The 134,159-nt window shown below is 56.4% G+C and overlaps 10 protein-coding genes and 1 non-coding gene across 22 annotated transcripts; 3 read left to right on the top strand and 8 right to left on the bottom strand.

Annotated features, from left to right (window-relative positions):
* Window positions 1-20,976: 20,976 nt before the first annotated feature.
* On the top strand, window positions 20,977-21,048 carry TRNAD-GUC (transfer RNA aspartic acid (anticodon GUC)). The gene has a single exon. It is a non-coding gene; the product is annotated as a tRNA-Asp (tRNA).
* Window positions 21,049-25,164: 4,116 nt separating this feature from the next.
* RPS6KA4 (ribosomal protein S6 kinase A4) lies at window positions 25,165-39,065 on the bottom strand. Of its 2 annotated transcripts, XM_061406771.1 has the most exons (17): window positions 38,905-39,064; window positions 38,729-38,800; window positions 37,835-38,053; window positions 37,643-37,758; window positions 36,735-36,842; window positions 36,448-36,528; window positions 36,271-36,374; window positions 36,027-36,177; window positions 33,126-33,290; window positions 30,018-30,146; window positions 29,722-29,855; window positions 29,547-29,640; window positions 27,406-27,579; window positions 27,131-27,325; window positions 26,699-26,858; window positions 26,351-26,514; window positions 25,165-26,098 (listed from the first exon to the last, which is right to left on the bottom strand). In XM_061406771.1, exons 1-17 carry the CDS (start codon window positions 38,957-38,959, stop codon window positions 25,904-25,906), a joined length of 2,316 nt encoding a protein of 771 aa, XP_061262755.1. In that variant the 5' UTR covers window positions 38,960-39,064; the 3' UTR covers window positions 25,165-25,903. The 2 variants fall into 2 exon arrangements, with proteins under 2 accessions (XP_061262755.1, XP_061262756.1); XM_061406772.1 differs by lacking the exon at window positions 38,729-38,800 and having other exon boundaries at window positions 38,905-39,065.
* Window positions 39,066-41,261: 2,196 nt separating this feature from the next.
* CCDC88B (coiled-coil domain containing 88B) lies at window positions 41,262-56,654 on the bottom strand. The gene is made up of 27 exons (XM_061406768.1): window positions 55,875-56,654; window positions 55,395-55,540; window positions 55,128-55,239; window positions 54,974-55,043; window positions 54,830-54,888; window positions 54,647-54,730; window positions 54,425-54,568; window positions 54,082-54,227; window positions 53,878-53,959; window positions 53,565-53,723; window positions 52,895-53,041; window positions 52,497-52,605; window positions 51,952-52,088; window positions 50,518-51,639; window positions 47,063-47,190; window positions 46,868-46,985; window positions 46,236-46,331; window positions 45,993-46,133; window positions 45,424-45,680; window positions 44,953-45,096; window positions 44,553-44,739; window positions 44,237-44,382; window positions 43,911-44,009; window positions 43,552-43,718; window positions 42,787-42,993; window positions 42,583-42,651; window positions 41,262-41,412 (listed from the first exon to the last, which is right to left on the bottom strand). Exons 1-27 carry the CDS (start codon window positions 55,932-55,934, stop codon window positions 41,357-41,359), a joined length of 4,392 nt encoding a protein of 1,463 aa, XP_061262752.1. The 5' UTR covers window positions 55,935-56,654; the 3' UTR covers window positions 41,262-41,356.
* A 13,649-nt stretch (window positions 56,655-70,303) lies between these two features.
* PRDX5 (peroxiredoxin 5) lies at window positions 70,304-73,313 on the bottom strand. The gene is made up of 6 exons (XM_061406801.1): window positions 73,128-73,313; window positions 71,774-71,908; window positions 70,952-71,083; window positions 70,841-70,879; window positions 70,655-70,716; window positions 70,304-70,544 (listed from the first exon to the last, which is right to left on the bottom strand). Exons 1-6 carry the CDS (start codon window positions 73,311-73,313, stop codon window positions 70,439-70,441), a joined length of 660 nt encoding a protein of 219 aa, XP_061262785.1. The 3' UTR covers window positions 70,304-70,438.
* A 510-nt stretch (window positions 73,314-73,823) lies between these two features.
* TRMT112 (tRNA methyltransferase activator subunit 11-2) lies at window positions 73,824-74,896 on the top strand. Its single transcript, XM_061406821.1, has 4 exons — window positions 73,824-74,087; window positions 74,177-74,278; window positions 74,440-74,529; window positions 74,617-74,896. Exons 1-4 carry the CDS (start codon window positions 73,824-73,826, stop codon window positions 74,722-74,724), a joined length of 564 nt encoding a protein of 187 aa, XP_061262805.1. The 3' UTR covers window positions 74,725-74,896.
* On the bottom strand, window positions 74,842-82,971 carry ESRRA (estrogen related receptor alpha). Of its 2 annotated transcripts, none has more exons than XM_061406786.1 (7): window positions 82,841-82,971; window positions 80,991-81,327; window positions 77,556-77,672; window positions 77,266-77,394; window positions 76,698-76,865; window positions 76,330-76,599; window positions 74,842-75,904 (listed from the first exon to the last, which is right to left on the bottom strand). In XM_061406786.1, exons 2-7 carry the CDS (start codon window positions 81,313-81,315, stop codon window positions 75,645-75,647), a joined length of 1,269 nt encoding a protein of 422 aa, XP_061262770.1. In that variant the 5' UTR covers window positions 81,316-81,327; window positions 82,841-82,971; the 3' UTR covers window positions 74,842-75,644. The 2 variants fall into 2 exon arrangements, with proteins under 2 accessions (XP_061262770.1, XP_061262771.1); XM_061406787.1 differs by lacking the exon at window positions 82,841-82,971 and adding an exon at window positions 81,629-82,059.
* Window positions 82,972-83,752: 781 nt separating this feature from the next.
* Window positions 83,753-87,033, bottom strand: CATSPERZ (catsper channel auxiliary subunit zeta). Of its 4 annotated transcripts, none has more exons than XM_061406805.1 (5): window positions 86,667-87,033; window positions 86,081-86,417; window positions 85,002-85,081; window positions 84,733-84,799; window positions 83,753-83,989 (listed from the first exon to the last, which is right to left on the bottom strand). In XM_061406805.1, the coding sequence occupies exons 1-5, from the start codon at window positions 86,685-86,687 to the stop codon at window positions 83,880-83,882; spliced, it is 615 nt and encodes a 204-aa protein (XP_061262789.1). In that variant the 5' UTR covers window positions 86,688-87,033; the 3' UTR covers window positions 83,753-83,879. The 4 variants fall into 4 exon arrangements, 2 of the variants coding, with proteins under 2 accessions (XP_061262789.1, XP_061262790.1); XR_009734586.1 differs by having other exon boundaries at window positions 83,898-83,989; window positions 84,958-85,081; XM_061406806.1 differs by lacking the exon at window positions 83,753-83,989 and adding an exon at window positions 84,001-84,092.
* A 95-nt stretch (window positions 87,034-87,128) lies between these two features.
* Window positions 87,129-96,019, bottom strand: KCNK4 (potassium two pore domain channel subfamily K member 4). Of its 3 annotated transcripts, none has more exons than XM_061406780.1 (7): window positions 94,612-96,019; window positions 93,139-93,404; window positions 89,831-89,954; window positions 89,543-89,703; window positions 89,163-89,349; window positions 88,525-88,664; window positions 87,129-87,829 (listed from the first exon to the last, which is right to left on the bottom strand). In XM_061406780.1, coding segments are annotated over exons 1-7 (1,293 nt in total). In that variant the 5' UTR covers window positions 94,613-96,019; the 3' UTR covers window positions 87,129-87,415. The 3 variants fall into 3 exon arrangements, with proteins under 3 accessions (XP_061262764.1, XP_061262766.1, XP_061262765.1); XM_061406782.1 differs by lacking the exon at window positions 94,612-96,019 and adding an exon at window positions 93,614-93,701; XM_061406781.1 differs by lacking the exon at window positions 94,612-96,019 and having other exon boundaries at window positions 93,139-93,598.
* Window positions 96,020-96,471: 452 nt separating this feature from the next.
* On the bottom strand, window positions 96,472-100,594 carry GPR137 (G protein-coupled receptor 137). Its single transcript, XM_061406788.1, has 8 exons — window positions 100,506-100,594; window positions 99,047-99,425; window positions 98,914-98,963; window positions 97,980-98,205; window positions 97,717-97,866; window positions 97,463-97,591; window positions 97,237-97,352; window positions 96,472-96,940 (listed from the first exon to the last, which is right to left on the bottom strand). Exons 2-8 carry the CDS (start codon window positions 99,401-99,403, stop codon window positions 96,781-96,783), a joined length of 1,188 nt encoding a protein of 395 aa, XP_061262772.1. The 5' UTR covers window positions 99,404-99,425; window positions 100,506-100,594; the 3' UTR covers window positions 96,472-96,780.
* A 176-nt stretch (window positions 100,595-100,770) lies between these two features.
* Window positions 100,771-112,939, top strand: BAD (BCL2 associated agonist of cell death). Of its 4 annotated transcripts, none has more exons than XM_061406812.1 (4): window positions 100,771-100,861; window positions 101,498-101,692; window positions 111,701-111,894; window positions 112,450-112,939. In XM_061406812.1, the coding sequence occupies exons 2-4, from the start codon at window positions 101,506-101,508 to the stop codon at window positions 112,573-112,575; spliced, it is 507 nt and encodes a 168-aa protein (XP_061262796.1). In that variant the 5' UTR covers window positions 100,771-100,861; window positions 101,498-101,505; the 3' UTR covers window positions 112,576-112,939. The 4 variants fall into 4 exon arrangements, with proteins under 4 accessions (XP_061262796.1, XP_061262792.1, XP_061262793.1 ...); XM_061406808.1 differs by lacking the exon at window positions 100,771-100,861 and adding an exon at window positions 101,119-101,216; XM_061406809.1 differs by lacking the exon at window positions 100,771-100,861 and adding an exon at window positions 101,148-101,400.
* A 2,059-nt stretch (window positions 112,940-114,998) lies between these two features.
* PLCB3 (phospholipase C beta 3) lies at window positions 114,999-131,314 on the bottom strand. 2 transcript variants are annotated; one of them, XM_061406769.1, is made up of 31 exons: window positions 131,079-131,314; window positions 127,706-127,783; window positions 127,369-127,437; window positions 127,140-127,280; window positions 126,839-126,918; window positions 126,681-126,734; window positions 126,513-126,588; window positions 126,310-126,410; window positions 125,607-125,773; window positions 125,386-125,532; window positions 124,240-124,480; window positions 123,955-124,039; window positions 123,693-123,879; window positions 122,761-122,966; window positions 121,849-121,945; window positions 121,685-121,769; window positions 121,278-121,402; window positions 120,781-120,935; window positions 120,539-120,700; window positions 119,769-119,868; window positions 119,578-119,682; window positions 119,274-119,365; window positions 117,842-118,007; window positions 117,717-117,752; window positions 117,413-117,605; window positions 116,706-116,847; window positions 116,530-116,606; window positions 116,215-116,304; window positions 116,066-116,123; window positions 115,693-115,779; window positions 114,999-115,612 (listed from the first exon to the last, which is right to left on the bottom strand). In XM_061406769.1, the coding sequence occupies exons 1-31, from the start codon at window positions 131,175-131,177 to the stop codon at window positions 115,409-115,411; spliced, it is 3,705 nt and encodes a 1,234-aa protein (XP_061262753.1). In that variant the 5' UTR covers window positions 131,178-131,314; the 3' UTR covers window positions 114,999-115,408. The 2 variants fall into 2 exon arrangements, with proteins under 2 accessions (XP_061262753.1, XP_061262754.1); XM_061406770.1 differs by having other exon boundaries at window positions 116,706-116,844.
* Between the last annotated feature and the right edge of the window lie 2,845 nt (window positions 131,315-134,159).

Here is a 134,159-nt window from a genome sequence, read left to right as displayed (position 1 = left end):
ACTCAGTTCACTAACTAATCACATCCCCTGAAAGAAGCAGTCTGTCCTTGGGAACTAAAGACACCAAACCAGCAGAATTCAGAATTGTTGGGAGGAGAAGCAAAAAAAAAAAACCCTGAGATATTAGGGATGATGAGGAAAACTATTCTCACTCCATCCTTCGATTCCTGGACCCTTGTATTCCAGCCATGGAAAAACAACCCCCGAAGTGGGTCCCGGGGTCAGTCAGATACAGCATCCTGTAAGGAAAAGCTCCATCCTCTCAGGGTGACATCTAAGTGAGCCTTCAGAGACCATCCCATGGTCCCCCCAGGCTGCGGCTTCTGGGTGGTAATGTATTTGGCAAGGCCAGAGAGCCCCCACGAACATAAAGCCGTTGCCACCCTTCTTTTGCCATGAAACAAATTCCTTGTTTCATGTTTCACGAGTAATCCTGTACCATGGCAGTAAATGAAGTACCTGTGGAGTCCACAGTGCTGGCACTGGCAGAAGCAGGATGGCCAAGGAAGGCAAATCTGTCTCCAGAACGTGTATCTCTCCCAGAGGAAACACCATAGCTACGTGAATGTGCTCTGTGTGAGCAGGCACTGACCAGGGGGGAAAGAGCCCTGGACATCCGCAGAGAAACACTTTCCTTCCGTCCCATGTCATTCCATCCACCTGACTCCTAAGAGCCTCGTCTGCAGTGGGGGGCACCCCTTGGGAGCTGTCAGGGTAGTTTGCCCGTCCTGAGAAGTCCCACCACTGATTTCTTACCCAGACCTCCTTGTTTTTTTGGCTGCATTGGGTCTTCTTGGGGCACCTGGGCTCTCTAGTTGTGGCACACAGTTGCCCATGGCATGTGGGATCTTCGTTCCCTGACTCGGGATAGAACCGGTGTCTCCTGCATTGGAAGGTGATTCTTAACCACTGGACCACCAGGGAAGTCCCTCTCTGTCACCTCTTCATCACCCATCTTCCAGTTCTTTCCAAAGCTCTGGTCATTCCGCTGGACCAGGGGTTAGCAGACTTTTTCTAAGAAGTTATAAATATTTCAGGCTTTGTGGGCCAGAGGTTCTCCATCACCACTACTCAGCTGTATTGTAATGACATGAAAAAAGCAGCAGAGACAGAAAGCAAGCAAACGGATGTGGCTGTGCTCCGATAAAATATGATTTACAAAATCAGACGCTGGCTGGATTTGGCCTCCTGGAACTAAACCATTAGCAGCTGCATATGAAGTACTCTAGGTCCAGAGTTCTGGCTTCCCATCAGTCCAAAAAAAAAGTGGAAAACTCAGTGTTTTGCTTGAATGTCTGCCACCCAGAAGGATTTCCTTTCACCATGTTCTTCAAGGCAACCCTGGACGGGGCCACAACGATGCAGGCATTCGCTTCCAGTCAATGTTAGAACATGAGGCAGAATCATCCAGCTTCCCCGGTGGCTCAGTGGTAAAGAATCTGCCTGCAGTGCAGGAGACATGGGAGACGTGGGTTTGATCCCTGAGTCCAGAAGATCCCCTGGAGGAGGAAATGGCAACCCACTCCAGTATTCTTGCCAGAAAAATTCCATGGACAGAAAAGCCCGGTGGGCTACAGTCCACGGGGTCGCAAAGAGTCGGACATGACTGACGACGCAGCACACAGATGTGTAAACCAGGTTCACAAATATTTTCTCTTCGATCAAGTGTTCATAAGGCCACAGGTGCAGATCGGGGGAGACTGAGTCTGGCGTCAACATGGAAGCAGACAGATCACGTGCGCGTGCAGTATCCTTGTGCTAAGCACATCCCCACTTGGGAGCTGGTCCTGCCGCAAGTGCTACCTCTTGGTTTAGTGGGTCTGAGGACACCCAATTTCCACTTGGATGCTCTAGAAGATGCTGAGCTATTCAGCAGGGCCCCTACCTCCAGGACTGATTCCTCTGTTCCCCAGCCACAGGGACAGTGCTTACTAATTAATAGCTCACAGCTAAGTCAGTCCAGGACTGGCCTCCACCCAAGGACATGACTCCACCCTGGAGGAAGCTTGAAGCTGATTGCCAGGCCAGTGGAGAAGATGATGGCCCAGCTCCCCTGCCTCAATGTGGGACCTCGCTGAAAGGCCAGCCCAGTTCCAGAGCTTCCCTGGGACTGGCTGAGCCTTCTGTTGCTGCTTCATTGTAGTTCAACCTCTTGTTGCTGATTAATCAGTCAGTCATGTCTGACTCTTTGCAACCCCATGGACTGCAGCACACCAGGCTTCTCTGTCCTTCACCATCTCCTGGAGTTTTCTCAAACTCATGTCCATTGAGTCAGTGGTGTCATCCAACCATCTTATCCTTTGCCACTGTCTTCTCCTCCTGCCCTCAATCTTTCCCAGCATCAGGGTCTTCTCCAGTGAGTCGGCTCTTCACATCAAGTGTCCAAAGTACTGGAGCTTCAGCTTTAGCATCAGTCCTTCCAGTGAATATTCAGGGTTGATTTCCTTTAGGACTGACTAGAGAAGGGAACGGCCCCATGAACCCCAAGAACAGTAGGAAAAGTTCAGCATTTCCCTCTGCCCAATTTCCCTTCCTCACTGCCATACAGGGCTTATTTCTTTTTTATTTTGATATTTATGTATCTATTTAACTTGGCTGCACCGGGTCTTAGTTGTAGCACAAACGATCTTTTTTAGTTGTGGCGTGCTAACTCTTATCTATAGTATGTGGGAGCTTAGTTCCCCAACCAGGGATTGAACCCGGGCCCTCTGCATTGACAGCACAGTCTTAGCCCCTGAACCACCAGGGAAGTTCCCAGGGATTATTCCTAAGAGTACTCCCCAAGAAACCTCCTGTCCACAAATCTCTGCCCCAAAATCTGTTTCGGGGGCACCTGGCCTGAGACAGAAGCCCAGCCGCGTGGCCACGTGATGCCCAGTGTTCAGCCTCTGCCCCGCCCTCGGACAGCAGGGGATGCTTAAAGGAGAACAGGGAGTGCTCCTTGGCTTTGGGTTTGGGTTTGCTCCGAAGTCCTGGGGGCCTGTGCATGGCTCTCCTGCCGAGGTTTGCCAGCAGCTCCAGCAGCGTTCCACTCCTCGCACGCACTCGGAGTGCCGTGGGACACCTTTGGGCTCACTCAGTAAACAATCAGCATAACTCAAATGTGGTAATGTTGCCTCCGGGTTCGACAAAGAAAATCTCCATCCCAGAGGGGTAGGACGGGCTGGGACCTGGGACGGAGGTTCAAGAGGGAGAGGACATAGGTATACCTATGAGTAGTTCATGCAGATGTATGGCGGAAACCAACAGAATATTGTAAAGCAATTATCCTTCAATTAAAAATAAATAAATAGCATACGAAAAAGGAAAGAAAGCAAATCTCCATCCTTTTTGTGGTGGGTGGTGCAAGGTGCGGCAACTTTTATTTCACCTTGGAAGGATATCCTGACCCCTGGATCCCCAGAAACCTCACTGAGGCAGCTGGCCCCTGAATTTTTATGAGGCTGGTCTCTTCCATCTCACCTGCGTATGTCTTACTCATGCATCTAAGAAGCACTCGCTCCCCGGGCCCAAGCAGCACACCAGCCAGCATCCAGGTAGAGGACCAGCGTCATGTTCTTCTGGTCGTTAGGGATGGGGGTCTCTGCCGACCACACTGCGGCAGACAGCAGGAGAGTTGGGGGCTTCCTTGGCTCAGTGGAAAAGAATCCACCTGCCAACGCAGAAGACGCAGGTTCGATTCCTGGTCCGGGAAGATCCCACATGCCGTGGAGCAACTTAATTCGTGCGTCCCAACTATTGAGCCTGTGCCCTAGAGCCCGGGAGCCGCAACTCCCGAGCCCACGTGCTGCAACTCCTGAAGCCCACGTGGCTAAAAGCCTGTGCTCTGCAACAAGAGAAGCCACCACAATGAGAAGCTGGCTCGCCACAACTAGAGAAAAGCCTGTGCAACAGCGAAGATCTAGCACAGCCAACAAATAAATAAAATTATCTTTAAAAAAAGAAGAAGAAAGAAAGCAGGAGAGCTGATCTGACCCTGAGGCAAGCCTGGGAAGGGGACAGGTAGGAGCAAACTGCCACGGGCGGGCCTTGGAAATCCGTAGAGAGAAGCAAAGCATCTGGCAGGTCGAGTGCTGCTTCCAGGGACCAGGGGCAAGCTCCTTTGCTCTGTGAAAACTCTACCTGGAAAAGCACCTGTATTTGGAGTCACCACCTGATGAAGTTCACCCAGAGAGTCCCCAAGATCCATCCACCTTCTGTGCAGAGCGACAGACAAGGTAAATGGGGTGCGCAAGGAATCACTTCCTCTGTATCCCTCAAGCCTTTGATCTTGAAAACTGCCCAGGGATCCACACTGATCTGGTTTACTGTTCATTCCAGGGGGTGGAGAGGAAGCTCCAGAGACTTCTACTTTGCCCTCCATCCTCAACGTCTCTTTCTTCAGAAGCCGGAGGGGCTAGGTGAGGAGTCCACCTGTCCCCAAGAATGTCTCCTCCAACTGTACATTCGGGAGCTGGGGAAGTAACCTCAGGAGGAGTCCATGGGTCCACCATGACTGGAACTCAGACCCAAACTCTATCTATTACTTCACCTACTTTAACTGGGGGTGCGTAATAAAGAAAATAATTTTTTAAAAAGGAAGGCTCTATAACACAACAACTTCTCTAGTAGCTCAGAGGGTAAAGCGTCTGCCTGCAGTGCAGGTAGACCTGGGTTCAATCCCTGGGTCAGGAAGACCCTCTGGAGAAGGAAATGGCAACCCACTCCAGTACCTTTGCCCGGAAAATCCTATGGATGGAGAAGCCCAGTAGGCTACATACAGTCCCTGGGGTTGCAAAGAGTCGGACACGACTGAGCAATTTCACTTTCACTTTATAACACGACAAAGAGTGTAAGACTATGCAAACAAGGAAAAGAAAGGACCAAGGTGGTTTTGATGTTTAAAATCCTCCCTGAGCCCACAGAAAAGCCCCAGTTCTCAATTCCAGCTGCCCCATGCATCTGAGAACTTCACTAAGACACTGATATGCTCCCTGCATCCCATCCCAGATGGATTCATCTGAGTTACCCAAAGAGGGGCCTGAGCATTGGTGTAATTGTGATTCCAATTGCTTCCAGAGTTGGGAACGTCAGTGGGAAGGAACCTTGGGTGGAAATAGACTCTGGAAGCCTGACCCTCTGCTGCAGACACAGGAGGGGCAGAAAGGAAGGTTTCTGCAGTCTCTGTAGAAATAACTCACATTGCTCAAATCCTAGAAAATTCAGTGCAGGCGTACTAAGTCACTTCAGTCTTGTCCGACTCTTTGAGACCCAATCTACTGTAGCCTGCCAGGCTCCTCTGTCCATGGGATTCTCCAGGCAAGATTACTGGAGTAGGTTGCCACTTCCCGACCCAGGGATCAAACCCTCATCTCTCTTGTCTCCTGCATTGGCAGGTGGATTCTTTACCACTAGTGCCACCTGGGAAGCCCCAGAGAATTCAGACGCTCATGGGAAAAGATACATTCCCGCCCTGGGGCCTCTGGGAACACCAGGATTCGAAAGCTGCTTTGGATCAGGAATATTCCATGGTGATCCTTCAGCTGAGACACCTGTGGGACACGTTCCCCCAGACCTGGGATGCTTGGGTCTGGGGGATTTCTGGGTGAGCGCAGCTGCTTTGGGGCCTTGCGGTGGGATCTCCAAATGAGACAAGAGGCCCTGTTCTCCGGGAATGATTTAATGAAGCTTCAATCCCCATTTGGTGCCTCCTGTGTGATCTCCACTGGTCAGAGGCAGAAGGGAACAAGAGAAGAGTAGGGAATGAAAGGCTTGGGACTTCCCTGGTGATCCAGTCAGTGACTAAGGCTCCGCTCCCAGTGCAGAGGGCCTGGGTTCCATCCCTGTTCAGGGAACTAGATCCCACATGCTGCACTTAGGGATGAATAGGTGGGGGTGGGGGTGGGAGGGTGGGTTGACTGGATAATAAGAGATCAGTCTGTCAAGGAAAGAAGGCCGATAGTGTCAGCTCCCTCAAACCTCCTTTTCCCTGACTTCCTCTGTTAGAGACCCTGCAAACCAAAGGCGAGCCTTCCCAGACTCCTTGCAGCTTGAATGGCCATAGGGGCCAAACTGACCCACCAGACAAGGAGGTCTATAGGAAATTTCTGAGAAAATAACCTTTCCTTTCTTCATCCAAGAGTCACCAGGGGTAATATACAGGATTCAGTCACCGGCTGATCAGAATGCCACTTGGGAGCAGAGTCTTTGAGCCCCAGCCGTGCCTGGAATTAACCCTATCGTTACCAAGTAGTGAGGAAATGGTTGGGTGTCCTCAAGGGCAGAAGAGGAGCACTGGGGTCAGCAGCTCTTTACCAGCTGATCAGAGATGTTTCAACATCATAACAACCATGGGATGGGTCCTACCAGAAGGTTCTTGCTGAATCTTAGCCCTGGCACTGCTCCTGCCACCCCTGGCCCTTCTCCCTTCCTCTTGCCTTAACCACACACGTGGTGTGACCCTTTTAAAGGTAGGAGGAGGGACTTCCCTGGGGGTCCAGTGGTTAAGAATCCACCTTGTAATGCAGGGGACACAGCTTCCATCCCTCCCTGGTCTGGAAAGATTCCATATGCCTCAGAGCAACTAAGCCCACGGGCCACAACTACTGAAGCCTGTGCCCTAGAGCACAAAAAGAGAAGCCACCGCAGTGAGAAGCCCGAGCACCACAGCTAGAGAACAGACCCCACTCCCTGCAGCTAGAAGGAGCCTGAACACAGCAATGAAGACCGAGGGCAGTCAAAACTAACTTAATTAATTTTTTTTTAAAAAAAGGTAAGAGATAGGGAGGGATGAGTCTCACCAAACTGCCTGAACCACTCAGGCAGGGAGGGGGACAGGGCCATTCCTGAAGGCAGGGATGAGGGGCTGGTGGCCATGTTGATTGTATTCCAGGCAGGATGAGGTGGAGATGGCTGTAACGCATCCCAAGGTGGGAAGTTTGTCCACAGTAGGACGGTGGACTCCCAGGTTGGAGTCCATTCATGGAGATGGGGCTGGAGGTGCAGACTGAGGTGGCATCAGTGTCAAGGGGACATTGAAATCATAAGAATGGGTGAGGCTCCATGCTAAAGCTGCAAGAGAATGCAGTTTGACAGATTTCTCCTTGATATGCTGGGGGAGTCCAGAGCCCACATGGGGGTGCAGTTAAGCTGAGTCACTCTGGGTGCCATAGAACAACACTGGTCTCTTTGGCCACCCCCTACCCATCTCTGGGGCATCCCTCACCATAAAGGTTGGATAAGAGTCAGAGACCACCATCCTCTCTAGAAGCAGAGAAGCAGCCCCTCACTCTCCCAGCCTCCCTCCCTCCCTGGCCCAGCCTCAACCAGCGCACACACCCGCCCTAAACTGAATCAAGACAGTGACGATCAAGGACAGTAGGGGCTGCAGGATCAGGGTGGTATCTGGGCACAAGCAGGGCCAGATGTGGTGCCCTGTGTTCAGCGGTGGCCTTGGCAGATAGGTCCTGTGCATGATTTTTCCTGGGTCCTGGAGCCCCCATTTCTGGTACCTGGTTCTCCTGCCTCCTTACTTACACCCGAAAGAATCCCTTCCTGCCCGTGGGTCAGGTCAGGCGCCCCCTTCCTGGTGCTCCCTAGGACCACTCCCCTCTCTGTCCTCTCTTTGTTCCCCCACCAGACTTAACAGCCCCCAAAGCAGGAAGCATGCCTTTGTTCACTTCTCTGCCCAGCCCCTAGCCCCCAACCCAAGAAAGGCTTCTATTTTTGAATGAACGTCTGACTCTTTAGGAACAGAAACAGCCTGGGAGGGTGTTGACCCGAAGGCCCCATCCTGCAGGAAGGCTCAAGAGATGAAGGGTGCAGGCTTTGAGAGTCCCCCAGACCCAGCTCTGCAGAGGTGGGGCTCCGGCAACGGCGCCCAGGAGGAAATCAGGAACCAGATCAGTGAAGGCCTTTCTAAGACCTGCCTGAGATTCGAGGGCCTCTGTCCCCTCTGCATCACCCAATGAGCTGCGAGAACCACACAGAAGCAAGAGTTTGGGGATAACAGTCTCTCTCCCATAAAGAAATCCTAAGAAGCAGAGTAGTGAATAGTGAAAGTTGCTCAGCTGTGTCCGACTCTTTGTGACCCCATGGACTGTAGCCCGCCAGACTCCTTTGTCCATGGGATTCTCCAGGCAAGAATACTGGAGTGGGTTGCTATTCCGTTCTCCAGGTAATCTTCCCAACCCAGAGATCGAATCCAGGTTTCCTGCATTGCAGGCAGATCCTTTACTGTCTGAGCCATCAGCAAAGCCCCCATGAAACAGTAATGACAACTGTTTCCAAAGGGAAGGCCGGTCTCCCAAGCTCGTGGGGAAGGGGAGGACTGGCCAGGACCTAAGCAGCATGGGATGGTGATGCACTTGGGCCCTGGGGTCCAACAGGGTTTTACAGAGCCTCAGCCCTGACCCAGGCCACAAGAGATGAAACCTCCCTGTCCCCATCTGTAAATGGGGCTCCCATGAGGCCCACCGCGGGCTGAAAGCAGGTAACACCTGTGAGGTGTGTGGCATACAGCAGGTGCTCATACCGCTTCTTGCCTGCCGGTCACCACGAGGTTCCCAGATGGTGCCACCTGAGGACGGCTATGTAGGGAAATCCCACCGTGAGGAGTCTGTTTAGCTACTGCCTGCCTAGGGAGAAACAGACTTGACTGGAGAACACCAACCCCCTATCTCCTCCTCAAGCTCCCCCAGCCAACTTCTGAGCCCTCCCTGGCCTCTGCATTCAATTCATCGCCAGGAGGGACTGCCTCAGGCAAATTGCTGCCATCGATTGATTAGGTGGACAGAGATAGCTGCCCTGCAGATTAATGAATTGGCTCACAAGCCCATAAATCACCTCCAGTGACAAGCCTGGCCTGTTCCCAAGAAAATGTAGAGCCTCAGAGTGAGCTACCTCCAGTGCAGTTTCCCAAACCGCATTCCAGGGAACCCTGGTACCTTACAGGCGTTCCTGGGTGTGGGGTGGGGGGGAAACTCCAAGTCAAACAGGCATTATGGTGCAGGACTTGTCAGATCCTTGGATGTACTAATAAACTTCATGACTTTCAAAAGAGGGGGCAAAGTAGACAGGACGACAAAAGCTCTGTACAGAGTATCTATTATTTCTTACAAACACCTTGAGCTTCACGAAACACAGTTTGCAAAGTGTTCACTGAGGGAAGTTTCCCACCTCATTCTTGTTGAGGACACTGAAGGCCCGCCTCCTGCTGGGAGCCGTGGGTTTGGGAGGGTCAGCCAGCTGTCCCCAAGCTGGGGCTTTCCCAGTAACATGAAATCTCAGAGCCCACTGAGCCAAAATGCAGGCTTGGGGTGTGAACGGGCCTCTGCCTCCTCCTCTGGGCCCTCCCCTGCACCCCTTTAGCTTCAGCCAGGCGACCGAGGCACAGAAGCCTCTGGGCTCCACAGCCACCCCCTGACATTCCACCTCCTTCCAGCCAAGGCTCTCTCCATCCTTGCCTTGCCCCCTGCAGGCCACAGGAAGGCCCTTCAGCAGCACTCACTGAAGGTAAATGGAGAAGTTCAGCCCCCTCCAGGAAGTCCCAACACCTTTCCTGCTCATCACACCTGAGGCTGGGAGTGGGGCGCAGGGGAAGGCGCCCAGCCCCACCCCCAGCCGTCAGCTGTCTTCTGCAACTCCAGGTCTCTGGGCTGGCCAGTGCTCACATCCCGTCCCACAACTGGGCCAAGCTGCCTTAGGACCTTTGCCGTCGCCGAGCCTACGCCCTCTGCCAGCCACACACACGCCTGCCCAGATGGGACTTTTTGTTTACGGTCGTAATGTGTCTAGGGGCCATAGACCACGCCGGGGTTGTGTGCTTCCTTGGCTATGACTGGTGGAAACCCGGAAGTGTGTATTCCATGCATTGTGACTTTGGCCAAGGAGTGACCAAGAATGGGCTTAGGCCACGGAGGGATGGAGTGGACGCCTGCAAGAAAATCAGGCTTTTTAAGGAGATGTAAGTGGGAGACACGGAGAAGGCAACGGCACCCCACTCCAGTACTCTTGCCTGGAAAATCCCATGGACGGAGGAGCCTGGTGGGCTGCAGTCCACGGGGTCGCTAAGAGTCGGACACGACTGAGCGACTTCACTTTCACTTTTTGCTTTCATGCATTGGAGAAGGAAATGGCAACCCACTCCAGTGTTCTTGCCTGGAGAATCCCAGGGACAGGGGAGCCTAGTGGGCTTCCGTCTATGGGGTCGCACAGAGTCGGACACGACTGAAGCGACTTAGCAGCAAGTGGGAGACAAGGACACTGAGTAAGCTGTCCGTGCTAAATGAAATCACATCTCAAAGGCACTTGGTGTGCCAGGCTGACAGTTGATGCTCACAGATAAGGAACACTTTTATTCTATTTAAACACATATTTTGGCTAATAGTGAGTGTATCTTCCTTTGATGCTAATAGTTTGGAGGGTAGTAGAACATGATAAAAATCCCTGATTTCTTTTCCTTTAATCAGTGATCAATCACTGTCCGCCTCATCACAAATAAGACCCAGCCATGAGGATTTCCCTGGTGGTCCAGTGGCTAAGACTCCAAGCTCCCAAAGCTGGAGGCCTGAGCTCAATGCCTCGTTAAGGTACTAGATCCCACATGCTTCAGCTAAGAGCTTGCATGCCAAAACTAAGGCCCAGTGCAAAAAAATAAATCAACATTTCTTTTAAAAAGACCTCACCTTTGATTCTCCATCTGTGAAAATGAGCATTAAAGTAACTCAGAGAAGAGACCAGACTTTATAAACTGCGAGAGGTTAGCTGTTATGCTTCTGACCCTCGCTACGTATTTCAGATCCTTATTATGAGCATCAGGTGGCAAAGGGATGTTTCTGAGGACTGAGTCCTTTGGCAAATGCTATGCTAGACAGAGCTACTTGGACTGAGGTAGAGGTTTTTGCTTTAAAAATTAAAGTGGTATATACCTTTAAATCCATTCAGTTGAATTGCCGATTCAATAAGCAAATATAGAACAGACGGAGAAAATTTACGAGCTCCAAGACAGCAAAGAAGGCTGTGAACTTCAAGGATGTTAATGGAGCAGTTGCTGAAACCAACTTTGCCAAGGGGGTAAGTCTCTACTAGGTCATAAGAAGGCTACCACATTGGGAGCCTGGCAGGATTTATGATGTTAATTAAGTTCATCCAATTCCAACTCCCAGTATAACCCACTCAGCTGTCTGAGGCTATAAATGAAGTCTCATCCATACCCATATCTAAACTGCCAAGCATCTTCGCGCCCAGCTGTACACTCGCAGGGACATGGCCCATCTTAGCGCCTTCTCGTGTGTTTTGCAAGTGCTCAGGTATAAGCCCCAGACTGTCCACCTCCTTGGCCTCATCCTGCATCTCCTGCTCCAGCTGACCCATCCTCCAAGAAAGCAGCCTCTCACTGCCAGCCATCGGGGCCCCTCTCCCCGACTTCTGTGATGCAAGGCTGCTGGCAGGCCAGGCAGGGCTGGGGCGGACGTGCAAAGCTCTGTGCCCTTCCCAGAGCTGTGCAGTCCTTTGTCACCCAGGCCTGGAGGGGACACTGCCCAGGCCCGGAGGCTCACACCTCTCCCAGAAACAGTTCCACAGATCTCTAGCCCCAAGCCCTCCCCTGCCCACCCATCATGCTCCATCGTTCTTGCCTCCTCCTCCTCTCTCTGGGCACTTCTACACCAAACGTCTTCATTCTCCCCTTCCAGTTCTAAGAGATGAAACCACGTGGGTATCTGTTCCTACAAAGAGAACCAGGCTGACACAAGCCCGTGGGCCTGCAAACTACAGGCTCTGCTTCCCGGTATACACAGCTCATGTGGGATGTACCTCCTACATCCATATCAGACTCCTCTTTATTCATGAAGAGAGGTGGGAAATTGGTATCAGTTAAGAATTGCACTTGGTGATAAGTTACAGTAGCCGGAATAAGAAAGAGATTAAACTTTTCTTACATGTAAAAAGAAATCTAGAGGCAGCCAGTCCAGGGTTAATATAACAGCTCCATAGCCCATCCATGACAGTCCCCTCTATCCTGCTCTCTGCCATCGTTAACACGAGGACCCTGTCCTTGAGGTCACCTCATGATCCCAATGTATTTATTGTAGCTCCAGACATCACATCCAAATTCCAGGCAGCAGGGAGTAGAAATGGGGCACAGACAAAAAAGGGCATGCCTCCCAACTAAGTCAGCCTGCTTCAAAGAGCATTCCCAGAAACCTCACCCAATAACTTTCGCTTGCATCTTCTTGGCTTCTTTCTGAGCGGCAAGGAAATGTGGTATTGTAAAAAGTCCATGGACCCACCTGACACTTTTAAGTTTTCTATTGCTAAGGAAGACACGGGTGTGAATTTTGGATAAGCAAATAGCAGCCCTGGACACGCTTTCTTGAGAGTTAAGTGAAAATCAAACTAAGTTCTTACCTAGTTTCTTGTGGAGGGCCACAGATGAGTATAAGTCCATAAACAGTGATTATGGCATCAAAAAAAGAGGCTGTGCAGGGTGTTCTCAGCCCATTCTACACTTGAGATGGGACGCCATTTTGTGGTGCTCACCTTAACAATTCCACTACCATATTCCCTTGCTAAATAGATGTTTAAAACAGGAGCTAACCTGCTAACGGTCAGCTGGTGGTCTATTAGGACCTCGGGGTCTTTGTTTCCTAAACTTTTTCAGCGTTCGCTCCTCCTCGTCCATCTTTTGTTCTCGTGGTTTGCTCTTCTCCTTGAAACAACCTACTCGAGAATCCTGTTTCTAGCCTTTCCGAACCACAGTCTTCACATCGTGGTACCAAGTTGTTGATCAGGATGGAAAACTGAGCTCAGATAAGGGATGCGGCAAAATCGTGTGATGACCAGCATGATTTATTTTTAAAAGGGCCGCTGCCATGTCTGTCTTTTTGAGCTGTCACATCTGCCTCCAATAAAGAAAGTCCAGGCTCTTCAGGCTCTAACGAGCTGAGGCAAGAACCAGACTCTGGGTGCAAAGAAAGCTAAAACTTTTAGACAAGGGAGCGAATAACCACATATCTTTTAGGGGGAAATGTCTTAAAGGCCAGAGATAACTTTGGAAGACAGGTTGACATTATGATTAAGACCTCAGTACAGAAAGCTGGGTTCCAGGGCCAGCACCCCTGGGTGTGACTGTGTGACTTTAGACAGTCTGCCTCTCTGAGCCTCATGTTCCTCATCCATAAAATAGAACAATAACAGATAATTACAATAATGTAAAATCTATTCGTGAGATGAAATCATCCATGCACAGTACTTGGGCCGGTGCCTGGCTTCTAGTACAGGGCAAGTGCCCAAAACATCAGCAATTACTATCACTTGTCTAACAACATTATTAGTGATAATAAGGGTGTTGACTTGTCCTATATGGCATGAACGATTTTAGCATAGGCTCTTGCTTGTAAATCTCGATAAATGGATTCAACATCAGTATTATCCTTGTTGGTGATGGAGGAAATATCCAGAAAGTGTTTCCTCTTTCCACAGGCAACAAACGACAACGCCTCCCAGACTTCTGTGGTGGTCCAGTGGTTAGGACTCCACACTTCCACTGCAAGGGATGCAGGTTCAGTTCCTGGTCAGGGAACTAAGGTCCCACACATTGTGTGACACATCCCAAAAAACAAAAGACACCACCTCTGGATCTGGTTCCCTCCAAGAAAAAGAACCTTCCGGTGTGAGACTCCAAACCTCAGGCAGGGGAGAAGCAGGACATGGCAGCCCCTGTGGGGAAGCTTAAGGAGCACTGAGCTACAAAGTCCCCTTGGCATCTGCAACTCCCACCCTCCGTCCCTCTGCAGACCCAGCAGTGCCCATCTGGGTTCATGGGCTCAAAGGCAGCTTCTCCCCACTCGCTTCTGTGTCCAGCATCCTCCCAAAGCCTGCTTTGTGACAGGCTTTCAGGGACACAGTCAGCGAGCAGGCCCTATTGGCATCTGATAGGCAGAAAAGTAACAGACACAGAGGATCTGGGGGTGGGGGCAGGGGCACGGCAGACACCCCATACCCCAAGGACACCCTCCTTCCCGTAGAGCTGTGATGGCCTGAATCTCTGGCAGAGGATACTGGTTTCTGAGAGCTCCTGCCATAAAATTGATCTGTGTCCCTACGGAAAATTTCACGTTACAGAAAGCATGCCCGATGAGGCAGGAAACTTGAGCTGGGAGCATCAGGAGACTCGGCTTTGCCCCTCTGCAGCCCCGTAACTGTAGCTGAGTCTCTTCCCCTCTAGATACCTCGGTCTCCCCATCAGGAAAGTTCAGGAGGTGATCGGATCCACACTCTAGATTTAGATTCAGCTCTAAAAGCTGAACATGCATCAGGGAAGCTACAAAGTTACAAAGGCGGATTCGAAGACCCAATCCTATAAATTCAGATTCAGCTGGACACCCCGGGCCCAGGAAAGCACCAGAGCCCCCTCCCAAGGGACAGCGCACCTCCGGCTGCCACTCAGCGGGTGGTTTCAGGCATCCCAGAGGCTCACTCTGAGCATGACTGTCTCTCAGGCCCCCAGGAGACTCAGAGGGAGTGGAGGGTCTAAGAGGGGAGCAGCGAGGGGGCAGAGGTCCCCAGAGGCCCTGGCCTGGTGACTGTTGTCTGCACGTCACCCACAGCAAAGCCTGGCCAGGTACTCCCAGCCCACCTTCCCTGGCACCATCAGGGCAGCTTCAGGCACCCCTGGGAGATGCACCTTATGGAAATTGGTCTCCTTGCCTTTCCTGCAGAAAAGTCCTTACCTTTGAGGTTTTCAGAAATCTGAAAAGAACAGCTATCTGGACTCCATCTGCCCTTCAAGCAAGAAGGAAGGGTTTTCTTTCAAGGGAGATATGGTGCAAGCCCACACTCACAAGCAGGTGTCCACTGTCCTGTGGGAGCCAGCCTGGGTCGCTGGCTTGGACAGTGGCAGCCTCCCGGCCTGGCCCCCAGGGAGCATTCTGCCCTCCACCTATCCAACCCCCACTCTGCTCCATCACCTGCATTGAGTGCTACCTGGGAGGTGTTCTATGGGCTTTGCATGTTTCACCCCATCTAATCCCCACAACAAGCCCATGAGGTAGCTGGTATCATTGTCTCCATTTCACAGATAAGGTAACCGAGGCGCAGAGAGGTTCAGTAATTTGCCCTCGGTGACCCAGCTAAGAATTGGTGGAGCTGGGCTTTGCAGTCCACCAGTGAGGCTCCCGGAGGCTAAGCTCTGATACCGCGTGTCCTCAAGCTCTCACGTCGGCAGCCCCACCCAGGACCATGAAACCATTCATCCTGGTCCAGGCTGAAATCCCACACACCCCTGTTATTAATAAAGCACATCCAGGAACCTGGTGTGGGTGGGGGGAGGTGGTGACAAACAGGAATAATAAGGTATTTGCTGCAAAGCTTCTTCCCGGAGGCTCTGTGCCTCCCTCAGAGAGCCCAGTGTGTACACACTCACACACACATATGTGGATGCTCTCACTCACATATACTCAAACTCACCCAACACACATTTTGCTCACACATGCATACACATTTGCACCCTCACACTCAAACACACTGACACAGCACATTCATGGTGCGCAAGACACACACACACATGTGCAGACACGCTTGCGCACATTCATATGCTCTCAGGACACACACCTCCTCTCACAGTCACATATACTTACATTCAGACACTCACACGTCCTCATGCTCACACACGTACCTCCTCACACACACACACACACATTCATGTACTCACACGCATGCGGGTGTGTTCCCAACCGTCACCCACGCCCAGCTGGTTGGTTTGTTCTCAAGCTGCTGACAGCACGTCAGCGAGGAGAGCTGAGAGCCGGACTTGCGCTGGAGGGTGAGTGGCAGAGGAGGGGCGCCCATCTGGTCCCCACACCTCGGGGAGGCGGGGATGCCATCAGCGCTGGTGGAAGCTAGAAGGAGGGTGGGAAGAGCGTGCCCACTGTCTCGCCAGGACATGGGTCCCTGTCCCTGGGCATGCCTGAGCCGGTCCTCATCTTCCCAGAGTTCTCTTCATATATTTTCAGCCAAGCTGTTGTTGTGGAGAGCTCACGGTGTGCCAGGCATCTCCCCAGGGGCCCTGCCAGCTGCCTTGGGCTCTCCACAGTGGGCACAGCTCTGGTCCCGCTTCACCCAGTCAGCAGTGGAGACCCAGCCTGGTGAATGGCTCCCTGGTGTCCCAGCCGCGTCCTGCCAGCCCTCACCACTCGCCAGCTCCCCCGGACTCCCCAGGGTTCACTGCCAACCTCTCCACCCAGACACCCCAGCCCATCCCTGCCTGGAGAGGAGAAGGAGGGGCTTCCCACCATCCCGCTCCACGGCCTTGTGCCCTCCACCACCACAGCCCAACCAGCCTGCAAGCAGAGGAGAGAGGGGCCCCCTGGTGACCTCCAGGAGCTCTGCCAAGAAAAACGCGGGCGGGCAGCGGGCAAGGACGCGCTCAGTTGCTGAGACGCATCGTTTCATTTTCAAGGAGACAGCGGGTACTGGATCTTGCCCATGCTGCTACAAGTCATATAAAATGATAGGATCTCTCTGAAGGGTAGTTGGCTCGTGTATATAGAAGGCCTTTAAAGTGTGCAAGCAAGGGCGCATCCTTTAGCCTATTAATTCCACTTCGAGGAAACGTATCCTAAGGAAATATCTGGATAGTTGAGCAGAGATGTAGTACAAGGATGTTCATTGCAGCATGGCTTAAAACAGCGAGGAATTGAAAACAGCCCAAGTAGCCAAAAATAGAGAACAGTTTAAGTAAATCATAATATAATCAAACAACAGAATATTATATGACTACAAAAATTTTGTTCATGTAATTATTGATGTAGATATTCACAATCTATTTCTGAGTTTAAGACAGGCTATAACAACTTATTTAGATTTGATACCATTTCCTTTAAAGATTTCTTTTTTTTTTTTTCCTTTAAAGATTTCTATCCAGAGACTTCCCTGGTGGTCCAGTGGTTAAGAATCTGCCTTTCAATGCAGGGGACTCAGTGAACTAAGATCCCATAGGCTACAGGCTACCAAGCCCATAGATCCCATAGGCTACAGACTACCAAGCCCATAGATCCCATAGGCTACAGGCTACCAAGCCCATAGATCCCATAGGCTACAGGCTACCAAGCCCATAGATCCCATAGGCTACAGACTACCAAGCCCATAGATCCCATAGGCTACAGACTACCAAGCCCATAGATCCCATAGGCTACAGGCTACCAAGCCCATAGATCCCATAGGCTACAGACTACCAAGCCCATAGATCCCATAGGCTACAGGCTACTAGATCCCATAGCTACAGGCTATAGATCCCATAGGCTACAGGCTACCCATAGATCCCATAGGCTACAGGCTACCAAGCCCATAGGCTACAGGCTATAGATCCCATAGGCTACAGGCTACCATAGATCCCATAAGCTACAGGCTACCCCATAGATCCCATAGGCTACAGGCTACAAGCCCATAGATCCCATAGGCTACAGACTACAGCCCATAGATCCCATAGGCTACAGGCTGCAGCCCATAGATCCCATAGGCTACAGGCTACAAGCCCATAGATCCATAGGCTACAGGCTACCCCATAGATCCCATAGGCTACAGGCTACCAAGCCCATAGATCCCATAGGCTACAGGCTACCCCATAGATCCCATAAGCCCATAGATCCCATAGGCTACAGACTACCAAGCCCATAGATCCCATAGGCTACAGACTACCAAGCCCATAGATCCCATAGGCTACAGGCTACCAAGCCCATAGATCCCATAGGCTACAGGCTACCAAGCCCATAGATCCCATGGCTACACTATAGATCCCATAGGCTACAGGCTACCAAGCCCATAGATCCCATAGGCTACAGGCTACCAAGCCCATAGATCCCATAGGCTACAGGCTACCAAGCCCATAGATCCCATAGGCTACAGGCTACCAAGCCCATAGATCCCATAGGCTACAGGCTACCAAGCCCATAGATCCCATAGGCTACAGGCTACCAAGCCATGATCCTAGGCTACAGGCTACCATAGATCCCATAGGCTACAGGCTACCAAGCCCATAGATCCCATAGGCTACAGGCTACCAAGCCCATAGATCCCATAGGCTACAGGCTACCCCATAGATCCCATAGGCTACAGGCTACCAAGCCCATAGATCCCATAGGCTACAGGCTACCAAGCCCATAGATCCCATAGGCTACAGGCTACCAAGCCCATAGATCCCATAGGCTACAGGCTACCAAGCCACAACAAGGATTCCACATGCTGCAGGTAAGATCTGACGCAGCCTAATAAACACACATTTTTAAAAATCATTACCAATAAAGAAAAATCAGGAAGTGAATACAGCAAAATGTTAGCTAACACAGGTTCTCTATGGAGAGTCATGCCACCAGTAATGAGTTTCGCTTTTTCCTTTTTGCATTTTCTGATTTTTTTTCTAAAATTGATATTCAATGAAGGTGAATTTTTTCAGTCATATGTACATATTACTACATTGGTTTGACTATATATGAACTATTACTCGGAGAAGGCAATGGCACCCCACTCCAGTACTCTTCCCTGGAAAATCCCATGGATGGAGGAGCCTGGTGGGCTGCAGTCCATGGGGTCGCTGAGAGTTGGACACAATTGAGCGACTTCACTTTCACTTTTCACTTTCATGCATTGGAGAAGGAAATGGCAACCCACTCCAGTGTTCTTGCCTGGAGAATCCCAGGGGCAGGAGAGCTTGGTGGGCTGATGTCTATGGGGTCACACAGAGTCGGACACGACTGAAGTGACTTAGCAGCAGCAGCAGAACTATTACTGAAGGACTGCATAAGAACTGGCAACACTGGGGCCTCTGCTAACAAAAGGTTGATGGCAAAGCGTCAGGACACAGGGAAGGAAAATTTTTCACTATGTACCTTTATAACCTTTGAATTTTCAATCATACGAGTTGATATCTTTTTACAAATATAAACTATATTTAAATTTTGAAGCCAACGGATGAAAGATTTAAGGGTCATCTTTGACATTTCACAAAGCCCCTTTTTGCTGCACAAAAAAAAAAAAAAATGTGGAAGGAGACTATTCATATCGGAATTGCGAACTCAGATACCTAGAGGGCTCAGAAAGATAAATGAGGGATGCAGCTGGTGTGAGCAACAGAGAGTGGTGGGGACTGGGGCAAACCAGAAAGTGGGGGCCCTCTCTATGAGGCAAAACAATTCTGCTCCAGCTGATCAGGCCATCAGCAAAAGTCAAATATCCAGGCTTTCACATGCATTTTCTCATTTTAAACCATGTGCTGTCCCCTCCCCCCAAAAAATAAGTCTCTATAAGCCAGGTACTGGCGTCAGTTCGCAATCCCTACTACATTTCGGGGGTGGGGGGGTGCTATGCTGGGTCTTCATTGCTGCGTGTGGGCTTTCTCCAGCAAGTCGAGCAGGGGGCTACTCCCTGGCTGTGGTTTGTGGGCTTCTCACCGTGGCAGTTTCTTCTGTTGCAGAGCACAGGCTCTGGAGCACATGCTTCAGTAGTTGTAGTGCATGGGCTTAGTAGCCTTGCGGGATGTGGGATCCTCCCGAACCGGAGACTGAACCCGTGTCCCTTGCATTGGCAGGCAGCTTCTTTAACACTGAGCCATCAGGGAAGCCCTGGCAGGCAGATTCTTAACCACTGGACCACCAGGGAAGTCCCTTACTACATTATTGTGGAATATTCTTATTGAGAGATGCAAGGAACATTAAGGAGGGGTCAAATGGTGTGTGTGGGGCACAGACTAAAGGCCAGCACCCCAACTTCAGTTTTACCAGCTGTTGATTAACAGTTACTTGGAGGGAGGTGAATGTTTATGGGCTCCCAGGCCTTCTCAGAGACATCAGGATTTTAGAACTGGGAGCTCAAGCTTGCTCTCTGAGGCCATATAAGAGTGAAACGTGAAACTAGGGGACTTCCCAGGTGGTCCAGTGGTTAAGAATCCCCCTTCCAGTGCAGAGGATGAGGGTTCAATCCCTGGTCAGGTAACTCAGATACCACATGTCATGAGACAACAAAGCCTGGGGCATCTAAGCCCATGTGCCACAACCAGAGAGAGGCCCACACCCACAACAAAAGACCCTGAGTGCCCCAATTAAGACCGGAAGCAGCCAAATAAATTGTTCAGTCGCTAAAGTCGCGTCCGACTCTGCGACCCCATGAACTGCAGCACACCGGGCTTCCCTGTAAATATAGAAAAAGAATGGAATTATAGGTCCGGTGTAGAAAGGTGAGCCCTTCTAGCTCTCTAGGAAGAGACAGCCTCCACATAAGGCTTCTGACCTGGTCAGAAGCCAAAGTCAAGGCCAAAGTCAAGGTGCAGAAGCAGACTGCCAGACCGCAGGCCTTGATCACTTGCCGCTGGGCTCCCCACTTCTCTGCTGTGGCCGCCCTCTCCCCGCCCACTCTGCTGGCTCACACCCTGTCCTGACTACAGCCCAAGTCTCCTGCCTGCCCTGCTGACTCCCTGACCACGTGGGGTGGAGGCAGGACTCAAACCTGTCACGCCTGTGGCCCCAGCACTTTTCATCCAACAGGCTCCCTCCTTGGGCTTACTCCCATCCCGAGTCCCGTGAAACGAGGCTAGGGAGACCTCTTTCTTAAGTTGACTGTGAGTTGTGTGAGACGAAGCATAAGGAAGCTGAAGATAACCGACTATATTTTTACGCCTCAAAGTAGCAAAGGTTTTGTCACTGAGTGATAACACACCAGGCTCATGAGCATATAGTGGGACATTTTCATACCCTGCTTCTGCGACTGTATGCCAGTACATTTGTGAATGGCTATTTGAAAGTATATTTCAAAGTATATATCAAAGTATGTAGGCAAATATACAAAACAAGGTTAGATGGATGGCTGCCTAGGGCTGGAAGATGGAGGGGAAAGAGAGAATGACTGCCAATGGGTACCAAGTTCATTTTGAAGACGAAAAAAGTGTCCTAGAACTAGGTTGCAGTGATAGATGCACAACTCTGACTATTCTAAAAATCACTAGGGAATTCCTTGGCAGTCCAGTGGTTAGGACTTGGCACTGTCACTGCCAGGGCCTGGGTTCAATCCCTGGTCAAGGAACTAAGATTCCACAAGCCATGAGCCAGTGTCAAAAAAAAAAAAAAAATCACTGAATTGTGCTCTCAGATGGCTGAATAATATGGTATATGAATTGTATCTCAATTAAAAATTATATCTCAATGAAGTTTTTTCTTCTTTTTGCCAAACCTCATAGCTTGCAGGATCTTATTAATAGTTCCCTGACCAGGGATTGAATTCAGGCCCCAATAGTGAAAGCACCAAGTCCTAACCACTGGACCATTGGGGAATTCCATCAATAAAGCTATTTTTTTTAATGCACAGGTTTATGTACAAACCTGTCTCTGCATAATTATGAGAGAAACAAAGTTTTAAACAATCCAAACACCCAGCCTTGGGGTAAAATTAAAGCCCATCCTCACTGCAGAACTCCTGTGGTTGAGGGGAGTCTGGAATTGGACCACTGGGATGGAAGGCACAGCTAGGTCAGTGACCTTGAGAAAGCTGTTGATCTTCACTGAGGTTCACTTTTCTTATCTCTTGAGGGGAAATGGTGCTTTCTTCATCAGCGAGCTGTGGGAAGACAAGGAGATCACCCATGCAGAGTTTTCAGTGTGGTCCCTGCTCACTGGAAGACCTCAATCTCAGTAAATGCTGATGATCAAACGACCCCACTTGCATACATTCTCTAGTTCAGGGGTCCCCAACCTCTGGGCCAGGGACCAGTACCGGTCCATGGCCTGGTTAGGACAGGGCCACACAGCAGGAGGTGAGCAGCAGGCAAAACCAAAACCTTCCCCTACCCTAACCCTGGTCCATGGAAAAACTGTCTTCCAGGAAATTGGTCCCCTTTCCTGCCAAAAAGGTTGGGGACCACTGCTCTGGTTCATCCTAAGTCACATGACTCCTTTTTGACAAATGGGGAAGCCTGGGGGTGTTAGGTAGCTTACTCAAGTCACACAGTCTGTAAAAACAAGAGTTAGGAGTGTCTTCCCCTCCCCTCCCTAAGCCCTTCTCCTGAGCCTCTCCCTCTTCCTTCAGACCCATAGGATGGGGTACAGTTGGGTGTCCTCACACCCCCAATGACCCTTGATCCACACCCATGGGGTCCCACATGCCCACCAGGCTCACTCAGCTTTACCCTGACTTCAGCATCTGTGGGGTCCTGGCTCCCATCCCCATGCCTCCAGTTACCTCCTTCTCTAAGAGGCAAACTTCAGAACAGGAAGGGAAAGGTCCACCCTGAGATGACCCCACAGGGTGGCTATGGGGAGAGAAGGCCTGACGCAGCCCAAGCAGGTGGGGGCTCTCAGGACAGCTGCGTCATGTGGACAAATAGCCCTGCCCTGGGAGGCACAGAGGGGCTCAGGCCAAACTGCCCTACCGCAACAACCACCCAGCAGGGATCACACAGGGGAGTCTCGGTCCTCCTGAGAGGACCACACTCTGATCACTGCCAGGGCCATGGGTATGAGCTGCTTTTCTGCTCCTCTCCCTCCCTGACAGGCACCAAGCCCTGTCCAACTGACCTCTCTCTAAGGACCACTGAGGGACGGTCTTCCGCATGAGCTTGCAGAGGGGAATCCACGACCCAGATCTAAGCCAATCAGCACTGCAGCCCAGGCCACAGTGACTGATTCAGGGTAGGCCTCTGACCTCCCAGAGCACAGGGATCCAATCAGAGTACATCCCAGGATTCCTGCTGGGAATAAAGACTCTCTTTATTACCAGATTTCAGTTTGTAGCAACCTGGAGTTCCTGTCCCTCATCTTGGGGCCGAAAGGGGCGTCTTTCAGTCTGCAGCAACCACCAAAACACACACACACAGAACAGAAAGCTGAGATTGGGAAACCAAGTCCTGATCATATGTTTACATCCCGATCAGTTCAATCCCTGGGTCGGGAAGATCCCCTGGAGGAAGGCACAGCAACCCACTCTGGTATCCTTGCCTGACAATCCCATGGACAGAGGAGCCTGGCAGGTTACAGTGTGTGAGGCTGCAGAGTCAGAGAGGACTAAGCAACTAACATGCTCACTTTCACTTTTTCATTTCAGGCCTTGCCTGAAGCTACCCCTGGATTGTGTAGCTCAAAAAGCCTAAAAATCCTGTTCTGCTGAAGCAAGTTTAGGTTGGGTTTTCCTCTACTTACAACCAGGAGAATCCTAAATGATACACAGCAGAGCTGTCAGATAAATACCTAAAATGACTGTTTGACCCTCATGTCAAAAGCCAAGAACAGACATACAGATGGCAACAAACACATGAAAACATGTTCAACATTGCTTCTTATTGTCGTTCAGTCACTAAGTCATGTCCAGCTCATTGCAACCCCATGGACTGCAGCATGCCAGACTTCCCTGTCCTTCACTATCTCCTGGAGTTTGCTCAAACTCAGGTCCTTTGAGTCGGTGATACCATCCAACCATCTCATCCTCTGTCCCCTCCTTCTCCTCTTGCCCTCGGTCTTTCCCAACATTGGTATCTTTTCCAATGAGTCAGCTCTTCATATCAGGTGGCCAAAGTATTGGAGCTTCAGCTTCAGCATCAGTTGTTCCAGTGAATATTCAGGGTTGATTTCCTTTAGGACTGACTGGTTTGATCTCCTTGGTGTCCAAGGGAGAACTGCAAGTCAAAACTATAATGAGGTATCAAAATAAATGCTGGAGAAGATGTGGAAAAAGGGGAAACTTCTTGCACTGTTGGTGGGAAAACCACTACGGAGAACAGTATGGAGATTCCCTTAAAAAAAAAAAAAACTAGGAATAAAACTACCATATGACCCAGCAATCCCACTTGGGCATATGCCCTGAGAAAACCATAATTCAAAAAGTCACATGTATGCCAGTGTTCACTGTAGCACTATTTACAACAGTCAGGATATGGAAGCAACCCAGAAGTTTATCAACAGATGAATGCATAAAGAAATTGTGGTACATATATACTATGGAGTAGTACTCAGTCATAAAAAGGAACAAAACTGAGTCAGTTGTAGAGAGGTGGATGGAGCTAGGGTCTGACATACAGCGTGAAGTCAGAAAAATATCGTATAGTAATGCATATATATGGAGTCTAGTAATGCATATACATGGAGTCTAGAAAAGCGGTACTGATGAACCTATTTGCAGGGCGAGAATAGAGATGCAGATGTGACAGCAGACCTGTGGACAGTGGGGGAGGGAGAGGGTGGGACAAACTGAGAAAGGAGCATTGACATCTATACACCACCACATGTAAAGCAGACAGCTAGTGGGAAGCTGCTCTATAACACAGGGAGCTCAGCTCAGTGCTCTGGGATGACCTAGTGGGGTGGGATGTTGAAAGGGTAGGAGAGAGGCTCAAGAGGGAGGGGATATACATATACAGATGGTGACTGCAGCCATGAAATTAAAAGACGCTTACTCCTTGGAAGGAAAGTTATGACCAACCTAAATAGCATATTGAAAAGCAGAGACATTACTTTGCCAACAAAGGTTCGTCTAGTCAAGGCTATGGTTTTTCCTGTGGTCATGTATGGATGTGAGAGTTGGACTGTGAAGAAGGCTGAGCACTGAAGAATTGATGCTTTTGAACTGTGGTGTCGGAGAAGACTCTTGAGAGTCCCTTGGACTGCACGGAGATCCAACCAGTCCATTCTGAAGGAGATCAGCCCTGGGATTTCTTTGGAAGGAATGATGCTGAAGCTGAAACTCCAGTACTTTGGCCACCTCATGCGAAGAGTTGACTCATTGGAAAAGACTCTGATGCTGGGAGGGATTGGGGGCAGGAGGAGAAGGGGACGACAGAGGATGAGATGGCTGGATGGCATCACTGACTCAATGGATGTGAGTCTCAGTGAACTCCGGGAGTTGGTGATGGACAGGGAGGCCTGGCGTGCTGCGATTCATGGGGTCGCAAAGAGTCGGACACGACTGAGCGACTGATCTGATCTGATCTGATGGTTGGTTCACGCTGTTGTACAGAGAAACCAGCACAAATTGTAAAGCAATTATCCTCCAAATAAAAATAAATTTAAATTACACCAAGGACAAAGGGTATCATATTATCCAGAAGGGTCTGCTCTGTCCCTCCACTTTGAGGCCCAAGGGCCAACGCCTGGAAGTGAACCCCAAGACCTCTGCCCCCACACCCCCCACACATACACACACAAATGCCACACAGCACTGAGTAGACTTTTATTTTAAAGTCAAAGGCACAGCCTGGATGGGCGGAGGCAGTGACTGTGGAAGCCCAGCCCAGACCCCCAAGGCCCCACCCCCAGCTAGGGGCAGCTGTGCCAAAGGGGAGGGGACAGATGAGAAGGGGGCCGCCCCTTTTAGGGGAGGTCGCCTACCTCCTAACTTAGCCCCAGTAGGGGGAAGCAGGTGACATAAAGTGAGGCAGAAATGCTTCAGGGGGTCCCCCAGGGCCTCTCGCTGAGCGCCCGCCCCAACACAGGTCTTTGGCGGACGTAATTGCACAGACAGTCCATAAAGTGACAGCTTGAGAGGTGCCCCCTCCCAAGAGCAGGTCCTCAGGGGAGGGCAGGGGAGAGGTCCCAGTTTCTCCCTGTGGCAACTCAGTGCTTAGAAATGGAGGAGCCCTTCCCAACCGGGGCAGCCCCTTGGGTAGAAGGGCCTTCCACCAGATGAGGCAGTATCTTGGCAGAGGGCCCCACACCCCACTCCCCAGCAGGCCCCCTCCTTCCCTGCATCTCTAACTCTAACCTGGTAAGACATTTTTTAAAAAAGAATTCTCTGCTTATAAAAATACTTCTGCTCTGTCTGGGGGTAGGGAGGGGGAAAGGGGGGGAGAAGGGTAACAGTCCTGGGGAGGGGGGCGGCGCCGATGCAGGAGGCAGTGAGCCGGCCTCCTAGATCACAGACACGACGGGGGAGGCGGGAGTCACAGGGGCAGGGGCTAGGAGGGGGGTAGGGGGCCATTGGCTCGTCGGGGGGTTCCCTTGGCGGCCGGGGCCCGGCCGGGGGCGGCGGGCGCTGGGGAGACGCGGCGGGATGTGGCGGCGCTCCGTAATTTCTGTTTCCGCCGCTTGGCCAGCGGCGCGTTTTCCACGCTCTTCAGGAAGAAACCCTCGCGTTTGCCCCGGTTGAACGCCTGGCGGAAAGGAAAGGGTGAGTGAGTCCCACGGGCCCGGCCTCGACTTCCAGATCCCGGCTTTGGCCCCATCCCAGGCCCTCCTTCCCATCCCACTAGGTCAGGGCCAACAGGTCTTTTGCCTCCACAACCTCTAAGAAGCTCGGGGCCCCGGCAGGTCACGGGTCTGGACTCCGCGGAACTCAACCTGGCAGGACTCCGGGGAGTCGCCTCCCAGAGGCCCCGCCCCCCGGCTCAGGCCCCGCCCCTCACCATGAAGGTGGCGTTGAGCCCGGAGCGCACAGCGGACCCCGAGGACTCCAGCACGTCCGGTGTCCGCAGCGGAGGCGAAGAGCGCGCGCTGCCGTCCTGCAGCCACGAGCTGCCCCGCAGTCCCTCAAGCTTCAGCCGCTTGGCGGGATCCACAGTCAGGAGCCCTGGAGGCGGGGCGGGGCAGCGTTGGCGGGCCACGTGTAGAGGGTACACCCCAGAGAGGGCAGCCCCACTCTCCTCCCCGACAAGCCCCCCACCTGGACACCAAACCCGGGGGCACTCCTTGCCCCATCACGACCCCATGGCCTCCCCCTCCCCAACCATAACCTATGACCTCCGGCTCCGCACCTCGGACCAGCTCCTTGGCTTCCTCAGACACGCCTTCCCAGGCCTCTCCGTCAAGAGAGAAGCGCCCCTCGCGGATCTTGCACATGATCTCCGCGGCCTGGCTCTGCCCGCCTTGGCCTGAGCCCCCCTGGAAGGGGACCTGGCCCGACAGCATCATGTACTAGGGGTGGGGGTGGGAGGGACAGGTGAAAAGTGAGACCAGCCCAGACTAGGGGCCAATGGAGGCCAGGAGACTGATTCAACCCACCACAGGACCATGCACTCTCTCCAAGAGGCTAACTCCTGAGGCCCATGGGTGATGAACTCTACCCCTCAAACTAGGGTGCTCAGACCCCAGCACCAGAGCGACCCCGCCTATGTATCAGGACATCTTATCCCAGCCTCAGACCAAATCCTGCCCCTGACATCCCCTCAGAGACGCCATCCCCATACCAGAATAACGCCGAGGCTCCAGAGGTCGCAGGACTCGTCGTAACCCTGCTGGGCCAGCAGCTCGGGGGCTGCGTACTGCAGCGTGAAGCAGGGCGTCTGCATGGGCCCCGCGGGGCTCTGCGGGCGCAGGCGCGCGAACCCGAAGTCGATGATCTTCACTGGGGCCCCAGGCGTGTCATCGGCGTACAGGATGTTCTACGAGGGCGGCGAGGCGGCCGTCAGAACCCGGCTTTCCGCGCCGAGGCCCTCCCGATGCGCTGAGGCCCCGCGCTCACCTCGGGCTTCAGGTCGCGATGCACTACGCCCGCCTCCTCGTGCATGAAGCTCACGGCCGACACGAGGCTGCGCAGGATCTGGCTCGCCTCGGACTCGCTGAAGTGCCGCTTCTTGCGGATGTGCTCCAGCAGCTCCCCGCCCTGCAGCAGCTCCAGGACCAGGTACGTGTGCAGCTGCGGGCAGCGCGAAGGTCCGGGTCACCGCCTACCGAGACCCCGCCCACCCGCCGCATCCTGCCCCGAGGTCACCATCGAGCCCCGCCCCCAGTTTCAGGCGCCTTCCACATTCAACCCTGACCTCAAGACTACCACCACCGCCCCCTACCCGCCTCCGTAAGAACCACCTTAGGACTCGCTTGCGGTTCTACCCCGTACTGTTTTCCTTCCCAGGTGGCGCTAGTGGTAAACAACCCGCCTGCCAATGCAAGCGAGGTAACAGAGGCGGGTTGGATCCCTGGGTGGGGAAGATCCCCTGGAGGAGGGCATGGCAACCCACTCCAGTATTCTTGGGCCTGGAGAATCTTATGGACAGAGGACGTGGTGGGCTTTGGTCCACAGGGTCGCAAAGAGTTGGACATGACTGAAACGACTTAGCAGCAGCAGCAGTCCCTTTGGCCACCTTAAAGTTCAGTTCAGTCCCTCAGTCGTGTCCGACTCTTTGCAACCCCATGGACTGCAGCACTGCCAGGCTTCCCTGTCCATCACCAACTCCTGCAGTCTGCTCAAACTCATGTCCATCAAATCAATGATGCCATCCAACCTTCTCATCCTCTGTCGTCCCCTTCTCCCCTTGCCTTCAATCTTTCCCAGCATCAGGGTCTTTTCCAATGAGTCAGTTCTTTGAATCAGGTAGCCAAAGGATTGGAACTTCAGCTTCAGCATCAGTCTTTCCAATGAATATTCAGGACTGATTTCCTTTAGGATTGACAAGTTTGATCTCCTTGCAGTCCAAGGGACACTCAAGAGTCTTCTCCAACACCATAGTTCAAAAGCATCAACTCTTCGGCGCTCAGCTTTCTTTATAGTCCAACTCTCACATCCATACATGACTACTGGAAAAACCATATCTTTGACTAGATGGTCCTTTGTCGGCAAAGTAACATCTGCTTTTTAATATGCTGTCTAGGTTTGTCATAGCTTTTCTTCCAAGGAGCAAGCGTCTGTTAATTTCATGGCTGCAGTCACCATCTGCAGTGATTTTGGAGCCCAAGAAAATAAAGTCTGTCACTGTTTCCATTGTTTCCCCATCTATGTGCCATGAAGTGATGGGACCCGATGCCATTATCTTCATTTTTTGAATGTTGAGTTTTAAGCCTGCTTTTTTAAACTCTCCTCTTTCACTTTCATCAAGAGGCTTCTCAGTTTTTTGCTTTCTGCCATAAGGGTGGTGTCATCTGCATATCTGAGGTTATTGATATTTCTCCCAGAAATCTTGATGCCAGCTTGTGCTTCATCCAGCCCGCATTTTGCATAATGTACTCTGCATATAAGTTAAATAAACAGGGTGATAATATATAGCTTTGATGTACTCGTTTCCCAATTTGGAACCAGTCCGTTGTTCCATGTTCGATTCTAACTGTTGTTTCTTGACCTGCATACAGATTTCTCAGGAGGCAGGTAAGGTGGTTTGGTACTCCTATCTCTTTAAGAATTTTCCACAGTTTGTTGTGATCCACACAACAAACTGTTGTGGCCACCTTAAAACCCACTGGCAAAAATCGTCCCCCTGCCCTGTTCCTTTGTCCATTCCCATATCCACCTTCGAGTCCTCAGGCCCTCCTAGTTGCTTAGTCCCTCTGGTATGCCCTCTTCCAGGGGATCTTCCCAACCCAGGAATCAAACCCAGGTCTCCTACATTGCAGGCGGATTCTTTACCGTTTGAGCCACCAAGGAAGCCCAAGAGCGCTGGAGTAGTCTATCCCTTCTCCAAGGAAACTTCCCGACCCAGGAATCTCTTGAATTGCAGGCGATTTCTTTACATGCTGAGCTACCATAATCCCGCCTCCCTCACCTCCAGGTCCTCAGGCCCCTCCCACGGCGCGCTCAGGCCCCGCCTCCTGTCCGCCTCCCCGCCCCCTCCCTGCCCTCCTCGGGCAGCCTCCAGCGCCCCTGCGCTCCGCCCCAGCCCAGGAAGGCGTCACCTGGTCGTGATGCACTTCGTGCAGCTTCACCACGTTGGGATGCGACTGGCACAGCCGCAGGGCAGCCACTTCGCGCTGCGTGTTCTCCTCCAGCCTGGGGGCAGGGCAGGCAGGGTCAGAACAGCCGACCTCCGGCCCCACCCTCCCCGAGTCTGCCCACCCCGGGCCCGCCCACCTGCGACTGAGGATCTTGACAGCGAACTCTTCGCCGCTCTGTAGCTGTCGGCAGCGGCGGCACACGGAGAAACTACCCTGGCCCAACGCGGGTTCCCGCAGGTCCAGTTCGTACTGCTGGAAGAAGGGCGAGTCCTGGGGGTGCAAGAGAAGCGTCAGAGGTCCTAGCAGGAGCCTTGCGGCTATGCCACGCCCCACCTCGGAGAGGCTCCGGGCCTCACCGAAGCCACCATGTGCGCCTGATGAAGACAGGTCTGGAGTCCCCACGCCCACTTCTCCCACCCTGGCCCAATCCACCTGCATCATGACGCTCCTGGCCAACGCCGCCGGGCCGGGCCGGTCTCCAGCGCCAGACGCTTCCAGCACATCGGTCATCACCGCGTTGTTGCGGTCAAACAAGATGGATGGCGCCACGAAGGAGTATCCCTGGCGGAGGAGGGGGTTGTCAGGGCTGGATGGGCATCCGGGGGCTGGAGGTGCAGAAGGAGCCCCTGAAGGCCCAGACCCAGCCGGAAGGGCAGGGGGCAGAGGAAAGACCCTGCAGTAGGAGTTGAGGGTGTTGCTTTTGCACCCCGGTATACACAGGCTGTTGTGGACATTTTTATTCCACCTTGGTCTGTGATCCCTTGGAACCATGTCTATCCCCTCAGCAGTCTGGGACTCCACCTTTCTCGTCACAGTGGTCCCCCAAGTGCCAAGGCCATCATCTGGCACAACGTAGTGGCCCAGAATATAATGGGCTGAACGAATAAAAGAATTGTGGCCTGGTGTCACACATGCTTAGCTTAGGAAAATTCAGCTCTACCCAACTCAGGACAAAAAGTCTTTATTACTTTCAAATCAAACTTTGGCCTCCTCTGCAAGGGGGTGCTACTGAGGAAATGTAAAGAGAAACCAAAGTTAATTTTTTTGCCTTTCCTAAGGATCCATGTCCTGGCAATTCAAGGAATTCTCAAGGGTAATTTTAAGGATGTGTTGTTTTCTCCTAAAAATGCAGCGCCACTGTATGCAGTGCTAACTAGGATGCACACAGGTGGGATTTTTGTCTGTTAAGTTTGTTGATATGTCCCCAGTACCCAAGTCAGTGCCTGGCACGTTGAAGGCACTCAGTACATATTTTTGAATCATTAAATGAATGAATGAAAGTAACCATTGATTCACAAGAAAACTTGCTCATTAGGACTGTGAGATCAAAGATAGATCCCAGTAGATCGAGGGATATTCAAGCACAGAGCTGTCACTTGTGAGAGCTTCACAGAGGGGACCGATCCACCCATAGTTGATACTGGCCTATTATTTACTGTTTATGGACCGCATCCTACCCAGCCATGACCCCAAGCTGGACTTAGGGACGCAGAAATTAAACACATAGTCCCTGCCCTCTGAGAGTTTCAGACCAGGCGAGGTGGTCTCCGTCAGTGTCAGTATACAACCTGACAAACTGCTCAGAAGGAGGTTTTGTCTTCAGAGGGCTGGTGCACAAGAAAAGGGCAACCCAGGGTCAGAGGAGCAGCGAAGTCTTCACACAGGGCAGCGCTGGACAACAAGGCTTGACTTTTGCCAGTTGGGCAACTGTAGGGAAAGAACTCCAGGTGGGGGGAACTGCATGTGCAAAGGAACAGAAGTATGTTCTGGAACCTCTGAGAAGTTCCAAGGTGCTGGAGCACCAGGTGAAATAACAGAGAGTACTGAGCAAAGACCACATCATATACAAATGAACTGATTTACACAACAGAAGCAGGCTCACAGACTTAGTGAATGAACTTCTGATTACCAGCGGGGAAGGGTGGCAAAAAGGGATAGTTAGGGAAAACCAGACACAGAACAACGGACTGGTTCAAAACTGGGAAAGGAGTACGTCAAGGCTGTATATTGTTACCCTGTTTATTTATATGTAGAGTACATCATGCAAAATGCCAGGCTGGATGAATCAAAAGCTGGAATCAAGATTACATGGCGAAATATCAACAACATCAGATATGCAGATGATACCACCCTAATGGCAGAAAGAAAAGAGGAACTAAAGAGCCGCTTGATGAAGGTAAAAGAGGAGAATGAAAAAACTGGCTTAAAACTCAACATTCAGAAAACTAAGATCATGGCATCTGGTCCCATCACTTCATGGAAAATAAATGGGGAAAATATGGAAACAGTGGCAGATTTCATTTTCTTGAGCTCCAAAATCACTGCAGATGGTGACTGCAGCCATGAAATTAACAGACGCCTGCTCCTTGGAAGAAAACCTATGACAAACCTAGACAGTGTATTAAAAGCAGAGACATCACTTTGCCCACAAAGGTCCATATAGTCAGCTATGGTTTTTCCAACAGTCATGTACGGATGTGAGAGTTGGACCATAAGGAAGGCTGAGCGCCAAAGAATTGATACTTTCAAACTGTGGTGCTGGAGAAGACTCTTGAGAGTCCCTTGGACAGCAGGGAGATCAAAACCAGTCAATCCTAAAGAAAATTCATTGGCAGGACTGATGCTGGAGCTGAAGCTCCAATACTTTGGGTACCTGATGCAAAGAGCCGACTTGTTAGAAAAGACCCTGATGCTGAGAAAGATTGAAGGCGGAGGAGAAGGGGGCAACAGAGGATGAGATGGCTGAAAGGCATCACCAACTCAATGGACATGAGTTTGAGCAAACTCCAAGAGATAGTGGAGGACAGGTAAGCCTGGTGTGTTGCAGCCCAGCGTCAGACACGATTTAGCAACTGAGCAACAACAAGGGAGTTTGAAATTGACATGTATATACTGCTATATTTAAAATGGATAACCAACAAGGACCTACTGTGTAGCACAGGGAACTCTGCTCAATGTTAGGTGGCAGCCTGGATGGGAGGGGAGTTTGGGGGAGAATGGATACAGGCATATGTATGGCTGAGTCCCTTTGCTGTCCACCTGAAACAATCACAACATTGTTATTTGGCTATATTCCAATATAAAAGAAAAGAAAAAGTAAAAAAAAAAAAAAAGACCACATCATGCAAGGCCTTGCATACCAAGCAAAGGAGCTTGGACTTGTCCAACAGGCCTAAGCTTCTAAAACTGGGTGGAGGGGGCCTGTGTCCCCAGGAATGTGATATGGTATGCCACAGTATAAACAAAGCATCTCTTCCTAGGTGTCCCCTTAAAACAACAGTTTTACCTAACAATAAAGAGAGATGATGGAGAAGGGAAATCGACATGAAATTTCAAGATAAACCAGAAATTCAAAGACGTGTCCTGCCAAGGCAGCCTCAATGACCGACAATTCCAAGTTCATCTTGAATGGAGAGGAAGGCAGATGCTGAGTCCCCCTCAGGACACAGGGCTATGTAATGTCCAGAGGTCAGCTGGGGCTGAGGCTTGCAACAGCACCCCACTTCCCCTGCATCTGTGGTTCCATGAGCTCTCACTCACCTGGAAGATGCGAGGGTCCCCAGGTGGGGGGCTGCCAGGGGGTGAGTAGACAGGCTCCAGTCGGGTAAATTCTTCTGCAAAGTTGCCCACATCCAGCTCTGAGCGGATCTGGGGTCGGAACGGGGCTGGAATCTTCCTAGCAGCCAGAGCAGCCCAGTCCAGACCCTGGAGAAAAGGAATGAAAGATAAGGGATCAAAGGGCAGGAAGTGGAAACACTGTCCACTCGGGCCACCCTCACTGGGCAGCTCCTCAGTGAGGCAAAGGTCTCGCCTTTGCAGTTGTGTGCAAAGCTGTTCTTCCTGCCTCCCCAGCTTCTGTTTCCCTTCCTCTGATAACAGGATCCCTGTTTCCCTTAGAGAACCACCCCTCCACTGCACTCAGCCAATTCTGGGACTTTTAATAGAACTGGTCTGCAAAAAAAAAAAAAAATCTCTTTCTTCTACTGGACTTAAATCTGGGAGGATATGAGTCTGGAACTGCTGGGGCCCCCTCAGTGTCTAGTGATGAAATGCCCAGGCAGAAAAGCAGAAGCAGGAGACAAAGTAAGAAATTCCTAATAACATAGACTCAGCACCTGGATCCAGCCTTGCCTGAAGTCAGACTGTTTTCCCTGACTTTTCATTTATGGTAGCTAAAACATTGCTTTTTATGTTTAAACTAGTGTGGCATAGCTTGTTCTTATTGCCTGTCCAACACCCATTCTCTCTGAAATACTTAGCACTATAGCCCCCTTTTTATTTCAGGAACCAATGTACAAACTAAAAAATAGTATTTTACAAACTTCCTTGCAGTTAGCAGTGACCAATTACTTGTAAGCAAAAATTATGAGGGAGAAATCCAAAGAAAGAGCCTGAAGAGGAGGGTGAGCAGTTGTTAAGTACCCTTTTTGCCCTTCCCTCCTTCTTCCTCATGCTTCCCACCTGGAGAGCAACCTAGACAGCAAGAGGTCTGGCAGTCATTTTGATACCAGGAGGCAACCGTGGGAATGCAGGCTGTAGCTGTTAGCTGCTCAGGCACGTCAAACTCTTGTGACCCCACGGACTATAGCCCACTCGGCTCCTCTATCCATGGGATTCTCCAGGCAAAAATACTGGAGTGGATTGCCATGCCCTCCTCCAGGGGATCTTTCTGACCTAGGGATCGAACCCACATCTCTTGTCTCCTGCATTGGCAGATGGGCTCTTTACCACTAGCACCGCCTGGAAAGCCCTGGGAATGGAGGCTATGTGCTAAAAATGAAGGAGCATTTAAAAAGAAAAAATCAAGCTTGGCTCCTTGAAGACACCACAGCAGCCCTAGACAGATGACCTCTGGATTTCTTTTATGTAGATAGATAGACAGACAGACAATAGATCTCTTTTTTAGACTACCATTCATTCCAGTCTCTGTTCTTAGAAGCCAGACTCTATTCCACAGATATAACCATCTTCAGTGCACTTTTGGTCACATGCAGCCTAGAGGCATGGCTTGGGCTTAAAGGCCCCAGTTCTGGCACCAGGGACCTCAGAATCGCTATCAGCAAAGAGATTGTCTTGAGAGAAGAGGAAATAGCATCAAGCCTCAAAGACCTTGGGGGATGCGGGCGCTCTCTATTCTGACAACTGGTTCACCTGCTCCCAAGCACCCAGGGACCAGGATGCACTCAGGGTGGGCTGAGGAATTCACTGAGGGACACTGACACTGCTCAGTCACTCTGCCCATAACGGAACATCTTCACCACAGAGGCTTAAGACTCCTGTCTGAGAAAGCTTCTTTGAGGGCCCTTCCAGGCAAAACTTGCTGGGAAGATTAAAGGAGGCGGTATTCATAGCAAGGGTAACTGGGTGCCCAGCCCACAGTAAGTGCCCATAAATGGATGCTTTTGTTACTACATTGGACAAGGCAAATTTAATACCCACGTGTAAACAGAACATGACACTTCAGAGCATGGGCCTTCAGGCCACCTAGACCTGAGCTGTATCACTTCGCTCAGTGATCTTGGGCAAATTACCTAACCTCTCTGACCATGGACTGTATAGTCCATGAGGTCACAAAGAGTCAGACACAACTGAGCAACTTTCACTTTTTCTGAACCTGTTTCCTCATCTGTGAAAATAAGGATAATTAGGTTGGTTCTGAGGCTTACATGAAATTATGCAAGCAAGGGGCCAAGATACATTCACTGTTACAGGGTCCTGCTAGGCAACGGGGGCTTCCCAGGTGGCTCAGTGGTAAAGAATCCGCCTGCTAATGCAGGAGACATGGGTTCAATCCTGGAGTAGGAAATGTCAGCCCACTCCCATGGACAGAGATCCCCTGGCTACAGTCCAGGGGATCGCAAAGAGTTGGACATGACTGAGCAACTGAGCATGCACACATGCTGTGCAATGACTCGCCATACACAGTGTCCAAACCAGCGAGGTCTCACAAGGACAGAATTCACTCTGCACTGCACCCTAACCTGCATGCAAGTTGCTTAGGACAGATCCCACGTGGCTGATTCAGACACGTCCATCTGAAGTACAGGCATACAGAATGTACAGGTACAAAGACCAAAACCCTGAGTGGATGCTAACAGTCATGAGACTGGGCCCGACAGCAGACCTGGGGTCTGTTCCCAGCTCTACATTTTTACTGTGTGATCTCTGGCAGATCACCATGCCTCTCTGAATTGTCCAATGAAGAGTCCATTCTCAAGTCCCTGCCAGCCCTGCCAGGCAATGAACCTAGAATTCTTTCCCATGAGAGCAAATTTAAATAGAGATGAATGAGAAGACAAGCCTGCTTTCTTTACCTGCAAAGTTTTCTAAATCAAGTGAAACTGGCCAGTCTCAGACCATCCCTCCAGTGTCCCCCAACCCAGAGCAGTAGCCCAGCCCCGGTGTGTGCAGAGAGCTATGGGGGTGAGCCAGGAGCCTCACCTGGAAGAAGGGGTGGTCCTTAACTTCCTGTGCCCCCTGGGGTCCTGCACCCAGTCGCTTCCTGGGGTCCTTGCAAAGTAGCCGCTGCAGTAGGTCCTGTGCCACTGGCCCGATCCGGGGGGGGAAGGGAGGGGAGCACTTCAGGATCCGTCTGGGAGGATTGGGGGGGGCGTCAGGGGCAGCGAGCCCCCCCTCCAGCCCTGCCCAGGCTCCTCGGCCGCCCTCTGCTTCCAGCCCTGCTCACCGAGACACCTCTGCCTGCGTGTTCCTCTCGCCCTCCAGGGTGAAGGGTGAGGCCCCCGTCAGCAGCTCGAAAAGCAGGATGCCAAGGCTCCACCAGTCCACAGCCTGCCGGGCACAGCCAGGGTGAGAGCCTGCAGCCACCCCCGCCTCACCCCACCCCACTCCAGGGCCAACCCACCTTGCCATGGCCCGACTTGCTGCGGATGATTTCAGGGGCCATGTACTCAATGGTGCCACAGAAGGAAAAGGTCCGCTCTTTCTGGAAGGACAAGAGGACCCATTTGGACACCCAGCCGCCCCCACCCCCACCCCACGGCCCAGAGTAAGACTCGCTGGACTTGTGAGAGTCGGAGCAGTGGGAACTTCCTGAAGGCAGAGCTACTGCAGAGCCAGGCGTGGAGCTGGAGCCGGGATGGGAAGGCCTGTGTAGGGGGGTTCAGGAGGCTGAGACCATCCTTCACTCACCTCCTCTGTCAGGAACTCCTTGCTAAGCCCAAAGTCAGTGAGGACAATGTGACCCTCGGAGTCCAGCAGCACATTCTCCAGCTTCAGATCTCGGTAGATGATGCCCAGCTGGCAGGAGGGAAGAGGGCGCTGAGGGTCCCTCCTCTGACACCCCCACCCCCAACTCCTACAGCTCCTGTTCTGTACCAGATCCCTGGGGCAGGGGATCTCCAGTGGGGTGGGGGGCAGGATGAGACTGGCCCATTGAACGGGAGAAGCCATTTAAGATACACCAGCATAGGGACTTCCCTGGTGGTCCAGTGGTTAAGAATCTGCCTGCCAATACAGGGGACATGGCTTCCAGCCCTGGTCCCAGAAGGTGCCACATGCCATGGAGAGCAACTAAGCCCGTGGGCCACAACTGCTGAGTCCGCAGCAAGAGAAGCCACTGCAATGAGAACCCCGAGCACCACAACAAAGAGTAGCCTCCGAGTGCAGCAACGAAGACCCAGCACAGCCATCAGTCAGTCAGTCAATTTCCAAAAAGCATGGAAGGGGTGGGGAAACACCACAGAGAGGCCCCTAGGAGGAAAGCTGTGTGAGGAGCCCCAAATCACGACAGCTCTGGGAACCAAGGCATGAGGTCTCCGTTTGAGGAAGTTCTGTGAACGTGGCCCCAGGAAGCAGCCTGTGAGAGTTCCCTGTGAGAGGAAAGCCCCCTCGAGGAGGCACCAGCAGAGGAGACCCCAGAAGGCAGCACCCGAGCCTTCCTCCCAGGAGGCTAGGGGACGTGGATCCAGTGCCGCCCCCCCGCCCCGACCCCGCGGCCACCCCCTTCCAGGAAGCCCAAGGCTGCCAGCTTCACAGGCCCCTCCAGGGCCAGGACCCGGTGCCCAGGGCCACCACCAGGTGGCCGGGTCCTCACCCACCTTGTGCAGGTGCTCCAGGGCCAGCACGATCTCGCCCCCATACACGCGCACCTCGGCCTCCCTGAAGTACTGGCGCTGGTAGAGGTGGGTGAACATTTCGCCGCCGTTCACATAGTCTGGGGGAGGTGGGAGTGGAAGCTGGGAAGCAGCCCCCATGGGTAGCCCCCCCACACACACAGGGCCTGCCCTTACCCAGGATGAGGTGCAGCTTGGCGTCAGTCTGGAAGGCGTAGTGCAGCGTGACCAGGAAGGGTGCCTGGCGCACCAGCTCCAGCACCGAGCGCTCGGTGCGCGTGTGCTCCTGTGTCTTGGCACGCTGCACCAAGGCTGCCTTGCGCAGCACCTTCATGGCATACAGCTTGCCCGCGTCGTGCCCGCCTGCCTTCCGCACCAGGAACACCTTCCCGTAGGCTGTGGGGGCAGCGAGTGGGCGGAAGGTAGGCCATGAGCAGAAGGGCGGGTGCGAAGGTGGGGGGGTAGCGACGCCCACCCAGGAGGGTGTGCAAGGTGGGGGAAGGAGCTGGGGCGAGAGGCAGGTGTGCACAAAGCTGGCAGCGCTTTCTAAAGCAAAGATGTGCACACCCCCGGGAGGGTGCTCAGCAAACCTAGGGAGGGCATGTGCAAACCAGGCTGGGGGGGTACGCAACTCCCGGGAGGCCTGCAGCACAGGGTGGGGGCGGGGTGTGTGCAAACCTGGGGAAGGTACAGAGGATGCAAAGCCAGGGAGGGGGCGCAGAGGTGCGGGCAGACGGAAGGACAGTCAACCCCGAGGTGGGGAGTTTGCAAAGTGGAGGAAGACGGCTCTCATATCTCGCAAGGTGGGGAGAGCTGTGAAATCACACGGGTGGGCTGCAAGTCCCCAAGAGTGTTGGCCCCCCCGGGGAGGACCTTGCTCAATGTGGAGCAGCCCTGGAAGTGGGCATGCCAACCCTGGCAGGGCAGGGCCAAGCAGGCAAGGCGGGCTATGCCGGGAGAGGGTGGGGGGCATTGCTGGTGGCCTGGCCCAACCCAGGCGGGTGTGCCCGCGCGGCAGGCCCAGAGCACCCTGCGGGGGGAGGACACTTGCCGGCGGATAGGGGTCCTCACCTCCCGTGCCCAGCACCTTGAGCAGCTGGAAGTTCTCCACGCCTACCTTCTCCTCGTGCCCCGTCAGGTTGGCTGTGGGCACAGGGGGCAAATGAACCCAGCCAGTGCATGAACCCTCCCCGGCCGGCCTAGGCAGCCATCACCCAGCCAGCACCCCGGGCCACCCCCTGCCCCACCTTCGGTGATCTGCAGCTCCACGGCACAGCCCTCGTCCTCATCCTCGTCCCCCATGGCCGGCGGGTCGCTGGGGCCCGCGCGGCTCGGCTCCGGGGCGGGCGGCGCCGGTTACATGGCGGCTCCGGCCGGGGCGGGAGCTTCCTGGTGCCGCCTCCGGGGCCGAGGCGGGCGCCGGCGCCGCCTCCCGGCTCCCCGCCCCGCGCGGCCTGAGTCAGGCGCTGGAACGTGACAGCGCCCCGTCTGCGGGTGGGCGGGGGCGGCCCGTTCTCCCGCGGCGCAGGGGGCTGCCGCCAGGAGTGTGCGCTCTGGGACCCCGGGCGACCTTCCTGGGGACCTGGGAGTCCCCCTTGGGAGCTCTGCCTGGGGTTTGTGGATAACCCGGAGCCTCTGTGGGGCGGACACTCCCCAGCCAGGTATCCGCCCCAGGGCGGTAAGTCCACCGCAGGCTGTGCCCCAAGGGGGTGGGAGGCCCACTCTGGTACTACAGAGCCGCCTTCCTCACCGGGGTGCCAGCCCTAAGGGCAGCCAGGCAGCTCTGTCCAATTCTTAGCCACCAGTGAAAGTGAGGAACTTCATACAGATCACAACCTTCTTGCCTGGTTCTTCTTGATCACTTCTTGACTGCAGCAGATAGGGGAGGGGATCTGTCAGTCCCCTTGACAGATGAGCAGCGTGAGGCCACAGGCCACCTTATCCAGCTCTGGCCTCCATAGCCCCAGCCCTGCACACCTCACTCAGTGTGTCTCTTTGCTCTTGGTGCTGGGCAGGCTAAGAGGGTCCCAGAAGCCACGTGGCCCAGCCCAGCTTCCTGTCTGTATTCCCTGCCGCAGCGAAGCCCTCTTCCTTGCGGACTTGCCTTTGCAGGGGAGGCCTGGCTGGGGGCAGGCACCCTGAGGGCCGGGCCTTGTCTCTGGGCTCCCCCTACCCATGAGGGTGCCTACAGGAGGCACTGAGAGGGAGCCCAGCCCGGCCTCCAGCAGGCATGGGCAGCCCGTTTTCTGACCGAATCTCTCTAGAGCAAGCAGACCTTTAAAAGCATCTCAGGGAACTCCCTGGTGGTCCAGTGGTTAGGGTGTGGTTCTGTCCCCCGTGGTCCCCAAGCCTGGTACAGAATGGATCCCAAAAAGGGATGTCGGAGCCACATAGGGGTGCCCTCCCCCCCATCAGTCTCAGCGCCCTTGGCCACCCGGTCCTCCAGAGCCTCATCTCCCTCCCTGACAGCTGACGGGCCACCAACGGTGGGGCGACCATCAGAGCCCCCACCCGGAGGCCCTATGGGAAGGGGGCTTCTAGCCGCTCAGCCCCCCTGGAGCCAGGGGCTGTCCACTCCCATGTCACCGACCTCAGAAACTGAGTCTGAGAGGAGGGCAGAGCAGCGGGTGACCCCCAACGGGAGGGCTGTGGAAACCCAGTGAGTCAGGCTACATAGGTCACCCTGGGGAGGCAGGCCTGGCCACCCCTCCCAGCTCTTGCCACCCCCGGATTCAGGCTGCCTCACCTCAGCCCGGCAGCCCCACCCTCCTCTGGGCGGCCCCAGGTGCCCTGACTCACGTCCTGCCGTCTTGTCACCCAGCCTAATTGCTCCCCTCCCCGGCGTCAGTCATCCGAGGCGCTGGTCAGAGACCCCGGCATCCCTCCCAGCTCCACAATAGCGCCTCCCCCACCCCAGGCTGTAAACTCTCTGGGGAGGCGCTCAGCCCCAAAGGGGTGGAGATGAGAGGATGAGGAGGCAGGAAGCAGTAAAAGGAGAGAAGAGGGGACAGGGACAGGGTCGGGGCGGGCCCTCTGGGTATTTCACTGCCCCCACTCAGGAGCCCAGGCCCAGACCCCCACCCACTGCTGGCCGCTCAGAGCCTCCCCGCCAGCCCAACCGGCCCCTCCCCTGAGGAAAGCCCTTTGCTGCCCCATGCAGGGCAAGGAAGCCAATAGCCACCAGGCCCCTGTCAGCAGAGAACTCCAGGCCCCGTGTCCCTGGCAGCGAGTGGCTCCTGGCTGTGGCCGGTAGACAGAGCGGAGTCACTGGTTGCACCCCAGCTTTATTCTCCTGTGCCTCACATCTGAGCCAAGGTTCAGAAATGGACCCAGGTCACCGTCCCCAGGGAATGGTCCTTGGCTCCCCTCCTGGGCCGGGCTGGGGGCTCTCTTGCCCACTCCCGCCTGCCTCCCTCAGCTGGGAGTTTCCCTGGGGACTGCCTCCTCAGGGAGGGCTGCAGGGCCGAGCCCCAGCAGGGAGCTGTTTGTGGGGGCCAGCCGTCCCCCCTGTCCACAAACTCGTCCCAGCTCCAGCTTGGGCCCCCAGTGCAGGCCATGGAGGATCCAGGGGCCCAGGTCTCCTTGTCCAAGGACTCGCCATGAGTGCCCTGCCTCCCCGCGTTCTTGGGCTGCCTGGGGTCCCCACTGAGATTCCAGTGCTGAGAACACTCCGCTCCCAAGCTCTCCATCCATGCAGTGTCACTGGCTGAGAGAAGGGGCGAGAGTTCGCTTCTCCGGTTCCTGCACCTCGAGGCCTGGAGAGAAAAGCTCAGCTCAGGCTTACCCTCTCCAAGGGGTTCCCAGCCGCCTGGCCGGGCCTCGAACATACCAGGCCTTCGCTTCAGCTCTTCCCTCTGCCAGGAACACCATTCCCCAGATACATGAACAGAACACACCCTGACCTCCAAGCCTTTGCTTCAGCTTCACCTCCTCTCGGAGGCCTGCCCTGAGCACGCTACCTGACCTTGCCACCTGCCCACCCGAGGCTCCTGATCTCACCCACCCTGCTCTCTTTTTTTTTCCAAGGACACTGTCACCTTCTAATACTGTAGGGCTGAGCTCCCCAGGACAGGACTGGGCACCTGAGATGTGGCCAGTCTGAACTGCAATGTGCTTGGGTGTAAAATACCACTGGATTTCAGACTTAGTGTGAAAAAAATGAAATATCTCATTAAGGATTTTTTACACTGACTACATGTCTAAAATGGTAATAGTTTAGGCATACTGAGTTAAAATATATTAATATTCTAATATTAATATATGTGGTGATGTTGAAATATATTAATATATCGATATTAATATGTACTTATAGAGTATATTGGTGTATTGATGTATAATTTATTAAATGCATTAAATATATACAATATATAGTATATTAAATATATACCATATGTTTATATAATATATTAATATGCTAATATTAATTAACTTTACATGTCTCATTACTTCCTCTGATTACTTCCAGGGGTTTCCCTGGTGGCTCAGGTGGTAAAGAGTCTGCCTGCAATGTGGGAGACCCAGGGCCCTGGGCCCTGATCCTGGGCCAGGAAGATCCCCTGGAAAAGGAAATGGCAACCTATGCCAGTATCCTTGCCTGGGAAATCCCATGGATGGAGGAGGCTGGCAGACTACAGTCCACAGGGGTCGCAAAGATCCTCTGATGAGGCTACCTAAACATTTTAAATTACACGTGGAGCTCACGTCATAGTTCTATTGGACAAGCTATTGTAGATAATTATTATTTTTATGCATATCATGAGCTGTCTCCCAGCTCCCCATACCAGAATGTTCTCTGTTATATTCCCAAGTATCACATCACCTGACATTCCAGAAAGGCTCATGGTCAAATGAGGGAATGGGTGAACGAGGCCTGCCAGGGGCCCAGGAAGGGCAAATACCCGCTTTCCTCCCAGGCCCCCACTCACTCTCTCCGTTGGCATCTGCTTCGTGTTCCGCCAGGGTCTCGATGGAGCCGCCCCATCCCACGCCAGGTCCTGAGGGCACAAGGTGGCCACTGGGCCATGAAGGCCAGAACAGAGGCAGCAGGGTGGGCGGGCAGACACAGGAGCCAGGAGGGAAGCCCCCTCCCCCAAGGAGCCAGTGGGCCCCCAGGGACCCTTCTCCCTCACCTTTGCCATGGGAGCTGGGTGCCCCCAGGGGCCCTGGGCGCCGCTGTCGGAATCGCTGCCGGGGGGTGTCCCCAGGACTGAATGATTCAGAGCTTCGCCCCACGGGGAATCTTGAGCTGAGTTTTCGCCGCTGCCCACCCGCCAGTGTCTCATCCCGCAGACACAGGGAGCTCTGTGCCCGGCGCATGGGTGCCGGTGAGGGGGACCCTACAAGAGGCACAGGCGGGGGGAGGTGTCTGAGCAGTGCCGGGAGGGCTGGGGGGAGTGGGGCCGGGGGGCGGGACTGGCAGGAGGAAGCTGCAAGGGCGCTACAGGGGACAGGCGGCTGCAGAGATGGGGGCTGGGAGTGGGGGCGGGCAAGCTTGCATGAATGGAGGTGGCGACCGGAGGCAGGACCCTGTGCTGGCTCTGACACTAACTCACTGTGTGACCTTGGGCAAGGTGCTTCCCCTCCCTGGGCCTCGGCTTCCTCGTCTGCTGTCTGGGATAAGTGACCTCTGACTAAAGTCCCCGCTGCTCCGAGATCCTAGGCACCGCTCTGGATGGGTAGGACCGGGTGGGCGGCAGTGCGGGCGGGAGGGAGGTGCCAGCCGAGAGGGACACAGCAGGGACCCAGGGCAGAGAGTCACCGGAACCATCTGATGCGGGGAAGGGGGGGGCGGGAAGCTGCAGCAGGAAAGGCCAGTGGGGGACACGTGCACAAGCCACACAGGAAGACCAGGGGCACTGGCGAGCCCCTGGGGGCAGGGCGGCCCCCAGACCCACCTGTCCCATCCGCCTCCCTGCCCTCAGGGAGCTCCGTCTCTGAGGGGCCCCCCAGGCTCTCCGTGCTGCCAGCCCCATCGGCCCCCAGGCGCGGCCCCCCATGGGGGCCCCCCTCCCGCCGGGGCCGCATCAGCCTCTTCACCTTGTCTGCCAGCCAGCTGCCCTTCCTGGGGGCAAGAGGGCACAAGAGGCGGGGTCAGGCCAGGGAGGAAGGAGGACAAGAGGGCCATGTTGGGGGTCGCAGAGGCCAGGCCAACCCTCACTCGGGCCTGGACCCGGGCTAGGCCAGGGCTCAGAGGGCAGGGCAGGGGCGAGGTAGGGAAGACCTCCAGCCCACCGGGGTGGAGGGGCCCGCTCACTTAGTCCGGGGCAGGGGCCCAGGCTCCAGCACGCGATACTGGTCCATGATTTTCTCCACCAGCTTCTGCTTCTCCCGGCGCAGAGCATTGAGCTGGTCCCTGGGAGGATGGGGAAGGAGGAGGTGGACTTGAGGCCTGGGCATGAACGCAGGGTACACCCTGGTACACCCCTGCTGGTTAAACAGCAACATGCCCCAGGATAGGTTGATACACCGTGCTGCCCGAGCCCCCGGGAGGGTCAGCCTCCTCTTTTCCCCAGGCCTTCCCAGGGAATCGCCCCATAAAGGTCCCAAGGGGCAGCCACGCCAGCCCCCGCAGCCCCTCACAGGTACTCGCGCTGCTCGCGGTGCAGGTGGTCCCGGCTCTCTAGGCTGCGCTCCAGGAGCTCCCGGTTCTCCCGGCTCAGCGCCTGCACCTCGGCCAGTAGCTGCCGGTTCTCCTCTTCCTGGGCACTCCGGAGCTCTGTCAACAGCTGTCATAGGCAGACAGCAGGACAAACAAGCAGGGGCTGTGGGGGACGCTTAACCGGGTTCAGGGCAGCTGCCTTCCACCAGATCCTGACTCTTTCCAACCCCACCCTCCCCTCCAGCCACCCTCCCCTCCAGCCACCCTCCCTCCCCAGCCACCCACCCCTCACCGCACCTCACACTGCGTGGTCAGCCGGCAGGCACTCAAGTCCAGCTGCTGGTTGGACTCCCGCAGTCGCTGGCTCTGGGCCTCCAGCTGTGCCCGCTCCAGCTCCAGCCTCGCCAGCCGGCCCCGCAGCTCCCCGCGTTCCCCCTGTAACTCCCCGCGCTCCCGGGACACCTCCGCCAGCAGCATCTGAGCCCTGCAGAGGCAAGGAGACCTGCTCTCCAAGAGGAACACCCCCACGCCCCGCCCACCTCAACTGGGCCCTTCATGATGGCAGAGGAACCACAACGAGGAGTGGAGGCAAAGCAGAACCCCATGGGGAAAGGGACTAACTCACTATCAACCCACTTTGCAGGTGGGAACACTGAGAACTGGCCCAGGAGGGGAGGGGCTGTGCCCGGGCTGGTACCTGTCATGCTCACTCTGCAGCCTCCGGAGCTCCTCCTCCAGGCCCCGCTGCCGATGCCCATCCTGCACCAGGCGTTCACGCTCTGCCAGCAGGGCCACCTCCTGCGCCTCCACGTTGGCCTTCTGGGCCTGTAGCTGTTCATGCCTGCGATGAACCAGGGGCTCAGGGGGCTGCAAGGACCAGGGGCCAGGGCAAGCAGGCAGCTGGACCATCTGGAAGTCCTCCATCTCCTAAGCATAGGCCCCGGGGGGCAAAGCCACAGGGCAGAATGCTGTGCTAGGTGCCCACCACTCTGGACCACCGATGAAGCCCCAGGGTGAGCCCACCCTGGAAGTGCAGAGAGCCCTGCCACACAGAAGGGCACAGCCAGGGAGAGGGGCCTGCTGGTGGTTCCCAGGGAACAGGGAGCCCGCTCTGGGCGGACAGGAGGCGCCCAGGAGAGAAGCTGTGAGCTTGGAGGGGGGTGCTCACCGGCCCTGCAGCTCCCGATGGGCCAGCTCCAGCGCCCGCATGTTGGCCTTAAGGTCGCGGTGCCGGGCCAGAAGCCCCTCCAGCTCAGCTTCCTGCCGCCGCTGCAGCTGCGCCAGGGCCTCGTGGTCCCGCAGCAGGGCCTGCTGCTGCCCGCGGGTCTCCTCCTGGGAGCGCCGCGCTGCCTGCACCTCCTCCTCCAGCAGCCCCAGCCTGCGGTGCAGCTCCTGGCCCTGGGTCTCCAGTACAGACTTCTCGGCCTAGGCCAGAGGGGAGAACGGGGTGGGGGGCTGCTGTGGGGGGCATCCCAGGCCGGAAAGGGGGGTAAGGGATGGGGGGCAGAAGGCAGAGGGCGGAGGAAAGGAGAGAGAGCCGTCGGGGGGTGCCAAGGGCCAGTGGCACAAGGCCAGGATGGGACAGATGGAGCTGGGGTCGGGTCAGGGAAAGCCAGAGGGACGGATGGCCAGCCGTGGAGGGGAGGGCTGGAGGCGGGGTGAAAAGGGCACTGATGGGGGGCTGGAGGTGGGCAGGAGCGGGGGACAGGGGGGAGGGCCGTGGGGGGCCAGGCCCACCTGCAGCCGGCTGCTGTTCTCCTGGGCCCGCTGACTCTGCAGCAGCAGCTCCTGGGCGCGCCCCTGCAGGCTCCCCAGCTGCCCCTCCAGGTGCTGCAGCTGGCCCTGCAGAGCCGCCTTCTCGGCCGCCAGCGTGGCATTCTGTTGAGGGGTAGGGAGGGGGGGTGATTAGCAGGGGGCCGGATCTCCGGGGCACTGCTCCCTGCCCCCCCAGCCCCACGCCCATCACAGCCCGACACTTACACTGCGCTCCACCTCGATGAGCCGCATGCTCTGGGCCTCCGTGCCCTTGAGCTCCGTTTGCTCCTGGGGCCCCAGCCCTGCAGCGCCCTGGCGCAGCTGCAAGGAGAGGCCCGGGGAGGTCACACAAGGGCATCACAGGGGTCTAGGGGCAGCCCAACAAACCTCCCCTGGCAATCCCACAGCTGTCGGCCGGGCGGTCTGCTGGGGGCCCACTGGCTATGTTCTTGTCTCCGTCCCAGGTGGACAGCGAGCCCCCTGAGGGCAGCGGCAGCCTGGTATGGGGCCCACATCACACCTGCGCTGAGCCAGTGTGCAACAAGGGAGTCAGAAATGATTCCTAACATATGACTGTTGGCGCTAAGCTCAGGAAGTGGTGGGGCCCCTGCAGGAGAGACACAGCAGGTGCCTCAGAGTCAAGCTGCCAGGCTCAGTCGGGTTGCAGAATGGAGGCAACAAGGCCCGGGCAGCCTGGCTCCCAGCACAGCGCTTCTTCCTACAGACCCTGAAAGGGCATGCAAGGCAAGCGACTGGCCAAGAACCGAGGGGTGAGATGAGGGGGGGCCCTGAAGTACCTACCCGAGTATGGAGACAGGGGTGGGCTCAGGCCCCAGGAACCCGGGTGGTGGCCTCACCTTGAACAGCTCATCCTCCAACTGCAGGGCCCTCTTTCTGAGCTCCATCAGCGCCTCCTCCTTGCTGGTGGCCGCTGCCTGCAGCTCAGCTTCCAGCCGCTGCTCCAGGCCCTGGTACCTGCCGGGAGAAGTCTTAGCACCCAGCCCTCCCCAAGTCTTTACCTGCCCCTCTCTGCCCCTTGGGTAGTGCCCCACCTCTGGTGCTGGAACTCCTGTTCCCGCAGAAATTCCTGGCGTTCCAGGGCTGCCCGCTCCAGCTCATTCTGCAGACGCTCCAGCCGGGCCCCCAGCTCCCGGCCCCGCACCACGGCCTTCTCCAGCTCCTGAGGGCAGGCAGAGCAGGCTCAGGGCCAGAAGGGTAGACCGCCACCCTCACCAGGCCTGAGCATCAGGAGACCTGGCCTTCTGTCCTTGATCTGTCACCCTGAGCAAATATCTTTAAATCTCTGGGCCTCTACTCCCCCATCTGTAAAATGGGAGCAAAGCCTGATGACCTTGCAGAGTGCGTATGAGAGAGCCGGGGATTATAAGCCTGCCAGGGAGTGAGGGAAGCCCCTGGGCCAGGGCTCAGAGACACTCGCTGGGCACATGTCTTCACCTCTTTGAATCCATGGTTCCTCATGTGCCCAGTGACAGCTAGATGCTCCCTGCGTGCTGAGGCCACACGGGGCAGGTGAGGGGAAGAGGGGCTCAGAGGCGGCGGGTCTGGAGAGTACTCTCAGCCACAGGGGGATGGCCACAGAGAGCAGGAACCTGGTGAAGGCCAGGCCTAACCACAGTGGGAGCTGGGAAGGGGAGGGCCAGGATGCTTGCTGCTGGCCAGGCCTGTGGCGGTTGGGTCATACCATTGAGGAAGTGGGTAGGAGACCCGCTCTGGCCTGTGGCCCCCGTCCCTAGAGAGGTAGGTCAAACCATTCTGAGGTACAGGGTGGGGGTGGAGGGGCTCCGGCAGGATGAAACCGTGGGGAAGGGCCGACCACGACAACCGCCCCCCAAGTCCTGCCCTTGGAAATGGAGCCTACCCATCTTTGCTCTGGTCTTCCTGGCTTAGCAACTCCATCCAGGCCAGCCCCCGGGGTCACTGCACTTCCAGATACCCTTGGCCACTGCCTCTCGCTGAAAAACTAAAAGTCCCACGAGGCCCTGATGCCCACAGCCCCCAGCCACAAGAGCCCCAGGACAGAGATCAGGCAGAACAAGGATGCCCACGAAGACCTGCATCTCAGGCGGGACCCCTGCCCTGCCCCCTCCAGGCCCCAGCCACAGCCCCCAGGGCCCCACCCACTGTGCCTCTTCCCCCACCGACCCCTGCAGCGGGGAGGTGTGCTTGGACAACCCCATTGGCCCCTGGTTCCCTCACCTCCCTCCCCTGGCCAGCCACCTCCTCCTGCACCACGCCTAGTTATCACCAGGAACTGCTCCACCAGGAAATCTCACAAAATTCCCCTTTGTCCTTAATGTCTTCCACCCTCTTGGTCCTCAGAGCCAGCTCTTTTGGCCAGCCAGCCCTACCGGCTCTTCCCTACCCACTGGCTGGCATTCCCTCTCCACTGATTAAGCCCATACTGAGTGCCAGGCACTGCCCCAAGCACTCTACGTTCATTATCTTACAGGATCTTGTGACATAGGTATCATTTTTATTCTGGTTTTACAGGTAAGGAAACGGAGACTCAGAGAGGAGTAACTGGCCCCAAGCCACACAGCTGAGTAGGGCAGCTGAGCTATAACCCAGATCTACCTGCCAGCATCTCTCAGCTCCTACAGAGTGGACCCCAGAGAGAAGCTCTTGGCTTTACCCTCTCACCCACACTCTCTATTCTCACACGCCCCAGCCAAGCCAACAGCAGGTTCCTGACTCCTCAACATCAGGAGGTGTCTTGGAGCAAATAACTTCTCCTCTCTGAACCTCAGTGTCCTGCTCTGTGTAACAAGGAAACTGCTCAGCTTCCAGAAGATTTGATACTTCCCAAGTGGTACCAGTGGTAAAGAATCTGCCTGCCAATGGAGGAGATGCAAGAGATGCAGGTGTAATCCCTGAGTTGGGAAGATCCCCTGGAGTAGGAAATGGCAACCCACTCCAGAATTCTTGCCTGGAAGCTTCCATAGACAGAAGAGCCTGGCGAGCTACAGTCCATGGGGTCAAAAAGAGTCAGACATGACTGAACACACATGCGTGCTGCAGCATACCCTCGCCCCAGCCCTGGGCTGCACTGGCCCGAACGCCCATCCCCTTGCCTCATGGTCTCTTCTGCTTCCCCCGAGGGGCCTCCAGACCTGCAGATCTGACCACTCTATTCACATTATACCCTCCATTGACTCCTTGTCACCCTCGTGAAAACAGCTGCAACTCCTTCCTTTGCTGGGAAGGAAGATGAAGCCTTGCCCAATAGGAAACCTACTTAAGGAAGTCTCCATGTCACCTCGCTCCACTCCCTGCCTCACACTCCACCCCTGCAAACAGGCCTGCTCCTCCTCCTGGCTCATTGCCATTCTCTCTCCTCCTCCAGGAAGCCTTCCCTGATGAGCCCCAGCCTGAGTCCAGTGTGCTTCCTAGACCCCTACGGCTCCCCGCACAGTCCTGTCTCCACCCCAGACTGTGAGTGAGTGTCTCCCTGAGGCTGCAAGTGCTGGCTGCCGAGTACAGGGCTGGTGCCAAGAAGATGCCAGCAAACATGCTCGAATGAATGAATACAGGGGTTTCCAGGTTTTCTCTCTTCTCCAACCCCCATCCCAGCTCCGGCCAGCCTCACCTGCCACTTTTTTTTCTTTTTTTTTTTTGCCACGCCATGCAACTTGCAGAATCTCAGTTCCCTGACCAGGGATCGAACCTGTGCTTCCTGTACTGGATGCACAGAGTCCACTGGGCCACCAGGGGATTCTCTTACCTGCCACCTTGACCACGGGCACTGCCTTCGTACGGCCCCAGGTCCCCTTGTACACCAAGGTGACTCTCCCCAAACCCAGCATCACACAGGTCGGCCTACATCCTTGAGTGAATTTCCCTGCCTGGGGATGAAGTATCAATACCCACAAAGCTGGCCTGACACACCTCTCCACCTACCCCCACGTCACCCAGGCTCCTGAGCATTTCTAATACCTTCAAGTCTTTGCACTAGCTGTTCCCCCTGGATGAAATATCCTTCCCCACCTAGTGAGATCTCGATCTTTCCTTAGAACCCTCCCTGAAGCCTCCTTGCCCTGACCCTGGCATCAGTTCCCGTTCCCATGGATTGCAAAGCATTTTACCCATGACAACCAATGTATCCTGAGCCTTTGCCCACCATGAACTAGATTCTTCACACCATTACTTCCATCGGCCTTCCAAAGCCCCCATAAAGCAACTATGAAGAGCACCCCCATTTTACAGAGGGAGGCACTGGGGTGCAACTGAGTAAACCACCACAGTCAGAGAGCCAGGATTTGCACCCAGGCCATCTAGTTCCACCTCCTACAGCCACCCATCAAAGGCAGGGGACATCTGCCCCCGGCCCAGGCCAGGTGCGCATTTGGGAGGCGGGAGTGGACTTTGCCCTTCCCTCTCCAGCCCCAGCTCAGTGCTGGGTACTCGGTGGCTGCCGACGAAATTAATAACCCCCAAACCCCAGCAACTGGCCTGGAACCCTGTCTCCTGGCCATGACCCCCGCCGTACCTCCTGGAGGGCCTGCCTCTCCCGGCGCTGCGTCTCAGCCTCCTCCAGGTGCCGGCGGCCCTCGGCCTCCAGCACGTGCAGCCGCTCCTCGGCCTCCTCGGCCCGGGCCCGCAGCCTGGGCGCCTCTCGCTCCCACTGCCTCCGCTCGCGGCCAGCTGCTGCCAGCGCCTCCGCCAGCGCCTCCCGCTCCCGCGACGCAGCCTCCAGCTCCCGGGCAGAAGACTCCACTGCCTCCCGCAACCGGGCTAGCTCCCGGGCCTGGGCCTCCACCTCCCGGTGGGCCTCAGCCTCTGCCCTCCGGGCCTGAGCCAGCTCCTCCGAGAGGCGGGCAGCCTCCGTGCCTCGGGCCTCTAGCCTCCGGGCCTGGGCCTCCAGCTCTGCTCGAAGGGTCTCAGCCTCTCGCTTCAGCCGCGCCGCCTCCTCCTGGAGGGCCTCCCGCTCAGGGACACCACTGACCAGGATCTCCTCGGGGGCCCGTGCCTCCCAGGTCCGGACTTCAGGAGCCCCTTCCAGTTTCTTCTGTGACTTTCGTTGGGTTGCATCCCCGACCAACCCCCCCAACCTGTGTTCATGCTCTCTGGCCTCTGTTTGCCCCTCAGGTAGGTCCAGCTTCTGGTCTAGGGTCCCCTGCTCCTCCAACCGCACACACAGGCTGGTCTCCGAGGGTCCCGGCTTGCTCTCAGGGTCCTCCTGTCTCACCCTCAGGGCCTCTGGCACCGACTCCCCAGTCTCTCCTCCCAGAGACAGCTGGGCCTGAATGTTAACCTCGGGACCCTGAGGCGGGGTCACAGAGGAAGGGGTCCGGAGAGGGGCTCCCAGGCCAGCCTTCTTCGGGAACTCCTGTGCCTCTGCATCGGGGTCTGACTCCTGGGGCATGGAGTCTGCAGGGACCACGACATCCGTCTGCAGAGGCTTCTCCACCACCTGTGGGTCCAGATCAGATGCCGATGCCTCAAGAGCTGACTCAAACAGCAGGGGAGTTGGGTCTGAGGCCTGGGAGCCTTCGTCCGCTGCCTGAGCAGCCAAGGCCTGGGGGCCGGGGTCTGAGGTCAGGCAAGACTGGGGAGCTAAGTCCGGCTCTCGAATCACCGAGTCTTCATTCTGCTCCTCCAGTAGGGGGGGCTGAAGGCACATGAGTTCAGTTCAGTCACTCAGTCGTGTCTGACTCTGCGACCCCATGGACTGCAGCACACACGGCCTCCCTGTCCATCACCAACTCCCGGAGTTTACTCAAACTCACGTCCATTGAGTTGGTGATGACATCCAACCATCTCATCCTCTGTCATCCCCTTCTCCTCCTGCCCCCAATCCCTCCCAGCATCAGGGTCTTTTGAAATGAGGACACAGGGTCTTTTCATGAGGGCACATGAGAGGGATGGTCAAACCCAGAGGAGGTGGCCAGGAAGGGCCTGCTGATGGTTGGAGGGGACTCACCTGGCCACCTGGCTGCCTCTGCAGCACCCGAAGCAGGCCTCGAAGCTCCTGATTCTCCCGCTCCAGGGTCTGCAGCCGCCCAGCCTCTGCCTCCCTCACTTCATCATGTAGCGAGGGAGCCACTCCGGGCAGGAGTTCTAGGGTGTGGGAGATGAGGTCAGCAAAGTCCACTCTGCTCCCTTATGACTCCTCATATACACCCCTAGCCCTGACACCAGACCTGGGGGAAGGGAATGAAACCAGAAGCCAACCCCACTATGAAAAAAAAAAAAGAGGGAAAGTGTTAGTTGCTCAGTCGTGTCTGACTCTGCAAACCCTTGGTCTGTCCCCCACCAGGCTCCTCTGTCCACGGGATGCTCCAGGCAAGGATACTGGAGTGGGTAGCCATTTCCTTCTCCAGGGGATCTTCCCAACCTCGGGATTGAACCTGGGTTTCTTGCACTGCAGACATTCTTTACTGTCTGAGCCACCAGGGAAACCCCAATAGCTACAGGGGAAAAAGAGGCAGCTCCCACCCACAGACCTGCCACTGGGGCCCCGCTCACCCTCCCCAGGGGAGCCCGGGGGTGGCTCCAGGCTCCGCTGAAGCTCCAGTTCCAGCTCCACATTCTCTTCTGCAAGCTGGTCCACCTGATGCCGCAGGGAGTCCAGCTCCTGGAGGGGAGAGCAGGGTCAGGCAAGCCCTCCCCTCTGTGGCCAGGCCCAGTGTGGGGGCTAGAAGGTCACTGGAAGGAAATGGCAACCCACTGCAGTATTCTTGCCTGGAGAACCCCATGGACAGAGGAGCCTGGCAGGCTAGAGTCTGTGGGGTCGCAAAGAGTCGGACACGACTGAGTGCACACGCACGCATAAACAGAGGAAACAGGGAGTAGGAGTCAGTGATCACCAAAGAACCCTAGGGACCTCTGAGGTCACGGACCACTGAGTGGCCGGGGGGTCTCACCGCGTGGGCCTCGCCCAGCCGGGTCCGCAGCAGCAGGTTCTCGCGCTGTGTCTCGTGCAGCCGAGTACAGCGCTCCTGAGCGGCCTCCAGCTGCTCCTCCAGCAGCGCCTTGGAGGCCTCCAGAGCCCCCGAGAGCGCCCGCTCCTCCTGGTGGGGAGCAGAGAGCCGGTGGAGGGATGCCCCCCTCGCCCCGCACTCCAGGCTCCCCTCCCCATCTGACCCTACACCCTAGTGGCTCTCCAGGCCCCGCCTCTCCCCTCCATCTGCCCCTCCCCCTCCAAGTTCTCTCCAGGGACCCAGCACCGGGCCCCGCCCTTCTCCTGTGTAGGCCTTGCCCCTTCTCAAAAACGGCCTTCCAAGATGGCATCCTTCTAGGCCCCCACTTAGCCCCATTGCTGGTGCTTTAGACGCTGCCTCCCCTACCGTTCCCACCCTCCTCTCCAGGACCTAGCCTTGCTTAACACTTCCACCTTGCCTACCGCTCCCCTCCACCTGCCCCATCCTCCAAAGGGCCTATCCCCAGACACCCCCTCACCCCGTTCTCCTAGCAATACCTGGGGCCTCCACCAAGGCCTGACTCTCCGCCAAACTCTCCTCTCTTGGCCCACCCTGTCCCTCAGAGGCCACGCCCACCCTATGCCCAGCCCCGCAGCCCCGCCTCCCGCCTCACCTCTAGCCGGCCCTTGCAGGCCTCGGCCGCCTGGAGGCGCTCTCGGCAGCGTCGCAGTTCCTCCTGCAGGCGGGGCAGGCGGCCCGCGCGTTCCCGCAGCGCCTCTGCCTCCTCGCGGTACAGCTCCGCCCGCTTGGCCTGTCCCGTCAGCGCCTGTGCCTGAGCCAGACGGGTGCGGAGCTAGGACCGGCCACCCGCCAGCCAGAGGGATTGGGACGGGAAGGAACCGGGTTGGAGGAGGCAGGAGGACGGGGAAGGTGCGGGGAAAGGGTTAAGGAATGCCCCGACCATGCCTGGGGACATCTGAGCGCACCTCCTGGCGGAGCCTTCGGATTTCGGCCTCCAAGCCCTGCACCTCCGCTTGGGAATCCAGCAGCAGCTCGGCTTTCTCCTCGCTGGAGGGAAGGCACGCAGGAGGGGGTCTGGGGACCTGCCCCTTCCAGCCCTTTTCCTCCAGGCCTGATCCCAACCGGGACCCCATCCTGCCGCCTGCCCCCAGGTCCCTCCCAGCACTCACAGCTCCTGCCGGAGGCGCCGCAGCTGGGCCTTGGCATTGGCCAGCTGCAGGGCCAAGTGGTGCGAGGCCCCCTCCGAGGGAATCTTGGCAGGAGCCTCAGGCAACAAGGGGGCAGGCTCCCGGTCCAGCAGCAGTTCGGCCAGCCGCTGTGGGAGGTCAAGGGTCAGGAGCAGCCCCTCCCAGGACCCCCACATCTGTCCCCAATTACCCAAGCTGAATCTGGCTGTTGCAGCCCTGCAGACCCAAGACCCACAGCCCCAGCCCCACACCTGGACCCCAGTGCCCCCTTCCCCACATGTCTGGATCCCATGGTCCTCCTGTTCCTTGGCCTGCCGCCCCCTACCTGGGCCCCCAGGTCGCGCTCCCGTGCCAGCTTCAGCAGGGTCCCCATCAGGCTTCGGGACAGCATCTCCAGCTCCGGAGGCGCCAGCTCCCCAGGCTCCGGCCCAGTCAGCGCCAGCACCAAGCCTGCCCCAGGCTGGGTCACCTGGAGTCCAGGGAGAGCAGTTCAGCCAAAGAAGAAGAAGGGGGCAGGTGTCCCGGAGGGCAGCCCAAGTCATGGTACCTCCTGGATGGCAGCAGCCAGCTCGCTCTGGACCTCCAGGCTGAGGCCCTGGATGTGGCGGATGAACAGTTCCCGGTGCTCGCACTGCAGGGGGGCGAGGAGGGGGCGGTGAGACTGGTGCCAGAGGGCATCCCGCCACCTCTGCAGCCAGACCTGGACCCTGCCCTGCCCTGTCCCACTCACCTGCACTGACGCCCCCAGCAGTAGCCTAAGGATGCCTTCCAGCTCCTCCACCGCCTCCTCTGCAGGGCACAAGCCACAAGGGGTTAACGGGGAGGGACAGCGGGTAGAAGCAGGAAGGGGTGGAGGGGAGGTGGGAGAGAGCACCTGAGAAGGGGTCAAAGCCCAGCATCTGGAGGTCTGGGGGCGGCGACAGGATCAGCAGCTGCAGCTCCTCCTGGGGTGGAGGGGGTGGGTGATAAGAGATGGGCCTCCCCCCAGGGGGTCTCCTGGGCTCAGCCTCCACCTGCCGACCCCTCACCTGGTAGAAGTCCCTCAGTCGGCCCCACAGGTGGTTGAGGTTCCACAGCCGCCAGGCTGCGGGGCCGTCACGGCCCCTTATCATTCTAGGGGCCCCTCGGGAACTGGGAGCACTGTGAGCACAGGGGCAATTGTGGAAGCGGAGATTGAGGACCCGCCTCCTCTGAAGCCGGCTCTGCCAGGCACCCCTCAGGCTCCTCCCCCTAGGCCGCCTGGCCCCCTCCCCTCACGCCCCACCCACCCCAGGTCATCCTCTGATGCCCCTTACATGATGCCCAGCACCCGCAGGAGCAGGGCCCCATCGCTGAGACGCAAGAACCTCTTCTCCGGACACAGAGGCCCCTCTCCTTCCTCCTCCTCCTCCTCCCCCTCCGGCTCCTCCGCCTCCCCCACCAGCCCGGCTAGTCCCAGTGCCTGTGGGAACACAAAGGAGTCATCTGGCCTGCCCAGGTGCAGGGGGTGGAGACCCCCACCATCAAAGTGAATCCGGAGCCCCTCTGACCTGCCGCCCTGCACCCACATAGTCCCCTCCCCACCAGTTCCCTGAATGTCAGTGGCCCTGGGTCCGGACTCCTTTTCCTGCCCACAGCTGCCTGGACTTCTCTGTTCCCACTTGAGGCCACCCCTCCCCTCAGCCCCTTCCCCACCCCCCGACACCCCACTCTGCCCTCTCTCCCCCCACCCCCATACCAGCCCCTCCCTGCTGCTCGTTTCCTCTCTCCAGACCCCCCTCCCACTGCCCCCTCACCCAGGTGGCCAGGCTGCCACTCAGGAAGTCTCTGATCCTGGGCCCCTTGCCCCCATCCATGACGGGGTCAGGGTGTTGGTCCCACTGCGGCAGCTACACCTGCCCTGAGAGGAAGAGGAAGTCCCCGAGTGGGGGATCCCAGGCCCAGCCACAGACACCCTGTGCCGCTTCCTCCTTCCGGGTGCTGGCGGGCCTATGCACCCCCAGAGTCCTGCCTCAGCCCCCCTTTCACCACTCCACATCCTCCCAGCATCTCGGGCAGGGCCGCCCCAGAGGTCAGCTGGGGAAGGTGGAGTCAGGGCCACCCAGGAGCAAGGCCTACCACTCTCCTGGCTCCATGGACAACGGCGGGTGAGTCCTCCCCTTATGTGGGCCTTGGTTGCCCAACTTGAAACCAAGAGAGTGACCTCAGCCCTGCATCTTCCAGGGCCCCAGAAAGGGTTCCAGGCCTTATATGGTGACTCTAGGCACCCACAGTGCATCTTCCAACTTGCCTGGCTTTCCTTTCTCAAACTTACCCAAACCACCCTCCCAACCTGTGACTCTTGGGAGGGGCTGCCTCCCACATCAAGCCTCCTCTGAATCCCCACCAGAAGTGAGTACCTCTCCTCAGACCCCACCCTCCCCCAGCCTCTTTATATACCAGACTGAGATAGGACATCTACTCCATGTGCTAGTGACCTCACAAGCCTTGATTTCCCATCTGTAAAAGAAGTGGGTTAGAATCCAGCCTCTGAGGGACGCAGTTCAATGCAGAGACCAGCGGCATGTCTTGGGGATAAACCAGGAGGATACCCCAGTTCCCCCACTGCTCACTAGGGGGCGCCGCGTGGGACACTGCTGGGTACCAAGATGTAGTAAAAAGTCATGTTGTCCCTGCCCCCGGGGGATGCACAGCACGCTGGGGAGACAGCTATGCAGAAAGTTGCACACACACCCAAAAGATAACGTTGCAGCTGTGCTACATACACTGACAGGTAAGGGATTTGACTTCAGTGGGATGATCAGGAGACACATGGTGGGGGAGGAGGGCAGTGACAGGGCAGCTGAGATCAGGGATGACTGGGTTAAGCAGGTGACGTGGGGATGAAGGAAGGGCATTCCCAGAGGCCCAAGCAGAATGTGCAAGGGTTCTGTGGCAGCTGGAAGTGTGAAGTCCAGAAATTATTCATGTTTCATTGATTTCCAGACACTTTATTTCTCACATTTCAATCTCTAAAGTCGGTTTACATGGTAGAGTCGCTGGCTAGCTGGTGGCAGTCCTGACATTGTTGTCATTGCCTGCACGTGTCTACACTCCAAAAGCATCCAACCCTGCAGGAAGGGCGTCAGCAGCCTGGAAGAAAACCCTGGAGACAAGAGCAGAGCACTCTTAACCCCAGGCTCCAAATGGTGCCGGCTCCCAGTGGAGGGGAACCAGACCTGTCAGCAACACTCCCAAAGCAGGAATCCAGAGTCAGCTTGCTCTGCTGTCCTGCATGGCTGGCTTAGGACTCCACTGGCTACTTGTGAGTTTCTGCCTGCGATGCAGAAGACGGGGGTTCAGTCCCTGGGTCAGGAAGATCCCCTGGGGAAGGGAATGGCAACCCACTCAAGTATTCTTGCCTAGAGAATCCCGTGGACAGAGGAGCCTGGTGGGCTACAGTCCATGGTGTCTCAGAGAGTCGGACAGGACTGAGACTAACACTTTCACACTTTCACTTATGAATTGGGAGGGGGGGATGGTGGGGAACAGTGCTCTCTCGATTCTGGATACCTCACAAGAGGCGGTGACAGGGAAACACCAGACATCCCACCTCAGATTCCAAATGTGAAGGAGTTTCCTGAACACCATAAACTACTTTGCTTCTATTTTCCTTTTTATGTGTGCATTCGAATTATGTATGATGAGAATCTATGTCTAAGGCAAAAAGAGCTCCTTCGGGAGGTATAAAATAAAGAGTCTAATGATAAAAGAGCCTTGGGCCATAGTTAACTGGCAGCATTCCTCTGTTCTTTAGTGGCAGCTTTTACAATTGTTGACATTCTGGATTTGCGGGGTCATAGTGAAAACATGGGCTTATCACGAGCCAGTCCTGATTACAAGTATTTTACAATTACTGACTTATTTGCGTAGGACTAGGTTATGAAACAAGGATTGTGGATTATCTCCAATTCACAGAGGAGGAAAGCGAGACTCAGAGAGGTTAATAACATGCCCAAAGTCACACAGCTCTCAGGCTGTAGCCTGACTGGGCAATGGGAAACTTAAGAGAACATCTAGTTGTTTAAGCCTCCCTAGAGGCATCTGGAAATGCAGATAATCCTCACAGAGGGCTGTTAACGAGGATTCCACGGGCTGGTGCCCAGCCTAAGCGTTCATTAAACGGTCCCTGGTGTGATTATTATCTTTAGTGTTAATAATATCAAGTATCCGTCCAGATTTGACCCTCTGCGAATCTTACACCTATATGCATCCCTCAGGGATTCCAGCCCAGGAATCTCTCCAAAGCGCCTGCTCTGGGTTAGCCAAGCGTGGTACTGTGGTAACGGGGCGCCCGCAGCCAAGGGCCCCTGCCTTGCTCAACACTCTGAGTCACACCCTTCTTCCAGCCTCCTTGGAGGCCTGGGCCGTGTCACCCCATTGCTCTCGCTGATTGCTCTCACATTCATCACCCTGGACATGCCCGGCTGCACGTCAATCTCTCAGTCTGGCTCTATGACTTGGTTCAGCTGAGTCAGCCAGAGGGAGGTTCACGGGGGAGGAAGAAAGTTCATCAGCAGACAACAAGATCCTGGGATTTCAAGGCTTAATTAACCACTGAGGGATGCTCATCAGAGGCTGGCTATCCTCATCCTTAGGCTAGCTTCTCCCTTTAAAAAATTGTTCAGGGACTTCCCTGGTGGTCCAGTGGTTAAGGATCAGCCTTGCAATGCAGGGGACATGGGTTCAATCCTTTTTTGGGAAACTAGGATCCCACATGCCCTGGAGCAACTAAGCCCATGCGCCACAACTAAGAATTGATGCAGGCAAATAATATTTTTTTTAATGTTTTTTAAAACAGTGTTCAGGTGCATGATCAAAATGTAAAGAAGGATTTCCCTGGTGGCCCAGTGGCTAAGACTCCATGCTCCCAATGCAGGGGACCTGGCATTCAATCCCTGGTCAGAGAACTAGAATCCCACATGTCACAACTAAGAGTTCACATGCAGCAAATAAAGATCCTTCATGTGGCAATGAAGACTGAAGATCCTTGCATGTGCAACCAAGGCCTGGTGCAGCCATGTGTATATATATATACGATATTGCAGGAGGATTCTTTACCGTCTGAGCCACCAGGGAAACCCCCACTATATAGATATAGATGTGTATATGTATATATGTGTGTATATGTGCATGTGTGTATATGTGTGGTATATATGAGTTTATATGTATGTATGTGTGTATATGTGAATATGTGTGTATATACGTGTATATGTATATATTCTGTATACATGTCTGTGAGTATATGTGCGGTATATATGCGTATATGTCTATATGTATATGTGTGTATACATGTATATGTATATATGTGTGTATATGTGTGTAATGCATGCGTGTGTATTTGTGTGTATATCTGTATATGTGTGTACCTATATATATCTCAAGAATACATTAGTATAGGGAGAAAAAAAATTAAGTCATTCTCCCCCTCATCACGCCTAACCCCAGTCCCCAAGGCCCCGTTAGCATTTTCTGTGCTCTTTCGGAGAGGCAGCCGCCCAAGTCTATCAGCTGTGGTCACGACCACACGTGGGTGAGCACCTCCATGCTTTGAAATATATTTCCCAATCTGCTTCTCTTCTGTTCAGAACTGTTGGCCTCGGTCTTTTGAATGGCTGCATAGTATTCCATGATGTTATCCCATCATCATTTCAACTCTCTCTTTTTAAATTAATTTGCATTGGAGCATAGTAGCTTCACAGTGTTGTTAGTTTCTGCTGTACAGCGAAGTGAGTCAACCATACGCATACGTAGATCCCCTCTTTTCGCATTTCCTTCCCATTTAGGTCACCACAGAGCGCTGAGTAGAGTTCCCTGAGCTATACAGTAGATTCTCATTAGTTATCTATTTTATACATAGTAGTGCATATATGTCAATCCAATCTCCCAATTCCTCCCATCCCCTACTTTCCCCCTTGGTCTCTATTTCTGCTTTGCAAATAAGTTCATCTGTATCATTTTTCTAGTCAACTGTCTCTTATTGACAAAGATTTTAAACATTTGCATCTTCGGGGCCATAATGACTGCTCTTCTCAAATATCTTTTTCTGGAGGTTTTTAAGGGGGTTGGTGCTCACTGCTGCCAACATGTGGACCCAAGAGACAGGCAAGAAGCAGAGACAGACAGATGCACGAATGGGCAACATCATCTACTGCCTGCAACCTCCTCCCTCGGGACTCAGCTTCCCCAGCTGCACAGAGGAGGACCCCCACTCCCCTCTGGCTTTGAATTCTCTGGGTATCCCTGGTCCGACCCCAAAGGCCAGAGGCAGGAGCATTCTGGAGCTCTGGGAAGTAGAGGCCAGTGAGCCCAGGGCAGCTGGCAACCAGGTTCAGCCAGAGCCCAGGACCGACCAGGGCTGAGTCAGAGAGCAGCTTTTTCTCCCTGCCTGTGGCAGGCCCAATGCCCTGCCTGGCACCCCAGCGGCTTGGCTGGGGCCCAGCTCCCTGGCCAGATGGTAAGGGCCCCAGGCTCAAGAACTAAAGTCCTAAAACAGCCTCCAGGGACTTCTGGGCACCTAGCCCTCTGGTGTGGGGTCTGAGGGATGCCCTCCTTCCCACCCAAGTGTCTGGGAAGGGGTGGTTTTCCCACTGTGCATTTAGGGGTGGAAATAGCCAGAGCTGGACAAGAGCAGAAATGCTCAGGGCTGTGGCCCAAACGAGCTGCCCAGGTGGGAGGAGGCAGTGGGAAGCCAGAGCCAGGGAGGTGAGGTCCAGGGCCACCTGCCAAGCACGGGTCAGGTGCCCAGGGACTCAGAGTGTGGCCCCAGCACTGAAGAGGGCCTGGTGCAGCCCAGCCCCCACTACCTGACCCTCAGACAGTTCTCCCTACTCTCCCCAGGGTGCCCCCCCAACTCCTGGGGGCCCTGCCTTGCCCCAAGCCTCTCACCACGCCTGGCTCCCACATCAAACCCCCTGGTAGACGCCACCCGTGCCCAAGGAGCTGCTGGGAAACACCGACCGGCTCATGACCCTTCCACTGGACTTTGAGTCCATTTCCAGAATTTCACCATGACCTCTGAGGCCCTGCAGAACAGCCCCAGCTCGACACCCGACCCGCTCCCCCACCCACCTCCTTAGCGGCACACCTGCTCCAGCTTCCTCAGTCTCTCTCTCACCCTCAGCACCTTTGAGTTTGCTGTTCCCCTAAAGAATCTGCCTGCCATGCAGGAGACACTGGTTCGATTCCTGGGTTGGGAAGATCCACTGGAGAAGGGATAGGCTACCCACTCCAGTATCTTTGGGCTTCCCTTATGACTCAGCTGGTTCCCAACCCAGATTGATCCCTGGCTTGGGAAGATCCCCCGGAGAAGGGAAAGGCTACCCACTCCAGTATTCTGGCCTGGAGAATTCCATGGACTGTATCGTCCCTGGGGTCGCAAAGAGTTGGACGTGACTGAGCGACTTTCACTCTCACTTTTCAGCCTGGAACAACCCTGTCTGCCCAATACGTGTGCACACCCTCTGCCTCCCCTGTCTTGCCCCTTCTCACCCTACTGGCGTCCTTAATGGCCTCTTTCTCAGAAAAGATCTTCCCTTTCTAAAGGAGACTCCAGTCTTTCTGCGAGGCCTTCTCTTTGCAGTGGCGTCTCTCGTTGCAGAGCACAGGCTCTAGACACACAGGCTTCAGTAGTTGTGGTGCCCGGGCTTAGTTGCCCCGTAGCCTGTGGAACCTTCCCAGACCAAGGACTGAACCCATGTCCCCTGCATTGGCAGGTGGATTCTTAACCACTGGACCGCCGGGAAGTCCTCCCCTCGTAGACTTCCTCCACTGCATCTGTCCTTGTTTGCTCCATCTGCTCCCCACTAGAACAGAAGCTCCCAAGGCCAGGGACGCCGTGGGGTTGTCCAGGGCGGTGACAGCGTATGCTGACAACTTGCCCACGCCAGCTCTGTCCTTCATACGTGTTCATCAGTGTGAACACATATGATGTGTTCAAGCCCCTCTACAGCCATAAAATATGATCCTATTATTACCATCCCCTTTTTATGAAGAAACCAAACACCGAGAAGCTAAGTCACTTGCTTCAGGCCACGCAGCCAGGAAGTGGTTTTGAACAAATGAACTCCTGTTTCAGAGATGTGGAAAGTGACGCTCAGAGGGGTGTGAGCGTCGGCAGGGTGACTGAGGGTAAACACAAGGCCTCCCTCTGGGAGCCGCTGCTTCTCCCCCACCACCACCACCACACTGCCATCCCCATTGCCTTATTGCTGCCTGGTGGGAGGGCAAGGCTGGAGCCCAGAGCCCGGTTAGTGAGCACAGAGAGGCCCAGCACCAAGCCCCGAGGTTGCCTCATAATTAAAGACGCACGCATCAAAGACAGCGCCAAGGTACCATTAAATATTCATTAAGCAAGGAAAAAATAAATCCAGAAGGTAAAACGGGTTGGTGCACTGTGGGGAGAGGAACACAAGAACACGTCCCCAGAAGACAAGTAACTGGCTGTTTAAAACGGCCTTGGGGTTTCCAGACACCAGTAAAACCATCAGCGCCCTTTGACCCAGGCACTCTCGGCATCTGGGAACATGCCCCCAGGAAGGAGCCCAGGAGGAAACAAAATCAGGAATGTGTCTGACTTTGCTCCTAACCAAATCCCGGAGACGCGCAGATGTCCACCAAGAGAACCCAGCTGTGCTTGGGACAGAATCCCCTCGCCTGGGCTGCTCAGTCCGGGACTCTCTCACCTGCCTCACCTTTAACCTTTACACAGGCTGTTCCCACCACCTGGAAAGCCCATTCCACCTCTGCTCACCTGGCTATCGCCTAACCATTTCTTTAAAAGGAAAATTCCATTTTTTATTTTATTTTGGGTTGCGCTGGGTCTTCTGTGCTGCACTCTGGCTTTTTTTAGTTGCGATGAGCAGGGTCTACTCTTCGTTACGGTGCACAGGCTTCTCACTGCGGTGGCTTCTCTTGTGGTGGAATACGGGCTCTAGGCAGGTGGGCTTCTTGGGCCTGCTTCTTGGGCAGCTCTTGGGCCCTAGAGCTTAGGCTCAGTAGCTGTGGTACATGTGCTTTAGCTGATTTGTGGCACGTGGGATCTTTCACACAGGGGATCGAACCCATGTCTCCTGCATTAGCAGGTGGATTCTTATCCATGGTACCACCAAGGAAGTCCGCCTAATCATTTCTTGGCTGCAGCTAGAAGTCCTTCTCTCCCTTCCTCTCCCCCATGGGAAGGGCAGGTAATGGGCAGGGTCCTTCTGTGACACCCCAAATGACCCGACTGGTGCTGCTCCCTAGAAGCTTCACCACACTGATAGTAAGCACTCACCTGGAGTGCTTACTGGTGCCCTCTCCAAGACTGTAAGCGCACGGAGGTGGGAACCAGAGCTGCCCTGGTGCTGCCCAGACCAAGAGACCTGTGCTGGGAGTCATGTCTGGTAGTGGTGCTCGCAGGGCTCATGCCCAGCATATTCACTGCTGTGTCCCGGAGCCCCACACGATGCCCGGTGCGGAGATGACTCTCAACAAACAGTGGCTAGATGCACGGTACTGGGGTGATGCTGAGGGTTCACCGGGGCAAGTGGAACCCCTGAAAGTCCAGACCTGCTTTCATAAGTACCCAGAGACACACATGCACTGCGATGCTCAGCGAGATAAGCATCAGCTTCATCTTGGGTGAAGTCACTGAGATTAAAAATCCATCTCAGTAGCAGTGATGGCTGAACAACTTGGTGAACAGATTGAAAACCACTGACTTGTTCATTTTTAAAGGGTGAATTTTATGATGTGTGAATTATATGTCAAAAAAAGCTTCATCTGTCGACTTCTCTGCTGGTCCAATGGTTAAGATTCCAAGCTTCTACTGCAGAGGGGCTTGAGTTCAGTCCCTAGGACAGCTTAGTATGTGCCCTTGCCAAGGCGATGGAAGCAGCCAGAAAGTGACTCTGTCCGTTGGGAGGCCATGAAGCCCCTAAAGTCTCTGCTCAGAGGCAATCCCCCCATATGGCCCACACTATTTGTTGTCCACTCCAAATCCTTTCTCTCTTAATAACAGAATCATGGCCTTTTTAGTTAGACACAAGACAGTGTGGAATAAAATCAATGTTTCCCATGTGACTAAGCTCTGGCCAATGAGATTTCAGCATAAATAATACATGGCAGCTTCCAGAAAAACTTTCCTTTTTAAATTTATTTATTTTTGGCCATGCAGGGTCTTCACTGCTGTACGGGCCCTCCTCTAGTTGTGGTGCATGGGCTTCTCGTCGCAGTGGCTTCTCTTATTTCAGAGCACAGACTTTACTGCACATGGGCTCAACCGTCGTGGCTTAGTTGCTCCATGGCATGTGGGCTGTTCCTGGATCAGGGATCGAACCCACGTCTCCTGCGCTGGCAGGCAGATTCTTTACCAATGAGCCACCAGAGAAGCCCCAGAAGAATTTCTTAAAAGACAGCTGTGGCAGCTACGAATTGGCACTTGACGTGGGTGCCTGCCATCTACCTCTTCCAGGATTCGATCCTGTGCTGCTGCAGCTGCTGACCTTTAACATCCCCTGAAAGGAGTTTAGGGCGGAGAGCAGAAATGAGACACTCTGTGTTTTGGGGGAAATACTGGCAGGACAGGTCTCCAGATGGTTAAGATATTTTCAGGAGCTGATTTTATGAGCCCAATTCCCCTGTCTCCTCATATCTAGAAAAGCACTAAAATCCTTCATGGTGATGACTGTTTATCGTGACTAGCGGGAAAGCTTCATCAGACTGACAGAAACCTTCTAGAAAAAATATGTGTTTGATTGCATGTACTCTTCCTTCATCAGAATCACATGTATACTGTCCTTCCCTCCTACCTCTTTGAAGCAGTTTCTCAGAGTTATCTAGGTACCGTCTCCTGGGCCGCGGTCCCCATTTTGCCCCAAATAAAACTTAACTCACAACTCTCACATTTTGTCTTTTTTTTTTTTTTAAGTTGACAGCTAGTAGGGGACTTTTATCTCCTGTTCCCCATTTCCTCCATCCTGCTGGCTGGATTTTGACTGTGATAGCTGGAACTCAAGCAGCCACCTTGGATTGTGAGGTAGAAGTCCCTTGTTTAACATGGCAGAGCAACAAGACAAAATGCGCACAGGTTGGGAATAATCATGGAGCTGCCCTACTAGCCCTATGTTATCCACCTTCCCTCTGCATGTCTGTGAGCTAAGCCTCTATATTAAGTCACTGGTATTTACATCACTCTCAAGAAAAGTCTAGTTCTAATTCAGAACCACAGTAGTCAAACGTGCTTCCGTGGTGGCTCAGATGGTAAAGAATCTGCCTGCAATGCCGGAGACCTGTGTTCAATTCCTGGGTTAGGAAGACCCCCTGGAGGAAGGCAGGGCAACTCACTCCAGTATTCTTGCCTGGAGAATCCCATGGACAGAGGAGGTTGGTGGACTAAGTCCATGACATTGCAGAGTCAGACACAACTGAACGACTAAGCACAGCACAGCACACAGTCAAGTTTATGCTGAAACAGTGGGGACCAATATCCAAGACGCTGAAGAGAAGACAGCTTTCTCTCTCCCTCCCTGCACTTCTTTACTTCTTCCCAAAACACGTTAAGCAGGTTACCTTATCTGTGTTAAATTAAAAAAAAAAAAAAATCCCAGCTCAAACGGGAAGAGTTGGTGCTAATAGTAATAACATAGCAGGGGATTCCGTGGCAGTCCAGTAGTTCAGGCTCATTTGCTTCCTCTGCAAGGGGCAGGGGTTCAGTCCTTGGTCAGGGAACTAAGATCCTGCATGTCAGGCAGTGCATCCTACATAAGCGGAAAAAAATAACGTAGCAGACAATATGCATGTTTGTGAACACCAAAAAAGCTGTGCACTTACACAGATATTACTCAAACTTGTCTAGAAGTTATAGACACACATGTACATACATACAGGAGAAGGCAATGGCACCCCACTCCAGGACTCTTGCCTGGAGAATCCCATGGATGGAGGAGCCTGGTGGGCTGCAGTCCATGGGGTTGGGAAGAGTCGGACGGGGACTGAGCGACTTCACTTTTCACTTTCATGCCTTGGAGAAGGAAATGGCAACCCCCTCCAGTGTTCTTGCCTGGAGAATCCCAGGGGTGGGAGAGCCTGGTGAGCTGCCATCTATGGGGTCACAGAGTCGGACACGACTGAATCGACTTAGCAGCAGCAGCAGCAGTACACACACACACACACACACACACACGTACTTGTTCTCTGTCACTCCTTGATGCCTGTGCAGCTAAACCCCAACCCAGATCAGCAGGGTGTGTTCCCCTGGGGCCAGTAGCCTCCAGGGCTCCTAATCATGGTGCCTGCACAGCTGCAGCCCAAGCCTGCTCTAGGCTAGAGATGCTGGGACCCCCTCCAACCCTCTCTTGATATCAGCTCAGGTTTGATTCTCTAAGAGATGACAAAGATTCCCCCGAGATATCGTCCCAGCTCCTTCAAGTGAGCCTTCGAGTGCTGGGCAACCTAAGGAGAATACTGGGGGCCTTGCCCTAACAGCATCACTAGCCCCATTATACTGATGAGGAAACTGAGGCCCAGGGAGCCACAGAAAGTAATCACCAAGGACAGGCCTGGGATTTGGCCTCTCTGCTGCCTCCCAGCTCTTTCCCTACCAATATGCAGGCTGCAAGGTGCAGAGCAGGGGTTCTTTTTCTTTTTACAATCATTTATTGATCACTTACTGTGTACTAAACACTGTACCAAATGCTTTACGTAAATTGTCTCATGTGTTCCCCACGATGACCCTATGAGGTCAGTTGGATTATTTCCACTCTAAAGATAAGGGAAGTAGGGTCGGGACTTCCTTGGTGGTCCTGCAGTTAAGAATCCGCCTGCCAACGCAGGGCACGAAGTTTCGATCCCTGGTCCGGGCAGATTCCGCATGCTGCCACAACTACTGAGCCTGTGCTCTAGAGCCTGGAAGCCGCACCTCCTGAAGCCTGCACGCCCTAGAGCCCATGCTCCGCAACAAGAGAAGCCACCACAGTGAGAACCCCGAGAACCAGCACCAGAAAGCAGCCCCGGCTTGCCTTGCCACAACTAGAGAAAAGCCTGCGAGTAGCAACGAAGACCTGGCACGGCCAAGAATAAACGAACTTTAACAAAAGATGAGAGAAATGGGGCTCAAGGAAAACTAAATAGCCTCCCAAAGGTCCCCAGCTTCTCGGTAGCAGGCCAGGATGCACAGGTGGTCTGAGCCCGAAGTCTGGTGACCCACTCTGCTATGATGCTTCCCGGGTCAGGGAGGGGCTCATCTGGAATTCTGGTAGGACCATAGGGGTTCCTTGAAACTTTTCAAGAGCATGTAGGTGTCCATGTGTGTACACACATGTTCAGATGTGTGTTTTGTAAGGAAAGAGGCATTGCTTTTAGCAATACTTCAAAGGAATTTTTGGCCTAGAAAAGGCTCAGAATCACTGATATTGAGCAATATTCTTGACTATCTAGATTTTACTTACTGATATGCCAGTCCTCCACAGGTACCCAGGGATGGCTGAACTTGCCTCTTTACTTGTACAATTAAAAGGAATAATTAGGGTAAACAGGCTTCCCTTGTAGGTCAGTTGGTAAAGAATCTGCCTGCAAGGCAGGAGACCCGGGTTTGATTCCTGGGTTGGGAAGATACCCTGGAGAAGGAAATGGCAACCCACTGTAGTATTCTTGCCTGGAGAATCCCATGGACAGGGCAGGCCTGGCAGTCTACAGTCTATGGGGTCACAAGAGTCAGACACAATTTAGCGCCTAAACCACCACCACCATGTCAGGTAGATGTTGGAGGTCTTGTTGACTGATTTTAACATTGGCCCTTTGACCACCAACAGCCCAGGAGGGTCACATCCACTTAGGTGGGCTTGAGTAGTTGTGGCATGGGGGCTTAGTCGTCCCGCGGCATGTGGGATCCTCCTGGACCAGGGATCAAACCCATGTCCCCTGCATTGGCAGGTGGATTTGCACACCATGGGATGGTTGATCTCAAGCACTCCTGCACCTGGAGCAGCTCACAAGACACCCCCAGCCCCACGGCCAGCAGCCAGGGCCACTGAGACCGAAGGCCCACCTCCACCCACACCCAACTCCCATTATGCTGTCCAAAGGGGTCCCCTCGGGCCTAGAAGAGCCCTCCCCTGCTGTAAAGGCCCAGCCAGTGGCAACGAGATCCTGGAGGGGACGCTTCCTCTCAGAGGCCTCACTTGGACCTCAGCCTGTCCAGACATGAGGTCAGGAGTGGAGGAACAGAAGCAGCTGAGTGGCATCGATGGAGACTGGGCTTGCCCTGATGGTGAGGAGCTGCCAGGGTGGCCTGAGGTCTGCTGGGAAGAGGAATAGGGTGCTGGACCGCGGGGGGCCCACTTGGCCAGCAGACTCCAGGCTCCGAGAGCCCAGCTGCCAGCTCCGACGCTCACTTCTCTCTCGGGCTCCCGGAGCCTCCAGACCACTCACCAGGGTGCACACAGTGACCGTGGGGGGACGTCTACATACACCTCTGTGTCCTCATCTGTACGACAAGAGAACTGAGAGATGGTGTCCAGAAAGAGAGGGCCTTCCTGCCATCCAGGCCAGGACAGCACTGTGACCTAGGGCTTGGCGGGGACAGCTCACAAGGGCATGGGAAGCTGGAGGGGTGGTCAGCCCTCTGTCCTGCCCCAGCCCAGGACTCCTGAGGGGTGACAGGTTGTGGAAGAGAACTGAGGAGACAAAGGTCAGTGGGTGGGCAGGCTGAGCAGCTGGGACCCCTGCAGGTAGGCTGGCCCCCTCTCGAGGGCCCTCCTCTCCCCAAACCATCCACCCCTTAGACCTCCAGCCAAGTGGGCCCCTGGACTCACCCTTCCAACACCCACAGGTCCCCTGTCCCAGCCCCCACCTCCTGGACACTCAGTCATCAATCCTGCCCCACACTGACCTCTCCTCGGTCTCCCGCCTGCCCGTCCAGCTCCACCTGCACAGAGGAGTCCAGGTATGAATCTGATGGGTCACTGCCCTACAGACATCCTTCGCTGGTCTGAAGGGCCCGCAGGGTAAAATGTAAGGAGCTTACAGTGCTTCAAAGGCCCCTCTGCCCTCCTAGCATCCCCTCACTCAGGTGCTCCACCACCTTGGGGCTATTCCGCCCTCTGTAACTATGGCTACATTGTTGCCGCCACCAGGCACACCAGCCCCACTGCCTCAAGGACTGTGTCCTCCAAAATGCCTTTCCTTGATCTTTCCTAAGATCTCTTAGCCTGCCTTAGCCAGCTCTGAGCTGCCCTGAGGCTCCCCAGATGGCCTGGAAGGGCAGGGAGAACCCCTTAGAGCCTGGTGCTGAAGGGGCCTAGGGCGGGGCTATAAAGCTCGCCGAGGCCAACTGACTGGCTCAAATCCAAACTCCTCTTACGTGGCTGGAGGAGCCAGGTCCACTTGTTTAACCTCTCTGTGGTATAACAGTTCTCAATGCCCAGGATCGTGTGAGGATTTTTAGCATACCTCAAGCATCTGCCCCCTCCTTAGACTGTGAGCTCTTAAACACAGCTGGTGCCTAATAATCAGCCTGCTTCCAAGCACAGGGCTTCCCGAGGACAAGAGGCAGAGGCCCAAGGGCAAAGCCTGCAGACAGAATGCTTCTAGGCCTCAAGCCCTGCCAGCCTCCCTGACTCCTGGCCCCACTGACCGCAGGGCCAGCCTTACCAGCGTCTCCTCTCTTCCACAGCTCACCTAGACTCTGCCACGGGGACCCTGCACCACCCATCACCTCCCACCCCTGGGGCTGAACCAGCACTAGCTCTGCCGATGGAGCCCTTTTTGCCCATCAGATGGTCCCAAGGTGCCAGGGGCCCTTCTTGGGATGTGGGTGCTCCCAAAAGGGGTTCAGCAGAATTTGAGGGTATGCCCAGGTGATGGGGTGGGGGGGGTGCCTTGGGCCAGTTTCTACCCTGAGGTCTGCAGTCAAAATGAGATTGGCCATCATGCAGGTATCAAATGCAAACGGTTACGGGCCCTAGCCAAACTTGGCAAGTCCAGAGCCTTCCGGAGGAGCTCCCTCGGCAGGACCACTGGCCCTTTCTCAGCTTGTAGATGGATGCTTCATGACACCTCCCTAAAGAGGCCTTCTCTGACTTGCCTAAGTTAAGTCAGAGTCCTTTATGAGTCCCCACTTCAGCCTCTGCCCACTACCCTCACAGCTGGACGGTCAGTGAGGCCTGGCCTTGGGCAAAGCAGCAATTCAAAACCAAGGAGACAGACGTAAACCAGAAGTGTTTATTGCAGAAATTTGGCCAAGATTTCAGCTGAGTGATCACAGGCTAGGCTGGGGCCCTCTGCCCACGACTGGCCCAGTAAAACAGGAAAGGGCCGGAGGAGGATATCTGGGCTCCAAGCCTCAGAGCTGTGAGAGGATGTTGGGAGCCAGGCTGCAGGTGAGGCCTGTGCCATCTGGCTCCACGTTCAGGGATTTGACGATGCCATCCTCTATCACCATGGAGAACCTGCCAGAAAGAAGGGCCGGGCCACGTCAAACAGCCTGGGCCTGGAGGCTGACAATAGAGACAGGTGGGGTAGCAGGCGAACCCCCCAAGGGGGACCCTCCCACTTTTACCTCTTCAGTCGGTGATTCCCAAAGAGAAAGAGCAGTGAATCATCAAGTAACAAATCTGTCTCCTGAAAGGAGAAGCAGAGGGAAGGTCAGGAACGCCCAGAACAGGCCAGTCCCCTAGCCGCTCCCCACACTGGCCGTCTCCCTTCAAGTCCCTGCTTCCAGGATGGAGGCTGGGAGTGCACTCACCTTCCCAAAAGTCCCACTGGGGTCTGCCAGGAGCCGAACCTAAGGAGAAAGCAAAAGTCACAAAAAAATCTCCACCTTGGCCCCAGATCCCCTACAGGATCCACAGCTCACCTTGCCCTCTGCCTTGTGGGCGCGTGCCCACTCTTCAGTTACAAAGACATCATTAACGGTCAGACATGCCACCACCTGGATCCCCTTGGCCTTCAGAGCGTCAGCCTGCTCCACGAACCCTGGCAGGTGGGTCTGGGGAGGAGAACCAGAGTCAGCAAGTGGGTAACAGCCTCTGCTCCTCAGCCCACCCTTTGTCTCCAAGCCCTCTTCGTTTCCCGACACCGACCCCTTTCATCAGACAATGAGAACTGGGTAAGCCACAGTTCCTTTTTGTTTCCCTGGTGGCTCAACAGTAAAGAATTCGCCTGCCAATGCAGGAAACGTGGGTTCGATCCTTGCATCAGGAAGATCCCCTGGAGAAGGAAATAGCAACCCGCTCCAGTATTCTTGTCTGGGAAATCTCCTGGACAGAGAAGCCTGGCGTGCTACAGTCCATGGGGTTGCAGAGAGTTGGCACGACTTAGCGACTAAACAGCAACAACTAAGAAGCTCGGATTCAAGTTCAAGTGTTCCTCGCTCAAGACCGTGAACGTCCCACGAGCAGGACCGCCTCATCTACCCGAGTCCCAAGTCCCTTCCACAGCCCTGTCTAGTCACCCAGCAGGATCAATGAGAGGCGTTGCACCACCTTTTCTCCTACATCCCTACACGCACAGTCACAACTTATTTCTTAAAAACCTGATATGCTTCTTTAACTGTCATATCACCTACATCCCATTGGTACAAGCTGTCGCGGGACTAAGCAGGACTCTGCGGGACTCGTGAACAATACAAACACACACACAAGATCCCAACTGCTGAGCCCAGAAGCGCAGGCCTCACCTTGGAACAACCAGGGGTAAAGGCCCCAGGGAGGCCAAACAGCACTCCCTTCTTGCCTTTGAACAGCTCTGCCAGGTTCACCTTGTTGCCCGGCTCCTTTTCAAATACCTCCACCGACGGAATGGCATCTCCAACCTAGAAAGAAGGACTCCAAGGTAAGGGCAGGGGCAGGGCCGCAAGGGCGGGGTGGGGGTGCCCAGAGAGGGCTGAGGAGCCCTGCCTGGTCCCGTGGAGCCCGGGTTGACACCCGGCAGGGAAGTCCACCGCTGTCGGAGCTTCCAGAGGTCCCTTTCCTGCGACCACCTGGTTACCCCACATCCTCCAAGTTTCAGGGTGGCCCTATTCCTCTTAAAGGCCAGTCGGTGACCACAGAAAAAAGGGAACGGCCTCTCTGGGTGTCACAAGAGGTTGAGTACACAAAGTGAGTTACAGGAAAGAGATGAGACAGAGGGGTAGGAGGGGGCCCTGACAACACGGAGGGAGAGGACACCGGGCACGGCTGATCAAGACGAGAAAAAAATGGGAGGGCAGCAGAAGGTGGGATGGCTGGGGGGCAGGGTGCAGGTCCCTACATCCAGCAGATATGAGTACAGAAGGACTAGGGGGCAGGGGGCAGGGGGCAGGTCCCTACATCCAGCAGAAGGGGGAGGGATCAGTGTTCCTGGGAGTGTGTGCGGGCTTCACGGGCCAGAAAAAGTAGACAAAGGGAGCAAAGTCAGGGGTGAGGGTAGAGCCTGGAGAAACCCAGCAGTGGGTTGTAGGATGAAGTAGAAGGAGGGGATCTCAGAAGACTGTGAAGCAAGGGGGAGCCCCAAGGAGCTGGGGATGGTTCCAGAAGATAAGAGGGCTGAAAAACTCAGCAGAAGGGTGCGGTGGGAGAGACAAAACAGGGTTCTAAGAGACATCACCTGTTTCAAAGAATGGAGTGAGAGTAATACCCAATAACGTGACAAAAGCAGCGGAAGGGCATGGAGAAGAACACGCATAGGGGTTAAAAAGGGTAAAGGAGATGGTTCCATAGGTGGGGGAAGCCATGGCACGCCACCTGAAAACGGTGGAGACTCATCACAGGTGTCCCAGAGTGGGTGTGGCAGGGAGACGAGGGGAAGGCCCAAAAGCCTTGAGAACTGTTAGAGGAGATGGGGCACGAGACCCCTAAAACTGGCGACATCGTTGCAGCCACCGGGGTCTTGTTGAAGGAAACAAGGGGAACGGACGGCGGGAGGAGCCTCTATGGCAGCGGGAAGGTAATAAAGACGGTGACTCTCCCCCAGACAAGCGGGACGAAGAGGCGTGCAGAAATGAGTGGAGTCGGGTAGGCAAAGAAGTCAGGCCTGGCTGGGCCCGCGGTCACCTTAATCGGGGCCATGGCTACAGCAGCGCTTCTGAAACCTCGGACCCCGCCAAACGTCCACTCGAGGATTCCTTCCAGGCACCCTCGGGTTCCCGCCGCTGTCGTTGACGCACCCTCAACGATGGTCGCCCGGGACACCACCGAGCCCGGTCTGCAGCCCAGGACGCGTAACCACCCCAGACGCATGCCGAGTCATAAAGTCAGAACAGCCCCGCCCACGCCTCGAGGCTGAGGTAGAAGGCTGGGCGGAACCGGAGCGCTACGACGCAATCCTGCGGAAGACGGCAAAAAGTGGAACAGGGGGCCGTAGGTTACCTGGCCACCCGCGAGGCGCCGCCACCGCGCAGGCGTGGACGGCGCACGAATGGGCAGGGCTTCCGACCAGCTCCGTATTAGGGGTGGATCTCCGGCGCGCGTGCGAGCGGGCGGAGCTTATTTGCATACAAGTCCGAGTTGCCGCTGTTTCGATTGTGTAATTTACGGATTGGGACAGTATTTCCATTTCTTAACCGCAAGTGTCAGGAGACGGTGGTGTCAGGCGCCTGTGTAGGAGTAAAGCGTATTTATTTTGCATTCCACGAAGGCCTTTGCATTATAGCAGTTTTAAGTATGATTTACATTGTACATGATTTGTAGCAACCTGAGGTTTAGCTCAGCCAAAACCACTGGATCTGCGCCGTAGCAATCTCCTGCCAGATGCTTCCAGGAGCAGCGCGTGATACCAACCGACCTCGGCTCCAGCGAGCACCGGAAGTCCAGAAGTTTCGCCGTTTCCGTTCCTCCCAGGTGTCCAATAGGATCGAGCGGGACAGCCCCGGAAATGATGTAGAGAGAGACCACTCTCCTTCCGGTTCTGGCTTTGCGGGAGCGGGCCGCGTAGACATGAGGCTGCTCACCCACAACTTGCTGAGCTCCCACGTGCGGGGGGTGGGGCCCCGAGGCTTCCCCCTGCGTCTCCAGGTACCGGCCGTCTCGGGCACCTCTCCCGGGGGCGGGGGTAGGAGAACGGGGATCCGGTCCTTGCATAACTAAATCTCTGCGCCCCTCAGGCCACGGAGGTTCGTATCAACCCTGTGGAGTTCAACCCCGACTTCATAGTGCGTATGATACCCAAAGTGGAGTGGGCGGCGCTTCTGGAGGCTGCGGACCACGTGAGGACCCTCCTCCCCACCTCCCCAGCCCAGTGCACACCATGGGTGGCGGGGGGGCTGGTTGGGGCGGGGGGCGGGGATAGTCTTAACTGCAGTCCTTTACACCAGGCCTCAGGGCGAGCGTCTGGGGAGCCGAGATGATTTAAGCCTCTTGCCCACAGCTGCATCTCATCCAGGTGCCTAAAGAGCCGATTCAGGGGTATGAGCATAACGAGGAATTTCTGAGAAAGATGCACCACGTGCTGCTGGAGGTGAGAACCGGCCCATCGCTTGCCTCCTGGCTGTACACCCACACTTGACAACTGCCAGTGCTCAGTTCTGGTCCCCTCTTCCCGCAGGTGGAGGTCTTGGAGGGCACCCTGCAATGCCCAGAGTCGGGACGTGTGTTCCCCATCAGCCGTGGCATCCCCAATATGCTGCTGAGTGATGAGGAAACGGAGACTTAAACTGTGCCAGGCGCCGGTTTTTCACTCTAGTTGTGTGAAGCTTTGTTTACGTTATCTTGTTTGTTAGTCCTATCCTATGTATCCCTAACCCCTGACCCAGTGACACACCACACAGTGTTTTTGAGCTCGATAGTATATATTTTTTTTTCTCATTAAAGGTTCAAAACCAAAAGCGGTTTCTCTTTGCAGCAAATATACATTAAAATAGAGTCTCTGTACAGCCAAGGGCTCTGGGCCCTGGCTTGCCCCATGTCCCTGCACCTCCCTGGCCAAACCCAAAAATAAATATAGTGTTATTGCTCTGCAGGGCATAGAGGCAGTGCTCTCCCTGCCCCCCTGAGGAGACTGGGTGGGAGCTGATGGGGGGCCCTGGCCACCCCAGGGGTCCAGGGGCTGGAGCCTGCTTGGAGTTATTGCTTCAAGGTGGGGGGGGGGGCAGTAATGCCCAATGCAAATGATGAGAAAGGAGCAAAGGGAGCAGGAGCCTTTGCTCTCCAAATCCCTCTCTGTTCTGGAGAGGAAGTCGGATTAAGCAGCAGCAAAAGCATCACCCACTGGGAGACTGTGGCCTCCACTCCCTTCCCTCCCTGAGATCAGGCTTCTGCCCACCAACCCCCCCAACACACATATGTCCCCTGCAGCCCCCTATGGCTTCCGCAAGGCCCCCTACACCCTGGGGGCACGTTATGGCTTGCGAGGGGCAGCACTGTGCCCAGAGCCTGGGCGCACATGTTCCCAGCTTCTAACACCCCCAAGGAGGGGGGAGGGGAGGGTGTAGGGCCTGCTCCCAGGGGCTGATGGTGTTGCCCTGGCCCTGCCAGCAGGCTGTGGCACTGCCCAGACCCCAGCTCTGCCCTCTTGGGGCCGACCCCATGCTGGGCGGGTCCTGCCAGCACCCCCACCCATGCCCACCCCTTGCCTCAGTCCATCATGGCCTCGAGCATTTCCAAAAACAGCTTGTGCATGGGCACCTTGCCCTCCAGCTTCACCCCATAGAAATGGGCCAGCACTTTGCCCGCTGTCTGGCGAAGGAGCGGTAGTGTGAGCAGCAGCCTGCCTGCCCGCCTCCGCTCAGCGCCCCCTCCGGGGCCTGCCCGGCCAGCTTCGTACTCCAGCAGGGCCTCATGTAGAGCTTCTCGCAGCTGCTCCACTGCTTCAGCATCTTCAATGTGCACAGAGTCTGCAGGGCAAGATGACAGAACTGTTGACGTGGGCCATCTCCAGAAGGGACAGAGCCACATCGACCTGGGCACTGCCAGGTGGGGGCCCAAGGAGGAGCCACACCAAGATTTGCTGAAGCACTACTCGCTGCTCCTGCTCATGAGCCAGGGCCCACTCCTCTTTCCTCAGCTACGGCCACCTCCGGTCCCCTTCCCCTTCCCTCCCACTAAGTGGTTCACCTGTCTACAAAACCACGGGCACTAGAGCTCAGAATTCAGCATGCATTTCCTGGACCTGTCCTCGCCTGGCTTAGTGACTTTCAGCAAGTCACTGTTCTTGCCTAAGCCTGTTTTCCCTGTCTGCAAAGTGGGAGTGTGCCACCATCACAGGTAAAAAACGAAAGCGCCTGATGGAGAAACCCATCAGTACAAGCCCCAGACTCACCTGAATTGGCGAGGGCCAGGGCCTTCAGCAGAACATACTCCTCGCGCTCCAGCCGCAGGGCCTGCAGTCGCCGCACCAGCTGCAGCAGGGCAGCCCCCAGTTCCCCCAGGCCAGCGGCTCGTGCCCCCTCTTCATCCAGGACCAGGTCCTCGGCGAAGGCCAGCTCATCCTGCAGTGGCAGGGAGCGCTGGGCCACACCCAACACCAGGACCTCCATCCACACACTCTGCAGTACTGACATCTGGTCAGACAGTGACAGCGACGAGAAGCCTGGAGGGCAGGGGGACCAGAGCTGGCTAAGCAACTGCACCAGAGCTGGGCAGGGCCCAGCCTACCCAGGGAAGCCCCACATTGCCTGGGCCCTCTACCTGGGATGCTCTTGGCCCAGCTGATGGTGACCACGATCTCTCGGTCAAAGAGGTCACAGAGGGTGGCCACAGCTGGGAGGTGTCCATCAGGGCCCGCTGGGTCGGGCATGGCATACAGCTTCTCAGGTTCAACCACCAGCAGGTGGGACACGAGTGCGTTCACCGGGGCTGTAGTGACAGTTGGAAGAGGCACGCATTCATCCCTCTGCCAGCCCTTCAGGGTCAAACATCTTCCCAGAGTCAGTCCCCCTGTGGCCTTCCTCAATAGCCACTGGCCAGCCTGGCTCGGACACCTCTCTCCGGGAAACGCCGCACTATCTCCTAGGGAAAGCGTCTGTCTGTGGACAGGTTCTGAGCGTTAGAAAACCTTCCCTGTTCCCAGCTGTACTGCTCGAGGTCTGACACAGAAAAGGGTATTTTTGTAAATACTTCTCAAGGGAAATGAGTGAACGAACAGATGAAGACGTGGGTCCCAGTGCCCAAGATAACTACAATCCCGTATGAATGACATCAGACAGACATTGCCCACCCTGACCCCAGAGCCCCAAGGACCCCACCGCGTTCTCACCTGTCTTCCGAGGGCCTCCAGCTACTGCCAGAGGTCCAGCTGGGAAGGGGCCTGGGAAGGGCAGTGGGTCCACCTCTGGCCGCCGCTTGTACTTCTGTCGCCCACCACGGACGCGGTCCAGACGTACCCCTTGAGAATTGCAGGACAGCGCTGTGTCCACGGGGCTGGGGCTGGCCTGCTCTCCAGAGCCCACCTGCCCAGCCCAGTCAGCCAGGACTTCCCAGGCCTCACCCGGCCCGACCCCATGCACCCAGCTCCCCAGCCTCACCCAGGCCCCCGCCAGCGCTCACCCTCCTTGAGCATGCCCACCCGCAGGCACTTGGTGAAGCGACAGGCCTGGCAGGCCTTGCGTCTCCGCTTGGTGATCTCGCACTCGTTGGAGGCCGGACAGCTGTACTCGATGCTCCCTGCCAAGGAAGAGGCAGGGCTCCAGTGGCAGCCTCCTGGGGCCCAGAGGGGGCCTAGCCAGTGGGGAGAGCCCTGCCATTCCAGGCAAGCACAGGTCTGGGGAGAGCGGGAGTGCTACGAATGGGGCAGGGAAGCCGGGGCACTGAGGGGAAAGGCGGCTGGGCTGGGAATCCCAGCCTGGGCAAGGGAGGGGCTGGGACCAAGGGAGAGTCAGGTGGCATCCGGCCCCAGCCTCTGGTCAAGTCACACCTCTGATCTGTTCTCATCAAGGGCCGCAGTGGTCTCCACACTGCTACATCCAGTGGTCAGTTCTCGTCCTTCTATTACTAACATCTAACACTGCTGATCCCTCCTAGAAACAAACACTTTTCTTCTTTTGCTTCTAGGACACCACACTCTGGGTTTTCCTCCTACGTCACTGCTATTTTGGGGCTTCTGTGCATCTGCCCACACTCCTTCCATTGAAGACCCCCTGGGGGCCCTCCAACCTGTCTCCTCTGACTCATTCCCATGGTGATCTCACCCAGGCTTTCAAATCTGTACCTCTAGCCTAGACCTGTCTGAACTCTAGACACATCCCACTGCCTCCTCGGCATTCTGCATGTCTAGAAGGCACTACAGACTTATCTTGTCCTAGACGGAGCCCCCGACCTACCCCTCCAAAACCTGCAATCTCATTTGTCCAGCTGCTCAAGCAGAAACCTAAGAGACATTTATAATTCCTCTCCCACCCCAAATCTAAGCCACTGACAGGTCCTGGTGGGCTTTACCTCCTAATCCGTTCAGAAGCCCACCCCTTCCTCCCCTGGCAACTGTTTCTACCCTTGACCGGAGTCACTCTCACCTCCCTTCCTGCTGCTTTGCCTCCTTCAGTTACTATCAACACAGAGGCATCCTCTTAAACCTAAGACAGGGAATTCCCTGGTGGTCCAGTGGTTAGGACTCCACACTTTCACTGCTGAGGGACTGGGCTCCATCCCTGGTCAAGGAACTAAAGCCAAACAAACCCTCTAAGACAGATCATGTCCCTTCCCTACTTAAAACCCTCCAGGTGTGGGGGAGGGAGGCTCAAGAAGGAGGAGATATATGTATGGTTATGGCAGATTCCCATTGTTGTACAGCAGAAACCAACACAACACTGTAAAGCAATTATCTTCCAATTAAAAATAAATTTAAAAAGCCCTCCAGGTAAATCCCATGGGCTATGAGACCTGCATCCCAGCTCCTCGCCACCTTTCTGACCTCATCCCCTTTGCCCTCTGCCCGGCTCTGTTGGCCAACTCAGTGTTCCTCAAACAGGCCCTGCCTCAGGGTGCATGGCTCCCTTACCTCCTTCGGATCTCTCCTTCCTGGGGAGGCCTTCCCAGCCACTGGGTAAGAATGCCAAGAGTCCCTCCACAGACACCTCTGGTCACTTGTCCCTGCTGTATATTTCCTGCCCTTGCTTTATGGTTTCTCGTAAGCTCTTAGCACCGTTTAATATGCAACATCTGTACATATTTATCTTCTTTGTTCTGTCTACCCATTTTAGTGCCAGTTCCATGAGGGCCAGGACTGTGCCCAGTGCTAGGAACAGGGTCTGGCTGAATGAATGCACGGTGGCCCTCCCAGCTCCTGGGCTACCACAGGACTGAATGGCTCAAACTGCCAACATACCCGAAGTGAATTTCTCCTCACAATCTGTTCTCTCCTCCACCCTACCTGGGCTTCTTCAGCTTAAGACGCCTCCTCAGGGAGGCCCTCCAGCATTTCAGGCCCAGCCATGTTCCCTGGCTCATCCTGCTCCTGACCCCCCAGCATTTACCACAGCTGTTAATAACAACTGTGTTCAGTTCACTGTTTTCTCTCCTCCTCTGCTGGGATGTAAACTGAGGACAGGAGCGATCCTTAGTCCCAGCTGTGTCCCCACACCTGGAACAGTGGCCAGGGCAGCAGAGCACAAGTTCATGAAGAGTGAGGATCCTGGAGGCTGCCACTTACCAAGTGGGTGACCTTGGGCAAGCCCCACAGCTACGCCCTCAACCCTCAAGTTTTCCCATCTGTAACACTGGGATGATTAAAAACTACTTCCTACAAAGGTGGGTTGTGAGAACAAAATGGGATAATCGAGGTAAGACATTTAGCAGGCTCCAGCACCTAGATACTATACAATGATCACTGTGTATGGCTAATGCGCGACAAATACTTGTCAATAGAGAACCAAGTGTTCCAGGGTGGGTGCGAGACATCTGAACCCAGACCTGTTGGCTCAGGTCTGCAGGGCCAGAAGGGAACGGAGCTTTTAGGCCAGCGGGTCTCAGCCAAGTCAAAACTTGCTAGAATGTCACAACCGGCCATGAGGCATCTGCCCGGAGTTATTTGTAATAAGCAGAGGCAACAGTCTGGCCTTTACGAGCTTAGCTCTGGACCTCAATCGACCCAAGTTCAAATCTTGTTGCTGCCATTTTCTACCCGTGGGACCTGAACCAAGTTTTGAAAACCTCTCTGGGCCTCAGTTATAATCGTGCTAGTACCTTAGAGACTGCTGTGGGGGGTAACAGAGCTTAAATGTAACAGGGCACGGCGCCTGACAGTCAAGAAACACTCTGAAAAAGCCTATGTATTATAGCCCCAAAGTAACCAATGGTTTATATAAAAATATAAGTAACAGGTACATCCCAAATAATGCTTCTTACATCACCATCTTGCTCACTCATATTTTGATATGCCGAGTGGAAAAATTCACTGAGTACTATTGGCAGGGATGCCTAATAATCGTGTTTTTTTTTTTTCCCTGACCACACCATGTGGGTTCTGGGATCTTAGTTCCCTGACCAGGGTTTGAACCTGGGCTCTTGGCAGTAAGAGCAAGAAGTCCTAACCACTGGACTGCCAGGGAATTCCCTAAGTTTTTTTTTAAAGGTAGATGCTGAAATATGATGTAGCCCCCTCTCAGTTAACCATAAAAACCTGCCTTGTGCTGGGGCTGCTTCAGGAAATCAACACAAAAAAGGGCATGTTCTTTGCTGGGGAGAGGATAGCAGCGGCCAGAAGACTCAAGCTTAGAAGCAGGCAGGGGCTGCTGTGGAAGGTGCTGGGCCTGGGTACCAGAAAACTAGGAGGCATCCTGAGTCCCGCTCTCACATCCCACATACGATCCATCAACACGTCCTGGCGGCTTTATTTAACTCTTAAGGGAAAGGGCATTCCTGGGACATAGGAGGACCTGGGAACTCCAGGCTGCCAACCCCAAGTGGTACCACGGCACTCAGCAGTGCAGCAGTTAGGCAGCCCCAAGCCCAGAGGGCAAAGGGCACAGGAATGGGGTGGGGGCTCACCCTGGATGGTCCTCTTGAAGAAGGCTTTGCAGGCCTCACAGGATGCCACACCATAGTGGTAGCCGGAGGCCACATCCCCACAGACCAGGCAGAGGCGTTTGGGCAGGGAGCTGAGCACCAGCTTCCCACCACCCTGCTCGCCAGGCCCAGCCCCATCCCCATCCTCCTCTTCCTTGTGGCCTGGGAGGCAGCGGGTGGGGGCTGGGCCAGGAGCCAGAGCCACGGGGGGCTCAGTCTCAGTCTCCGAGGAACCCTTTGGGCTGTCAGGGCTGGCTGGCTCTGCCTTGATGTAGAGAGGCTCAATGCCCACCACCTGGCTGGACATGGCGCTGGTCACCTGCGGGAAGAGACCCGTCAGGTCACAGGGAGGAGCTGGGATGGGGGATGGAGACACCCTGTCACCCTGGTTGCCCAACCCCAGGCCTAGGCAGGCTTCCAGGCCTAACCAGAGGGTGGAGGGGGGACAGAGTCCAAGGAAGGCTGCCCATGAAGAGGGCCCCCCCCCCAGCTGTTGCCATAGGAACAGAGTCTCCAGAGCCTCTAGGGCCAGTAACTGACAGCAGGTCTCCCACCTGGGAACCTACAGGAGGTTTGGAAAACCCCTACCCCACCCAGGCCAGGCAATAGGGAAACCTTACCCCCAAGCACCCTTCAACCCTATCTGGAATCCTCAGCCAAGAGTGGGATATCTCTCAGTTTTCTCCAGATGCTGGCGATCTCAGCAGTCTCCCCCACACCTGGGGATCCTCCACTCAAGAGCCAAAACAGAGACATACACACCAAAGGGCAGTCCATGTGCTCACACAGGTGTGCGTATACCCTCACCCTACCACTCACTTGGGTCTTCAGATGTCCTCACCTGCACACACACCCTCATGTGCTCACACACGGTCACACTCTACTGAGCAGGTTCACACTCACACGGCCTTCTCAAACCCCAGCTCTTACTCATGCTCCCATTTGCCTTCACACACTCCTAAAGTGCATACTACATAACAAAGTCACACTCTAGGCTCATAATCACACTCTCGCTCACAAATACACTTACACTCTCACCATGATCCCACCCCCCCCCCCACACACACACACACAGGCATAGACCCTTATGGAAAGACATTCGGAACCTCTCACACCTGACACATCTTCCCCTCTGGCCCCAGGCACACCCGCTGGCGCGGCTCCACCTCCTTGCACACTCTTCCGCACATTCGCTCTTACACTCCTGCTGCCGCAGAATCCTACACCACGGGGCACCCAGCCCGCCCCCCCAACCTGCGCACACCTACGGGAAGTTGCCTAAAGTTACTGCGTCTCCCCTCCCCCTCCGCCCGCGGGGGCCCTCTATCAGGTTATCAGGAAGTAATGGGGGAGCGCCAAGGAGGAGGAAGCTCTCCCCAGCCAGTGCGATGACCTTTGACCCAGAGAGAAGGGTGGCCCGAGGCCCCTTCGAGCGCCCCCACGTGGTCTTCAAAGCCCCTTCCCCGACCGGGAACCCTTCCCATCTTCCACCCTGGCCCGCCCCCGGGACTCCGGCATGCTCCAGGTGCCGGATTGAACCCTGCCCTGGGATTGGACCCGAAGCCCAAGCCCGACCCTGGCCAGAACCCGCAGCCCGAGTCAGAACTGGCCCCGGGTCTCGGGCCGGTGCCTTAAGCCCTGGACGCCAGATCCCGCCCGCACCCTGACCCCGTCTGGCTTTCGACCGGGTGCCGACCGTGACCTGGGCCGGACCCAGAGTCGGACCCCGCCTGGAACCCGCCCCCCGCCCGCCTCCCAGCCGCGCTCGCACATGGCCCCCGCGCCCCGCCCGCCCGCCCACCCCCCAGCGGCGCTCCCCTCCGCCCCCGGACCTGGGGCTCCGGCAGGGCGGGCGGGCAGGCATGGGGGCCGAGCGGCCCGGAGCGCCGGGTGAGCCGGGGGCCGCGCGCGGCCCCTCCTCCGCCGCCTCCTCGGGCCGCGCCGCCCCGCCGCGCCGCGTCCCCTCACTCGGCGGCGCCGCCGGCGGCTTGTAGGACACAAAAGGACATCGCGGCCGCTTCCTACTCCGCTTCCTCCAGCTGACAGCGGGGGCGGGGCTGGCCGTGCGCATGCAAAGCAGGGGGCGTGGCCCAGCGCCCTATGCTAATCAGGCAAGTGGGGCGGGCAGCGCCTGCGCGCCGGGACGTGCCGGGGCGGGGCCAGCGAAGCCGGCGGGCTGGCCTTCGTGCAAGTCCGGGCTGCGCCGCCGCCGAGCTCCGGCGGCGCACTTGCTTGCGTAGGAGGCGGCCGAGGGGGCGTGTCCAGAGGAGACGGGGAGAGGCTCCGGGGAGAGGGTGGGGCCAGGAGCCTTCTTACGTAAAGGGAGAGGCGGGGCGCGCTGTTCGCGAGAGGTCGTTGAAGGGGGAGACTTCATACATATGTAAATAGGGGGCGGGGCGAGTGCCGAGACTGGTGTATCTGCATATGCATGAAAGGCGGGGTCTAGAGCGCCTAAATTAGAAGGGAGGTGCTGCCCCTTTCCTTTTTCCCCCCTTCCCCCAAGATAACACAAACGGGCACTGGCACCGCACACCCCATATTCCCGCAAAGCTGCTGAACCCGGAGTGGGAGAAGCTGACCTAAGACATGAAATAAGTCCTGGATTTCGAGTCCTGGGAAAGCAGAGCCCGTAGGGCCCGAACGGAGAACGCTCAAGGTCACTGCGGTGACCGAGTGAAGGTCATAGGGAAAGGCGGGGCCACGTGCGTCCGCCTCTAGCGGGCAGCCACGCATTGACTCACGGACCATGTACAGATTCTTTTATTTCTCTAAGGGCTCAAATTCCACGTGGGCAGGGTCGGGCTTGGATCTGGGTACTGGACAGGGACCAGGGCTGGAGTCGGGCACTCGCTGGAGCCCGAGGCGGTGCTCTCAGACCGCCAAGACTTGCAGCCTCCTGTTCCGGCGCCTTTTGAGCCCCTCGATGTATCGCTGCAGCTGTTTGGTCAGGGAATGGTCCCGGCCGATCTCTGATTGGTAACCTGGAGGGCAGAGCTGTATTCAGGGCAGTGAGCAGGGGCATGGCCTCCCCATCAGCCAGTCTATGTTAGTTCGGGAAACTCTGGATCTTCAGGGTACTGGAACCTGGTGGTTTTGTTTCAAATGGTCAAGTCAGAGACCTGTGCTCCAAACAGATGGGAGATTCAGAGTGGGATGGGGTGCTGAGGTGGAGGATGGATGAGGAAGGCAAATTTAGAGAAGATGTTGCCGGCCTGAATTAGGGCACTGAGAGCAGGAAGCTTTGGGAACACCTCTTGGACCACCCCCTCTAAGCCATTAGCTCTTAGCCCTCCCCACCCAACCCTGACTTTCATAAAGTAAGCAGGGCAACCAAAGGAAATTTACTCCAATAATCCACTGTCCAAAGGCTCTAGGAAGGGGCCAAGGCCACACAAAGGCTGTAATTCCCAATAGGCAAGTGGAGAAATGGCCTTAGAAAAGCCACAGAAGGTTAAGAGGGGCTGCACTGAGGCTACAGCCCAGTCCTGTGACAGTCACTCCGTACTCTGTCCTTTGGGTCTCCCTGTGCCCAGTCTCCTAACTTTTTACTTTTCCTAAAGCTTCTGGAATATTTGTGGGTGGTAAGGGAATCTGACAAGGCAAACACATCCTGAAACCCCACTCCTATAGGACCAAGGCCTGCAAAATCCCCCAGGGTCTCTTGTGGAAGTTGGGGTCAAGGGTGGGGGGTGGCGTGCAGGGAGTAGGGGGTGGGGAGGCTCACTCCGGAGGGCTTCGGTGAGTATTTCCAGAGCTTCATTCTCCATCAGTTCAGTCAGGGGCAGGGGCAGCTGGAGAGGCAGCAAGAGACTCAGATGAACAAAGGACCCCAGCTCTACCCACAGCTGAAATGCCCCAACTTTGCCCTTCAGTTCCAAGACCCCCAATTGACCTGCCTGCCCCTCCACCCTACAAAGCACCCCCACCCTCCCACCCCCAACTTGCTCACCCTCCACCCCCCACTATACTCCCAGTCTCCTTGGTGCCTCCAACCCTGCTCTGCTGTTCCACCCAGTAGGCTCGATGGGGTGTGTGCCTCGAGATATTGAGCGATGACACTGAGGAAGGCTTTTCTGGGAGAAGAGAAAAGAGGGATTTGTCATTTGTAGACTGCTCGGGCTTCCCTGGAGCAGAGAAGATGTAGGGGTAGGTTGAGGGTTAGGGGGCTCCAGAGACCAGCTCCAGATACTACTTGAGTGGGAAACAGTATGGGACAGTGGTTTACAAACCTGGGCTTTGTTGTCCCACCCTCCGAGATGACAGTTCGGACTACCCCGCTTTGTGAGACTTAAGGCCAGTGACTGACTTTCTGACCCTCAATTTCTTCATCTGTACAATTGGGATAATAAGACTGGCCCCTTATAGAGGTTGTGAAATTTAAAGGCGATCATGCAAGGGAAGCTGAGTGCCTGGCACAACAGCAAGTGCTCAATAAATAGCATACTGTTGTCTGCTCCAATTCCCTGACGAAGGCCTGGAGAGCAGAGGTGGCAGGGAGAAGGGCATGCCCCAAACAGCCTGGTAAATAGTATTTACTACTGGAAGTAAAGGAAATGGCAAATTCCTGGAGAAGGAAATGGCAATCTACTCCAGTACTATTGCCTGGAAAATCCCATGGACAGAGGATCCTGGTAGGCTACAATCCATGGGGTGGCAGAGTCGGACACGGTTGAGCGACTTCACTTTCACTTTCACTGGAAGTAAACAGTATAACAACTGTAACCAGTGACAATGAATAAAAGGTAGGCAGCCCCTCAAATAGCTCAAATCCACAGAAAAGGCATTAACTCCCTCCTTTCAACTATTCGGTGATTCCATGGAAAACACTCCACGCCTTTGCGTATTTTCCTGCCCGTCTCTATGGCCCCAGGACCTTGCGCGACGCCTGCCCGGTAGGGGGCGTTCCTAGAATGTCTGGTTGCTTTAAAGCGAGAAAGGTTAGCGTGGGGCGCCCCTTCCAGGGAATCCTAGAAACTTAGGTCCTACTGTTTTCCCCCATTTTACGGCAATAGAAATTGAGGCTCTGGCCAGCCCCCCAGCTCGGGCGCCCACAGCCCGGTGAGGCCACACACCGTTGTCGGTCTTGGAATCGTCCTCCTCTAAACGGCTTCCCTGGGAGCTATCGCCGCCAAGCTCCAGCTCCTCTGGCTCTTCTGGCTTGAAGCTGTCCTTGTCCTCTCCGCCGTCGGATGCTTCCCAGCCACCCTCTGCGTCGTGGCCAGCCTTCTGGTCGTAGGACCAGAGAGTCTTACCGCTTACGCTAACGTCCTCCAGTTCCGAGTCCTCGCGGACCGTGGGCAACTGCACATTCAGCTTCGGCTGAGACAGAGTAGCCGTGGTCCACATGTTCCGGATGTCCTGCAGGCTCGACCTGCCCGAGCCATGGTGGCTCGAAGACTTGGCCGACGCCTGTGGGCCACACACAACGAGGGAAGCCGAGGGTCGTGGGGAATCGGGAGGGGAGGGAGAGCAGGCTGGGACCAGGGATCCTGAACCCAACCAGGGCTGACACTCCCCTGCTGGGGGCGGGGGGAGATGGGGGGCGTGGGGGGTGATTGTTGGGAGCTGCCCTGAGCCAGGGCTGAATGAGAGGACAGTCAGGGGCCCAGGGTGAGCCTGCGAGCTGGCAGGGTGAGGAGGACCAGGAAGAGTTCTTACTTTTAAAGGCTTTCCCTCCATGCTTCTGCCCCAACGGACCCAGTTGCCACAGGCCTCCGGGCGAGGAGGGTGGGGGAGGGGTTTCACGCTCCTTGAACGGGGAGGGGCAGGGTCCCGTCGGAACGGCCCATGGGAGTCTCGCGCGCGGAGAGTTCAAGCTACAAGCCTCCACACTAGATGCCCTTCTGTCTCCCCATCCCTGGCCGCATAGCCGCACGGGGCATGGACTCCCCGCGCATCCTGGCTGATTCTCACTCCAGACCCTACCGGCAACTTCAGGCAGAAACACCGGTCCAAGTACCCCTGAGAGTGCGGTCCCTTGACCGACGGGAGGGGCATGGGTTCGGCCTGGGGACCCTGGCGGGAGGAGAAGGAGGGAGCGGGGCCTGACTTGCCCGGGAGGTGGCCGACGACGCAAGCACTCGCACACCCTTCTCGCGTTCCCGCAGCTCCACGCCCGCAGCCGTGCAGACTGTTTCCGTTTATTGATGCGGGCTTTGAGGCACAGTCGTGAGGTGTTGTGAGGGACAGGCCCGGCCGGGACAGCGAGACAGAAAGCCGTGGGAGTCTGGAAATGGATGAAGTGACAGGGCCAGGAGCAGGGGGTGGCAGACAAGCAGCCCATGGCCTCCTCGCCAGGTTTCGGTCCGGTCGGTCGAGAGAGGGCTCTTTGGTCAGACAAGCAGAGCATGCCGGGGTGAGAGGGCCAGAACGATGCCCTTTGAGAGGCCGGGGCCGGTGTCCTCCCTCTACGCGGGAACACCTTTGTCCCGGGGGCGCCCCGGGCCGCGGGGCCGCGACGGTTTCCTGGGGGGATTGAGGGGGCGGCGGCGACCCCGTGGCGCGCGGGGCAGCGCGCAGCCGCGCTCGCTCTGCGTGTCCGAGGACTCGTCGATAAAGGCCAGATTCTCGCTGGGGTAGTCCAGCGCGGAGGCCGTGGGCGGCGTGGGCGGCGTGGGCGGGGAGGGCGGGGAGGACGGCTCGGTCTTCTCCGGGGCCGCAGGGGATAGGGGCCTGCTGGCAGGCTGCGCCGTGCAAGGCGGTGGAGGCAGGGGTGGCCGCTCCTTCTCCAACGGCGGTGGTGCCGTGGGCCCAACTCGCTGGGTCACCCGCGCGGTCACGGTGCCCGTCCAGCTGGCGGCCTGCGCCGTGAGGCCACCCATCTGCGCGGGGAGGAAAGGCAGTCCTCGACCAGGGATCCTCGACCGTCTCTCCGCAACCCCGGGAGCCTGCGCCGTCACCCGTCAGGCATGGCCCCTCTTTTCCGCCTGGTCCTCCTGCCTCATGAGTGGGAAAAGCCCGGAGGAGGGAGGGCAAAGCTCATCACCAGCCACATCCTCTCCTTTCCTCCGCCTGCACTGAAATGCTCCCTTCTCCAGAAGAAAAGACCCGAGGTTTTGTATCAGCTCTCCCTTGTCCCCAGAGACCTTTGTGCCTCCACCTACTCCACGGCCAGTAGAGGGGGTTACAAAATACAACAATAAATAAAACTACAACGACAAAACGCAGCAACAAATAAAATTTTAGTATAAGTATGTCCCATGCAATATTTGAGACATACTTGTACTCAGATAACATTTGCAATTTATCCGATATTCATATCCAACTAGGATTCCTTCATCTTTATTGGCTAAATCTGGTAACCTTTAACCATGAGAGTAGAGACTGGAGTCAACTGCAAACCTGTCCGAGCCTATCCCTTTGATCTCAACCGGTGCACACCGTGGCTCCCTCAATCCCTGTCTTGGGGAGCCCACACTCTGGAAGGGAAGGCGGGGTGGTCCACCGGCTGCTGGGGAACAGCGCGTCAGCACCACAGCGCAGGCGCAGGCGCGGCGTCGAAGCAAGGGGCGCCTACCTCTGCGCGAGTGCGGCGGGACACGACTCGCAGCCAGTTCCCGATGGTGGTGAGCACTGAAGCGAAGTAGGCCAGGCCGAGCAGGATCCAGAACCACACCAGCGGCTGGTAGGCTGCAAAGTTCTGGTTGGGACTGGCCCCTGAGACACCGCCGGGGAGGGCAGAAAGAAGTTGATTGTGAGACACGCCTTGAGCCCATGAGTCTCGGGTTCACTGTCCTTCCCAACTCCTGGAGAGGATCCGCCCTCCCCAGGGCCAAGGGTCTGAGCTAGAGTGCGTGAATAGACGCAAGGAGACAGACTGGGAGTGACTTGAAGGTGTGCAAGAGAAGAGTAAGTGGAGGTGCTCATGCGCAAGAATGTGAGCATGTGTGAGGGGTGCATGTGTACAAGAATGTGGCATGTGTGAAGGGGTCACTTAATATACGTGTGAGCATGCATGGGCGTGCAGGCATGCAAGACCGTAAGTAGGCAGGAGGTGTCGCAGCCCCGCCAAAACGTGAGGGTGCATTCAGTGAGCGGATGTAGGGCGTGGAGCAAGCGCGTGTGAGCTCACAAGCGCCCTGTGGAATTTCGAGAGAGAAGCCAGATGGCAGAGCCCGTGGGAAGGGAAGAGCAACCCAAGAAAGGTGGCCTCACCGGCCACATAGTCCCCGAAGCCCACCGTGGTGAGTGTCACCACCACGAAGTAGATGGCCTCCAGCTTGCTCCAGCCCTCCATGTAGCAGAACACGAACGTGGGCGTAAGGACAAAGAGCAGGCAGCCGATCAGCAGGAAGAGCACCGCGGATAGAATTCGCACCAGCCCCGGTGGCACGTGCCACTTCTGCAGGGAGGGGCCGAGGAGTCACCAAAACCTCCAGGCTCACACCCCACACCCCCTCTTCTCAGAACCACCAGTGTTAGAGGTTCGCGGGATTCAGGCGCCCCGCCCCGCTCACATGCCCCGGGCTGGGACGGACGTAGGTAAGGGTATCCCGAACCCAACGCCAGGGCGCACAGGGCTTGGAGCAGCTCACCAGGAAGATGGCTTCGATGTGACCGATGCCACGGCGCAGGGAAGAGCCTAGCCGGTCCCCGACCCCGGCCAGCAGTATCCCAAACAGCGGGATCCCCACCAGCGCATAAAAGATGCAGAAGAGGCGCCCAGCGTCTGTGCGCAGGGCTGCGTTGCCATAGCCTGGGCAGAGGGGCCGTGCAGCAGGTCTAGGGGCTACCTGGCACCCCCCTAGCTCCCCCTGCACCTTCCCCCATGAGAAAGCCCAGCCACCCCTTGCCCCCTCTCCATGCCCAATCCCTTCCCCCACCGATGGTTGTGATGATGGTGCCTGAGAAAAAGAAGGCACTGCCCAGGTCCCAGGCTGAATGGTTGCTGTTACTGGTTGAGTTGGTGTCAGGGTTCGCGCCCCCTCCCAGGGCATCAGCCACATCCTGCAGGACAAGGCGCAGAAGGAGGAACCTCAGTCCTTGCCTCCTATCCTGGCCAACCCCTGGCCCTCCAGTCTCTGAGTGCTTCCCTCCTTACCCCTCCCAGCTCTCCCCTGCCCTCTGGTCTTCTTGAAGGCAGTCCCTTAGGGCAGACATTGCAGATTGGGCAGCCCAATTTTGTTGTTTGACCAACACATTGTTGTAGAAACGTTTGAGTTATCAGCCCCTTAATTTCACATAACAGATTTCCAGTTTTACAGTGGTCAGGAGCACAGACTCTGGGACCAGCCTGCCTGGGTTCACATCTTGGTGCTAAGTGAAGCTGAACTGCACTTCCATTTCTGCATCTGTCAGTTGGGGATGGTGATAATAGTACCTTCCTCAAAGAGTTATTGTGAAGAGTTAAAGCATTCACAACAAAGCAAGCATTGTGTAGTTGTTAAATGATTACCCATGTAGACAGCATGCTCAATGAGTTCAGCTTTCCAGGGACCCCACCACCTCTACTTCCCCATAGGAAGCTGACTTTGAGTCAGTCTCTTGCCTTCAAAAATCTGATTAAAGTTAGGGACCCTCCCTCCAGGAAGGTTCACATACCAACAAATTTTGCATCCAGTTTGGGGAGGGTCATGGACAGACAAACCCTTCCCCACCCTGCTGAAGTCCAAACCAAACCCTGTGCTACACAGTAGATGCTCACTAAAGGTGAAAGTGAAAATCACTCAGTCTTGTCCGACTCTTTGTGACCCCATGGACTATACAGTCCATGGAATTCTCCAGGCCAGAATACTGTAGTGGATAGCCTTTTCCTTCTCCAGGGGATCTTCACAACCCAGGGATCGAACCCAGGTCTCCTGTATTGCAGGCAGATTCTTTACCAGATGAGCCACAAGGGAAGCCCAGATGCTTATTAAATATGATTACATTCATGAAATGGCCATGTGTCTGCCCATCTTGCCAGCCAGTTGGCCTCCCTCCCAAGACAGAGTCTGTGTTTTGAGAGTGCCTGCCCTAAGTGATGGAGGTCAGAGCACAGTGAGGAGAGAGCACAGGGGGCCCTTCCCCAAGCAGCACTGAGCCAGGACACACAGGCGGCAGTGTGAAGGAGGTCATAAACCACCTTCTTTCTCTCTGACTGCAGTCCTCATTAGCAAGACACATTCCAAATTAATCTTCCTAAAGTGACAGCCCCAAATCTTCCATCCCTCTCTGCCATCTGCAGAATAGAGTCTGAGTTCCCCAGCCCAGCCTGTAAGCCCCTTCTCCATGTGGTCCCAACCTCCCTTTCCCGAGTCTTCTCTCCTGGGACTTCCATTTTGGAGCCCAAGTTACAGTGACCTTATCCCCAGATTTTGAGACGATTCCATTTCCTGTAATAATCTCTTCATGAAGCCAAGAAGTGAAGTGTATGATTAAAAGTTATTTCATTTTATTTTGCAACACTTTTCCAATAAATTCACAACTTGGGAAAAAATCCTTTGTCATTCTGGGTGTTCTAATTTTTGCTTCAAATGACTAGGCATCTGCTAAATCCAAGAACTGCAAAACACTCTGAGCTTTCCAGTTTCCACGCCTTTTTCCATGCTGTTCCTCTGCCTGAGAGTCTCTTGCAACCCAATCACACATCTCTAAATTCTACCCATCTCATCTGCTTCATCAGTTACTGGCTCTTCCCAAAGACCCTGGGGCATTTCCCTCCTTGCCATCACCCTCACCCTGCACCTAGGCCAGGGCTCAGCATACAGCTGGCAGTTAACAAAGAAGGAAGTAAGGAAAACTCCCCTTCTACTAAATCCTACAGTGAACTTTCCCTGGAATCGGTGCCTTCGCCTAGATGTGACATCCTCTAGGCTACAGCCTGCATATGTCCACCCCAATATCAATTTCCCTGCTCACCCTATCCTGGACAGCATGGCACCTAGCACACAGTAGGTGCACAATTGCTGCATGACTGGCTAATTATAGAAGAGAAATAAAGCAGCTGTTGTCCGCCTTGCATGTTTCTGCCCTTCCTTTTCTTCTTTTTTCATATCCAGGAGAAAAGCTATTCCTTTGTGAAGATAAAATAGGTCAGGTTCCCTCTCTCCTCCTGCCCTGTGGTGTGGTCAGACACTCTCCTACCCAGAGTGTCAGAGAGCCTTTCTGGGCATTCTCTGGGTCAGAGACAATGTCAAGTTGCCTGTGTCCTGGCCCCACCCCACCCTCAACTCTGCTCCAGGTCCTGCCACCTTGGGAATCAGCTGGAACACTGAGTCCCCATGCTGATGCCTCCTCCTTCCATAAGAACAGGCAGGAAAGGAAAGGTGGGGGGAGGTTAGCTTTTCAATAACATAATACACATTAATGTAATCAAGTTAAATGTTAGGTGTTTTTATTTATTTTTTTTAGTATGACAGTGGCTCAGAAATCAGAGCGAGAGCAGAGGTGCTTGCCTGACAGTAGCATGAAAGGCTGCGGCCCACCCTTCCTTTAGTCACTGAACCAAAGCCCACCCCATCCCTGATTTGCACTCCCTCTAGCTTTCACTTCACAAGCATGTGTCGTGGCAGGAAGGTGTGCTCAAGCTGGCATCCATGATGGCATGGATTGGCTTAGGGGAACCTGGAACCCTCCGAAATCAAGGGTACGTATTTATATGTGCACTTTTTTGGAGGTAGGGGGTGGGGAAGTGTTCACAGTGTTCTTGGGTTTCTCTGAGGCATCTGTGACTCTAAAGAAGCACAGGAACTAGTGTAGAGATGCCAGATTTAGCAAATAAAAATACTGCATGGGACAAATTTGTGTTTTAAAAGTATTCATCCTTGAGCTGAAATTTACATTTAACTGGGTATTCCAGCCTTCATCTGGTAACCCTAAACCTGTGAGTTAGACCTGGGAAGACGTAACATATCTCATATGCTACAGCTGTTTATTCATTTCTTCCTTCACGGGTTCCTTCACGCAATCACTATCACACGCCAGGCAACCCAATGCTGGGCACAGCAAGGAAAACAAATGCAGCCCATGGCCGCCATATTGAAAACACAAGAGACCTGGATCCTGGCCTCTGCCCCGCACCCCTCCAGCTGCACCCTGCCTTCAGGGGTGTGGGTCAGGAAGCAGCACTCCAGAACAGGGCCCCAGCCGCATGCAGCTAGTATCAGGGGGTCACGGGTGACTGCTGCAGGTCTCTCCCCCACCCACGCACCTTGATGAAGAGCCCCAGGTCCTGGTCGCTCACACATGGATGGGCCCTCAGGAACTTCTCTCGCACCTCCCCCAGCTCCCTTTGGGCCTGCTGCTCATGGGGCTGCTCCAAGGCCTGGAACACCAGGGCACCGGACACCAGGTAGAGCAGGACCAGAGCCAGCAGTGCCAGTAGTGTGGTGCTGCGCATGGCGCGCCCAGGGGCCCGGCCAACTCCACTGCCCGCCTGGGGAGGCTGGGCAGGGGGTTCCTGGGGAGCTGCAGTCACTGCGGGCAGAACCAGGGATGCCGGGGTCAATCATCTGGCCTGACACCCCTACACCCTCCTTCTCCAACCCTACACACGCAAAGGTCCTGGGAGCCCCCGGCCCTACTACCTGCAGAGGGTCTCTCCTCACACCCCTCTGATCAACCCGCTCCTGGTACCAGGACACACCCAGTGCCCACCCCACCCCCACCTCAGTCCTCCCCCTTACCTCCACTGCCCGGCCCTCAGCCCCAGTCCGGGACTCCAGGGTGTGAGAAGAGGGCACAGGGAAAGGAAAGGACGGAGAGTGGAAGGTGGAAACAGAGACAGCCTGCCCAGGGAGAGGCGGGGCCAGAGAGGAGATGCTGGGGGCCTGGAGAGGGACCCCGCCTTCCAGCTGGGGGCTGAGGGGGAGCAGAGGACCACGCCGGGCAGGGACGTGGATGGCGGTCCGGCTTGTCCGCCGAGGTTGCAGCAGCATCTTCGCGGCTTCTCCCTCCCCTCCTGCCTCTCCTTGCCCGGCTTCTAGAGGCGATAGGCCGGGCTGGGAGCCCCCAGGGTCCCCAGCGCCCCGCTGGGCTTTCGAGGAACCCAGGGGCGGGTCCCAGTCGCTGCGCAGAGGCGAGGCTGGGTGGAGGGGAAGGGAGGGTACCGGGTTCCGGGAAGGAGCGGGATGGGAGCGACCAGGGCCGGACCAGCGCGGCATCCCCCAGGACAGCTGCCGGCTCCCCCGGGACAGAGCGCGGCGACGCCCACGCGCACACACGCGGGCACAAAGACCAGCGCGCCCACGCTCCGCCCTGCGGCTCCAGGCGGCCTCGCTGCCCGGCTTGCATGCACACCGTCCACCTGCACACACCCCGGACTCCCGGGCACACCGGACCTTCAGGGCCGTGCGCGCCGGGCCAAGGCCCCCAGAGGCCCACACACATGTGTGCACAGACTCACTTCCACGCACACCCAGATCGCGGGGCCACCGCGCAGCGCCCGCCGCCCAGACACCGCACACCCGCCACTCGCTCCCACCACCTCCCCGCGTCTTCACGCCGACGCCTCGGAGCGTGACGGGCGGCGGGCGGGACGCACGGCCGCAGGACTCCCGGAGGTGGGCCCCCTCCCAGCCGGTCTCCCCCTGCGCGACCCAGCCCGGGAGCCCGGCCTGCGGCCCCCGCCGTCCCGCACGCCCTCCCCGCGCCCGCGCGCCCGCCCGCTCCGCCCCGCACTCACTGTTGGCCCGGCTGCGGCTGCGGCTGCGGCCCGGGCTCCCGTGCGGCCTCGCCGGTGCCGGCGGGGCCGCGGAGGCGGCGGCAGGGGCGGAGCGGGCGGGCGCTGGTGCTGAGACCCCCCTCCTGCCGCCAGAAGCCCCCCTCCTCCCGTGTTTAACCCCTCCAGCACCGCTCTTCCCTCGGTGCCTCGCCCTCGCCTCCGGCTCGGCTCTCCGCAGCCCCTTACCTGAGGTTGCCCAGCCCCCCAAACCCAGCCCGTCCCGGGAGGTGAGTGGCACAGGAGCCCGAGAGGGGTCGCCGCTGGGTCAGGCCTGGAATCTCAGACTGGGGCCCTGGTACTGCCCTGTGGGCTAGCCAGTGTGGCCAGCGGCACGGCCCCAACTTGGACATCAGCCGGCTCAGTTCTCCGGGCCGGCGCCACGCTAATTTCCCAGCATCTTCCAGGCCCACTACCAGATCAGAAGGGCCCTCAACTCCCCTCCCCAAGGGACAGTCCGGCCCTTGGGGTCTGCACTCCTGAGGGAGAGACCCCAGGGGACAAAGGGGTGGGGTATCCACGGAGGAAACCTGGAATTGGCCGAGGTAGGGTTAGGACCAAGCTCTGAGAAATCAAGCTGGGCACCGCCTGCCTCTACTCCTGTATCCCCATCCCTCACTCCTTAGTTCCATGTCCATCCCAGCCTGGAAGGGGTAGCGGCACTCCCTCTCCCACTGTCTGAACAGCAGGGCTCTGAACTTATCTCCCCTCTTCTCTTGCTTGCTTCTTAGCAACTCTCATCTTGCCAAAGACCCTTCCCTCCTCTGGGGTCCTCAGCCTTCACTTGGGTGGTTTTAACTATGGGCTCTAGGGCTGACCACCCCATAACAGTAGGGGGCCTAGACTGGTGACCAGACTCTCCAGGCCTCCCAGTCCCCACTTACAGAAAAGGGATGACTAATTATCACCTCAGGATGCTGTGCTGAGCATTAATGAGATCGGTATTTGTAAATGCTCGAAACACAGCCTGGCACTCACAATTGAGTGCCCTACAAATGTCAGCAATTTCCCTTTCAACTGAAAGTGATTGTTCAGCTTTGAGCTGCTTCTCTTGAGTCTCAGAGGCCCATCTCTGGAGGTACTGAGGCTTGGGGCTCAGGACAGTCCCAGGTGAAGGGTTTCAAGGCAGGCTCAGTGCTAGGCCCCAGGAGCTCCAACGAGCTGGACCAAATGGCCAGATACAGGGGCGAGATAAATGACTCTCTGATAAATGACTCCCAGCCATGGGACAGAGGATATATCTGTAAGGCCTGTGATTACAGAGGGCAGCAACTGCACTATCAGGGACAGTCAGGGAAGGGGCTCCCCAGGCAGACTCTGTGGGGGCAGCCTGGCCAAATTGGCACAGGCTAGGGCGATGGGGGCTGCTTTTCCTCCACCAGTCCTGGACTAACTCATGGACCTGAAGGCCAGGTTGGGCATAATGACAGGGAAACAGGGTCCCTAGAAATCCCGATCCACTGAGGGTAAGAGGCATGGCAGCCATGCAGTCACAGTGCCAAGGGACCTGGGGTGGGGTGGGGAGGGACATAGTTCCCTGACCTGGAAATGGCAGGGTTCATAGAGGTGACATTTGAAGCAGTTCCCGAAGAAAGAGTAGAAATTGTTCAAGCAGGGAAGGGACTGGAGTTGGGGCTGGATTCTTCTGGTCTCTTTTTTTTCTTTGGACTCCAAGTTTGTCCCTCTCCTTACCCACCAGCCTTGGGGGAGGTAAATGGCCCCAGCCCAGCCCAGTAGCCCCCTTCGAGGGCCAGTGTCCAATCAGCCTTAGACCGAACAGATGATGGTGTGAGAAACACAAGCAGACAACTGATGGACAGCAAATGGACTTGGGGCACAGACACTGTTTATTGAGTGGCAGACGCAGGAGAGGTAGCTGGCTCCGGAGTGGAAGCGGAGGCGGTGGGGTGGGTCATGCCAGGGCGCCGTGAGCATCTGGCAGCCAGGGCCATGCCCCCCCATCCTAGGGGACAGCACAAGCTCACTGCATCAGGAGTAGCAAGGAGCCGGCCTGGGGAAGAGGCAGCCACAGCCCCCGGGGATCCTGGGCAAGAAGCAGCAGATGAACTTGGCACAAGGGTCTGGGGTGGGAGGGGCTGGGGTCTGGGTGTTCTGCGGGGAGATGAAGGGGGATCACGTCTGTGGGGTGGAGTAGAGACTGTGGTGGTGGCCGCCTGGTCCCAGAACCTGGGAGAAGAGCAGGGGCGTGGTCCGAGTCTGGCTGCCTCCACACCAGCCTGGTTCCCGCCCGATGGTGCCATACCAGCTGCTGGAGCCTAGGCTGCCTGACATGCTGCAGGCAGAAACAGGGTCAGTCCCCCAGCAGTCACTAGGACCACAGTCACCAGAGTTGGGGGAGGAGAGAGACTGACCGAGAACAGAGCTCAGTGACCCAGACTTCTCTGACTATGGCAAACTGCATCTTGGGGGGTGAGGTAGGGACTTTAGCAAGAGCAAACCAGAGGGGACTTCACCTAGTATAGACCATGGCATGGGCAGAGGTGGGTGGCAAGACCTGCTCTAGGACCCCATGGCTTGGTGGAGCAACCTGAGAGCCCAGGGGTCCTCGGGTGGGGCCGGGACTCCTACCTGGTGCTCTCACCCCGGCTATGCTCCCAAGAGCAGCCCTCATCCTCGCAGTGTGCCCGGTCGAAGAAGTAGGAACGGGAGCCAAAGACCTGCCCGTTGAGGATGCGGCTGGTGCTCTAGGGAAGGGAGCCACCATTGATGCTTCCTTCTGCCCCCCACTGGCCTCCCACACCCTCAGAACCCAGCCCAGGGACCGCCAGTGCCGCCCCTCTCCACTGGCCCTCACCAGGTCCTGCGGGGGCCGATGTACCCGGAAGAAGCCCACCAGCAGGGTGGTGGGCAGCAGCTCCCACACAAAGAGGATGAGGCCAAACACCAGGTAGCCTTTGTTCCCCAGGTCGTTCACCAGGTCCGCCTGTGGGGAGGCAGGGGCTGTGCCGATCTGCAGTCGTGCCAATGGGGCCCCCAGACAGGACCCAGGCCAGCTGGGGGCCAGGAGCCACAGCTACTGGGGAGGCGGCAGATGTGTCGAATGCCCACCTGATCAGAGACGTTGTACCAGTCGTAATCGAAGGCGTCCAGCCGGCTCCGTGGGGCCAAGGCCAGGGCCGCCAGGTTGTAGCAGGCCCGGCTGGCATAGAGCAGGACCATGGCGCCACCCATTGCAGCTGCCTGGCACACACTGGTCCCCTGGCAAAGATGACAACAGGGGACCCTTAGGGAGGGGAGGTTTCAGCTTTCTCTCTACTCTGAAGACCCCAAACGCCCCAAAGACACCCAGGCATCAGCGCTTGTGGCCCTACCTTGGCCTCCAGGTAGATGCTGGTGGAGGGGGCCCGCCGGGCCACAAGGCAGAGGCAGGCGGCAAGAGAGAGTGCGCAGATAACAAACAGGGAGTCGCTCACCAGGACACGCACCAGCAGGAGGGCCCAGGGCTGTGCCCGGCGCCGGCGGGACAGCATGGCGCACAGCACATTCACCAGCAGAAAGAGCAGCGAGGCCCCCACGAAGGCCCCTCGGACAGCCAGCCTGCGGCCCACAGCACAGTCAGCCCCAGGCGACCACCCTTGCCACTCCCCAACCACCCAACCCTTCCCAGGAGACCCGGGTGTCAGTCAGAACCTCAGGCTACGCAGTCTGAACCCCACTCCTCCAGTTTTACAGATGAGGAAACTGAGGCTAAAGAGGTCAGAATATGACTGACAGCTGTGGTACAGCAGAAAGAGCACTGGATTGGGAGTCAGAAATCTGAGTTTAAGCCCTGGCTCTACCTCCTGCCAGGTGTGCGACCTTGAACATGTTGCTTAGCCTTGCTGGGCCTCAGTGTCTTCATCTCTCAAATGGGGATACATCAGCTTCGAAGGTAAGTTGTAAATATTAAAGATGTCTGTGAAAGCTCTTAATAAACTGTGAGATGTTGTATAAAGGACAGGAGTTACCACTGCCCAAGGTCACCCAGAAGTGCCCTTTGGAGCTTCCGAGGGCCGGAGCCTCCAGCTCTTCCTCCATCATGGATGACATTGGCACCCTCTCCCTTCACCATATTTCACTGGTTTTTATTACAGTTGAGCTTCACATATGTAGCACCTCTGCAGACCATCTGCACCAGGTGCCTAATGTTCCCGAGCCTTCCCCAAGCATCCTGGGCTGTACTCCCCTCAGCCCTACCAGGGGGAAGGAATGGACACTGGGCTTCTCCCTGCCCCTGACCTGGGGACTGAACCCACCAGTACTTACAAGCCTCGGCTCATCTCTGGCCGACGCTTTGCCTTGGCTTTGAACACCACCTGGGGGCAGAGAGGCCCATTATTCTTTGGGGCCCTGGGGCTTGCTACCCCACAGGCCTACCCCCACCCATCACCATGGTTACCTGAGCAAAGTAGAGGTTCATGAGCGTCAGTGTGAAGAACTGCAGGCAGACAGGACAGCAGTAGAGAAGCCAAAAGGGCAGGGGCCCCAGGTGGTTGGCTCGGGGTGTGTCTCGAAAGTAGAAAGAGAACAGGGTGGTACGCAGGGCAGCCCAGAGCAGACAGAGCGCCAGGAACACCGTCTGATAGCTGAGACGCTTGTGCCCATACAGGAGTACCAGCCAGAGCTGGGCATAGACCGAGAAGAAGAGCAGGGCGTACAGGGTGGTGTAGGCCGCAGTCAGCCCCAGGGTCACGGCGGGCGGCAGCGCAGGTACCAGCCCAGCAGCAGGCACCAAGCCAGACAGGTTACTCTCCATGTCAGGGAGGGAGGCCTGAACCCTGAAGACAGAGATGGAGGGGCCGGCAGGGGGCCAGGGAAATAAATACGGAGGGGTGGGAGTTGTAGGGTGCTCAGGCGGAAAGCAGTGGTGGTTGGCCGGGCCCTCCCGCCCTCGACAGAGGGCCCCTTGCCTTCGCGGGGCACAGGCAACCTGGGTCCCTCACTACGGGGTGTGGAAAGACAGCCCTTCCTCTCCAGGGCAGAGTGGGGAGTACTCCTCTCCAGGCCAGGCTCAAAGCCGGGGATGGGGGGAAGGGGGTGCAGAAGCCGAAGGAAAGGGGGTCCCTGGCCTCGGTCGCTGGAGTCGTCCCGGCAGGAGGGGGAGAGCCGGCCAACGCCAGTCTGTTCAGAGCAGCGGCCGCTGCTGGGGACGCTCAACGTCTGGCTCTCCCCCTCCCCAAACTGGAGGGCTCTCTCCCCTCCAACAATCCGGATGGGGAGGGCCTCTGCCTTCCGTCCTCAGGATTCCGGACGCTGGCCCACCCCACCCCCCACTGCGTCCACTCTCCAGCCGCGGGGGGGCGGGAGGAGGCCGACGCCCGGTCCTCAGGCCGCGGCTGCGGGAGCCGGCTCCGGTCGCTGGGACCCGGGGCTCCAGCTCCCTGGCTCCCGCTGCTCCGCCCCCTCCTGCGCCTGCGCGGCCGCCGTTCGCTACGCAAATTGCTCAGGGTCTGGTCCTGGCTACGCAGGCCCGCGCCGCACCCGGCGCGGAGCTGTTCGAGAATTGGCGCAACTTGAGCTACCGCCGGGCGCCAGGGGTTACTAGAGGCGGCGAGCGGCCTTAACGTTCCGGCTGCGCCGCATCCGGCCTGCGCCCGGGTGGGCATTGCCTGGAGCTACCGGCCCTCGCTTCCATAGAAAGCTGGCGATTCCCATGCTTCTCTTCCCCATCCCCAAATCAAGATTGTGCCGCCCGATCCGGGGCGGTAACGACTTCCCTTCACTCGGCCTCAGAGGGAAACTTCCGCCCTCAGCCAAGATGGCCTCCGGGCCCCGCCCCCGGGCCTTAATCCGCGGGGCCCCCGCGTCCCGCGCGAGCCCGCCCGCCCATTCCCTAGGGGGCGGCGTTTCCCGCTCACCTGGCCTGCCGTCTGCCAGGCGCGAGGCCTCCGCAAGTCCTATTGTCACTCTCCTAGGGGCCCCTTTCCCTTCTGCGCCGGGACAGTCATCCTGCCCCGGGTGGAGGCTCCCTCGCTTATCTCTAGTGCCCCCGAGTTGGCGCGAGGAGTGGCGCCCCTGACGCGGGCGGTGCGAGGTTTCCACCGCGAGGAGAAGGGAGGGGCGCTTCCCGAGCCGGTCACCCGGTTCGGATGGAGCAGTGACAACAGCAACAACAGTTGCCTCCGACGGCTGAGCTTCGATTACTGCTTTGCAAAGTGCTTTCACCCACAGTAATCACCGCCCAGTTTACAAGGATCACTGACTCCTGAAAGAGGTGTCATTATCTCCATTTTACAGGAGTGGGAATTAAGTCCCAGAGGGGCTGAAGGACTTGTCAGCAGGAGCTGGCTTCCAAATGGGGACCCCGGAGAATCCCTCAGCGGCTCCAACAACGCCCAAGGCATAAGGAAGTCGAGAGCTGAGCATCCGGAGACGTAGAAGAGAATCAGGAGGAAGGCAGTGGGCGGGGCCCCAAGGAGTGGGGCCCGCCTGCTGGCCAGCTGACATTTCAAGAGCTGATTGGGCCGGGCCCGTGACAGTTTCCGTTACCCAGGCAACTAGGGCCGGGCTCTCTTTTTGCTAAAGGGACGCGGCGGGCCCGGGTCAGGGGCCTCATTATCGGGCTTGGGGTGAGATCTGTGTGCCGTTACCGCGGGCGGGTCTGACTGAAGCCTGGGCAGGGGCCTGAGGCTTCTCTCCAGCCCTAGGGCTCTGAGAGTTTTAGATCCTGGGCGGATAAGTCGAGCTTCCTGCCGGCCCAGACTCAACGGACAGATGTGCGCCAGGGAAGCAGGGTGGACCTGGGGTGCTGAGGTGGGAGAGGGAGCCAGGGACACCTGCGCCCCCAACCCTGCCAGCCAGCCTTAGCTCCCGCTGTTCTCTAATTACTTGTCATCTTGCCCCCCTGCAGCCCAGAGCATGTTCCAGATCCCAGAGTTTGAGCAGAGTGAGCAGGAAGACTCCAGCCCTGCAGATAGGGGCCTGGGCCCCAGCCTCACAGGGGACAGGCCCCCAGGTCTCAGCAAGCACTGGCTAACAGCCCCAGGCCTCCTGGGGGAAGCTGGTCACCAGCAGGGGCAGCCGGCCGGCAGCAGCCACCATGGAGGTAGGCAACCCCCGCCCCCCACCCAACAACCACCTGCCTGTCCAGCTTGCCTCCAGCCCAGTAGCTCTCTTCACCCCAGCCACATCCACACTCTGGAGGGCTCTGAGTAAGTCCCTCACCACTCTGCACCTCAGTTTCCTCTTCTGTAAAACAGCAATTCATCACCACCCTGGTAATGCTGTGGGGAAGATTAACAGGCATACCTTAGAAGCACTTAATTATAGAGCTGGTGTTTAGTAAATGCTCCAAGTATGTAGCTCTTAGCACAGGACCAGGACAGAATCACTGAGAGGCCAGAAAGGGGAAATGACTTGCCTAAGGTCATACTCAGCATTTCCTTTGGGCTAGAAGACTCTGTGGTGCCTTGCCCCAGGCTAGTGCTTTCCTTGAGATCCTGGATCCAGTCCCCAGCTCTGTTCTTTCCCACCCTGTGGCTCACACCCACACGGTGCTGTCCTTAACATCGCCAGGGCCAGGTAATCCCAAGAGGCAGACAGCCCTACCAGGCAGCGGGTCTGTGTGGGACTGGGAAAGCATCAGCTGTCCTCTATATCTACTGAGGGAGACCCAGCTGAGATGGAAGGATGGGCCCTGGAGGGCAGCAGCCATGTCTTAGTAGTCCCTACCACCAGGGTGCCCAGCCCAAGCCTTGGCACCTGGAACAACCACAGACATCTTCTGAAAACAAAACTCATGTCCCTTAACTGCTGCCGATGTGACACCCTTCCATTTTCAGGAGCAGGAAGGCTTATTAATGCCCCCACCCCAGGGAGTTCCCTGGTGGTCCAGTGGTTAACGCTCAGTGCTTTCACTGCCAAGAACCCCGGGGTTCAATGCCTGGTCAGGGAACTAGGATTACAGTCAAAAAAGAAAGAAAGAAAAAAGGTTGATATTCAGTTATTAGGGATACAATCTCTAAAAAAAAAAAAAAAAAATTAAAAGAAAAAAAAAAGACCCCACCCCCACCAGCCAGCCTGCTGTATGTCACACTGAACTCCACAGGCTTTCTTTAACTTTGAGATTTTTGCACTTAGAGTTTTTCTGCTTGAAACTGCTTCCCATCCTGTATCTGGCTGTCCCCATCTTCTGTGTCAAGTGCTGAATGTGTGTACCAGCTGCCAGGGGTTCATCAGGGACTAGAAGAGAAGCTCTTACCCTTGTGGTTGCCTACATTCTAGAAGATAGGGGGAGACAAGTCATAAACCAAGAAACAAACAAACCAGTCAGTGATATGGTGCCGTAGCAGGTGATGCCTTAGGTGACATACCCTTGACTTTCTCTTTGGGATCCGGAGTGCTGGGGGCTCGAGGGAGTGATTTAAACTGAGGTGGTCAGGGTGGGCCTTGGTGGTGGTGGTTTAGTTGCTAAGTCATGTCTGACTCTTGGGACCCCATGGACTGTAGCCCTCCAGGCTCCTCTGTCCATGGATTTCCCAGGCAAGAATGCTGGAGTGGGTTGCCATTTCCTTCTCCAGGGGATCTTCCTGACCCAGGGATCAAACTCAGGTCTCCTGCACTGCAGGTGATTCTTTACCAACTGAGCTACTAGGGCCTTGGTAAGAAGCAACATTTGAGCCAAGGCTAGAATCTGATGAGGAGTGAGCCAGAGATCTGTGGGAAGACAGATGCTGGCAGGGATGCCCGCAGACAGAGGGCAGTGTTAGTCACTCAGTCAAGTCCAGCTCTTTGTGACCCCATGGACTGTAGCCCACCAGGGTCCTCTGTCCATGGAATTTTCCAGGCAAGAATACTGGAGTGGGTTGCCATTTCCTTCACCTAGGCGGAGGGCAGGGCAAATGCAAAGACCCTGAGGGCAGTGAGAGGAGGGCCTTAGAGACTCCTCCAGAGATCAGGGAAGGGGAGGGGCTGAAGGGCAGGGCCTTGAAGGCCCAGGTCAAGGCTCTGGCTTTCAGGTTGAGTGAAAACCTGGAGGACTCTGATCTGATTTGGACCTCAAGAGAATCACCAGGGCCCCTGGGTGGAGACGGGTCTCCAATGGGCAAAGGTAGGGGTGGTGCCACGGGGGAGGATGGTAGCTGGTGCGAGCGTGGTGGTGGTGGTGGAAGTGGTAAGTATTAGAGCTAGGCTCTGGGTTTCTTTTGAAGGTCGAGCTGGTGGGATTTGCTGATAGACAGATGTGTGAGGCCCAAAGAGGATGGCTTGGGCGCCTGGAAGGATGGAGTTGCTCTCAACTGAGGTGGAACTGAGATGGTGTGGGGCGAGATCAGGAGCCCTGCTTGGGCCAGGTCAGGTTAGAGGTACCTTTTGGGCATCCAGTTGGAGATTTCTAGTAGGGATAGATACATGTGGGAGTTGGCCATTGCTGATGAAGTGTTTGGTGGGCCCTGGGAGACAGTGTAGACAGGGTAGGGCTTGGGCTGTGTCTGGAGCTCCAGGCTGCAGAGGGCAGCAGAAGCGGAGGAGCCTGCACTGGGGTCTGAGAAGGAGGGAGCCATGTGGTAGGGAGGGGAGTGTTGAACTGGGCGATGCTCCTTTGAGCGCTGCTGGAGGAGGGCTGGGAGTGGAGCGCTGGACTGGACCTAGGGCTGGGGAAGCTTGGGTGGAGAGTGGGGAGGGATGATGGGAAGAGAATTGGAGGTAGAAAGGAGAGCCCACTCTTGGCAGCTGAGCTCTGGCAAAGAGGAACAGAGGAGCCAGCGGCACCTGAAGGCCCAAGGAGAGTCAAGGAAGGATTGTTTTATTACTTAAGATAAAAAGAAAAAAGAGGTTCTTTTTTTTTGGCTGTACCATGTGGCTTGTGCGGTCTTAATTCCCTGACCAGGACTCAAACCCATGCTCCCTGCAATGGAAGTGTGGAGTCTTAACCATCAAGGAACTCCCGAAAGAGCATGTTTATAAGTTGATGGAGTAATCCAGTTAGGAAAATACTGGGGGATGCAGGGGAGAAAGGAAGCTTACTTGAGTAGGAGAGAGTGGTCTGGTGTTCAGGGGAGGGGCAGCTCAGCTGAGTGCAGTGGAGGGGTGGAGGAGGGCAAGGAGACACCTCACAGGAACTAGTAGATGTTTCTCTCGTGGATGCTTCCAATTTCTTGGTGAAAGGAAGCCAGGTCTTGAACCAGGAGTGAAGGTGGGGAGAGGGGTGGAGGTTGAGGTCGAGAGAGGGAAGAACAGGTTTGAAGTAGTTGTCTGGCCCAGAGTATGGAGTTGGAAGGTGTGCTGGGCAACTCAGGGGGCCACTGGGTCTTATGGCTGTGAATTTGAACAGAAGTGGCACGGCTGTGCTTTTCTCCAGCCATGCTGGCCGCCCAGGTGCCTGTGGGAACTGGCAGGGAGTTGGCCTTAACCAGAGCTGTGTTGGTATCAGCCCAGTGAGGGAGGCGGTGCGGGGCTTGGCTCGTATGCAGTGTAAGCTGGCCAAGTGTGAGGAGCCCGGCATCATCAGAGCTGGAGTGCCAAGGCAGGGAGCTGGAAAGGACCATTTCTGTGCTATGAATGAATGAAATAGGAGTGGCAAAACCTCTTGCACTCACTAGGGGCCCATCCCGCGGGTGGGGGCACCTGAGGCCCCAAGGGGGAAAGGTGGCCCAGCTCCAGGCCCAGCCATGACAAGGCCTGCAAGGGATGTAAGAGACCTGCCCTGGATTCCTTTTGACTTAGTTTCAAGTGGTTTTCCATGAAAGACCCGCAGGTGCCGATAACCTGCCAGAGCCACCGGGCCACTGTCCCCCTCCGCATGGGCAGGGTGCTGCCACTCTTCACATTCCCTGCCTCCAAGCCCCTGCTCGGTGAACTGTGCGTGTCTCCAGGGCGGGCCTGTGGCCACCTTGTGTGCTGTGCCAGCTCCCGTGCGTAGCTGGGTGCCTGGAGCAGCTGGTGCGTGAATGGTAGAGAGGGGAAGGGCGACACACGGTGAGTAAAGCAGCCCAGTGCCAGACCCCGGGCCAGACTGCAGGCTTCACCCTGGCTTTTTTTTTTTAATTGAAGTATAGCTGATTTATGTGCTCAGTCGTGTCTGACTCTTTGTGGCCCCATGGACTATAGTCCGCCAGGCTCCTCTGCTCATGGAATTTTCCAGGCGGGAATACTGGAGCCGGTTGCCATTCCCTTCTCCAGGGGATCTTCCCGACCCAGGGATTGAACCCATGTCTCTTGCATTGCAGGCAGATTCTTTACCACTAGTGCCCAGTGGTAACTACGGGAAGCCCATAGTTGATTTGTGAAAGTGAAAATGTTAGTCGCTCAGTCGTGTCTGACTCTTTGTGACCCTATGGACTGTAGCCTACCAGAATCCTCTGTCCATGGGATTCTCCAGGCAAGAATACTAGAGGGGGTTGCCATGACCTTCTCCAGGTTGATTTATAATGATATGTTAGTTTCAGGAGTACAGCAAAGTGAGTCAGTTATATATATATATATGCATATATATATTCTTTTTCAGATTCTTTTCCATAATAGGTTATTACAAGATATTCAATATAGTTCCCAGTGCTACACGGTAAATCCTTGTTGTTTATCTACTTTATATATAGTTCAGTTCAGTCGTTCAGTCGTGTCCGACTCTGCGACCCCATGAACCGCAGAACACCAGACCTCCCTGTCCATCACCATCTCCCGGAGTCCACCCAAACCCATGTCCATTGAGTCGGTGATGCCATCCAACCATCTCATCCTCTGTCATTCCCCTCTCGTCCTGCCCTCAATCTTTCCCAGCATCAGGGTCTTTTCCAATGAGTCAGTCTTCGCATCAGGTGGCCAAAGTATTGGAGTTTCAGCTTCAACATCAGTCCTACCAATGAACACCCAGGACTGATGTCCTTTAGGATGGACTGGTTGGATCTCGGACTGTCAAGAGTCTTCTCTAATACCACAGTTCAAAAGCATCAATTCTTTGGCACTCAGCCTTCTTTATAGTCCAGCTCTCACATCCATACATGACCACTGGAAAAACCATAGCCTTGACTAGACAGACCTTTGTTGACAAAGTAATGTCTCTGCTTTTCAATATGCTGTCTAGGTTGGTCATAACTTTCCTTCCAAGGAGTAAGCATCTTTTAATTTCATGGCTGCAGTCACCATTTGCAGTGATTTTGGAGCCCAGAAAAATAAAGTCAGCAAGTTTCCACTGTTTCCCCATCTATTTGCCATGAAGTGATGGGACCGGATGCAATGATCTTAGTTTTCTGAATGTTGAGCTTTAAGCCAGCTTTCTCACTCTCCTCTTTCACTTTCATCAAGAGGCTCTTTAGTTCTTCTTCACTTTCTGCCATAAGGGTGGTGTCATCTGCATGTACCTATGAATCCCAAAGTCCAGAATTCCCTGGTGGTCCAGTGGTTAGGACACAGCGCTTTCACTGACATGGCCTAGGTTCGATTCCTGGGGGGAACTGAGATCTCATAAGCCATGCAGTGCTGCCAAAGAAAAAAAAAAAGAAATCCCAAAGGCCTAGTTAATCCTCCCTACCCCCACTCCCCTTTTTCCCCCTGTGGTAATCATAAATTTGTTTTCCATGTCTGTTTCTGTTTTGTAAGTAAACTCATTTGTATCATTCTTTGTTTGTCCTGTTTTGTTTTCGGCAGCACCAGGAGGCAGTTTGTTTTCTATGTCTGTGAGTCTATTTCTATTTTGTAAATATGTTGATTTGTATCATTTTTTGTTTGTCTTGTTTTTGGCCACACCAGGAGGCCTATGGGATCTTAGTTCCCCCACTAAGGATCAAACATATGCCCGCTGCATTGAATGCATGGGATTTTAACCACTGGACCACCAGGGGAGTCTCCTGTATCAGTTTTGGATTCCGTATTTTTGTCTGACTCACTTCGCTTAGTGTGATTATCTCTAGGTCCATCCTTGGTGCTGCAAATGGCATTATTTCACTTTTTTTTTTTTAGTGGCGGAGTAGTATTTCATTGTTTATATATACATCTTCTTTGTCCATGGAATTCTCCAGACAAGAATACTGGAGTGGGTTGCCATTTCCTTCTCCAAGGAATCTTCCTGACCCAGAGATCAAACCCAGGTCTCCTGTGTTGCCAGGCAGATTCTTTACCAACTGAGCCACCAAGGAAACTTTCTTTATCTTTCTGTTGGACATTTAGGTTGCTTCCATATCTTGGCTATTGTAAATAGTGCTGCCATAAATACTGAGTGCCTCAGATTTTTTATCCCAGTAAAATGGGACTAGAAGTAGTCCCACCTCATTGCGTTGTCAAGAGAATCTGATGCATTAATACAGGAAAAATGCTTAGAAACAGTGCCTAGCAGAGAGGAGGGTCTGCTATTCTTACTATTACTGCAGTTGTTGTTGCAGTGAGTTGGCCCAGGCCCTGAGCAGACCTGGGGATTGCCATTCATTTAGAGGGAATAGAGAGACATGAATAACCAATGCCACCCTGATGGCAAACAAGGGAGTGCAGGCTGGAACGTAAGAATGTAAGGGCCCTGAAGGCCATGCCCAGGAGTTTGGAGTTTATCTCATAGGCAACAGGGAGCCATTGAAAGTTTTAGGCAGAGGACAGACATAGTTGGGTTTAGAGCAGAGGTTGGCAAACCACATCCAAAGGCTAAACTCCTCTTTGTTGTGTAGCCCATGAGCTAAGGATGATTTTGACACTTTTTTTTTTGACACTTTTAAACAGTTGACAGAACTCCAAAGAACAGTATTTTATTTCAGTGTTCCAAATACAATTTTAGTGGAACGCAGCGGTGCACAAGCACGTGTATATTGTTTACGGCTGCTTTCAAGCCCTGGCCACAATGTTGAGTAGTTGTGACAGGCTATGTGGCCTGCGATGCCCCAAACATTTCCTCTCTGACCCTTTACAGAAAACACTTGCCAGCCTCTGCTTTATCGTGTTTTCTGATTTTCTCAGCTCTGAGCAAGGTGGAGGTATGTTCTCTACAGGCCAGTAAGGGGCTTTCATACTCCAAATGGCTTTAGGGGACACAGGAAGCCTGGGCTGAGACAGGTCAGGCCACATGCCTGCTCCAGGGGGGAGCGCCGAGCTGCTCTCCTGCTGAAGTCGAGCAACATGTGAACCCCCCATGTGGTAGAGCAGGATCCAAACCCAACCCCACCTGATGGCACAACCTCACTGCCTCCAGCTGTCTGGAACAGCACTGTTCTAGTGAAGTGTGCAAGGATGCTCACAGGAGCGGGAATGTGGATGTGTTCAGCCCCACCCACTTACCCAGAAAGCCAGTGAGTAAAGAACTTTAAGTTTGGGGCTCCTGACACCTCCAGCCATAGGTCCCTCCCACTTTCCCACCCAGCCCCAGGCCTGCACTCTGGAAGGATGGCGAGAGAGCATGCTCACAACCAGAAGCCACGCCTCCTCCCGCCTCCTTTCCTTCCCAAGACTGGGAGAGGACGCCTTGCACTATCTAGGGGCATGAAGGAGTGACCGCTGATTGAAGGTTGGATGGATGGAGTGGGTAGGCATGTCTGCTCCCCCAGGGAGTTCACAGAAAAATACTCAAATTTTTTTCCTAGTAAATAGGACACTTAAATGTTCAGTTTACACATTTGAGTGTCATTTTGACAATGGCTGGCTTGGCACTGCTTAATTCATGGCTTCGGTAAAAATCCCCACTCCATGGGTAGGCTCCTGGCGGAGCTGGCAGTCACATTAGGCCTAGGGTTGCCTTTCCAGACCTGAGCCCCCACGGGAGCTCATGGTGCTGCTGAAAGGAGCCTGGGGCATGAGAGTTAAATACACAGACCCAGGAGCCAGACTGGTTGGGTTGGCATCTGTCACCTACTAGCTGTGTGACTTTGGGCAAGTTACTTACCCTCTCTATGCCTTAGTTTTCTTTTCTGTAAAATGGGGACAGTGAGTAACCTTCCCTCCCAGGATGTGGCGAGGACATAAGGAATTCATGGACATGAAGCACGCTGCCAAGCTGACACAGGGAGTGCTGCTGTTCTGCTGGTTCTGATTCCCAGGCAGGAGGGCAAGGCCCAAGCCAAGTGCCTGCCTACGTCACTTGGCTTCTGACCACTGGGCCCTGCATCTGTCAAGTGTGGAGGCTGTGGGTTCTTAGTGCTAGTAAAACAGAAAAATAGCTGATAGTTCCTGAGCATTTAAGTGACCAAGCAGGGTGTGCCAGCTGTGTGACCCTGGGCAAGTTCCTAACCTCTCTGTGCTTCTATTTCCTCATGTGTAAAATAGGGAGAACTTGGCCTCTCACCGGGAAAATGCGAGGCTTCAGGACATGAAAAGGGCAGAACAGGGTTCTTTCTCTGTGTCGTTTGTCCTCATGGGGGTACTGGGGGCTGCCCCCATTTCACAGAGGACAACACCGAGACCCCAAGGGATTAAAAAGAAAGGGCCCAAGGTCACAAAGCAGGAATGCAGGGGAGGGGGGGACTTCTGCCCTGATGCCCATGCCCCATGGAACCGGACAGTCCTCTGTAGACGGGCCTGTTCTCATCAGGGCTCTTGCTGCTCTCAGCTCCGTAGCCCCAGCCCCAATCTGGACTGCTGATTTAGCTGCCTGTTCCCCGCTGCCACCTCGTTCCTCAAAGGCTTTATGGTGTCCCTGCCTACCTGAGCCCAGGCTTTGGTGAAGTTTAGGAATTCCAGCCACCCTCTTAGCCTAGGCCTTTCTGGATCCAGCCCCCTCTTCTTTTCTTGGCTTTCCCAGCCCTGTGTTTGGAGCTGGGACCCTTGGAGGCCCCAGCCCTGGAGCTGGCCCACAGGCCTTTGGGAGAGGATGAGACAGTTACCCCTGGCTTCAAGACCTGGCCTAGATCATACTTTCTTCAGGATGCCTCCCTGACAGACATACCTTGCTGTGGATGCTGTTCCCTGTACTTGTTCCATGCTTGTCTTTCAATCCGGCTCTGGATTTATGCTCCTGGGAGTGTTCTAGGTCTTTGTTGGTCTGGGTATGGGGGTGGGGTTGACAGGAATTAGGGGGATGGAACACACGCAAAAGCCAGACAAACTCAGGACACACCTCTTTGAACAATGATCCATCACACACTTTCAGCTTATAAAGGACTTTCACGCTGTTTATGTGAGGCAAGTCACTGGCATTAAGAACTAGGTTTATCCCCATAAAGAGGTGAAGACACAGGCTCAGGGAGTTGAAGGGTGGTTGGATAAAGGATGACGTATAGCTCAATGGATTATCACTGGACTCTGGATTCCAACAAACCTGTAGGGACTTCAAACCTCAGAACTTCCCAACTGTGTCACTCAGGGCAAGTCTAAACCTCTCCAAGCCTGTCTTTTCATCTATATCGTAGAAGCAATATTAGTACTTATCTCCTGGCATGCTTAGGATAATGAGGTAATGCCCAGGACCTAGTGCGTGCTCCTTAAGTGTTACCATAAAAAGTCAACAGAACTTTCTGGACAGTTTGTTCAAAGTGGGTGCTGTGAGAGGTACAGATATGCTGACAGGTTCTTGTTCTCAAAGGGCTTCTAGGTCTCCTGTAGGTCACACCAGTGAAACAAATGGGCCCCAGCAGGTCACCTGCGGAGGTGGGGTTCAACCCTGTCTGGCTTGGTTGGGGTACCTCCTCAACCAGGAGACTGATTTCCTCTGCAGGGGACTGGAGCTGATGAAAGAGTTAACCTCCCAGGGAGTTGCTGGGAAGTCCCTGGATCTTACACTCACAGCTGTAACCACTATTTATGCCCTTATTCTGTACCAAGCACAGAGGTAAAGTCATTCTATAAACCGAAAGGTCTGGCCCGTTGAAAGTGTTACTCGCTCAATTGTGTCGGACTCTGCAACCTCACAGGACTGTAGCCCGCCAGGCTCTTCTGTCCGTGGGATTCTCCAGGCAAGAATACTGGAGTGGGTAGCCTTTCCCTTCTCCAGTGGATCTTCCCCACCCACGGATCGAACCCAGATCTCCCGCATTGCAGGCAGATTCTTTACCATCTGAGCCACAGGGTCTGGCCCATATTGGGGCTCAATTAAGATTTGTGGGATTAATGAGAAATTAGTTCGAAACTACACTAACACTGCTGCAGGGCTGGGGACGCGAGAGCAGTTGAGATTCAAGTCATCCCCACCGTCTGATCTTCTCTGCAGGCACTGGGGCTGTGGAGACCCGGAGTCGTCACAGCTCCTACCCCGCGAGGCCAGAGGATAATGAAGAGACGGAGGAGGAGGATCTCGGCCCCTTTAGGGGCCGCTCGCGTTCGGCGCCCCCCAACCTCTGGGCTGCACAGCGATATGGCCGCGAGCTCCGGAGGATGAGCGACGAGTTTCACGTCTCCTTCAAGGTGAGGGCCGGCTGAGGTGCCCCGCAGTCCCGGACCACGCCGGAACCTGTGCTCCCGGGCCTCCTCCCACTGGGCTGTCCCAGTGCACGTCGGGATTTGCAGTTTCGGGACTCCTCGCCTGCAGCCAGACCCTTCCCGAGTCCCAGGGTATTCGGGGACCTGACCCTGCTCCAGCAGGCCAAGGCTCCTGGGCTCCCCAAATCCCCGGAGCACGAGGCATTTGTGCTCCTGGCCGACCCACTTCGGATAGCCGGGTTCTTGGCCTCAATTTCCGAACCACTTCTTTGATTTTCAAATTATGGTCCCATCTTCCAGGTGCTAAGTCTCCGGCTCTGGCGCTTACAGGACCGTAGGCGTCCTTTCTTTCTGCTCGCAACATGGAGGGACCATGCTTAGTAGTCAGGAGACCTCTCCATACAAGGCCTGTTAGGATCTACGCTCTTTTATCTCCTCCCAGATCTCACTTGGTGGTGGGATTCCGTAAGCGGAGGGGCCTTGCTTCGGGCTGCCAGGATAAACTAATTCATTCTACCTTTTCTTCTTCCCACCCTGAAGGGGCTTCCTCGCCCGAAGAGCGCGGGCACGGCAACGCAAATGCGACAAAGCCCCAGCTGGACGCGCTTCCTCCAGTCCTGGTTGAGCCGGAACTTGGGGAGAGGAGGCTCCGCCCCCTCGCAGTGACCTTCCGCCCCGCAACCGAAGCTCCCAACCGCTGCTGGTGGCCATCTTGGGAGCGGGCGGAAGTCTTTTCTGCAGGCCTTATGCAAAACGAGGCTCGGATTCGTTCCTTTCGGAAGACTGAGGTCTGACCCAAAGTTCGGTCCCCTTCCGGTGTGTGCGAGGACCACGGAGGGGCTCGGCCCCCATCGGAAGTTGGAAGTTTTTCCGCCCTTACCTGCCGGAAGCGGCCCCGTGACCCCACCCCACGCGCCTGCGCCAGTTGCGAGCCGAGATTAACCCTAACTTCGCCGGAACCCTTTCCTCCGTGGTAACGCTGCGGACCTACGCCCGATACTAAAATGCTAGTAAAGCCCACGTCTGTACCGCGGAGTCTCTGTCTGTCGCCTGGGGCTTCCCGGGCGGAGAGAGCGCTAGCACTGACAAGAATTTCAAAAGATGTCCCCGCTTTACATATGAGGGAAACTGAGGCACTTGGGGCCGACATCAGGGAGGCGTTGAGGCGGCGAGCGGAGATACGGCCGCCTGGCCTCCGGGAGACGGAGCGCGATCGGGCTTCGGGGACATCCAGGTCCTTATCTCTAATATGGTAATTGAGAACTGCATGCCGGCTGGCCGCTGGAATTCCGCGCACTGCAAACCGTGCCGCCGTCCCCCAGGGAGGGTCATTTGCTCCTATTTGGGTCAGTCCTTTTGAGCAGCTACTGTGTGGCCGGCCTAGGGCCAGCGCTCCTCAGGGAACTGGCAGGACACATTGAGCGGGGGAGGGGACGGAAGGCTCGGCCCAAGGCCGTGAGTAGAGGGATCGCTAGGGAACCAGAGAAGCTTCACCAGGCCCTGGGAGCCGAGCTGAGAGCTCAATTCCAGAAAGGTTTATTGGCGCCCCCTACAGACTAGCCTGCGCTTTATACTAGGTACACAGACCTGGATTGCGCCACAGCCCCTGTTATTCCTAGCTTCCGGGCGAAGGAGAGGCAGCCTCTCAGTGAGGAGTGAACGCCAGCCCAGTGCTCTAACAGGGGCCTGGAACCAGGGTGAAGGCGGCTCCCTCCAGCAGAGGAAAGTCAGGGAGGGCTTCAGGGAGGAGGTAAGCTAGACCTGGGACTTGAAGACATGAGGGAGAGTGCTGTCATTTCCAGTAGAAGAAATAGCAGACCCATGGAAGGATGGCGGAGCGGCAGACGCCAGGCTTTTCAAGAGTTGGAATGTCATACCCAGGAGTTTGGAGTTTAGCCTGGTCTTTGAGTGTTTTACGTGTGAAGTCAGGAAGATGGGAGTTGCCTGCTGAAGGGCCTAGATGGGGCAGATGTGGAGCTAGGACAAGGCCTGACTGCAGAAACAGGGAAGACCTGGGCACTGGGAGTGGGGCCCAAGGCAGAAGTCCCCGGCTCTGGGAAGGCCTTGCTTTGGAAGCCCTGTTCTCTGGCCTCCCCACCCTATCTGTTTGCCTGAGGCTGCAGCAAAAACAAAGAAAGAAAACACTCAATTGGCAGGAGATAAGCCCAGATAAGAGGCTGCCTTCCTCCGGAGGAGGCAGGCAGTCAGCCCGGGAAGCGCCAGGAAGCTGGGAGAGGCCTTGAAGAAGTGCCAGCCTGACCCTGCTGTAGAACCCAGCCGCACCCTCACTGCGGGGTCTCTGCCACTCCACACTGTCCCAGGGCAGGAGGGGGAGGCGTGGAGTAGGTCCTCCAGGCTGGCCGAAGACAGTCTGCCCTAGAGGGTCCATGCCCCCCCTGCCTGGATGTCTTGACTTAGATGTGACCTCAGTTTCCTCATCTGCAAAACAGGCATAACATCTCCCTCACAGGGAGGAGGGGGATGCTGCGTCTCCCCTGCACACGCTGTGACCGTCAGCACCCCTTTTCCCAAGGGTCACTTCCAGGCCCATCTGCTCCCTGCCCATCGCTGAGAGCCCAGGTGCCCTGAGGTTGGGCAGGGTTTGAGCTGCCCACCTGCACCCCAGCAGGTCTATCCCCTGATAACGGAACCAACTGCCTGTGTGGCAAAGAGCAGCCTCGGCGGAAGATGCTGGGTGCCTGGGTCATATCAGGCTACAGGAAGAGGGGGCAGGGGAGGCTTCCTGAAGCAGAGGCCTGAGCCTCTATGAAGGGAAGACAAGAAGAGCCTAGGAGAGAGAAAAGTAACCAGAGTAAGGGGCGGGGGAAGCAGAGTGAGAACCCAGGACAGAGCGCAGAGAGGAGAGAGAGCCTGGGGGAGGCCGGAGGGCCTCTGATGTCAGGTCACTGGCAAGACCTCCAGGCAGTTCCTGGGCAAGGAGGTCTCAAAACCCCTTTTTTGGGGGCCTGACCCACAATGCCCACAAGCCCATTTTATAGATGAGAAAACTGAGGCTCCAGAAAAAGCAGAACCAGATCTAGGGCCCAGAATCCTCTCCAGTACTGCCCCAAACCACGCTGCACACAGGGTCCCTGAAATCCACGTTTATTCACATAAAAAAAAAAATCCCCAAAGGAAAGAGAAAGAATGTGACTTCCCGGAGCTCAAAGGCTCCACCCACTGTTCCCTGGGGAAGTGAGGGAGACAACTCCCACTCTAGGGTGTGGGTGTCATGGGGGTGAGGCCCTTCTGGCCCAGTGTGACCCACCCAGCACCTTCCCTAGGACTGAGGGCAGGAAGGAGGGGCTGGAAACTAATGGGACCCCAGGGGGGTAAAAGGAGGGAGTTAGTGTGGGGTGCTTGCCCTGGTTTAAAAAAATAAAATTTCTAAAGATAAAAAGTTTAAAAAAAAAAAAAAAAGAGCATATTTAGTGTCTTAGCCTCCTGCCCTCCTCCCAGCGCCCACCCTGGCCTGGTGGCCACCTCTTGCTCAGCCAGTTCAGAGCTTTGTAGTCTCCTCCTGGCTCTCTGAGTCAGCGCCGGGCAGGTGCCCGCTGCTCCCAGGCGCGTGACCGTTGCTGGCACAGGCGACCAGATGCCCGTCCCCCAGTCCCTCCTGTGTCTCGCCCAGCAGGCTCCAGCGGATCTCCTGGGGCAGCCTCTCCCGCTGCTCCTGACAGTCCTGGACCAGCTGGGCCAGCAGCTGCAGGAGGAGCAGCGTCAGATAGGCCACGCAGTGCTCTGCCCACCTGCCGCCCGCCTGCCCCTCACCCACGGCCTCACCTTGGGCTCCTCTTCCGCCAGCTGTTGGAGGATCTGCTGCTGTCCGGCCACAAGGCGTTCCTGCCGCTGCTTCTGGGCCTCCTCCAGCTGTGTGTGGGGGACAAGGGCTCACACAAGGGTCTCTAAGGGAGGGGCCTGGGCCCCGGGGCTCTGGCGGCAGAGAAGTCAGGCAGACTCTCTTTCTGAGCAAGAAGGCGAAGGTTCCCGGGGCTGTGTGACCAGGGTCCTGAGATGACTCTTAACAGCAGACCCATAGAGAAAGGATCTAGAAGTCCCTCTAGGGTGACGGAACACCAGGTTGACACCCAAGATTCTGGTTTGGGATGACTGAAGGAACAGGGGTGGGCTAGGGTGGCATCTGAGCTCCACTCACCCGACGGATGGAGTTGACTGACTCAGTGATGTGCCGACGGTTAATCTCTGTCAGTTCCCTGCACGGGAGGCAAGGAGGATGGGCTCAGCGCCCAGGTACCCACCCGGCCTGCCCAGCACACCACTGGCTCCCAGCCCCGATGCCCTTACGCCTCTTTCTTATGTTTCTCCCTGGTCTTGGCCTCTGAGATGCTGTTGTGGCGTTTCCTGTCCAGGATCTTCTGCAGCTCCTTCTTCTCCCTGGAGGAGCCAGTGGGAGAACAGGCAGGGTCAATGGCAGGACAGGGGTGTGTGTGTGTGTGCGCGTGCGTGTGCGCATTTGCCCACCTCGTGGCACCAGGGAGTACGCCCCTCTCCGTGCACGCATGCGTGTGTGTATCTGTGTGTGTCCATGTGTCTCTGCCCACCTCGTGGCACCAGGGAGTACCCCCTGACCCTGCCGCCCACGAGATCCCCGGCCTTCACCTCTCGTTTATCTCCTTCAGTTTCTTCAACTGAGTCATGTGAGCGTCCAGGACAACCTCCCTGAGCTTCAGCTGAGCCTACAGACACAGGTGGCCGACAGGTGACCCGGGCTGTGACAGGCCTGTCCCAGAGGCAGGCTCCCCCCACCCCCCACCACATGCCACCACCACCCCCACCTGCTGCAGGTGCTCCAGCCTCCGATCCGCCTCTGTGTCCACCTGGGCCTCCCTCAGCTCCAGCAGACACTGCACCTGTTTCTTCTGGAACTCTTGATACCTGCTAACCTCTTCCTCTTCTGCCCTCTCGTCCTCCCCGCTTCTGTGGGGAGAACCCCTCTGGGTAATACTCAGGTTGTCACATGGACCTGGGCCAGGAGGGCAGGGGGACAGGGCAGATGCCCACAGGCAGTGACAGATACCAGCCCGGAGAGGTGGGATTGGTTATGCCAAGGAGGAGGCCTGTCAGCTCCACACAAATGTTAGGAGCCTATCTGGGCAACAGTCCCCGGAAACACGCTCTTATGAGGACTTCAAAAAAGGTATCCCTCCTGGTGGAAAGGGACTTCCCTTGTGGCTCAGCTGGTAAAGAATCCGCCTGCAATGTGGGAGACCTGGGTTTGATCCCTGGGTTGGGAAGATCCCCTGAAGAAGGGAAAGGCTACCCACTCCAGTATTCTGGCCTGGAGAATTCCATGGACTGCATAGTCCACAGGGTTGCAAAGAGGGTGGGACCCAGAGTCCTCTGTCTTCCTTGCAGCAAACCTCCTTCCTGGGGGTCAAAAGGGCAGCCCTGGGCCATCTATGTCCACCTGGTGCAGAAACCCTCATATTCATATTCACATTCACATCCACGCACAAAGCACATGGGCAGGCAGGATACTCACAGGACACCAGGCCGCTGTCGGCACCTGCTCCCCGCACGGGCCTGGGCCAGGTTGTCGAGCAACCGGCGCGTGAGGGCAACGGCCTTCCGCTGATGTTTCTTGTACAGCTCCCGGAAGTCTCGCTCTTGCCGGCTCCGGAGCTTCACTAGGGCCTTGTGGCCTCGGAGCTCGTCCAGCGGGGCCGGGGCCACCTCTGTGGACAGCAAAGGCAGGCTGGGCTGGGCTGGGCTGGGGCAGACCACCCCTGCCGGAGCACCGGTTCCCTGCAGAAGTAGCCCTGCCCCAGGACAGGCCCGCCCCCTACCTGAGAGGATGCTGGCGATAAGATCATCGCGCTGACCTGGAAAGCACAGGCAGGGCTGGCTGTGAGAAGCTGGAGAAGGGCAGAGCTCTCCCCATCTCTCCACCTACCCCCAGGCCACCCCTTACCTGGGCTGCTGATGGAGGAGCTGATGGAGGAGCTGGTCGGGGAGGTGGCGGGGCCTGGGGGCCGGCGCGGGGAGGCGTCCAGTGGGCTGGGCGTCGGGTGTGGGTTCAGCTGGCACCCCAGCTGCTGAGTCTGGGTCTCCTGGCTCGTCTCCGGGCCAGACTGAGCCTGCAAGGGTGAGGTGGAGGAAGTAGAATGCTCTATGCTCCTTCCAGAAATGCTACTCTCTCCAGACCCTTCTTTTATTTTTTTTAAATATTTTGGGGGGAGGGAGCCACACCGTGAGGCTTGTGGAGGACCTTAGTTCTCCAACCAGGGATCGAACCCAGGCCCTTGGCAGTGCAAGTGCAGAGTCCTAACCACTGGACCACCAGGGAACTCCCCCTCTCTAGACCCTTCCATCCTTCACAACCTCCTTCAGCCTGTGGCCCTGGACTCCTCTCGTCTGTCACGTGGGGGCTGTGAGAATAACTCTATGAGAACAAGACATGCATTTCTAACCCCCTTTGGCACGTGGGGTCTGGGGAAGAGAACGTGAGGTCATGTCTCTAGGATGTGAGGCCTCACTGCATATGGTTAGGAACTTCTAGATTGTTCTGGAAAGCCCTGGCCCAGCCCCAAGTTCCCTCCTGTCTCTGAGTCCCCCCTCCACCCTTGCCCACAGCTGCTCATCTTCCTCGATGCTTAGCTCCTGATTAAATCAACGAAGGAAGTGACCGCAGAGGGGGCACTAGTCTCTCCCGCTAATAACTCCAGACAGCCAGCTTTCTTCCCTGCTGCCGCAGGCCCCCAGGGGACCGGGCCTAGATGTGTGGCCAGCCTCTGCTCCTGACCCCTCCCCGCAGAAGCCACGGCCCGTCTCATGGCTCCCAGGACCATGCTTGAAAAGCTTTTAGGGCTTCCAACTGCCCTGGTGAAGCGGCTGAACTCCTCACCCTGGCTTTGAGCCTGCCGGCAGCCAGGATTCTAGCCCTGGACAGTCCTGAAGGCCTTTCTTAAGCAGAAGGGATTTCCACCTCCTTAAAATGTGGCGAGTAACCCCAGGCAGCTGAGCCTCCTGAACGAGAGAGCCCAGAAGCCCTAGCCGTGCAGCGTGGTGGAAGGGCGCTGGAGGCAGAGCCCAGGGCTGGAGGGACAGTGTGGGTGAACCCATGAAGCTGACAGCAGCAGCAAGCAGGGAACAGGCTCCTCAGGGAAAAGAGTCCTACCACCAGCTGGGACTGGCATGGGCGGTATAGACAGAGGAGAGCGGAGAAGGCTGCAGGGTGCTTCTCCACCAGGGCTGGGCCCAGGGGTCAGCTCTGACCACTCCCCCACCCTGACCCCCAGGGTCCAGGTGAGCCTGAGCCTTGCTGCCCTCCTGCCTGTCAAGAGCACAGGCAGACAGACCCCTCCAGGCATCACTGTGCCTGCCCCTGACCTGCCCTGGCTCACCTCGCTCTCCCCAATGAGGGCAGCCAGCTGCTTGGCCCTCTGGTCCATCAGGCTGACATGCTTGATGGGGTTGATCAGGGCCTCTGCATAGTCTGGGGGTGGAGGGGCAGAGGGCAAGGGTCTCAGACAGAACCCCCAGGGCCCACACACTCCCCAGCTCTGGTCTCACACAGGGACCATAAAACCACCCTCAGATCTGTTTACCACCCACCTGGTGCCACCAGTCCCAGCCAGTCCCAGGCCCTGGTGGTGTCCTTGTCCCCACCCTGCCTGGCCTGCCCTGCCCCAGCCCCATGCGGCTCACCCTGGTGGTCGTCGGGGATGTAGTCGGAGGCCTCGGTGTAGATGAGCAGGGCTGGCAGGCACAGCGGCTGGTTGGCCTCATTCCGCAGGCAGATGTAATGGTACCCTGGGAGGGTGGGAGGGCAAGGGGGCTGAGCACAGGTCCCCACACACTGTGCCCCCCCTAACTGCCCAGAGCCCAGATGGTCTCACCTGAGCGGATAGCAGAGACAGGCAGGATCCGGTGCCCCACGAACTTGCCCCCCTCCTCAAAGGCCGCGATGCGCAGCGAAGCCAGTGTGGGCAGCACCACCTGAGGGCCCAGTCTGGTCTGAGCCGCAGATGACCATGGCCAGCAAGGCCGCCACCCAGAGTGGGCCCCTGGACCACATGACCCAACCACAGACCATCAGTCACCATCGCCACTGAGCCAATGGTGGACCCGCACCTCTGCAGCCGGGCCAGAGGTGGCCAGTGTTCCCCAGAGCCCTGAGTCCAGAACACAGGCAGACAGACCCCTCCAGGCATCATTATGGCAGGACGGGTCTGGTCACTGCCGGCTTAGCAACTAGACCAAGCCATGCATCTGAGACTGAGGCCGCATCCTCGGCAGGCGCATCCATCTGGGAGGCAGGGAGCAGCTGGGGTGAGCTTGCAGCAAGTCCCTCCTGCCTGGGAGAGGGGGTGGGCTGTGCCCCCAGGGGGCTACGGGACCTCCTGCCGTTTCAGCTTCCTGTCCCCCCACCCTGACCCCACAGAGGGCAGGGAGCTCCAGCCTGACGCGGGGACAGGCAGGACCTGGGGTGACAGGCCTAGCCTCGGCACCGCTGCCTCTGACCCCCGACCATGTGGCACTCCTGTTCCCCCACCAAGAGAGCCCGGCAGGTCTGGGGTGACACCCCTAGCCTCGGCACCCCTGCCTCTGACCCCGACCACATGGCGCTCCTGTTCCCCCAAGGGAGTCTAGCAGGTCTGGGGCTCACCTTGGGGAAGTCGAATGGCTCCTCATCCCACACAGGGTTGAACGAGTTCCCCTGTGAGGTCCGTGTGCGGTACTTGCGCCGCGTGTCAACAGGAAGCCCGAACATGTCTACCTCCACGTAGATTCCCACCTTCCTGTCGGACAGGAACTGCCCCGAGATCACCTGGGGGGCCAGGAGGGTGAGGAGGCTGCTCAAAAGTCCCACCCCCGGGACACCCTGGCTCGCGCCCTTCCCGGCCCCACCTTGACCCGCACGGCATTGGCCACGATGCCGTCCACTATGACTTCGGTGAAGGGGTCAAAGGACTTGTCCGGCCGCCGCATGAACTCAGGCTTGAGTAGGTAGCCGCTGCGCCCGTTGTACTCAAACACGCCGGCGTTGAGCTGCATTGGCACATCTGGGGGGGGCGGTGCGCAACATGGGGAGGGCGAGGGTCAGCAGGTGGAACAGGGTCAGGGGTCAGGAAGGACACTGCCATGCAGTGCAGTGGGGAAACCAGGGGTCATTCAGGTCAGATCAGATGGCATCCAGGATCCAGATTCCAAGAATACTGGACAAGGGGCCAGGTCTAGCATCAGCCAAGGTCAGGGGTTAGGGTCAGCTGAGGTCTTGGTTGGATTTGGGGATCTGGTATTAGATAGAGTCAGAGGTCCCTGAAGTCAAGATTCACAGGATCAGGGGGCAGAAGTTAGTGAGGCTGGGGGCCAGAGGTCAAAGGTCAAGGCAGGGCAGCGCTCACCCAGGGTCTGAAAGTTGAGTGCAACAAGCTGGCAGCCCACGTTCCAGAAGAGCTGGGGCATGTAGTTGGACGAGTCCACGCGGGTGCCCTTGGGGTAGATGCGGCTGAGCTGCTGCTTGTTGTATCTGAGGTTGACAGTCAGGGACCACAGGCAGGTACTGGCCCCGCGTTCTGCCTCGAGCCCAGTGCTCCAGGCCCATCCTCGGCTCCTGTGAACCCATCTCCCGGCCTTAGCTCAAGCTGTCCCGCAGTCCCCCACTTCTCAGCCTAGGCCCTGGGCAGTCTCCCAAGCCCACTCCCAACCTAGACAGGGGTGCTTGAGAGTCAGGAGTGGTAGAACCACCCGAGCCTGCCTCCCAGTGAGCAGCCCCACCCTGGCCCGCCAGACTGCCAGTGCGGAAGGATACTCCACAAACTCCATGGGGCTCTTGGTCAGTTGCTCCATGGCCTTGGTCTCCACGAAGGACGACATCTCGAAGCACTTGTTCCTCTCTGGGGGGTGGAGGTGGGAGGGGATCAGGCCTGGCACAGCCCGACTGCCTCCCCTTCCCCCACCTCTCAGCCCACTCACTTCGAGCAGCCTCGAAGGACTTGAACTTGACAGGCTCGATATAGTTGACGAGTGTGGACATTTCCTCAGTGGCGTTGACCTCACTGCTGGCGGTGCCCTGGGGCCCCCAATCGCAGGGTCAGCGGTTCCGTGCCCCCCAGCCGGGAGTTGGAAGCTCCCTCACCTGCCCCCGCACCACAGAGGAGGCGCTGACCCTCTTCCCAGCCCGGCCACAGCCTGTCCGTCATGGTCCCATGCGCCCCACAACCTTCTCTCTGGGCCTTGCTGACCGGGCCCTGGACCCCACCTTCCCAGTCTGCCTCCTGCCCCCTGATCCTTGGAACCTGGAACTCCTCAGCCAACCTCAGGGGTTCAATTATTCACATGAGGGTGAGCCCCCAAATTCCCACCCCCACTCTCATTTCCAGCCACCGCCTTGCCACCTCTTCCTGGGTACTCACAAGATTCCCCAAGCCTTGTGTCCTGAGCTCACTCACCTCTGCCCACATCCGTCCCCACTCCAGGCCCCTCCCAAACCCAGTCTCAGCGCTGACCTTTCCTGTCACCTCCCTTCCCCAGAACTCAGTGCCCCTCCCTCCTCCACACTCTCTGGCCCTGCCACAAGGCCTGTGCACAGCCCCCCTTCCTCAGTCTGCTCACCCAACGTCCTCGCCGAGGTCTGACTCCCCACTCCTCACCCCGGTTCTACACCCTAACTCACCCCTCCCAGCCCATATCCCAAACACAATTTCACACTTGTTTCCATACCTGTTTACCTAAGACCCTCCCCAACTCCACACACACCCCCTCTGTGTGAACTCTGGGAGGGCAGGTGGACCCAGCGCTCAGGGCTGTGCCTGGCACAGTCAGGGCTCAGCCCACTTGGGAAGTGAAGGCATGCCACTGCCCCCTCATCCCGCTCGCAGGCCTGACCTCATCCGTGGTCGGCTTTTTGGGGTCCGTTTGTTCCTCCTCTTCCTCGTCCTCTTCCTCATCCTCCCGGTAGGCAGGTCCAAGAACATCAGGGCCCCGCTGCAAACCCTCCTCCCCCAGAGACTTCTGAGGCTCCAGGCTGGGCTTCTCGAGGCCCACCTCCTCCCCATTGCTCAGGCCTGGGCAGCTGTCAGAGCTGGGGGACCCTGCAGAGGACAAGGCCATGGGGTCAGGGGTCAGGGCACACAATTGCTCAGGAGCCAGGAAGGGTTGGGCCCGGGGGGTGCAGAGCTGCCTCATGGAGTCCAGGGGTACTCTCAGCGCAGTGTCGCTGAGGAGAGGGGGAGGTCAGGAATTGAATGGGATCAAACCCAGTGGTAGTGTAGAGGAGTCAAAGGTCAAAGGTCAGGGTGCAAATATAACTCTGGGGAGATGTAACTCAGAAAGATAGGTAGGGTGGCTCAGAAGGCTGAGAACTGGGATACAACAGTCCTGACAGTTAGGGGGAAGGATGACAAGGAGGGGTTCCAAGTCAAGGGTCAGTTAGGGCTACACCCCATGAAGGGGCTTAGGGAGGTGAGCAGTCAGGGGTCAGATGGAAGAGGGGCCTCAATAAAGTGAGAGGTCAGGGTGAGCTGAAATAGGACCCACTGGGAGGGTACACTCAGAAGGGGTCTCAGGAGAGAGATGGTTCACTGAGGTCAGAGGTCTGAGTCACAACCTGGTCGAGGGGGAACACCTCTGTGAGGTGCTAGCTGGAGGCTGAGACTGAAGGGTCAGGAGGTGGATGGAACCACATCCCAGGCGGCGAGTGGCTCAGAGAGGGGGGAGGTCAGGTTGGGCGCAGAAGGCGCATCTCCAGGGAGGGCTGGGCTCAGAGAAGTGGGGGCTTAGAGTCGGGACTGGGGTAGGAGGTCAGGCCAGGATCTCACCAAGCTGGGGCGAGGAGGGCTCGGTGGTGGCGGAGCTCTCGCTCAGGGCCGAGTTGCTCTGCTCCAGTGGCCGCTTGCGCACGGAGCTGTCGGGGACGCCGCTGCCGAGTCGGTGCCGCTTCTTGTTCTTCACCAGGATGCGGCCCATCAGGTCCTGGGGGCTGGGCAGGGGGACGCCTGGGGCCAGCTGGTGGGCATGGACAGGTCAGCGTCTGCTGGGTGCCCTAACCCCCACGCCCTGCCCCAGCTCTGAGCCCCATACCGGGTACTTGTCCAGGGGGTCGATGAGCAGAGCGTCCCCAAAGATGGAGCGGCAGTACTCAGCCATCTTGGCCTGCTGTTTCGCCCTGTGGGGCCAAGGTCAGAGGTCAGAGGTTCCTGGGGTGAAGCTGAAATCCCCAGAGTGGATCAGAGGCTGGCAAGATGACCAAAAGGGTCACTCTCTCCCAGGGTCAAAGGTCATAGGAGCAATCCAACAGTGTCATGGTGAGTGGCTGTCCCTGGGTCAACAGGGACTCCCCCCGGCTGGGATTGGGGCCCCACTCACGAGTCCACGTGGTTCTCAAAGGAGAGGATGACGGGGTAGGGCGAAGTCTTGAAGGCAGTCTCCGCGATGGCCTCAAGCACGTCTCTCAGCGGCACCTCCGTGGTCATGGTGAAGCCGTGCGTGATGAACGGCTCCTCCTCGGGCGGCCGCCCCTTCCACACGTCCAGCTCCACACAGCGGCAGCCCCACAACAGCGCCTGCCGGTACATCTCCACCGACGAGGTTCCGGCCAGCTGCCCCGCTGGGGGCCAGGCTCCATCACCACCAGTGCCCAGCCAGCCTGGCTCCTCATCCTCCTCCCCAGGCCTGCGCTGAGCTGGGTGGGGCCGTGCCGGGGACACAGAGCCCCGGTGGTGGCCTAGCCTGGGCTCTCTTTGTCTGGGCAGCTGCTGATCACTCCTTGATTCACTGTGGAACCAGCATCACCTCTCCCCAAAGCCCCAAAGCCAGGCAGAGTCAGCATCCGTCGGCACTGGCGGACAGGCGGGCCCTCTACCTCCAGGTCTCACCCTCTCTCAGATGAACTCCCATCAGCCCCCATCCCACCGGCCTGAACTGGGGGTTGTCCCCAGCACCCCCACGGCCCCCCGCTTCCCTTTCTTCCTTCCACGGTGGCTGCCCTGGAACAGCCTCTGTCACCTCCTCCTGGGGACAGCAGGCTCCTCCCCGCCTCCCATCCAATCTCTGTGGAGCACCGGGCGTCATCCTTCTAAAAACATACCAGGTCACATCACCTCCCCCTGCTCAACACCTTGCAAGAAGCCTTCCCATTCACTCAGGATCAGTACAAATTCCTTCCATTCTTTCTGCGCCTCCAGGGTCCCTCTCTGGATACCTGCCCCACCACGCCCCACCCGCCCCACCCCGCCTCCTGGCCTCCTTTCAGGTTAAGAGCACCAGGTGGCCCCAGCTCCAGCCCCGCCACCCCTCCAATATACACAGGCTGTCCTTCACAGGGCAGGTGCAGGCCTCAGCCCTTCCCCTGGGGAAGCCTCCTGGACCTCCGGGGAAACCCATGCACAGAAGCCCGCTCCCCAGGACAGGCTTGCTATTTCTGGCTTGCTTCCCCAGCATGGGCCACCCCAAAGGGAGGGAGGCAGTCTGAGGACCAGAGGGCAGAGGTCACGCTAGGATGGGCACGCTCACCCGTGAGATAGGTGTTGTGCGAGGAATTGATGAAGTAGGCGCTGAGCGGCTGGGTCATGTCTGTGCTCAGATCCAAGGCCTCAAGCGGCAGAATGCCATTCTCCTCACCTCCCAGGTAGCGGCTGAAGCCCTCCATGGACATCTGGTCTGGGGGACAGGGTAGGGTCAGCAGGGTCAGTGGGGGCCCTCCCGCCTTGCCCCCAGTTCCCACGCTGGCTCACCTCGCTCCAGGAACTGCTTGTTGGGTTCGTACTTCTCGATGAGCAGTCGGGCCTGGGAGGGCCGCAGAGGTGGGTACAGCACTTCGTTGAGCCGCGGGTCTCGCTGCTTCTGGTTAATGAAATCCATGAGCTGCTCCAGCGTCAGGTAAGGTTTGCCCTTGGCACCTCTGGAGGGGGTGAGATGCTGGCTTAGGCTGCAGCCTCACCAGCCCCTGCTTCAAACCCTCCCTGGGGGAGGAGTCAGAAGGTCGGTGTCTAGTTCCAGAACCTTCTGATGGGGACGGGGGCCAGTCTCAGCCCCCCTGGGCCTCAGTTTCCCCATCCACTCTCCTGACCACTTGGTGCCGACGCTGGTATCAGTAAGGGCTTTGGAAGCCACCAAGGGCCTGGCCCACCACACCATGCCTGCCTGCAGCTCCTGAGTCCAACCTCAGGTCCAGCGTCATCCACAACACATCTGAGCCAATGCATTCTGGTCCCCAGCGCGGGGGACCTCCTGCTGTCTCAAGAGCATCCTTGGCCAAGAAGGGTCAGCACAGAACTGTCCACATAAGAGCCCCAGGCAACCCTGAGCACAGCTACAGCCCAGCACACAGAGACCCCCAAGAGGTCTGCCTCCCCTCCCGGGACCGGAAGGAATGCCGCTGCCGGCAGAGGCCAGACGCAGTACACGGGGGCCGGTGGGCAGGTCGGCCTTGCTCACATCTCCAGCAGGATCTTGTCAATGTCTGGCCGCAGACACAGCTTGTTCAGGAACCGCTCAAAGATTTCCAAGGAAAACTCGTCAGGCCGGATGGACTCGCTCTAGGGGCCAGGAGTGGAGAGTCAGAACCCAGGGTCAGCCGGCCCTGAAAGGGCAGGCACCCATTGTGATACCCGCCCAACCCCTGTCCCCAGGCCCCTCACTCGGTTGAAATTGAGGCCACAGGATTCCAGTGCAGTTTCTACCCGCTTCTTGTCTGCTGAGAACATCTTCAGGATGCTGAGCAGATGGGAAGGGTTAGGGTCAGTGGGGCAAAGGTCACCAAGGTCAGAACAGCAGAGGAGGTGCTGAGGAGGGAAAGGGGTGCTCACTTCTTGACTGGAATCCGTCCATCCTGGTTTACCTGCAGCTTCAGCTTCGTGTATCTGGGGGAGACAGGTGGCAGGGTCACGCCCTGGGACAACAGCCTCCTGAACCCCCCACCACGCACTCCTGCCCCGCGCTTCCCCAGGGCAGGCCCAGGGCTCACGCTTTGCGCAAGAAGGTGTTCCGGGAGGCGTTCTGAGCCAGGATGTTCATAGCCAACTTGAAGAGCTCCTCGGACCAGACCTGAGGGGTCAGGATCCAGGGGCAGGGCGTGAGTGGGGGACAGAGGGGCTGGCTCAGCCACTGTCTGATACACAGGAAATGCTTATAAACCGCTTTGTCAGAGGATGATCAGAAAAAGGGGCAGAGGGCAGCCTAGTACACAGCAGGTGCCTACTAAGTGATGGCTGACTCAGCAAGTGAGGCAGTAGCTCCCCTAGGCCCAGCCATCAATCCCAGCCCACCTTGGCTGTATCATCCTGCACGGCCATGAAGTTCAAGAATGTTGTATTCACCGGGTCTGGCCCGGCCACCACTGTCATCAGCTTCTCCTCCAACCGGGCATCAGGGCCCCCAAAGCCCAACACCTCCCGGATCTTGGGGTCCTGCGTAGATGAGAGCCAAGGGTGAAGAGGGCTGTCCCCTTCCCCCATTACCTCACTCCCATCCATAACCTGGGGCCCCATCACTCACCTTGGGCAGGCGGGCATAACGGCCCGTCCTGGTGTCCCTGATGGAACTGATGTCGAGTGTGTCCACCTCCTGGGGAAACCAGATGCCACGGTGGGTCTGAGAGGCTCCAGGGTGAGAGCTGGAAGCCCCCAAGCTCCCCACCCGGGCCAGGGAGTGCTCACCCCCTGCTGTAGCCCCAGTCTTAGCCCCCACCCGTAGCACTTCCTGTCCAGGGAATTGTGGGAGAGGTCAGGCAGCAGCGGGGCCCCACCCCCAAGGGTAGGGTCAGGGAATGGTTTCAGGGGGTATGGGGTAGGGGGCCCTAGACCCAAGAAAGCTGTGCCAGCGCCACCCTCACCATGTTGGGTCCCGTCCAGTACAGGAAGAAGCCATTGGAGTCCACTCGCAGGGTTACCAGGTTCCGACTGGAGGCCTCCTGGGGACGAGAAGGATGGCAGGGGTCAGGGAGTGAAGGCTGCTGCCCAGGTTTGGGCCCTGGAAGCCCAGGCCCATCCACTCCAATCTTTCTGCTAGTGAGTGAAGATGACGGCTCAGCCAGGCCACAGGTCCTTAGTGGTTCCTTTCAGTCCTCAGGACAAAGCTGAGCTCCTAGGCCCCTCCCAGCCCCACCTCCTTCTTGCTCTAAGACTCTGTCACATGGACCACTCACTATCTATTCCCCATCCCCAGGTTTTGCATCATTGTTCCCGTGCAGGGATATCTTCCTTTCTTTCTCTACCCATGAAATCTGATCTGCCTCCTTGGAGAGGCCTCCCCAGACCCCAACCCTGGGCTGTTTCCTCATAAGGTCTGAGAGGTCCCTGGTGGCTGAAGCCCCCACAGCCCCCTTGGGAATATTTATGGAATGAAAGAAGAGGGTTTGGAACTGACCCTCACGGTCCTCTGTGTCCCTCATTCAGGTCCCCAGGACAGCCAGCCACCCCTTACATCGGCCTCAAAGTCCGTTACCCCCCCGCTCTGCACCCCACTGGAGTCCCACAGCTTCGAGGCTCACCCCACCCATCTTACAGCACAGACTAAGTCCCCTTGGACAGGTACTCATCCTGCCCTCAGGCCCAGACAGTGAATTCAGCCCTCACTCAAAGAGCCTGGTGGAAGGGCAGCAAAAGGGTGCACTGGCTCCATTTCCGAGAAGAGCCACCCTGTGTGACTCAGGACCAGCAGCGGTGGGGACGGGGTGGTGTCATCAGCAGCTCAGACTCAGCCAGGGCCCAAGTGACCAAGTGGCCACAGGCAGAACTCTCCTGTGGCTGTTTAGTTGCTCAGTGGTGTCCAAGTCTTTGCAACCCCTTGAATTGTAGCCTGTCAGGCTCCTCTGTCCGTGGGATTTTCCAGCCCAGAATGCTGGAGTGGGTTGCCATTTCCTTCTCCAGGAAATCTTCCTGACCCAGGGATCAAACTCGCATCTCCTGCATTAGCAGGCACTGGCAAGTGGATTCTTTACCACTGAGCCGCGAGGGAAGCCCAGAACTCTCTTCCCCCAGGCCAACAGAAGACCCTGCCTCACCCTGGTGCCACTCCCAAGTTACTGCTCACTGGTGGTCAGTACAACAGCTCACCCTCCCTTCTGCTTGCCAGGTATAGGTCTAAGCACCCACTATCTAGGAGCTCACTTAGTTCTCTAAACATCCTATGAGGTCTGCAATACTGTTCTTCCCATTTTACATTTGAGAAGACTGAGCCACAGAAAGACTATGCAGCTTTCCTAAGGTCAAGAAAAGGAGCCAAGATGTGCACGCAGGCAGTATGGCTCCAGGGCTTCCCTGGTAGACCAGACTGTAAAGAATCTGCCTGAAATGCAGGAGACCCAGGTGCAATCCCTGGGTCCGGAAGATCTCCTGGAGGAGGAAACAGCAACCCACGCCAGTATTCTTGCCTGGATAATTCCATGGACAGATGAGCCTGGTGGGCTACAGTCCATGGGCTCACAAAGAGTCGGGCATGACTGAGCGACTAACACTACTAGCGTGGTTCCAGAGGCTTTTCTGGTGGCTCAGCGGTAAAGAATCCACCTGCTAATGCAGGGAATGCGGGTTCAATCCCTGGATCGGGAAGATCCCCTGGAGGAGGAAAGAGCAATGCACTCCAGTATTCCTGCCTCGGAAATCCCTTGCCTGGCAGGCTTCAGTCCATGGAGGGTTCTTGTTGAACTGAGCAATTGAACAACAATAACAAGTATGGCTCTCGAGTCCCAACGTTTGGGAAGCAGGGAACCAGGACCTCTGCCAGACTCCCAGCTGCTGGCCTCAGCCGCCACCCCACCGTGGGGCCTGGGATCAGTCTCTGTTCTCCAGACTCAGTTTCCATCTGCAGGAGGATGGGGACTGCACTAGCCCCGCCCATCTCAGGCTTTGCTTAGGAAAGATGGGAGACTGAGCTGGAGGCAGAGGGGACGGCAGCTTGGGAACTTTTGGGGTGCTTGGGCCTCCCCACCTCACTGGGCTGACACCTACCCTCAGCCCTTCTCTGGGATTACCAACCCTGCCCTGGGGCTCAGGGGCCCCCAGTAGTGTGAAGAGGGGCTAGTTCTGTGGGCACTGCCTCCAGGGCCTCCCTCTAACCCTCCTCAGGGGCCCGGTCTTCAAAGGCAGCCGGAACCCCAGCCTCTCAGGCCCCAAGTCCTTGTCAGCAACCCCCACCCCACCCCCAGGGCCCTCTCCCTGTTCCCACTTCCTTATTTGGGTTTATCACACTGGAAGGAAAAGGAGAAACTTTTCCCTTCAAGCTGGCCTGGGGGGAGGGGTCTGCCCTAGTCCCAGGGGCGCCGGGAGACCCTCTAGGGCACACCTGTTACCTCGGGCCACGCCCCCAGCCCCTCCCCTAGCTCTCACGCCTACCCGCCCCACCCAGCCGGAAAGGAGCCGGGAGTCTTCCAGGCCTCCGGCCTGGCTGGGAAGGAGCAGCTAGGAAGCTCAGGCCGGCGAGGAGGGGCCCAGGGGGCAGGGGAAGGGGCGCTGTGGAAACGAGCGTGAGGGGCAGGACCCGTCGCCGAGCCGCAGGTGGGAGCGGGGCCTCGGGGATGCAGCAGGGGCAGGTCAGATAAAAGGGGGCCAGGATTTATTGGGGTTCAAAGTCCCAGTGCTAAGGAGTGGTGAGCAAAGTTCCCCCGAGGTGGAGGAACTTGGGGGGCAAAGTCTCCATGTGGGGTGACTTGGTACTCCCACCAGAGCGGGGAGCTGGGCTGGGATCTAGAAGCAAGGCAAAGGGGTGCCAGCCAGAACAGGGTGAAAAAGTGATGAATGGAGAAGAATGTTCAAAATAGGGTACGAGGAAGAGCAGGGTCCCAGAGGCACCCAGTCAGAATGGGGATACGCTAAGCCAGAGTGGGGGCCATGGTTCTTGAGCCAGACCGTCCAGTGCCGGGCAGGGGTCTGGTGACCAGGCCAGGGTTGGAGGAACGAAAATTAGACGGGCAGGGAGAAGTGAGAAGGACGAGTAAAAAAGCAGGGGCTAGGATTTATTGGGGTTCGAAATCTCCGAGCCAAGGAATAAATGTCAAATTTTCCGCAGATGAGGGGCTGGACTGGCGGGTGGGGGACAAAGTCTTCCTTACGGGGACGATTGGGGACTCAAGTTTCCGGAGCGCAGCCAGGCTGGGATGGGGGTGGCGCGGTGATCAGGCCAGTCTGGGCCGGGGGTCCCCGGCGTCTGGCGGAGCAGGAGTGACGGAGTCCCCGGATCTGGGCGGAGCAGGGAGCCCCTGCACTCACCTCGTCCCATTTGATGAACTTACTCCCGCGCCGCAGGGTCTCCACGACGGTGGGCGGCTCTAGCTGCAGCGCGTGGACGCCGGGCCTGGCGCCCGCCATAGCCGGGCCGGGGGCGGGTCGGGGACCCACGGAGCCCCGACGGGGACCCGACGGCGCCGCTGTTCCCTCCGCGCGCTCCCGCACGGCCCGCTCCGGCCCGGCGGCGTCTGCGCCCGCCCGCCAGCCAGTCTGTCCCGGACAGACCAGAGAATCGGCGGGGCCCGGCCGGGGCGGGGCGGGGGCGGGGCCGCAGCGGGACCGCCCCCTCCCACAGCGTCCGGCCGGCCCGCCTCGCGTCGGCTCCCCCTGGCGGCCGGGGCGGCGACTGCAGCCAGAGAAGGGATGGGACCCGGGGCGCGCCTAGACTGAGGCGCTTCGCTGGGGGAACTCAGCTGAACAGGTTCGGGCTGGAGGGAGGGTGCTTAGGGATCGGGGTGCAGCTAGGTGGACTGGGTGTAGAGGGCGCTGCTGAAGACCGGCCCTGGGGTTAGCCCACTGTTTCTGAGGAGCAGGGGCGGGGGTATTACCAGAGAGCAATACTTGGGCCTGAGGGAGAAGAGACCTGCCTTCCACCCCACTCCTGCAGCATTTAGCTGAGTGCTGGAAAAGCCACTCCCACCCCCGCCTCTGCCCTCACATCGCCTCACCCCTTCCAGCAGCAGCTCGGCCCCCCTCCCTGAGAGCAATTAGCAAGCTAATGGGTCTCCCGCCGCAGGCGCCCTCCCCCCGTCCCTAGCCCGGGGAGGCCCGGCGCCTGCCGCCTCCTTTGAGGACCCAAGCACCCTGGCTTTGTAGAGCGAGCCCTGGAACAGCGCCCTTCTTGTTCCGCAGAACCCACTCCCCCCACCCCGCCCCAGCTCAGCCTGGAACCTGTCCCTGTGGGGCTCCCGACTGCAAACTGAGAAGGGGACAGCTGGTCGTTTTGCTTGGAGGGGTCAGAAGCCTCCTGGGTGTCCATGAACTAGGAGGGTTGAGGAGGGGCTCTGCCACGCCTGGCCCACAGCAGGTGCCCTGAAATCTGCAGCGTGCCAGGGACCTGAGCTGGAAGGCGCATGGGCACTGAGAAGGGTGGGGCTGCAGCCCCTCCCGCAGGGCTTGGCTGGGGGGGCTCCTGCCTGGGGGCCCCTGTGGGAGCCCCCCCAATACAGAGGCAGTAGCAGCAGCAGGTTTAAAGTAGAACTCATCCAGAGGGGCCAGCCAAGTCACCTAGAAACCCAGAAAGAGACGGAGCTGTTTCTGGGGGAGGAGGGGTCAGTCAAGGAGGAGGCAGCCCTACAGGCTGCCTTTGCCCCAGGCTCTCAGACCCCCAAGGGGAACCCTGCCTGGCACCGGCCATCCTCAAAATCCCCACCATGTTGGGCACCAACTCTAACCTAACAGATCTCCTAGCTTTTGGCCAAGGCCCTGTGGGTGTGATTATTATCTCTACTTGAGGCCCAGAGAGGGGAAAGGACTCGCCCAAGGACACTGGTGGCTCAGAGGTTAAAGCATCTGCCTCCAATGCAGGAGACCTGGGTTCGATCCCTGGGTCGGGAAGATCCCCTGGAGAAGGAAATGGTAACCCACTCTAGTATTCTTGCCTGGAGAATCCCATGGATGGAGAAGCCTGATAGGCTACAGTCCACGGGGTCACAAAGAGTCGGACACGACTGAGCGACTTCACCTTCAAGATCACGCAGCTTGGTAGGAGGATTGCAGCCCTCTGTCTTGAAGGCCAGCTTCTGTTCTGTCCTGTCTTTACTCCTTGCCCTTGAAGAGACTGAAGATCCTTGTCCTCTCTCATCAGAGCAACAGAGCCATACCCCTCAGAGACTCAGGGACCACGAGGTCTCGCTGGGTAGCCATGCAGGGTAGAGATGGGCCTCTGCTTCCCCTAGCTTGGGTGCAGGTCTACCGGCCGAACCCAGTCTTTGTACTTCCGTCACTTTGTCCAGAAGTTGGAGGTTGTCAGAGGATGAAATAGGCAAATGGGTATGAGATGACCCCTGGGTACTGGATATCTAAGACAGTTGGATATCTAAGGAAAGGACAGCAGGTTGTGGAGATGCCAGGGAGGAGGGTGGAAAGGACATGGGTCAGCTCTGGGCCAGGAGGCCTGCCAGCCAGTGCCAGGGCCAGCAGGGCCTGGCGCCGTGGCCTGAGCTTAGGGGTAGAAGCTCTAGGCGGCAGCTTCTTGAAAAACAAGATGGGAGCCTGTTTCCTGGGCCTGAGGCCCTCCCCACCCACCGCGTCTCTGGAGGCCAGGGCAACCCCCATTAGAGGGCTCCATCCTCCTTGCACACTTTCTTCCTGCCTTAGTAATGGTAATAGGGTTTCTCAGCAAGCCGTAATGGTGGAAGGAACGCAGTCTTTCCGGCCTCTACCCTTGATTAAGGGAGCGGTCTCAGCCACGGGACCCTCCCTAGGGCCTCTGCTTTAGGAAGTGCTGAAAGCAGCCTCAGCTGCTCTCTGGGGGAGAGGGGCCAGGACCCCAGGAGAGGTGGGGCTGGGGAGGCTACAGCCTGGGGCTGGAAGGATGAAGAGCAGCACAGGGACAGGTTCAGACAGGAAACTAAGGGCTGGGATATGGTCTTGGAGCACCGACCTCAGCTGCAAATCACCAGAAGTCAGCGGAATCAGCCCCTTTGAAGAGGCTCAGGGTAGGTACGTGACTGGCCCAGGGCCTCTCAGCCTAGGGCAGAAGTAGGATTTGGACCCAGTTATTCCACTCCAAGATTTTGTGCTAGGCAGTCAAGCCTCCAAGGCAGCTGCAGGCCATCATGGCTGTCTACGCTAACATAGAGTAGGTGGCCATGGGGAGGGATTGGACAGATAGGGGAGTCAGCCTGAGGAATCTGGGAGTGTCCTGGAGGTGGCACAGAAGATAGACAGAGGGATTCAGGAAGAGCGTCCCTGGCTCTGTCTTCCCTGTTCAGCCTAGAGACCCCTCAGGGGACACCATGAAATTTGGAAATGACAGGAGGCCTTCCCACCAGCCTTGAGGGAAAGAGAGACAGGAAGATCACTGCTCAGGGTCATAGCATCTGGAGGGACAGAGCTGGG

Source organism: Bos javanicus, chromosome 29 (genome assembly GCF_032452875.1).
Source record: "Bos javanicus breed banteng chromosome 29, ARS-OSU_banteng_1.0, whole genome shotgun sequence".
NCBI lineage: Eukaryota > Metazoa > Chordata > Mammalia > Artiodactyla > Bovidae > Bos > Bos javanicus.
Note: the sequence above shows the minus strand (reverse complement) of the source record. Positions and strands in the feature narration are given on the sequence as shown.

Bases quoted from the DNA above. Each gene is read 5' to 3' on its own strand.
- TRMT112 (XM_061406821.1), top strand. From the start codon at position 73,824: ATGCTTCCAGGAGCAGCGCGTGATACCAACCGACCTCGGCTCCAGCGA. The intron at 74,088-74,176 runs GTACCGGCCGTC...TGCGCCCCTCAG, and splicing joins GCTTCCCCCTGCGTCTCCAG to GCCACGGAGGTTCGTATCAA. The intron at 74,530-74,616 runs GTGAGAACCGGC...CTCTTCCCGCAG, and splicing joins TGCACCACGTGCTGCTGGAG to GTGGAGGTCTTGGAGGGCAC.
- ESRRA (XM_061406786.1), bottom strand. From the start codon at position 81,315: ATGTCCAGCCAGGTGGTGGGCATTGAGCCTCTCTACATCAAGGCAGAG. The intron at 77,395-77,555 runs GTGAGCGCTGGC...GCAATTCTCAAG, and splicing joins GGTGGGCATGCTCAAGGAGG to GGGTACGTCTGGACCGCGTC. The intron at 76,866-77,265 runs GTGAGAACGCGG...CTGTCACTACAG, and splicing joins TGGAGGCCCTCGGAAGACAG to CCCCGGTGAACGCACTCGTG.
- BAD (XM_061406812.1), top strand. From the start codon at position 101,506: ATGTTCCAGATCCCAGAGTTTGAGCAGAGTGAGCAGGAAGACTCCAGC. The intron at 101,693-111,700 runs GTAGGCAACCCC...TCTTCTCTGCAG, and splicing joins CGGCAGCAGCCACCATGGAG to GCACTGGGGCTGTGGAGACC. The intron at 111,895-112,449 runs GTGAGGGCCGGC...CCCACCCTGAAG, and splicing joins AGTTTCACGTCTCCTTCAAG to GGGCTTCCTCGCCCGAAGAG.
- KCNK4 (XM_061406780.1), bottom strand. The intron at 89,704-89,830 runs GTGGGGGAAGGG...CCCTCTGCCCAG, and splicing joins CACCATCATCACAACCATCG to GCTATGGCAACGCAGCCCTG. The intron at 87,830-88,524 runs GTAGGCGCCCCT...CTCCCCGCGCAG, and splicing joins CCCGCCGCACTCGCGCAGAG to ATGGGTGGCCTCACGGCGCA.
- PRDX5 (XM_061406801.1), bottom strand. From the start codon at position 73,313: ATGCGTCTGGGGTGGTTACGCGTCCTGGGCTGCAGACCGGGCTCGGTG. The intron at 71,084-71,773 runs GTGAGGCCTGCG...TCTCCTCCCCAG, and splicing joins TTACCCCTGGTTGTTCCAAG to ACCCACCTGCCAGGGTTCGT. The intron at 70,545-70,654 runs GTAAAAGTGGGA...TCTTTCTGGCAG, and splicing joins GGGAATCACCGACTGAAGAG to GTTCTCCATGGTGATAGAGG.
- CATSPERZ (XM_061406805.1), bottom strand. From the start codon at position 86,687: ATGGAGGGAAAGCCTTTAAAA. The intron at 86,418-86,666 runs GTAAGAACTCTT...TGTGGCCCACAG, and splicing joins TGGAGGGAAAGCCTTTAAAA to GCGTCGGCCAAGTCTTCGAG. The intron at 85,082-86,080 runs GTGTGTGGCCTC...CTCTTCTCCCAG, and splicing joins CGATTCCAAGACCGACAACG to AAAAGCCTTCCTCAGTGTCA.
- RPS6KA4 (XM_061406771.1), bottom strand. From the start codon at position 38,959: ATGGGGGACGAGGATGAGGACGAGGGCTGTGCCGTGGAGCTGCAGATC. The intron at 36,178-36,270 runs GTGAGCAGGGCT...CAATCCTCCCAG, and splicing joins ACGCAGGCAGAGGTGTCTCG to ACGGATCCTGAAGTGCTCCC. The intron at 33,291-36,026 runs GTGAGGCTCCTG...CCTTTTCTCCAG, and splicing joins AGGACCACCCCTTCTTCCAG to GGTCTGGACTGGGCTGCTCT.
- PLCB3 (XM_061406769.1), bottom strand. From the start codon at position 131,177: ATGGCGGGCGCCAGGCCCGGCGTCCACGCGCTGCAGCTAGAGCCGCCC. The intron at 122,967-123,692 runs GTGAGATCCTGG...TGTCCTCTGCAG, and splicing joins GCCCTCCTCGCCCCAGCTTG to GGTCCCCCAGCTCTGACAGC. The intron at 116,305-116,529 runs GTGAAGGCCGGG...TGGCTCCTCCAG, and splicing joins CTGAAGGAGATAAACGAGAG to GGAGAAGAAGGAGCTGCAGA.
- GPR137 (XM_061406788.1), bottom strand. From the start codon at position 99,403: ATGGAGAGTAACCTGTCTGGCTTGGTGCCTGCTGCTGGGCTGGTACCT. The intron at 98,964-99,046 runs GTAACCATGGTG...CTCTGCCCCCAG, and splicing joins TGAACCTCTACTTTGCTCAG to GTGGTGTTCAAAGCCAAGGC. The intron at 96,941-97,236 runs GTAGGAGTCCCG...TTCTGCCTGCAG, and splicing joins AGCCGGGGTGAGAGCACCAG to CATGTCAGGCAGCCTAGGCT.
- CCDC88B (XM_061406768.1), bottom strand. From the start codon at position 55,934: ATGGATGGGGGCAAGGGGCCCAGGATCAGAGACTTCCTGAGTGGCAGC. The intron at 54,889-54,973 runs GTGCTCTCTCCC...TGTGCCCTGCAG, and splicing joins GGGCTTTGACCCCTTCTCAG to AGGAGGCGGTGGAGGAGCTG. The intron at 53,960-54,081 runs GTGAGTGCTGGG...CCTTCCCTCCAG, and splicing joins CGGCGCCTCCGGCAGGAGCT to CGAGGAGAAAGCCGAGCTGC.